The sequence below is a fragment of the Phaenicophaeus curvirostris genome, chromosome 4 (genome assembly GCF_032191515.1).
Source record: "Phaenicophaeus curvirostris isolate KB17595 chromosome 4, BPBGC_Pcur_1.0, whole genome shotgun sequence".
NCBI classification, from domain to species: domain Eukaryota; kingdom Metazoa; phylum Chordata; class Aves; order Cuculiformes; family Cuculidae; genus Phaenicophaeus; species Phaenicophaeus curvirostris.
Genome location: NC_091395.1, coordinates 67,993,105 through 68,094,694, shown reverse-complemented (window position 1 = coordinate 68,094,694; position 101,590 = coordinate 67,993,105). Strand labels below are relative to the sequence as shown.

Here is a 101,590-nt window from a genome sequence, read left to right as displayed (position 1 = left end):
TGATAACTCCACAAATTAAATGTGACCGAGTAACAAGACTATACCTGTTGCTGAAAGACAAGCAGTAAATCAGCATGAACTGTTTAATCTTCATTGGAAGGGATTCATTTGGAACAGGTTTCTACACAGAGTTTGTGCCTTTCTGGATGTCCATATATGTTCTGTGACTTCAGTTTCACATCGTGCCTGCTTTTAATCTGGGAGGCTTGTTTTGTATCTATTATCTCTTAGTCTTCTCTTGCTGTAAAGAAAGTGGCTCTTACAATGGTGTTTCTGACAATTTGTGTAGCTCTTTTTAGCTGTCCTGTTTTCAAAGTCTGTGCTGCCCATATGAGTATAGAGGAACACCAATACCATCAACAGAACATTATTTTAAAATATATTCAATGTTCACAGTGAAACAGTCTATTTTCTTTCTTCAAAGGTATAAATGACAACTCTTCAGTCGATACTGTCGTATCCTGAATGCATTGAAATAAATTTGTGGCTTTCAAAGCAGACTGCTTGTCCACTGTTACTGCATTGATCTGGTGGAACTTAATTTCACCAGTCAAGCATCTGTTGTACAGTGACTAGCACTGCATTAAATCCACAAATCCAGACTAGAAGTGGCAAGGAAACATCCAGGCTGAGTGAAATGTCCTTGCCTGACCTCTCACACCCCTAACATTGGTCACATTCTTATGGAGCAGTGCACCACCTTCTGACTTTCTGTTGAGTGTTAACCCCTGGAAGCATCCTCTGTATTTTTCTTCTCCTTTAAGTGCTTATCGCTTTGCTTAAAATGAAAATCCAACTTAAATTTACTAGTGAAATTTTGTCTGATATTTTTTCTACTGAAAGTGAATTAGAATGCAAAGCCAGTTGAACAAACACGCCCCTAATTCATTACGAAACACCCTTAAAGATGGTTTTATTAAATTATATGTTATTTCATGCAAACCAACCAATTCAAAGGGAAGAAATAAATGCAAACAGCAAAAAAAAAAAAAAAAACCAACGAAAATCTTTCAAACCCTTTTATTTTGCTATTGAAAGAAAAATGTGCTGTTGTGCTGTGTAAAAAAACAAAAGCTGAAGAACCAATTACCATCAAATATAATGCATTAGGAGTATTTTTGGAATAATGGACTCTAATTAGTCCATTGCTCGTTGGAATAAATCTGAGGACATCATTAACATGCCTTATTCTATTAATTGTAGCTGTTCTGGGTTTGGTGTAAGAGGGCTGACAGTTGCAGGGGGAAAAAGGAGCATTTTTATCTGGGGTAGCTGGCTGCCAAAGGGGGAATTACAGTGTTTGAAAGGGAAACTTGAGGAAGCCGCTGGCGCTGGGAGGTTCCGCTCCGCGGATGCGGAGGGCGAGGGTAATCCGCTCCGGGCTTTCCCGCCGCCCGCGGCCGCGGAGCTGCCTTGGGGGTCAGCGGCAAAACCCGGAGCGGGATCGGGGCGACCCCGCCGTGCGGGAGCTGCGGTTCGCGGCTTCCGCTGGAGACAGTATTAACGACTAGAAAAAAACAAAACAACTCCCAACACCACAATAAAATACATAAATAAAGAACACCTGGAGAGCTTCCCCGGACCCCCTTTACCCCGCGGCTCTAGCGGGACCCTTCTTCCCCGCATCCTCATGGGACCCGCTTTTCCCTCCCATCCCCCCCGGGACCCCCTTTTCCCCTACATCCCCTCCAAGACCCCCTTTCCCCCTGCATCCCTCGGGGACCCCCTTTTTTCCCCTCATACCCCCGCGGGACCCCCTTTTCCCCTGCATCCCCCCCATCCCCCCAGCACTCCCTTTTCCCCTCCATCCCCCCCCCCCCGACCCCCTTTTCCCCCGCATCTCTCCCAGGACCCCCCTTTCCTCCCCCCATCCTCCCCGGGACCCCCTTTTTCCCTGCATCCCCCGCGGGACACCCCTTTCCCTTGCATCCCCCCAGGACCCCCTTTTCCTCCATATACCCCTCGGGACCCCCTTTCCCCTTGCATCCCCCCAGGACTCCCTTTTCCCCTGCATCTCTCCCAGGACCCCCTTCTCCTCTGAATCCCCCCTGGGACCCCCTTTTCCTCTGAATCCCCCCAGGGACCCTCTTTTCCTCTGAATTCCCCGCATGACCCCCTTTTTTCCTCACATCCCTCCCTGCGTCCCCTTTCCCCACACACCCCCCGGGACCCCCTCTTTCCCCTCATCACCCCCACTTCCCCCTTTTTTCCCCTCATCCCCCCGGTGTCCCCTTTCCCCCTGCATCCCCTCGAGACCCCCTTTTCCCCTGCATCCCCCCCAGGACTCCCTTTTCCCCTGCATTTCCCCCCCCCCCCCCCCGGACCCCCTTTCCCTCCCCCATCCTCCCCAGGACCCCCCTTTCCCCCCCATCCTCCCCGTGGCCCCCTTTTCCCCCGCATCCCCTATGGGACACCCCTTTTCCCCTGCATCCCCCCAGGATCCCCTTTTCCCCTGCATCCCCCCAGGACCCCCTTTTCCTCTGAATCTCCCCAGGGACCCTCTTTTCCTCTGAATACCCCCCATGACCCCCCTTTTTTCCCCGCATCCCCCCCATGACCCCCTTTTCCCCCGCATCCCCCCCGGGATCCCCTTTTATCCCCTCATACCCCCCCCGACCCCCTTTTTCCCCCACATCCCCCCCTGCGTCCCCTTTTCCCCACACCCCCCCCCGGACCCCCTCTTTCCCCTCATCACCCCCACTCCCCCCTTTTTTCCCCTCATCCCCCCGGTGTCGCCTTTCCCCCTGCATCCCCTCGAGACCCCCTTTTCCCCGCATTCCCCCGGGCCCCCCTTTTTTCCCCTCATCCCTCCGGCTGCCCCCTTTATCCCCCGGCCCCCCCCTTTCCCCCCTGTCCCTGCCCGGCAGGCCGGGGGCGCTGGCGGCGCCGCTCGCTGGGCCTCTGCCGGGCCCTGCTGAAGCTATTTTGAAAGTGACCCCTCGGGCAGAGCGCGGGGAGGGAGCAGCGGGCCCGGGCGCAGCTGTCCGGAATCATGACTGAAGATGACGGATTCCGTGGTGGCGGAGGGTCACGTCAAGTTGAGAGATGGAAAAAAGGTTCCCCGCACCCCGGCTCCCCCTCGGCCCGGCCGGGGGGTCCCCGACCTCTTCTCAGGAGGGAAGGGAGCCCGCTCTTCCCTCCCTCGGCCCCGGCTAACCCTCTCCTTTTGCCTCTCCTTGCAGTGGAAGAGCAGGTGGCTGGTGCTGCGCAAGCCCTCCCCGGTGGCAGGTAAGAGCGGGGCTGGGGGGACCCGGCGTGGGGGGCAGCGGCCGGGGGACACGCTCCTCCAGCCTCCCCGCCTTTGCCTCTGTGCTCCTTCCGTTATTTTTAGAATCGCAGAAGCGCTAGGTTGGAAAAGACCTCGGAGATCAGAAGTCCAACTGTACCCGTCCACTGCTAAATCATAGAATGGTTTGGGTTGGAAGAGACCTTAAAGAACATCTAGTTCCACCTAGACCAGGCACCCACCATACCCCCAAGAGCTCCATCCACCCTCCTTTAAACCCCTCCAGGGATGGGGACTCGACCACCTCCCTGGGCAGCCTCTGCCTGCTAACGCTTTTGGTGGTGGAATTTTTCCTAATGTTTAATATGGAATCATACTTTTATATATCATATAGAATCACATTTTAATCAGAGGAGGGGGGAATAAATTATTTGGCAATAGCCTGGTGGCCCAAAATAGGGCTCGGGCCTCAGCCGGTGCCCGGGTGTCTGATTTATCCAGCGGGACCTGGGTTTCCTCTCCCCGGGAGCCAGGGCTTTACAGAGCACGATCCCAGGTGCTGACCAAAACCATTGGGAAAGGTGACTTTCCAAGGCAGGGCTGTTTGGTTTTGATTCCCTTTTAAAATGCCTTTTTAAAAATTTTTTTTTATTTGACAATTATTATTATTTCTTCAGGGTGATTGGTGGCTTTGAAAAAAAAAAGCTGGCATTGTAAGCTTGGTAGTTATTTTTGATCAGTGTTTTGACATAAAGTATCACTTCAATTTAAAAATAAAATGACATTTTGAATTAAAAAAATCATTCCCGTGCTTCTGAAGGGGAAATTGAAAACGCTATTCGGAGTTGATGTTTTACTGCTGGAGAGGCAAAAGTAGGTTTCAGGTTTCCCCATCATTTCCTAACAGGGAAAACATTTGGGCCCCGAAGTCTATCCTTTCAGGGTTAAATGTTACCTGCGCTCAGGAAATGTGAATCTGCATTGTTGCAGAATAGATCCTGGCATCTGTTCTTGGTCGTTGCTGGTAGAAACTGAAAGTTTCTCGGTAATTGAAGCTTTTTCAGACCTTACTCTTCTTTATTTGAGTTGTTACAGTTATGTGGTAGTGTCTTAAGTGCTTGCATCTGGGTTGAATCTGTTGAACTACTTTGGGCATCTGTTGAAACTAGAGCTGGTATCTAGCTGTGTGAATATGGGCCTGGTTTTCTAACATTAGTAAGCCAAGTTTGCAGAAGAAAATGAAGGAGCTTGCTTTGAAAATGTATTGCCTGATAATGTAGCTTATTTCTCAAAAAATACTGTTATTTTTCTACCAAAATTAGCCAAGCTTACTAGAACACCCTCCCTCCCCCAGTGATTTGCTTTTCTTGTTCTGTAAACCATAGCTGTTCTTTCTTCAGATGCACAACTGTATTGTGGAATGCTTAAATTTCATAGTTGCAGCTGTTTCCACTAACAGGTGCAGAAAAACAATTGGGAGTCCATGCAAAGCTCTGCTTCAGTCAGCAGTTTTTTCACCTCTTTGGAGATTTGCCCATCAGTCGTTTGCCCATCTGAACACCAAGGGGCACCTCGCCAGGGCTTGGAGCACTGCACCCCGTAAAATGGTGTGCAAGGCTTTCTCCTTTGTGTTGTGTCAGCCAGCTTAAGCTGGGGATGTTGCAGCTTCAATATTGACCATTAATTTAATTTACAAGCGCTATGTGATAGGAGGGGAACATGGGGGAAGAGGAGTACGCTTATAAATGCAAAGGTGGGAGAAGTCTTTCAAATGTCTTTTGGGTTTGCTTGTGGAATGTGCTTTTCCTGCGGGGTCACAGTACTTGAATTACTTTCCTCTGTTGCAGTTGCTCTGTAATAAACACTTCTAGGAAGGGGTTAAAAAGAAATGGTGACCAAAGCAAATACTTAAAAGGATAACAAAGAAAAGGTGTGGCACATAATGATTATTTAACAATGGCTACTGTGTAACATTTAACTAGGAAATCTGAGCTGACACTAGCAATCTGGCAGTGCAGCCTGCTCACCCTTTAGTAGCTGAGTAATCTGTGAACTACTGAAAGAATTTCATTTGTGGTTCAGTATGTTCTAATGGAAATACAGATGACAATAGCCTGTAGGTCTTTGGTGTTTGTATTGTGAACCACTGTCCTAGAGTAACTCTAACGTTCAGAATTAATAAGCCAGTCCCTTGCAGACTCCAGAGAGTATTTGGAAAACTACTGGATTTTTGGAAAGTAAAATGGGGAGGAGCTTTTACTTGACCCCTGATTTTTGAGCCTGCAAATTACCCTTGAAACATGCTTGCAGTGTTTGCTTCAAGAAGGACTGCAAAATACCTGGGAGTCGGAGAGGGAAGCTGATCAGACTGGCCCTGCAGTTGTCTAAAGCACCTTTATGTTTAAGCAGAGTACTGAGAAATGTGTTGTGTTCTATGTTCTGCCTCATCATCTCTGACAGTTTTGCTTCTTTTAGACTGTTTACTCATGCTGGTGTACAAGGATAAGTCTGAACGAGCAAAAGGGCATAAGGAGAGGAGCAGCATGACCTTAGAAGACATCTGTGGCTTGGATCCTGGGCTCTCCTATGAGGGCTTAAATCATACCCTTGCGATCATCTGTCTCTCTCAAGTTGTGATGCTGGGATTTGAGAACAAGGAAACAATGTATGCATGGGATGTACGAATCCGCCACAGTTTGGGGGAAGGTAAACTTTGTCTTCTTGCGCTTTGCTTTTTTACCCCTGGGGTAAAAAAAACATTAAAAGAATAGCTAAAATGCAAATAAAGTGCAGTTGAGGAAAAGTCTGTCACTTATTTGAGAGCGAAGAGATTGGTCTTCCCCTTACATCTTAAAGTAGGTATCCCTTATGATAGGTTTTGATTGCAGTACTGCTCAGTACTGATCGCTAACTATGAGAGCTCTTAACTTAGTTTTTTATTTTTTGGCACTGCAAGCGTGTAGCTTTCAAGCAAAGTGATCAGACTCCTACACCTGATCCCACAATTTGCTTGGGGATTTTGACAACAGGATTCAAAGGGAGCCTGAGTTAAAGGAAGCAGAGTGCTGAGTTGAATTTAGCTAGTTCAATCCCAGTTTTTGGAGCTGCCTACTTGATATTGCACTGGTAATGCTTATTGTTGCTAGTGTTCCCTTTCAGGAAGAGACGTCTTGCAATAAGGAATGTCATCAGACATATTCTTTCCAGCTAACTTCACACTGATGCATCCTTTTGTTTTATTTTCTTGGTTATCAGCTCTAAAATGTGTAGTGGTGAACAAGGAGTAATAGTATTGGTAATCCATGGTATCTGTCTTATGTTTGTTTAGTCATACGTAAGGAAAGAGGGTAGGTGTGTGGGACACACATTAGCTATCCTAATAGTTTTTTATGAATGCTTTGCTATCTGCTGCATTTGTGGACTCTTTCCTTCACAGAACATATATGGAAAGATGGCCTGGGAATTTTATAGCAATAGAATGTAGATGCATCAGAGAAATATCAGATGTATGGATGTACCACTTGGAGCTACCAAATACGAAGACTTGCAGAAGGGGAAAGGTTAGGGGGGAGTTTCTGAACAATATAGGCATGAGGAGCTGGAGTAGTCAGTACATTTAGTAGCTTTATTGCGTTCTGGTTCTATTCCTTTACTAGATGTGGGATCTATGTATAGCATAGACTTGTCCTAAAGCCTGAAGGAGAGTTTGAATTTGACAGGATAGGTCTGGTTTTCATGATCTTGCACTGATGCAATGCTAGGATGAAAAGGGTATTTTATCTTGATCTGGGTGTGAGGGTTATAGTTGTGACAGGAGGAGTACAGAAGCAGTGAAGAGCTTTTTTAAAGGAAAGCTGTGAGTGAGGTAGGAATAGAGCCTATTGGAAGACGATATGTGTAGCTGTGAAGTAAAGATGGAGAGGATTTGTGTGGAGGTGAAGAAATGAAGAAAGAAAACATGTGTAATTGGTTGAAATTGGCAATACTTTGTAGAACTTTAATTGCCAAAGTGCTTTAGGGAAGAAGGATAGACTGGAGTGCAGAAATATTTTTCAGGATTTTATTTTTTCGGTTCAGGGTCAGTGAGGAGAAAGAACTCAAAGCGAATGTAGTTTAAGTAGACAGAATAAAGTAGAAACTTAGATGAAGAGGGGATGGAGAGTAGAGTTTTTTTCTTAGAGCATAGTAAGGGTGCCTTTGTGTGCCTTTGAAGCAGGGTGGTTAGATGATAAAAATAGGCTATGGACAGATGACCTCAGAGTCTGGGAAGCAAAAAAGAAAAAGTCAAAGGAGTTGATGATGTTCTTGAATGAAGACCACAGAATGGAAGTGTTTGCACTGGTGTTCTCAGTGACTTCTTTTCGTTTTTAGCAGGTGATGTGGATGTGATTCCTGGAACAAAAGAATTAGGATAAAAGAAAACAGTGGGTTTGAATGAGTTGAGGTTGAGATGTAAGAAGAGTGCTTGAGCCCATAACTCATGCTGAGGAAGTGGATAGCTGTGAAGGTGAAAAGATTAGCTAAAGGAAATGATGAACTTAAACAGTACCTTTTTTTTCATGGGTATGTTCATCTCTGTATGTTATTAATTAGTTTTTTTTTTTTTCAGAGTAGGAGATGTAGATGGCTGGGAAGAATTTTGAAAATAATTCCACTCGACCAAGAATGCAGCATATGGCAAAAGCTTCATGTCCAGATCTAGATTTTCTCCTACTTCAGCTTTATACAGATTTGGATATGATGCTTTTTTAAATTGTGGTCTAGAATCTGAGCTGCAGCATTTTGGTTTTGGCAGCTGTTGTAACTTGCAGCTGATTCTGTGAAGAGTATGCTTCATTCCCCATTTATGAGACAAAAAGAACTCTCATGCTTCTGCTCCCATCCCATGTTTTAATTGCCAGTAAAGAACTGGGCAGAGGGATCCAAATGATGTTCAAGATTCCTTACTGAATGTTTTTCATCAAGATGATTTTTGTATCTTTCTCATAGTTTATGTTTAAGCAGGTTGTGTAACAACTGCATGCCCAAAAGGGGACATCATGTGACTGTTGATTTGCTCCGTAGCAGTACCACTGGCAAAGCTGTAAGCAGAGCTGTGGTTAGTTAGATCTATCTCTGTCTCCTCACACATTTCACTTGAATGACTTTGTGGCTAATTCTGCTGAAGCCTTAGGGAACTTACCCAATGCACATCATAGATGAGGAGTTGGCTTACAGCTAAGATGGTAACTAAGAATATAGCAAGTATTTAGATGAGAAGCAAGACTCAGACCTAGCTGCAATTCATGATGCTTGAAGAAGCATAGGAAAGAATGGCTGTAAGAAGTGAGGCTACCTGGAAGTTACCCTGTAGATTTTGTAGGCAGGTAGCTGTTTGTGTGATCTTTGATGGATAACCAAAAGCTAAATCTGTGTGCTTCTTGGTAAATGCTCCACTAAAAACCTTTGACTGGAAATGTAACAGTCCTGATGCTTTTGTGTGCTACAATGCATTTTTTTTTTTTTTTTTTGCCTAATCACAAGTTGAAAGAATCTAGAGGAGTAGTGGAGGTCAAAACAGGTGTTTCAGAATTAGGTGCTTACTCACTTAAATTGCTTCCTTTGAAACACTGTGAGATTTGAGCCCTTGAAGTGCTGCCGATAGCTTATTATTCAGAACACAACAGCTCTGGGGGAGGAGATGGGAGACCAGCCTAGAACAGCTGCTACTTTAGGTAAGGACCTTTGCAGTGCTGGGGATACTTTAGTTGGGATTTGAACTTGAATTTTGTAAACTTGAATGAGACAGGTGTTTACTTTTTTCCCCCACTCTTTGGTAGTTTAGGCTGTGAAATGTGAAGAATTAGCTGACATCTAAGAATGTTTCTTACCTATGAATTACTTAATTTCCTAGTAATTTTAAGTGCCTGGGCATCTACCATCACCAATTAACAAAAGATTCACAAAGGTGGAAAAATGTTATTTTCCCCACTTCATTGCTAGGGAAAGAGTACAGTGGTTTATTAAAGGTCAGAAATAAGTCAGTGACAGAGCTTTCGTTAGGATTTGACTGCTTCTTTGAGCCTTGGCTTTCTCCTTGTGCACGGTGTTATGTGTATGTGTGCATACGTGGAGGAAAAGAGAGGCATGTAGTGATGCAAGGATGGCAGAAGTAAGTGAAGTGTGGGCTGGAGAACTGACATATTTGAGACAGGGAGTAGCCTGGAAGATATAGGATAAATTAACATAGCATTACAAGATAATAATTTGTAGCATTAAGCCAAGATATGTTTTTTCCAATCCTAAACAGGCATAATGGAGAATAATGAGCTCATAGGTACTCACATGGGGCTTTCTGAACTCTACTTAGAATCTTTATGCTAGAACCTTGTGGTGTGTCCACATAACACAGCTGAACAGAATGATTTATGTAAAATATAAGTCAAGGATACTTTACTTCTATTTTCTGTAGTAATCCTTTCTTTCTTATCTGATAGTTCATAGATTTCAAGTTTTTGTAGCACCTGGCACTAAACTAGAGAGTGGACCTGCTACCCTGCATTTCTGCAATGACATTCTCGTCCTTGTAAAAGACCTTCCTCCTAGTGTCATGGGGCAATGGAAGCTCTCAGATCTGCGTCGGTATGGAGCAGTCCCAAATGGATTCATCTTTGAAGGGGGAACCAGGTGCGGCTTCTGTAAGTACAAATGTAACGTGTCTTCTAAGTTGTTTGATACCTTTTGTAGAAATATAAATGCTAGCCTTATTCAAAGTGAAGTTTGCAGAACCAGCTGTGCTGCTTTGTCATGCAAGCAGCTTCATATCAGAGGGTCTATTCTACTGACTAGATTTCTACAAGCTTCAATCCTGGTGTTCAGTAAAAATGTGACTATGTGGAGTCCTGACTAACATTGCCCTGTGGCTCTTCAGAAGATGTTTAGTCAGCTGCTGCTGTTGGACATGGGACAAAAATAAGGTTATAGAATTTTACGGCTTGGAGCAGGCAAGAGATAAGGAAAACTGGTTTAATGTTCAGAAACAGAAAGTGATACAGAGATTGGAGGTTACAGGTGGTATCAAGGCTCTCATTGTGTAAATGCTGATATGTAAATCTCACACAGGACTTCTAGTTCCTAAAAGTTAGCAAATTCTGCTTGTTCCCTTCCCTCTTAGTAGCTTTATCACTTTATTGGACCATGAGATTCATGGGGTCAAAATGAAAACAAGGAAGCAACTGAAGGTAGTTTCTGTAGCCTGGCAGCTAAGATACTCCTTTAGATGCGGAGAAATCTCTTATTCCAAAGTCCAGTTTAGAACTTCTCACATTTGCACTTCAGTTATTATAAAATGAAAAGCTCCTATGTAAGAGCTGAAAAGGAAAGATCATTCAGCTGGTATAATATCTTACGCATCATTAGAAAAATAAGGTTTTAACTTCAAAAGCAGAATTTGAATCTGTGCTGAATTAGTGATCTGTGAGTGCAAGCGTGTATGCAGATTGCTAGTTTGGCTGTGAAGTTATTTGACTTGCTTACTGAAATATTTGAAAATAATGAATTTCTTCAATCACTAAACTTAAAACAATCAGAAGCTTTCAGAGCTGATCCAAATCCAAAGATATTCTTCCTTGGGACTTCTGGCAAAATCTAGGGAAGAAGGGGAAAGAAAATAATTTGACTGTTTTATTCTAGTGAGGTTTTTTATTTTGCCTATTGAAAATTACAGAGGTTAGTTACAAAGACAGTAAGTATGGACTCAACTGTTATTTCCAGATTTCTGTATTAAGATACTTGCTTTCAATGTGGAAGATTCTTGTTTAAATCTTTCCCTGCCTAATTCAGAGGCTGGGGTAAAAGAAGGGTTTCCATCACCTGAAGGGATAAGTTATAGGTATAGCCTCTGGGGAAACAAATGTGTTTTCTTTGGAGGTCATTCTGTTTCAGTTAAAAATTGATAGGGGAACTGTGACAGAAGTGTCTTATTTCTTAGTGGTGTGTTTTAGACTGTGAGCTAGATAACTGGCTAAAGAGTACAAGGGAGAGTCAACATAGTCACCTTTCCCTCTCTCTTGTGAATAGTGCAGTTGACCCAGATTAAACTTGAATCTGCAGTTTGTTACAGGTCTGCCAACACCTGCAGTTTTGGTTTGAACAGGTTTGGGTTTTTTTTTCACGTGGAATAAAATGATTTTTCTTTCCTGTTTCTGTATGCAAGCGCCGCTTTAAATGCAGGCTGGACTTCTAATGAATGTGTGCACTGCTATGCTGGCATAATTTGGGGATGACTTTTAAATTATTAACTGAAAGCAAAGAACATAATTTTGAACAAATCTTACAGGGAGAAAATTTCCCAAAGTTGAACCACAGAGTGCTTCTTTTCTCTTTTAAAAAGCAGCTGATCTTTCTAGTTTGTGTAGAGTACTAGTTTTTGAACTAATGAAATCTGAAAAAAATTAACTATGGAAAATTTATATATTTTTAAAGGAAGTATAAGGGAGCTGACATAGAAACGCTAAGCAATTTTATAATAAGATGAATAGTGATTAGGTAGATTACACAGATTATATAAATTAATGTAATTCCTCAAATGGGAGAATATAAAACTTAACTGAGTGATTGGTAGCTCTGAGTCTGTCTAGGAAGTAGAGTCTATAATTTTTATTGAGGAAGAGGTGCAGCAGCACTGTGATATATTAGAATGATTTTTTTCCTTTGAATCTTAATGCAGGTGTCTTAAAGGAAGAAGACAGTAATTTCTTACTAATAAGGACTTCAAATAATGGCTTGTTTTTTTCTAGTATATAGCTGATTGCAAATGGAGTATCTGTGAATTCCAAGCATGTTTTTTATGTAGATTTTCGTTAGATATATTCATCAGAAATAATATTGTGAGGTCTAATCAAAGGTGGAAATGACTAGCAGAAAATAGTGATGGATTCTAGGGTTTATATTCCTCTTTAAAACAAATAAAGAAATGAATGAATTTTTTTTCTTTCATGCCTTTTCTAGAACTGTTTATCACTGACTAATAAAGCATTTGCAACACACGTTGAAGAGTCTATTTCTTAGATATAGTGCAGTTTTGAGAGGGACGTTGTGATTAGGTATAAAAATCAGAAGCTTAGGACTCCTTAGTATATTTGGTTTTTATGACGATATTGATAATTGGGTATGACTTCGGTTCTGGCTTTCATTCTTGAAAGCACATAAGTAAGGGATATTTGTAGATCAAAATGAAATGTCCTGGCTTACATATCACCCATTCTGTGTAGATAGATCTTTCTTTGGTGGCTGTCAGAACCAAAGAATTTAGAAAAATGCCTGTTTTACTTCTAGAACTGAGCATTTTGCCTGCTTATTTGTGCCGATTATCTTCAGTGAATCACAGAATCGTTACCTTGGAAAAAATGTTTAAGATCATTGAGTCCAACTGCTAACCCAGCACTGCCAAATCCACCACTAGATTGTGTTCACTGCTTCTAAGTTAAATCTGAGTTGTATAAGAAAGCTCAGAAATAACAGGGTATATAAATAGCCCTTCATTTATGTTCTTTAGTTAAATTGTGACATTTCTTCAGTCACTTGTTCTACATTTGATCCAATTTCTGTGCTCCAAGAATTTAAACTGATTTGAGATTTTTGAGTGTTGGTGTGTCATATATCCACATTGCATAAAACCTAAATTGTTCGATCCATCAGGCAGGGTGCCAGTTGTATAAGAAACACGTAGCGTGAAATGTGGATGGATGGTGAAAATGATGAAAGTGTAGGTGCTGGAGCTTGTAGCTTCTGAGTTTCCTATGTTATGCATTTTTTTTGTTTTCCGTTCCCTTAAGCTTACAGAGATTTCTGGTGCAAAATGATACAGGTGTAAAGAGCAACAAATACAATCTCTTACCTTTCAAGGGGAGCTCTTCTGATTCCAGGAAGATATTGTGCATTTCTTGATATACCATTAATTCAAAATGGTCTCAATTTGTGGCGAGGTGTACACAAATAATCTAATGCTATTTTGAACACTGGTGTTGTCAGGACTCTCTAATACTTCATGAAGAATCAAAGTGTGAATCAGGCTTAAAATGTGGTCTTGAGTTTTGTAGGTACTTTTTTTTATCTATGATCTTTTAAATATTTTTTAAATTTCCAACCTACATTTATGTGTTCTTTTACCCTAGATTATTGTTGTACCAACATTGTCTTTAGCATAATTTTCTCTTTCCCTTTCTCTCTCCCTGATGCTTACCTCCATAAATATTTATAAAGCATTTGTTTATGCTCTCTGTCACTTTTGCTAGGTTAAACAAACTCAGTTGTTTATCTACAGGAGCTCATCTCTGGCTCGCCTTTATACCTGTTTTGTTTTGGTGTTTGTTTTTTTTTTTTGTTGTTGTTGTTACAGGTGATCAGAATTACAGACAAGTATTTTGGAAAGGGTCCAACTATGTTGTTGAGCATTATATTAATGTTTCTTTTTTCTTAAGAAAAGTTGATCTTATAGCTGAGAACCTTCAGTTGCCATGGGGCGTGTGTGTGTGTGTTTGCCTCTTCCTTGCCCGTGTGCATTCAAAGGAAAGAACAGCATGTTAATTTTGGTATAAAATAGCCTGCCACAGCTGGAAGTTTCACATATTGAATTCAAGCTTGTCTTATTAAAGGAGCTGATGCCTTTAACTGAGCACTTAGACACATCTGCAAGCATAATAACATTAAAATACATGTTTAGTCTAAATATTTAATTAAATACTGCCACTAGAAGAAAATATTTTTTGTAAATAGAACCTAAAGGGAAATATAACTTTGGTTATTCTTAACAGGAAAGTGTTGGTAAAAGGAAAGCCCATCTTTCTTCAGGTGCCTAATTTTTACCTCGTTCCTCTGAAGTTTCTGAGGAATAGGACAAATAAGTAAGTGTTGAGGGAAAAAAAATGATACGTTATTAGAGAAGTTGTTTTAATTCCTAAATGAAAGTACTCCCCTGAGCCAGGCAGCCTGAGATGCCTTCCAAAGGGGTTCGCTCAAGGCCAGGATTGAGACATACTGGTTGAACAACATGGTGATTGTCATGAACTGAGCTGCTGTGGTTCATACCTGTCCTGTAACCTAAAGAACTGAAGCTCTAGCATTGTCTGGCACCTGTTAGGAGTAATAATTCATGGGAAGTGTCTGACTCTACCTGCTTTCACACACAGTAGAGAGATTTAAGTTGTTTTTTTTTTTTATTGTGCATTTTTAGATTGTGTTTGCCCATGGGTTTGCTTTTTTAATATGATTTCCATAGCCCTTTGTAAAACAGTCAAAAGTGTATCCATTGCTTAAGTGAAATGTGAATATCCTGCGTGGAAATTGATGGGGATGCAGGCTTTCTGGTCAAGACTAGCTCTGCTGCTTAAAGTAAAATAGGCAAAAATATGAATGCCACTCAGAATTGGTGAGAGAGATGCAGAAGTCAAACTTATGTCCAGATTAGGTGCCCAAGTCCCTAGGAGAGTAATAAGCAAAACCCTAGTGCAGGTCTAAGATTTATTATTGTAGTTTTCTAGCATGCATGGATCTGGTGAGCTGACAGCACTTCTTCAAGTCCTATATACTAATTTCATTTCCTTGTGTGTCTGGTTATTCTGTCTTTTTTTCCTGAAGTCACTGGTTACTAGGGTGGTGTTTTGCCTGGTGTTTTAAGTGATCAAAAAGGTGAACTACATGTTTTGTTTTTTTTCTCCTTATGTAAGTAATATTTGGACTGACAATTCTCAAATAAAATGTTCTGCAGAGTGCTTCTAGTCTTGTATGTTGTCCTTGTAGCCATATATCATGCAGCTTGGAACTTGTTTGTTTATTTAGTGATTCTCATTCTAATTTTGCTTGGGGCTATTCTTAATGAATGGAAAGCAAAATATCAGAATAGAGCAAAGGGTAAAGATCTAGTGACAACTTGTGGAATCGTGTTACATTTTGTTAAGAATAGACACATAGGTCTTAGTCTAGGAAATTTTATAATGTAATCCAGCAATATAACCAAATCTTGACTCATGGGGATATAAAAAGCTGCTTTTAGTTAAAATTTGGTAAAAGCAGAATTAACTTGGTTCATTTGGATGAAGACACTTTAAATATTCCTGATACTTGCATAGCTAAGATTTGATCTACAAAATTTTGGAGGTAAATAAGAATAGAAGACCCAGACAGCTGTTGAGAGTATAGCTTGCATTTTGTCATTGGTTTAATTGCCTGAATCTAAGAAAATTAGCATAAATTATTAGGTAGCTACTGAATTTATATATATAATTATGATATAGTTTGTGTACTGACCTGATTTTTTCTTTATTTTCTCTGGAGAACATATCTTTTTGATTCTTTTCACAGCTTGCACTTAATGCTCTTTTGGTTGCTATATTATAAACAGTTTCAGCTAAATCTATTACTAACTTATCCAGGTGAAAAACACATGTTTATGTTGTGTTTTCTTGCAGGGGCTGGTGTTTTTTTCCTTTCTTGTGCTGAAGGAGAGCAGATCAGCTTTCTATTCGACTGTATCGTCCGTGGAATCTCCCCGACAAAAGGCCCTTTTGGTTTGCGTCCAGTCCTACCAGGTTAATATAGGAAGTATAGAATAACTGGGTAAAGTAGGAACTTGCCATCTCTAGCACTTATTGCTGTGATTGTAAGAACAGCTTGCAGACACTAAGGGTGTAGAAACTGCAAAGTGATTTTCATTCTGAAATGGCACAGTACAGATTTGTCAGTTGAATGTACCCAGTTTTCCCCTGCTGCTCTGGCTCATTCATATTTCTGGTGACGTTGTTAACTTTAGCCTTTTTTCACTTGACAATACTAAAATATGGCAATTTGAATTGAAAGGAGTGCTAACCTTTAGTTTCAAGCTTACATGGTTTGACTTGGTCCACATCTGCATTACTACCTTGGTATTTTAACAGAAGACTAACTTCTGGGGCACCTTGAGTTCATCCAAAACTGTTAGTTGTAAGTCTTGCCAATCTTAGGAAACTTTCTCAGGCCTCCATATCACATTTCAGTTTTGCAGCTTGAGCTTCTTTTGTGATGTGCTGGGATTAAATTCCTTTTCCTATGTCATGTTAAATGCTGCATGTGCTGTAATGTTCAGAGAGGAAATTAGATGGCATTGTAGTAAACCCTGTTGCCTTTTGACTTTAGCAGACAAAGAAATATAATATTGAGATGGAATGACTGTCAAACAAGGCAAGAGCATGGAAATGAGATTCCAGAAAAATATCTGTGAATTGGCAGTGGGATACAGTGGGAATAGGCTACAAGAATGGTGGAGGATGGTGCAGGATTTATGGGAAATTTACAGAATTTACAGAATTTACAGAATTTACAGAAAGGGTCATTGGGCACTGGAACAGGCTGCCCAGGGAGGTGGTTGAGTCACCTTCCCTGGAGGTGTTTAAGGCACGGGTGGACGAGGTGCTGAGGGATATGGTTTAGTGTTTGATGGGAATGGTTGGACTCGATGATCTGGTGGGTCTCTTCCAACCTGGTTATTCTGTGATTCAGTGAAATACCTAAGAGTTTCTGTCTAAGCATTAGGCACTTAAAAGGTGTTTGATAGAGTTTTATTGCTGTTGTAAGATTAAGATAATTGCGGGAAGGAGATGTGATTGAAAAGATTAGATCTGGATGCCAAGTTTGTGAAAATAAATTATGAAACGTTAGTAGGTACAAGGCCCAGTGAATTTTTTCCTGTAGTTTTAACACTGAAGTAAATAAAATAGTCCAATAGAATAGCAGGCAGTAAAACCTCATTGTTCTTTTATGATGATTTGTGTTGGTGTTCAAGTAAGTGGAGTATTAAAAAAAAAAAAAGCAAACAAGAAAAAAACAAGAACAAGCTCCCCCAAACAGTGCCAATACTTAAAGCTTTGCTAATGCATGCCTATTTTTATGCATATCTAAAACTGTATTACACATATACAACTCCTTAATCCTTCATTTAAGAAAAATCTGTGTCCAGAAAAATGAAACGTGCAAGCAACTATTCTGTTATCTTTTTAAATTTTTTTTTAAATTTCAATTTTAGATGGCATTTTTTAAAAAAAATCATTTTTTAGAGGCATGTAGGAATAAATCTGCTTTCACAACTAAGTTATTAACTCTGGTGTTTATGGGTTGTTATACACAACCACGTAACGTGTTCCTTTCCTTCAAGAACTCTGTCCTCACTGAAGTGCTTAAAGTGGATGTGGAATATCCTGGGGATGATTTGGTGATATTTGTAAAGGAATACCTGTTTTCTGAGGTCTTTTTAACTTTTCTTCCTGTACCTGATGAACTTGTTGCTAGAATGAGGTGAAGATGTACTCAGCCATGCAATTTCACTTTGGTTCCCTGGACAAGAGCAGGGTTCTGTAGGGAACTGTGCTCATGTTCTTGCAGGCTCCTCTGCAGCCCCTTTTAAAGCTACTTTGACCTCTCTAACTCATGTTTCCCTCTGTCTTTATCCTTTTCTCTTCCAGTTTGTATTTGTGCCCTATATACATGCCCCTTCACAGTAGTTCTTTTTATGTTCTCCTTAACATATTATCCCATGCAGAAGCTTGCACAGACCTGTCTGAGGCACATGCACATGTACAATAGTAGTGATAAATCTGTGAACTAATTTTCTTTATCAAGTATGCTGTTACACAAAATGTACTGTATTGCTTGAAAAGGTCAAGTCTCTACCAGCTGCGTCCTGTATCTGGCAAGGGTGTTGAAATTCACCCAACCTTTTGAAAAGGTTAGTTCTTAAATAACTTACTCATCTGCACACCTTAGGTAACAGGATCAAACCTACCAGACTGGGGATTCTATGAAGAAACACCTAGTCAATGTTATTCATATTTCCTGCAGCGCAGAATGCTACATAGCCTCAACTGTGCTTCATATATGCAACATTCTACGTTAGTGTAATTTAAGAGCTATTATAAGAAGCAACCTTCTCTCCACAGTTTATTGCTTGCATTTGGCTTCTTGCTGTTGCCTCTACCTTTCCACTTTGACATGAAATATGCTTGAATAACTCTTAGGTATTTTCAAAAAAGGAAAACACACAAAGGGCAGCTGTACAGAGAAAATAATATAATGTGATGAAAAAAAAAGTCACATTGAGAGTGCTCTTGAACACAAATGCCCACACAAAAAATTTAATCTAGAGACATTGTGCAGTCAACACCTGCTTAGTCTCCCATTGGTAAAAGGGTAATGAATGAAGCCAATGTCTTCATGTACAAACAGCTCAACCATATGGTTAAATGGACTGCTGAAATATTTAAGTGTTGAAACTAAAAGGAAATGACAGAGCATGGTTTGAAGAGGACTGGAAAATGACCAGTTTTCATATTTTTACTTGCCCTAGTGGTTCTTAAACAAATGCAAACTGCAAAGTATCCAAAAGGAGTTTTTAAACTGCATGTGCAAGGGATGTTAGCTCTAGTACATTTTTCACATCTTTTCAGGATTATAGTTTTAAAAGATACAACATGCTTCCTTAAATCTTGATGTTCTTATAACATAGAGATATGATTACTGTAGGTATTTTATTATGCAATCTATAAAATATGTAATTAAAAAGCTGTGCAGTGGAATTCAAACTTGACTGACCATTGCAAGCTATCAAAATCTGATCTAAGCTCATAGCTGACCTGCTTTGAGCAGCAGGTTAGACAAACTCCTGAGGTCCCTTCCAACCTTAATTATTCTGTGACCTTTTGGAAATGGGTATCAAGTGGATGTGAATATTCTCACGATTATGTGTACATCCAAAATAGAATGGAAAGGGAAAAGAACATTAGCTGTTTTACAGTTTACTACTGTGTGGTACTTATTTTGGGAGTCCATTAATTCTACAAAATTGTACCAAAATACTCTTATCAGAAGCTAAATTAGCAAACTGGAGGTTTTGATTCATTTAAGGCTGCATGATCAGGTCTCAAAACTAAGACATATGGTATTGAGTGGGACTGCAAAGGTAGTCTATAGATGGTTTTAGGCAGTGTAGGGTTTTAAATAAATGACTCGTTTGAGTGACAGGATATCTTTTGATGGCTTATTTTCCCCAGCTACTAGTTGAAAGATAATTGTTGCAATTGGCTACTTGCAATTTGCAACTTTTTGTCTTGAGAAGATATTTAGAAAACAGACCAGAGAATTTTATGTTCTTGTCTTGACAGAAGTCTAGGTATTGACAGAGTAATGAATCACTGATTGCATGGTTTGTAACCTATGCTGAATTTGCATGTGTATGATTTGAGAAATGTTGGTTTATCAGGTGTATGTTGAATTACTTCTTTTCACTAGCAAAATTCATCCTGAATGCCAAAGTGAATGGAGCAAAGTGCCGACAGCCAATCGGTGATACCTTAGATCAGTGGGCAGATCAGTACTCTCTAAATCTGGCTGGGGCTACGGGATAGTCTAGTCCTGCAGGCTGGAAAGACCCTGACTGTAATGTTGATAGTCTTGATGCTCTCTTTTAATCTTGGAAGCTTTTTCAGGCTGATTTGTGACTGACTGGAGAGCGTGCAGTGCTGCTTGCTGAGGATCTATCTGATGCTCTTTCTTTTTGTTGAAGCTTGATACGCCTTTGGCCATTGCAAGACAGCTCTGTGGCTGCCTTCTGCAGTATCTGTACCAAGTGGATCCTCCTCAAACTTTTAGGACATCTTTTCATTCCTCCAGACATCTTACAAGGTGTGGAGATGTTAGCATGAAGGTGAGGGTCCAGGCCTGATTTGAAAATGTGCCTACAGTTACAAAGGAAGAAGGAAAGGAAAGATGTTCAGCCTAACTTATGTTTGTTTAATGAAGTAATTAACCAATGCTGCATTTGAAATATGCATATAATCAAACATAGGTAGCTGTTGACTTATCTTGATACAATACATTTTTTTTTCCCCTGACAGGTGCTTACTAAAAAACCCTGAGGCTTTGAATTACTGTGATACTTTATATGTTACCAAAGTGTTCAAAATCTCCCACGATAAGCAGCTGATATGACTTTAATGAACATCCACCAACATAATATAAAAATAAAATCTCCATCAGGGGCAATTTTAGTCCAGCCAAATTTGATGTCATCCTTCACCTTTGCCCCAAAGCAGTGTTTAAGAAGATTTCAATGATTGCCTCACACAAAAGATTTTTCTTCATAGCATGGCATCCATTTCGGTTTGGAAAATCATAAAACACTTTCTTAATTAAAGGACTTGAGTGAATCTAACTGCCTAGATTGTATGGGAATATGTCATGTTTAGGATACATTTGTTTAAAGTTTGGGAAATGAATTGCTCCTGGGGTTGTTGGAGCTGCTGCAGGATGTGTGGGCAGAAGCTGCCTGAACATCCTTGGACAGCTGTCTCAATACTGGTCATGTTGCTTTTGTCCTCCTGAGTTCCTACTATGCAAATTACTATGCAGTTATTTATAGGCTTGGTATAAGATGATGCCAACAAATTCAACTTTACTCCTGAAAAAACCCTTGGGTTTACAAGTTTTAGGCCATATTTCTACAATTACATGATGGGAGGTAATAGATTATCCCCTCCAATATAGACTGGTCTCTAAAAGGTGACTGCTAGAGACTTCTGTTTTCAGTCTGAACTTGTAGAAAACCACTTCATTAGTGGTTGGTAGTCTGTAACCAAAAATACTGTTACAAGAATTTGCTGCTTCTGAAGAATAGTCTTGTGTGTGCTTTCCATCGTAGTCTTGCTTACCAGCATAGATCCAAGGCAAAACAAAAACTTCAGTACGACTGATGGACAATTATTTTTAATATCTGCCAAAGACTTGAAGCCTATATACGCTTGACAGATTTTGAAGTTGTTTCTCTAGATATTTCCTAATCCCTGCTGAGAAAGGTTGATTCTAATCAATCTTCCACAAAGCTGCACCATGAAAGGTCACGGCACATACCTATGACCCAATTTTATACACACCTTTCATACATAGGCAATCCCTAAGTGGAAGTTTAGCCCCAAAATTATCAGTCCTGTTGGACAGACAGGATGCCTAGAGATTTCATGCTGTTGAGTGAAACATGTGTTTGTAGCTGTATAGCTGATAGGGAATTTGGTTTCTAGAAGTAATTAAACATGTGAAATGCAAACTTAGTCATTTACATCATCTTCTGTCTTACCTCCCCATCTTTTATTTTATTTTAGGCCATTTCTGCACAACCAGATTTTTAGCTTTACCTTTTGCTGTCTGTAAGAGGGATATTGGTTGCTAAAAAAACTAATAGTTGTGTATGTGCTCTAGTAACATTCTGAAAATCTATATTTATCAAGTAAACGTATCCTGAAGAAAGTGGAAAGATCTTTCCTACTGACAGTTCTTTGCTGTGGGAGGGGTTAGTGTCTGTTGTACGTTAGTTTGACTAATATGCTGATCTGCTATACCAACTTTATACTCAAAGTACTTGTAGAATATCTTTGTTGAAGGTTTTTGGACATAAGAGCACTTAATTAGATACTGCAGAGTAACTGGAGCAGAGGACATTCAAAAATAGATTCAAGCAACAGCCTGTAACACTGTGTCACTGTGTGCCACTGAGCAGATCCTTGCATAGACCTGTCTGAGTTGCACCATAGGTGCTGGTGGCCAAATCTACTATTTTCCTTTGGCAGAGGTCCATATGGATGCATTGGAGGTTTCGTTTGAGTAAGCAGTTATACAGGTTTGAACTAGTCAATGCTTAATATGAGTTTTATTACAGGGAAACAGGAATGGAGACCTAACAAAATAATCCATATCACACAGTCCTCTTGTCTGTTCTTAAAATTAAGTTTGGAAGGTGTCAGAAACTGACATCAAGCACCGTTTGAGTTGGGAGGCACAGAGGTCACAGACTTTGTTTGCCTTGTCCATGTTAGAACTTCTTTGATTTCCAACATATGCTTCTATAGAAGGACTGTGTGTGTCTGGCTTTTTCAGCTAATCTTATCTAGACTGCAGACTGATAAAGATGGAAGCCCTCTCTACACAGGAGAGAAAGTTCTGCATTGTCACTTCTGCTCCTGTGACACACTCATATATATCCAGGGCAGATCTGAAAGTAAATATGGTTAGGGAGGGGAGATCTGACAACATGTTTCTTAAGTAGTTAACAATGTAGGGACTCCCATGGAGCTTCAGCTGACATGGTGATGCTCCTTCCCCTGATTACTAGCTTGATTTGACTGCTGTGTTGACAACATCAAACCCAATTCTTTTTAAACTGAAAGACTTGGGATGAAAATGAAACTTTTCTTTCATCATTTTCAACTGTATTGTCTTACTAACTCAGCCTCAGCAATGTGTAGCTGTTTTCATCCTTTGTTTTCTCTTATTAGATGATTCAGTGATTAAATATTTTCATGGTGTGCTGCTACTTCCCAGCTGATCAGATATACAAGACCAGCAGTTGTGAGGAAGCTAATCTGTTTTATCTGTCATTAATTCCTTTCCCTATATAATTAGTAAGAGCTACTGAAACTCCTGATGATGAACAATTTAGCAGACCATAACTTTTGCAACTGCTGAACATGACACGCTTGTTAGTGCTGTTTGAAGAAACCTGTAAGATTTCTCTTGGGATAATGGTTATGCCTACTTCCCACCTCTGCTTTTATTGTTTTGCCTGTTTGGGAACAAAATGGTTTAGAGGAAACTGGCCTATTTTTCTAATCAAAGAAAATGAATTTGAAAATGAAAAAGAAATACAGAATTTCTTCCATGCTCTCTATAAAATTTAGTCTTTCTATTGGAATGGAAGGAGCCTTCTTCAGTGAGGTGATTTCAGCTGGAATGGCAAACTCACTACAGTATGCTTTAGTAGTGGTTTTTAACTTTTCTAACTTGTCTTGTAATAAATATGGAGAGCCACCAAGCTGCTTATTTCATCTCTGACTTCTGAACTCAATGACCTCCTGAACATCAAACTTGAAAGCGATGTTCTTGACAACATGTGATTTGGATTGGAAGGTATATAGTTGAATCACTGTGACTCTATAATGCAGATTTGTAAATTTGTAGGATAAAAATTTGGTCTTTCTCAATGATAAAATTCTGAACGAGTTCAGTGAAGTCAGCACGACTTTTACAGGTCAGACATTAGTTTTCTACTCCTCTGACCCTGCCAGATGCTAATTATCTCTGTAGCTATTGACTTTTTACATATTTTCCATGTTTCTTATTTATTTATTTATTTATTTTCTGTTCTTTTTTAAAGATCCAAGTACAAATCCAGCCTATTCAGAAGAAAGACTGGCTCATGAAGCTTTGCAGTTAGAAAAGCGCTTGAGCTTACTGTCTCATACAAGTCGTCAGGGCAGTGGAGGTAAGAAATATCTTTACTTAAATAAAAATAAACGATGTTCCTTCCTTCACAGGCTTTAAAAATGTGCATATGTATGTAATTATAAGATGCTGAGGTTAAAAAAAAACTAATAGATGGCTTCAAACTCACAAGTTGTCATGCCACTGGAGGACTTCAACCATCTGACATCTGCTGGAAAAGTAGCACAGCAAGCTATAGGCAATCCAGGGAACTTCTAGAGTGTATTGAAGACAATTTCTTAACTCAGGTAACCCCTTAACCCCTACCTGAAGGGATGCAATATTGTACCTGATGGTCACCAATGCAAGTAAGCTCAACAGTTATGTCAATACTGGAGGTGGCCTGGGCTGCAGTGATCATGCATTGGTGGAGTTCAAGGTCCTGAGGGATATGGGACAAGCGAGGAGGATAGTCAGGACCCTAAACTTTAGGAAAGCAAAGGAGATAGACTTTGGGGTGCTGATTGATAAGAAGCTCAGCATGAGTTGGTAATGACCACTTGCAGCCCAGAAGGCCAACTGTATCCTGGACCGCATCAAAAGAAATGTGGCCAGCAGGTTGAGAGAGGTGATTCTGCCCCTCTATTCCTCTCCTGTGAGACCTCATCTGGAGTACTGTGTCCAGTGCTGGAATCTCCAACACTGGAAGGATATGGAACTGTTGTAATGGGTCGAGAGGAGGGCCAGGAAGATGATCAGAGGGCTGGAGAACCTCTGCTATGAGGACAGGGTGAGAGAGTTGGCGTTGTTCAGCCTGAAGAAGAGAAGGCTTTGAGGAGGCCTTATAGCAGCCCTCCCAGGGGAGGAGGAGCTTTTTTAGCAGGGCCTGTAATTATAGGACGCAGGGGAATGGCTTTAAATTGGAATGGAGAAGATTTAGATTAGACATCAAGAAGAAATTCTTCATGATGAGGGTGGTGAGGCACTGGGTAGGTTGCCCAGGGAAGTTATGGATGCCCCGTCCCTGGAAGAGTTCAAGGCCCAGTGCATAATTATGTCCATGGCTACTTTAGTCTTGACACTGCTGAGTAATGTCATTTCTGACAATTCCACTGAGACATCCTGAGGTTTTTCACAGTTAGCATCTAACTACCAGACTTGACCAGACTGATGGAAGCCACAAGAGACTTGGCAGAGGAGCAAGCTTGCTTTTTTCAATCCAGTCACTCCAGTTAGAAAACATGTGGTCGAACTTTGTATACATTCTCTGCTTCAGGTTACTTGAGTTGATGACCTGATTCTCCTAAGAATATTATGGTTCTCAGAGAATGATGTATCCTAGAGTAAGTTTTCCATATTCTGTTATTTGAGTTTTGCATGGGAAAATTAAATATTTGTGTTTACGGAAAATCTGACAACAAGACCGTCCTTGTAGATGTGGTGGGAGGACATTTGTCTGAGTCTGGAGATTTAGGTTCTAGCACTGCCTCGGGGAACACATAGCTCCACATAGTTAGAGCATTTTCTTCTAGACTGTGGGAGTGCTTATCTTCCAAAGTTTTAAAGTGCCTGAAATATTTGTCTAAGAGAAGTGATTTCAAATAAATTCAATAATCTTTTTTTTTTCGATAGAAGTAGATGTTTTTGTAATCAGAATATCTTTTATTTAACAAGGTTTTTTTACTTCTTCCGGGCATGTTGCTGAGAATTACACTAATATTTTTGTAATTCATGCCTTCTGTCTAGGCAGTGGTATAATTTAATCTCAAGACTTACACTTATGCAGGCTTCAAGCCAGTGTCGTACAGTGGGCATAGCGGGGAAAAGAAAAGTTTAGATTTAATGGGATAAAAATTGATATTTTGTGATAGTATATATCAAGAATTACTCCATGAAGAGCAAGAGAATTGTTCTGAACGTTTCCCACAACACCTGAGAGGAGAAATAGCCTAGTAGTGCTAGAAGATCAGGTCACAATTTGCGGTGGGGACATCCTCTTTCTGCCCTATCTGGCAACCTGTTGTCCAAGGTCTAAAATCAGTAAAACTAGGTAAAATACCTACAAAACAATCCTGCTGTCAGTGTTTTTTTCAAATTGATTTTATTAAGAAGGAAGGAAAGAAGGAAAATACATTGTGGACTGTGTGCGACACTGTAAGAAAGTGGTGTTTTGTTTGTTTATTTGTTTTTGTGTATGAGTTTGTGTGATATTTGTGTTTTGTCCTCACGTCCTTTCATGCCAATGTTTAACTTTTTTTCTTCCACCTTCTGTCTTGGATAGCAGTAGTTATCTGTAAAAGTGTCCTTCTTGCAAGTGTCAGTGAGGAAAAAATTCTTGCAATATGTGCATAAATGAATCGTGGAAGGTCTTTGTGTATATAGATATGTAAACATATTTATAATACTAGTATTTTCATTTTTGTTCATTACAGTGAGGTATGGTTGCATTTTGGTATGGATATTATGCAGAAATACAGTGTAGGAGTGTGGAGAGGAGAGAACAGGGCAGTCTTAAGTTTGATTTTATTTTTGCAGTCTCTAACATCTTGTTGATGTCATTCAGATAAGATTTAAATAGAGATGAGAAGTACAAATAATTCAGTAGATTCAGATCAAATAGAAACAATGAAAAATCTTAAATTGCTTTTGGTTACAGTAACAAGGTTTTCTGCAGAGCATCTTTAGCTATTCTGAGCGTGGGACTTCGTGACTATTCCCTGTGTTATAAAACAGGAGTATCTAAAATAAAACCAACTAACTGTATAGAAGTAAAAGATGTTTGAAGAGGGAAGAACTTGATGCATAAACTTTAAAAATTTAGCCCTGAGTGCATTATATTCCATAATGTGGTAGGGTTATGGCACAGTAAAGTGCTATCTGAATTTTATTTTTCCTGTGGGGACAGGAATTATTGCAGGACTTCTGTCTTTCGGACAGAAATTCCCCTTACAAAAAACAGATGAAATCTTAGGGTCCTTTCTGTTTGTACTTATTCTCCATGCTTCAGTTTGTCAATTGTGTTTTAAAAATAGGCTGATGTGTTTTCTTCTTTTCTAGGAGATGAGAGAAGTCTTTCAAGCTCATCTTCAGATACCAGTCACTCGGATGTTAGTGTTGGGAGCAGATTGACAATTTGGCCTGAACAGTCTTCAGCCAGCACATCTCAAGAGAGTCATGGACAGACAGCTGCAAAGGGCATTCATCTTGGGGAAGAAAAAACATTTCCAGAAGGGGCACATGGCACCACAAAACCACCTCCAAAGCCCCTCCGATCCAGACAGCTACAGGAAATAGGTCGTCAGAGTTCTTCTGACAGTGGAATAGCTACTGGTAGTCACTCTTCTTACTCTGGAAGCTTCTCTTCTTATGCTGGGAGCTTGGACATTTGCCACGGTGATGAGTTTGGATCATTGCTAAGCTTGCCATTGAACTTCCCTTCAGATCAGAGCTTATGTACTTGTCCTCACAGTGAGCCCCAGAGAGGTGCGGGATCAGAGTATCAGGTTCCCAGCTCTCTCAGACATGCTTATGATATACCCAGGAGTTTGTTACAGGCAGCTTCTAAAGATGTGCAACCGAAGAGCTCATATTCCACGCTACCCAAGGACCAGGCTCCGTCGCCTCAAGGTGCTAGTGACCCAAAACTGCTATTATCACACTTGGAAACACGCAGGGTACCTGAGCACAGCCAGGGCAGAGGGAGGCCTTCATCCTTACTCGCAGAAAGCAGCAAGGACTCAAGTGATGAGACGTACGTGGATTTTATTTCAAGGTGGTCAGACACAAAACCACCAGGACAGGTGTCAGACTCCAAAAGTAGTGAGTTTTCACCACCTAGTGGGGCCTCAGCTGACCCCTGTGACACATGTAGCCCCCACCTTGGGATGACAAGAGCTCTTTTTTCAGCTTGTCCAATCTGTGGTGGACTAAAGGTAAATACCTAACACTGAGCAGATGCTAACAATAGAGCATGATTAATGTAAAATTATTTAAGTTGCAAGTGATAAATACCAATGTCTCCTTTATAATTTGAACAGGTAATAATTCTTGTGTTGTTTATGCTCAAGATGAGAGGCTTAATACACAGCTTCCTCAAAATCTGTGCCTGATCCAGAAAAACTGAATATCGGCCAGCAGTCATTATTTTTGAACAGACCAATTTTGTTTCCGGGTGTATGTGAGTGTCTTACAGTGACAGAGACGGAAACTTTGAGGTGCAGATGGACGAGTTTGTTGTATAATAATAATAATAATAATTCAGAATTAAGGACATTGATTTGTCTTACTGCCGGTATTTCAAAAGAAGAAAGAAGGGAGGCCAAATAGTACGTGCTGCTCTTTAGATGACCACAGTACATGTTTTTTATTTTATCGGTGGTTTTCTTTTCTTTATCAATGTAGTTTGTGTGTGTCTTGCACAAGAAGCCAGATTAGGAAAGCTTCTCCCTGAGGAAAGAAAAGATAGTCAAGTTAGCATGGCAATCCATAACAGATCAACTCATCCAGTGTTACATTTGTACCTGGCCAAGCTTTAGAGGAGGTGTGTAAAAATTCACTAGTGTTGTACTGCTAGGACAATGTATTTGCCAGAAGAAATATTTTTGATGACCAGTCACATAAAGACTTAAAACCTGAAACATGGAGATTCATATGCCTTTCTAAACACATCTGCCAGTATCTGTTCCTATGACTGGTAGTCCCATAAGTTCTTTTTGAATGCTGCTAAATTCTTGGCTTTTTATGGCAGTAAGCTTTATATCTTAATTGTACATTGTGTAGAGGAAATATTTCTGATTTTACCTATTCTGGAGGAGACTTTTTTGGTGAATGTGTTTGCTAAACTAGAAGAAGGTAAAGCTGATTCTGTTGCTGAGCCGTTGAAAGGCTGGGAAGGTTTGAGGGAGCACTCAAATTAAGGAATGTGTGAAGTAGGGATTCAGCAAGACACGCTTTTGTTGGAGGATTTAAGTATTGCCACTGAAGTGTGTACATTTTAATTGAGCGTGTAGGATTACATAAATCACTGCTATGAAAGAGGCTTGAATGTATAGTAAGTTATGAAAGAAAAAATGTTATAAACTTATGTTCTTTCCATGAGGTATTTCATGCATTTGCATCATTGACTGCTTTCATGTGTCTAAAAACTAGAAAATGCTGCCTGCCTGAGGCACTTGTATGCCCTCTGTAACAGCACCTTAGGTGTTACTCTGCCATGTACTTTTAGCATTCAGGAGGTAGGAAGGCACTGGTGTAACAGGCTAAAGTCATGTCTACATTGATCATTGGGGTTGATGTTCTTCCAAGACCATTCTTGCCAGCTGTCTGCAACAAATGCCCACAGTAACTCTCTAGCCTAATTCTGAAAGCTTGGATGGATGCAAGGGCCTGATCTTCAGCCTCCCACTTTTGCTCTTTCTGCAACACAGGCAATGGTGTGCACAGCAATGTATCTGCTGCTGGCTTCCTGGGTCTGCTGCTGTAGTTAGAGAGAATTTGAGGAAAATGCACAAGACTGATTCTTTGATGGGCTCTGATATGGGGTCAGAAAGCTCCAAGGCAGCTTGGGGATAGGCAGTGAGAAAAGAAATAGTTAAAGGTACAGTTAGCTCATATTTTAAGTGTTTCTGGGTGATCTGAATTGTCAGTTTAGACATGAATTTATCAAAGTTAACTTGGACAACTGGCACACAGGAAGCTGAAAGTGAGTGTTCTGTCCTCCAAGCCGTTAAAGGTTCAATTATGTCACTCCTCCTTTAACTGCCTGTTGACCCCAACAACAAATACAACCACATCTTGTACTGCAAAATGCTGTCACGCTTCATGGTGTTTCTAGCCCTAATAATATAAATTGGAAATAATTTCAGGAATTGTCAATATTTAAACAAATTTATTGAAAGAAACACTGGTGCACACTTACAGACTCTTGTTTTAGCATGAGGCATGCGCATCTGCTTCTCATCTTTTTTTCTTCTACTCATCTATAAGCATTTGGGAAAGAAGCCTCATTAAATTGAATGATTCAGGAGGTTGTTTTAACTTTTGAAAGAGAAAAATAACCTTTTCGTACATTGTCCTGAATTGTCAAGTTGAATTGTTTTAGCAGTATTTAATGGACAGAATCTTTGGCTTTTCTCATGATGAATACAGTGAAATTACAGATCTACATTCTGTAACTAAAAAATAATTCTTATTTCTTTTGCTCAGAACAAAATACATTTAAGATGCAGTTAGGCCCAGGAGGAGGTGATTTATGGATTAATGAAGACACTTTGTTTTCATATTTATTCAAATCCATAATCAAAATGGTGTAGTGTGCCAGTGTTTGGAATTCCTTTGCAATTTCAGGTTAAGCTGTTAATTAAACTGTGCTGATGATTTTTAAATGCCTGCTATTTAAAGTAAGTGAGCGACCTGAAGAAAGGAAAGTCTACAGCAGTAACAAAGGATGTAAGAATTTGTTTGTTTTCCGCCCTGTCTGTAAACTTTGGCAAATTGAGGTTAGATTTGGTGTGCTGTCTGTGTGTGTTTGAGTTCAACATGTGAAGAGTTCGGGACAGGTTGTAGGATGAAGACATGCGTATGTGGAAGGCATGGTAGCATTTGTTATTGGGATTGACTTGGTTATGAACCACCTGCACCAGTAATGACAAGGATGATATTGAACATAGGGAGGACATACCCTGGGAAAATGTTAAAGTTCAAACAGAAAATAGGGCAAAGAAGCCTTTCGGTTTCACTCTGGATGAAGAATAGAACCAACATGAAGAAAGTCATTAAATATTGCTCTTATTATTTCTATATTGTATTTCATACAAGACACGGGATTAATAAGCAAGCATGCAGGGTGTTTTGCTTTCTGTTTTGTGTTATTCTAGTGTGCTCAAGATGTCCTTCTCTACAAACTTCATAAGGTGTGCCTTTGCTATGTATTTTTTGCCTAGGTGATTTGTGTGCTATAGGTGAATGCAGAGATTAATTCTTTGTGTACTGTAAGTACATTTTAAGCTCAGAATGTTGGGTTGTTATGGGATTTCTGAGTAAACTGTCGAGATTATTGTTAGACTTTACTTATTACATTTCAACTACTTACCTAATACTAATTGGATGAATAGAATTTCCGTGTATGCTTGTTGCTTTGTAACTACATTTGATGCTATAGTTTGAGAAATGATGTCAACCTTTTTTTATAGGGTGTCTTTTTTTTACACCACCATTGTTTGTAAATTTTCCTAGAAGTCTGAAAAATAAAATTATTTTCCAACTGGTTTTGTCCTTTTCCATCTGACAAGTACTGGCTTTAGTTTTGCTTTTCTTTTTGTCCCCTAACTTTCGTCTTCTTGCAAGTTGAGTTAATATGGAATGGTTATGGCTGTCTGTTCACACTACTTAGTGTTACACTCAAATCACTGCTGACAGCTCAAAATGTGTCTATTAGTAGGAATGACTTTTATGTATTTCTAGCTCACCTTAAACTCTCATTTATGTCAGTGGGAGTTCTTATATATTTAGAAATATAGGTTTGATTACTGCATTTGTAGTTAACCTGCCACGATAGAGGAGAAAAGAAAGTGTCAGTGTGTGTGTGGCAGTTATCATCAATACTGTATTGGTATGCAGCCACCTACTTTAATTGACCATTTAAAAATACGAAAACCTCCTTGGAGACAGTGGTCCCAAATTAGAAGCTGCTCTACCCAAATCCTCTGTGAGTTATTTAGTTTCTTCCACCACAGTAACTGCATGCCTCAGACTTTGAATCTCTGAGTCTATCTGTAGTAAGAGGAAATATGAGAATGCTGTGGTCATGATGCACAAAAAGTGTTTAGGGGTTTTGTCAGGTAGCAGGATCCACAGGTCTGAGGTTCTGAGAGCCCTTCCCTACACAATATAGGGAGACCTGGCCCCTGCCCTGGGGGAAGTGGATCTCGGTTTCAGTGGGAAGTTGCTGTGATTAACCTGTAGGAAATTCACCTCTTTCAGTCGGTTCTGTAGTAACTGCTTTATTTTGCATTACAGCTTTAAGAGAAGTCATGCACATGTCTGTACTGTGATCCCTGAGCAGACACTTTACTCAGTATATTTAATCATACAGCATCATCATGTCCCTGCAGAGCTTGCTAATCACATGCCACCTTCTGTGAGTGCAGAGTCTCTGGGTAGATCTAGAGCTACTATGAGTATCTGTGTTTCCATTGTGCATTGCAGACCAGGGAGAGGCAAACCTAGAGAGAGGCAAGGTTGATGTGTCCTTAGACAGAGAAGGGGCTTGAACTCTAAAGAACATCTTGCACTGAGGTCTGTTTTGTGTTTTTTGCCTAAACTGATTTATCTGAGGTCATTTGGAGACCTTATTGCTCTCTACAACTACCTGAAAGGAGGTTGTAGAGAGGAGGGAGCTGGCCTCTTCTCCCAGGTGACAGGGGACAGGACAAGAGGGAATGGCCTCAAGCTCTGCCAGGGGAGGTTCAGGCTTGACATCAGGAAAAAGTATTTCACAGGAAGGGTCATTGGGCACTGGAACGGGCTGCCCAGGGTCGTGGTTGAGTCACCTTCCCTGGAGGTGTTTAAGGGATGGGTGGATGAGGTGCTGAGGGGCATGGTTTAGTGATTGATGGGAATGGTTGGACTCCAGTGGGTCCTTTCCAACCTAGTGATTCTGTGAACAGCCTGCAGCTGAGTTGAGAATTGCCTTAGTCTTCCAAATTGTGTGCATACCCCTTAACAATGGAATTAGCTGGTGTATCTCCCTTCACTGTAAAGGCTCCTTTTGAAATGGTAAGAGAAGGCCTGTAGGGTGTAACCTTGTGCAGTAAGACTTGAGAAATAGTGGCTGCAGACCATATTGCCACATCCATGTAACTGAGAATGTTGTCATTTTTTTGGTTTTTAATCAAGTACTTTTCTATTGTGGTATTAAATTAGATAATATATAGTGTTATAGATAACTTAAACGTAGCTATAGTTTTTACTGTTGAAGCCATCACCTCTTTCCACATGAGACTAAACACCTTAGGTGTTTACCTTGTGGTGTGTTTATTTTCCTGCTTCCTCTGAAAGTATAGGAACACGATTATTAGTAATTACACTCCTTTTGCATCTCTTCTCAAAGATATTTTAACATTATTGATGTGTGATGCTGTGATCTTATGCTTCCGCCCACCTTCAAAAAAAAAAAGCTACAGGCTGTCTAAACTCGCAGTTGAGAAGGATGCATTTGTCATCTTCCACAGCGTTCTTCCTACTTGTATTTCTGCCCTAGTCTCAGAGCTCTGGACAGTTAGGCAACACACACAAGAACAGTGTAACTCAGAGGGATCTGGAAGCCAGTTGTCAGTGTTATTGACCTGAGTAACAGAGCGTTCGTGAGGCTCTTGTATGTTTTGATGACCATGGATTCTGGGTACTATTGACTTTTGGCATGAATTATAAAACTTGTGCTGTCTTCTTTTAAGATTTAATTCCAATTACTTTGCCTCAAGTCTTGACTGTGATACATTAACCTGCAGTGAAGTGCATCTTCCATAATGTGTATCGCCACAAATTGAGGTGACTGCGCTGGACAATGATTTAGCAATATGGAATTTTGCTTTGCTTTTACTTTACATACAGGCTCTGAATTTTTTACTATAAAGTAGTGTTTGTGGGGGGACTTCTAACAGATTCAAAAGCATCTTTAAAAGCACTAATTTTTCCGCATCTTTCTGAAATAGAAGAAATCCATGATCATAGCTGTCCTTGACAATGAAATGGAGTCATTTCTGGGGCTGGTTTTGCTGACAAAAACACACAATACTGTGCAAAGCAAAGATAGGAGTAAGAGTATGTTCTCCCATGGCATAGGAAAGGGACATAAAACAGGTGGATGGAGCGTCAGGCCTAGAGCTTGATTTATTTTGTTTTTCTTTTATAGTTTTGGGTAGGAACTTAAGTCTATCACAATGTTAACTCCCATCGTCTTACTAAGATACTGTTGTGTCTGTACATGTGCTGTGTTGAGATGTTGCTTATCAGCAGCTCAGAGGGGAAAGAAGACTTTTTTCCTCCTCAGTTTACCGCTACTAATTTGTACAATATTGTGATGTTCATTGGCAATAGGCTTCACTCCCAAACAATTAAGAAGATACTTGGCTTCCTTTTACTTTGCTATTGCTAGTAAGGGCTCATATAAGTGACCTGTCTCTTCAAAGCTTTGCTTGGAGGAGGTCACTTAACAGGTATGGCTTTGGACTTGAGATATCTCAGTAAAATACAAGACCTACTAGCCCTACCAGAACTGTGCAAATCGGACTTGCTATGGCAATCTAGGAGGCTGCCTCTTATCTAAAAAATAGTATTGAAGATACTCTCTATGATGAAAGAATCCCCACAGTATTTTTGGTAAGAATAGAAGTTCTAATCTGAATTCAGACTAATAAGAATTAAGCTCTTGGCATTTCTTGGGATCAGGCAGTAAGTGGAACAGGTAGCCTGTGGTCTGTAATGGGAAAAATGTGCCTGCTACAGAAGCACTGGTAAGTGAAATCATAATAATGTCAAAAGAGCACTTCCTTACATGAGGAAAGGTAGACAACATAGCTCAGCAGAATGAATTCTTCTGTACTAAACAGAAATGTTGCTGGATTGCTTTTCTGTAAGAAAGCCAGTAAAGATACTGATAAAGCATGATATTGACCTTTTATACCCATCAGAATGAACAAATGGGAAAATCTGCTTCCCTTTCTGAATGCAATCAAGCTAGATAACTGCTTTTATTATCACTACAACTGATGGCTACTTCTTCCTCTGCTGGGAGAAATTGCTTTTCTGAAGAGAGATAAAGAAATGTTTTGAAAGAGGAGGAGTCTGACAATAAAAGGTGGAAAATAATTACTCCCTTTAGTATGTAGGTTTTTGTGGGGGTTTTGTTTTTGATCCAGTTGTAAAGAAACTCATCAGATTGCTGGGAAAGTGGCCAGTGGAAAATGGAAGTGTATCTCTCTTTTTCCTTTTTTTTCTGAATAGAAATCCGTTTCTTTCTGGAAAAATACTGCAGGATCCTATAACGTGTTAGCAGACACTTTCTATCTTCATTTTCTAAAAGGAAGAAAGTAGACTTTACCTGCAGAGGAAGAAACCACAAGAAGATATTAGGAAAGCGTGGATTGCATTGAGTTAAACTCAGAGGGAAGCAAATAACTCCAGTGGCAGCAGTGGATTAAGATTCCTAAGTTTGATTCTCATGTGGTTCATCTCCTTCTGCAAGATCATAAACAAAATTACTTTAAAAAAAATCTGAGTTCCTTTATCTGCATTTCTGCAAAATGCTCATAATGTTTACCCACATTATATTTTTAAAACTATGCAGAAAATATTCTGTTTTGATTAACAGTCACTGTTATCAAAATAATTGCATGACTCAGAAGGAATTGGCGAGTGTTGGTAGGGTAGCAATCATGTGAATGGGATGTCTGGAGGGTAGACAGCAGCTCACTGCTAGTAGATGAGAAGATTGAAAATAGATTCTCAGTAGGGATGTGACCTTTCCTACTGATGCTTTTTGACAGAAACACTTAAAACTGAAAGTATGCAAATTAGAAGGATGAAATATTTTCTAACAAAGTTACATAAACTATGCTTAAATTTATCCACAACCCATTACGAGATATGAGTGGAATTAGTTCTGGTAATTCAAGATGGCCAATATGGTCAATATTTCAAGGTATCTATGGAAATACATTCAGTCTGGCTGATAATATCCTATATGGACTTGTGATCAGGTTAGATCCTTAAGTTATTAGTCATGTAGATGTTGTAATGTAGGGAAATTCATACTGTTTCTAATATAACTGTACAACCATTTACCAAGTTATATTACTTTGTTCATAAAAAGCAAATTTTTTTTTCCCTAATATTGGCTTAGTAAAGCTTAATAATATGGTAACAACATATTCACACAGGTTATATGATTTTGGCATTTGTTATCAAGAAAACGGCAAGTGTGGCAGTCCACTGAATAGAAAATTGTTAATTACCTGCTCCACAAAAAAAATACACTGAGAACAATTTTAGGAGTGAAGAATATGTTCAGAACAAAACAAATACTTCAAATAGATAGGAGGGTTAGAAAAAGTAGGTAAGTCATTCTGGTACAGAAAAACCTGCAAAACAGTTTTCATTAAATTGCCTTGCAATTTAATGTATTGCTTTATTATGCATAGTTATAAATGTTTCTTCCGAAATGCTAGTGAACATGTTTAGATAAGAAAGATGATTCTGCAAAAGTTAACATAGCAGAAACTAGAAGCTTGATTGTTCTGGACCTCAGGAAGTACAGAAGAATTCCATAACAAACTTCGGTGTTCTTGTCCTGTCTGGCTTGGTGTCGAATGCATTTTGCAAACTCTCATGCTGCACTATAAAGGTAGAATCCTGTCAGGAATTTGTGAAGCAAAGTGCAAATGATGATATTTTGGACAATGTCTTACTTTGGATTGAAGGGAGATCCCAGGGCTTGAGATTTGAACTGCTCTAGGAGTTTTGCTGTATCACAGTTTTATTACTGTGGCTCTGACCAGCTGCTTCAGTCTGTTTTTTTAAATGCTGGGAACTAATTTTTATAACTTCAGTAAATAATTCAAAACCTTTTAGTGAAAGATCATGGAGCAATGGCACTGAATACATTATTTCATGAGAATTCTTTTTGTGTGGAACTGAGCTTGAACCGTCTTTCAAGAACTGCAGAGTTACAGGAAGGAAATTATTGTTGCAGGAACCTTTACACTCAGTGGATTCCGAAAGTCTGCATCAAAGGATACGGAAGCTGAAAATCAGTTCTTTCTAAGCACGCAAATAGCTGGAGGCTTAGGCAACTTTTTAGCACTTAGAAAGGACCAAAGGGTGCTGGCTAAACTCTGCTTGAAGTGTAGGAACTCTGGGTCAGGATCACAGTATCACAATGAAACTTTAAATTTACTGGGCCTGAGCAACAGAGCAAATCTTTTTTATGGGTCAAAAAGATGCTGTTTACCCACTTTTTACTAGTTGCATACAGCCTTTTCTCTTCCATTCCTAAATAATGTTGTGAAGGGAAGGACTCCCTTGCATCCTGGACATCCTTGCTAATGTAGTAACATATTGACTGTTGAAGGGTTGCTTGAAAAACTCTAACTTGCTTCAGGGCGTAATTCAACCCATAGGTATAGGACAGATGTGTGGGGAAAAAGTTATGTGGAGCTACTGTTGCTTTTCCATCCCGTCTGCTTTAGCTCCAGTGAATTTTGATGCTTCAATAAGTCTCTAACAACGTGTAATTTTTGTGCATGTGTAAAAGTTGGACTGATATTCCTCGGACTGTTAATGTGATCCATGTGATGAATGACAGCCAGGATAGGGTGAGTGAATACCAAAGTCTTACATACAGATTCTAGATGGCAGTAAAGTGCCTTTACTGCATACAAGCTCTGCTTGTGTGTCATCCTTGACGTTCTCTTTTATGTATTTCCATGTTTCCTTTCCTAAAGCAGGGTAGATGAAAGAAAGCAATCCTCAAGACTTTTTCTGAAGCAGTACAACCCTACAAAAGTCCAAAGACTAGATGGAAAGGGGCTTTCAAGTTGACTTTGTGCTACTAAGTCTTGTCACATGAGGATATCGGACTATTCACAGTATAAACTGCAGCAGCCAGCTGTCACTCAACTGAAATGACTGTTTCAACAGCTGGGAATCAATGGGACATGAACTCTGGCTGTGTTCCCTCTCCCCTAGCCACATCCTCTGCAGTAGTCTGGATTCTGTGGAATCCTCTGCTAATTCAATGCTGATTGGAAGCAATTTTGAATGTACAAGAAATTTGAGCCTGGAAAATATTAAGGAAATATAAACCTTTTCCAGATCTGGTTTATTACAAGTACTGAGAAGTGTTAAGTGGGCTATATCAGGGGTAGTAACTGTATACTTGAGTCCTCTGTAGCACTAGGAAAACATTTCCAGATGAAGTTTGCCAGTTCAACTCATTCCCTGAGACACAAAGTCAAGCACAGCACATGTGCTATGGAGATAACTGCTACAGAAAGCTTTGTAAAACTACAGAAAAATTATACCTAATAATTTATAGCATTGCTCTCTGATATAGAAGTCTGTGAGCAGCCTCCATGCATAGTTACATATCTGTATCCTTTGAAGCTGTTCAGCTTAATTATAGTTTCATTACCTTTGACAAACCATAATTTCAGTGATGGGTTGGGGATAATGCTTTTCTTAATCTTACTATTTTGAGCTTTCTCTCCCTTATTTGTCCTTCTAGCTCCATCCATTTCTTTCTAATGATGAGCATTGATTATCTTGTTAATATTTTTTTTCCTAGGAGAACTTGGCAAATGTTAGCTCTAAGTGTTAGGTTGAAAAAGAAGGAAAATTAATACAAAGACAATAATGCAAAGATTTTAGTTTTATTCTTCATGGGCTCATAATTATGCCCACTCTAGTTCTCTCTGTGTGGAGCAGGATGCATGGGTTATAACAAGGATTCTTTTCTTCATGTCTTTATGTGGTGCGGGCTGGAAGGAAGGAATCAAATAACTAGTCTAATGTAAACTGGCACAGCTCCATCGGCCACAAAACAGGCCCAAGTATATTTTTAGTGTGAGCACAAGTTAAGCTCTTGGTGAGGAACAACACTCTTTGGGAGAAGTAGAGAAGGACCAGTCTTTTCTTAGGGCAGTCCCTAGGTAAACATTTCAAAACTTACACCTTACCCTAAATTTTCTCCATCTCTAAGAATTTGTAGAGGTAGGTTTAATTTGTCTCTAATGCTGAAATTTCACTTTACTAGCTTTTGAAATATTTTCACATTTAAGCCTTTCTCTATTTACTATTTGTCTGAGGAGGAGTAGTATTTAAGGAGTTATAGGTAAATCTTTATTTGCCAAAAAAAGGTCCATTTTCTTCATTAATAGATGACTTGGATTTAGAGTCTTGTTGCAGTCAGAAAACTTGAGTAAAATGGATATGTTATGCTATTTTGTGTAACTGGGGGGTTTAATTTTCTGTTAACCAGAAACTTTTTGACAATTGTTGTGATATGTTAGGATACTTCTCAGAGTGGCATAAGAGCTAAGTGTATAATGTCTCTTATGCATGTTGGTTGAAGCTCATCCCCTTTCCTCATTAGAGAAGTAATATTCCAGTGTCAAAAGATGAACGAATTATTGGACTTTTTGTCTTATCTATCCTGGTGTAATTCTGCCATAAATCGCCCCTCTACTAATCAAGAAGGCAAGGATATCTGAATCACCTACACATGTGCCTATGTATATGTGTTAATGATTGTCCTTTTCATTTATTTTCAGTCTCTCCAAGATTCCTGCTAAATAGTGCTTATGTATTAGCTTCTAAGAATTTGAAATGGGCTAACACTCCTGCTGCAGCAGAACTTTTTTTTTTTCCCCCTGGGATGTGCTGTTCTAAGAATATGTAGAACAATACTTCCCATATGTCAAGCTCACCTAATTTCACAGGAATTTCTGCAGTACTGAGATATTCAGTGGTGGCACAATTAGTCTCGTGGACTGTAAAGTACAAATGAAATGGGTCACATGAGGTGTTGTGGCCAGTCTATGTACACCTTGCCTCTTCTGTTCCTTTTACATGCTGAACAAGAAGAATGAGGTGCGACCACCACATTGCTTATTACCTGCACAGCAGAGTCAAGTCTGCTGTTATTCGCACCTGTTTGAGCCCCCTCTGAGTCTTATTTCCAGTGGTACATTAGTTCTGCTGGAGTCTCTGCCTTGAGCTTTCACTTCATACTGCATGAGTGGAAATTAACAGATCTATTGTACAAGAAAGCTCAGACTAGCAAATGTGGGGAAACTGAGCGTACGTTAAATACCAAATGTTCTTGTAACAGTGTAATGCTACCCCCTGTTGGAAACTAGAATATATGGAATATAAGCTCAAATAAATGGAATTGAAGCCTCTTTGACTGTGTATATGATTTTGCATCCATTGCACTTGATAAGACGTTAGAAGTGCCAGTCTCTATTTAAAAAGAAAAAAAAAAGGAAAAAGAAACTTTTTTTTACATAAATAGAAAACATGATGTACCCCCAGTTATCAGAACTGAATTCAGTTTAAACTAATCATCTTTCATGTTAAAATACAGCTGTAGGCACAGCTGCTTGCAATTTTACTGTATTTCTATAAGCATACAAATATAAACCCTATTATATTCAATGTTAATTTGTATTGTTCATAAATATTTATCTATTCATAGAGGCCTTACCACTTCTAAAAAAATAGTCACATGCTGTCCTTTTGCATGGCTAAAGCTGCATACTAAAAAGTGCAAATGTAAATGGTTAAAGCAATGTTGTGGATGCTCTGCTGAACCTTCAACAGTCAGGACAGACGGGCATTTGAACTCTTTCTTCAGCACTACAGCTGGAGTTTCTGTACATAAAGAGGAGGGTTAACTAACAGGAGCCTAGTTAAATAAAGCTCTGGAAGGGGAAAAAGTAATGTGATGCTGCAATGAAAACAACTCTAAAAAGTTGTCAACACCGTCTTGAATTAGAAAATCTGCTGGGTGTCTTAAATTTCATAAAATTAGCAAACAGACCTTCTGCTACTGTAAATCATTACATCTCAACTTGGCATCAGAGGGAAGGCAATGTATCTGATTTTTATTTCCTGGAGGAACTGTCTATCTTTATTTTGGCCCTAAGAATATATGATATGCTGAACTTCATATCTGGGTTATCTGCCCCATATCTTAGACCTGCATATTTACAAAGAGAAATCTCACAATTGGAGAGAAAGAAGTTATCATTTCTGAGCTGAGAGTATTCGATGTTTTCTTTTAGTAACAATTGTGTAAGGAGTCTTTCATGTCCTGAATGACAGAATAATACATCTGGTGAAAGATGAGGCAGTGAATGCTGCTGTTAATAAGTTTTATTATGTATCTAGCATCAGTTCAAAGGTATGTTTGTTCAGGGTTCTGTGCTCTGAAATCAGGAGATGCTATGCCCCAGTTGTCATGTTTGATGACTATACCCTATGACATTTGCATATGGTGTTCTTATTTTTTGTAAAGAATTATTTTCAGTTCCTGCCTTCTAATTTCTGCACCAATTCTGGCCGTATTCATCAAATACAGTGAATTAAAATTAGTCTCAGAGGCAATTTGCTATGTCTGACTTTGCTGTTTCTTCTGGATGGCTGCATTCTTCAGCCCAAGCACAGCTCCTGCTGTGAAAGTCCCCCCATGTCAGAACTGGGAGTGAAAAGTGATCATACTCCAGTTCTTTGTACTGTGACGCCTGTTGGGAAGCTTAGATGAGTTTGTCTGTTCAGTGTAATTAATAACCATCAGTGTCCACTTGTTCATTTGATTTGTTTAAAAAGATGTACCTTGAGGGTTTGCAGCTGCAGTATCTCTCTCTGCAGCTTGTCACCATGTCTGTCCTTACAAAACCTCCATGAAATAATGAAGTGCCTGTATAGGAAATAGTGCTTCTGATTTTTACCTGTGGCTAAGGAGGACAAACTCTCAAATTCACAAATGTATTTGGTAATCTTGTTTGATCTGGAACCATGATACCAATATTTTGAAGAACCATGAAAAACTCAAACCTCGTGAAGTTAATTTAAAAAAATTATAAGACAAAGTCAAGATCTGTGTTTGCGCAAGGTTGCTGAGAGTCGTTATTTTATTTATGTTTCTTATGTTGTTGTGGGTTTGGGCATTTCTATGTAATCACAAGCTGCCTAGCTGATACCGGTGTTAGGACAGTTCGTGATGATTTGGTGTTATGTACTTTCAGGCTTTGCTGTCTCATTGGAGTGAGAGTTATTGCTTTGTGGCAGCTGTACGTGCTCGTGACTTTGTTTTCTATGTAACAAGTATGCAAGGTTGACTTGTAGTGCCCGGAAATAGACACAAACTTCATTGTATTTTATCTGCATTGGGTAGTATTGCATAGCTGTTTCCTCTAGAGTTCTGTCTGAATGCTTTTGTACATAATAAGATATGTGTGATGTTAAAAGGATGTTATTTAGGTTGAAAAGTTAAGCCCCTTGCTGTTAAGGAATTGACAGATTTACAGTTGCTCATGCCATCTTGATTTTACCCACACGTGCGTCCCTCTTGTGAAGTGAATGAGACAGATGTCCCATGGAAAAAGTGATATGTGACCATGTAATTTCATTAAGTCCAGTTGTCCAGCACACTCTGAGTGTGACTCTTTGGTATGTAGAATTTCTAGGTCTGTTTTGAACAGCAAAAGACAAGAGCAAATCATGTTCCTTGTTGCTGTGTAATCTTCCCCATGCTCATTTATCACCAGTAGCAAAGCTTGAAATGTGACCCTTCAGCACTGCAAGTGAGACTCCTACCATCTGAATTTCAGGGCTTTTGCTGCTAGCTGGCAGCTGGAGGTGGCTTTTTTCTCAGGGTGCAGGCTGGGCAGCTCCATCTAGGTACTGGGTTTTGTGGTAGCCATGGCAGAGGGCTCAGCCCAGCTTTTCTTTCTCTCCTTTCAGAGGATAGTTTCAGAGAATGCTAAAGGGAAAGGTGGTTTCAGAGCTAATGGTTATATTCTGGTGCCAGTGGTCGTATTCTGGATTGGGTGACAAACAGCTCGTACTGCAGGCAGCTGGGAAGCCCACAGCAAGAAGCAGAAGGTCCCTCTGAAGAGAAGCATATCCAACAGCTGAGAAGTATCTCTGTGTAAATGAGTGAGAGAAGAAGGGTACACAGACCTGGACTAGAACTAAGCAATACTTTGCATTCTTTCTCTTGTTTACACACCTGTAGCTTGTAGATAAGTTGAGCTGGGGTTATCCTGTAGGTTTTAGGAAGCGTATTTTAATGTGACACAGAGCAGTTTGACGGTGCCACTGAAATCACCAGCTTCATGCTTCAGGAAATAGCTGATGTTTGGGCTTGGCTGGGTGAACTGAGATGTTTCTGAACTGACTTCAGCAATGTTTCTGTGAGCCAACAGTTGGCTTGCAACAGATGAAGCTGAGTAACCACAAGTTAGTGGCTGAAATTGGAGCCCTGCACCTGAAGCGTGCCATGGGCAGGAGTTTCTGTTTCATTTGGATTTGTAAAGAAGGGTGGTAAAGTTTAATAGTTTTGTATCTTTTGTTCAGAACCTAATCAACTGTTGGGTATTGTGAAACAGCCTATTAAAGCAGATGACCTTTAAAGGTTGCTCCATGTGTCTGTATTTAATGACCTTTCCTGGGAAATGTTTTTTTTTCCTGAGGGAGCCTAGACATTCCAGCTTCAACATTTTCTGATGATTTGCTCCAATAGTAGGTCATAGCTTTTTAATCCTCATGACAAAAGTATATTAACTATCAGTTTCATTAGGAGATACTTTCTTTTTGTTGAAATATCTGATCTTTCCTGAACTTTGTTCGTGTTCAAGAATTTGTCTTTTCCATTTTCTAAAAGTTGACACTTCTATTTTTGGAATGCTAATTTCAAAATCTTCCTTCAGAATTTCTCATTGTGTCCTTTGCTCCTTTATGAAGTTGCTGACAGTTCAAGACACTGAGAACTCTGTCTCTTACTAGATTCAGAACACTGGAGCTATAAAAAGCCACTAAACTTAGAGGAGTTAAAAGAAAAGCTTTATTTCTGAAGATACACAAAGGGAACAACACAAGCTGTGACTGATGAGATCTGTCTGAAATGTTGACAGTTATCAGACAAATGATATTTCATCTCCCTTGCCAGTGATGATGGAGCCCGGCTCAGCATTACAATGCAGAGGAGCTGATCTTTTTCTTGGAAGTGGGGTTTTTAGGAGGAAATCTTTGAAAAAAAACTGTTTTTATTCTTTGGAAATACATGTTTTGTATGGAACAGCTATCCATGGGTTCCTACCCCTAGAACCAGTAATGGGAGGAATTAGTTTTAAGACAATATTTTCCTTGATTTTTTTTCTGTCCATCTGACTTGTAAATTCCTTTATCCTTTTTTTTTATACAACAGAGTTTACAAAGCAGTTGTAATGCCTCTTGTCACTATAAATCTGGCAAACTTCTTCCAGAAATAAGGAATTGCATGCTACAGTAGTCTTAGCTCCTTTCTTTGGAGCTTATACTGGAATACCTGGACTTTGGGGCTTATTTTATGTCCAAAGACTAAAATTGCCATTAGCAGCTGCAGAGCAGAATTGGTACGTAGTCCACGGAACAAGATAAGAGTATATAGAGAAAGGTAGGCATACTGATCTTTGTATGTGACAGAATTTGTCTGGTAATTTTTTAAATGAGAACTCATCTAGTAAATCATATGTTTCATGAAAATTTGATTTTGACTGTAAAAAGGGTTATGTACTATGATGGCTGTTAGCAAGCATAGAAATAAAAGCCAAGGCTTAGGCTTTGTTTAGCTGTTTGGGGCAACAGAGCTAATCTATGAATAATGATCCAGCATATCAAGCTAGTGAGTTCTCCTAACATCTCTCTCTACCCAAGACATTTGGAAGCAGAATATCAAAAATGAATGTCATCTGGCAGCAGCCAGGTCACTATCAGAGTTAAAATAGCCCTGGACATGTAGTTCAAGATGTGTGATATACAAGTGGTACATATCTGTTTACTGTGGGTGTTGTAGTGGTGAGGCTGTTTGAACTAACAACCATGCATCACATACTTCAGTGCTCAGCTGTTGGGTTGTAGATAAAAGAATCTACATTATAAAGATAATTAACATATTTATGAGTAATATTATGAGTTATGCAGGATTTAGATACATTTTTAGTTATTGTCTGAATATTACATCAGGCATAACAAAAGCATATTATTTGAGTGAGGTCACTACTTTTCTTCTTTAGTGTAGTTGAATGGTAGGTTGTGATATGTATTATTAATTGCATTTGAAACATATGCATTTACATTTGTATGTTATGACATAATAATTTTAAAAGTTTCTTCTATAGACAAAAAGCATGTTTTGTCTGAGTTTTGCAGAAATAAAAAGATTGCTTTTAAGTCTCTGATACTGTTCTTTCTACTGTGTTGGCTTAGTGGTAGCCACTGTAAGTGAAGTCTCTCTCTTACAAAGAATTGCAGTAGGAAGCCTCAGAGCTGCAGAAATAATAGAATAGGATATATTGAAATTGGAATGAAATCAACAATCTCACAGCCTAGAAAAATCCCTTGATAAGAAAAAAATGGTTTTACTTTTATGCCATCCAGAGGGGCCTTGGACAGGCTCATGAGGTGGGCAGATGTGAATCTCCTAAAGTCCAATAAGGCCAAGTTGAAGGTCCTGCACCTGACTTGGGGCAATCCCAAGGACAAATACAGGCTGGGCAGGGGATGGGAGGATGGATTGAAAGCAGCCCTAAGGAGAAGGACTTGGGGGTGTTGGTGAATGAGAAGCTGAACATGAGCCCGCAGTGTGCACTTGCAGCCCAGAAAGCCAAAAGTATCCTGGGCAGCATCAAAAGAAGTGTAACCAGCAAGCTGAGGGAGGTGATTCTCCCCCTCTACCCTGCTATTGTATAATCCCACCCTGGGGTACTGTGTTCAATTCTGGAGTCCTCAGCAGAGGAAGGACATGGATCTGTCAGAGTGAGTCCAGAGGAGGGCCACAAAGATGGTCAGAGGGCTGGAGCACCTCCCCAGTGAGGACAGGATGGGAGAGTTGGGCTTGTTCAGCCTAGAGAAGAGAAGGCTCTGGGCTGGCTTTATAGCAGCTTTCCAGTACTTAAAGGGGGCTACAGAAAAGATGGGAAGGGGCCCTTTATCAGGGAGTGTAGTGATAGTATGAGAAGTAACAGTTTAAAGCTGAAAGAGGAGAGATTTAGATTAGATATTATGAAGAAATTTTTTTTCTGTGAGGGTGGTGAGGCATTGGAACGGGCTGCCCAGAAAAGTCACGGCTGTCCCATCCCTGGAGGTGTTAAAGGCCAGGTTGGATGAGGCTTTGAGCAATCAGATCCACTGGAGGGTGTCCCTGCCCATGGCAGGGGAGTTGGAACTGGATGATCTTTAAGGTCCCTTACACCCCAAACCATTGCATGATTCTATGATTTTCTTTTTTTATTATTTCAGACTTCTTTTATATAACCACATCAGATTACTTTAGTCATTTTTTGTCTTTCATCTATTCACTGTAATTTTGATTATGTGTTATTGGTGTCCCACACCTGGCATAATTTAAAACATCTAACTTCTGCTTGCCTTGTTCCATCTTTCTTTGGCAAGTATAATCTAATAATATATATTTAATAATAAATTAATGTAATGTAATATAATATAAAATAATATATTTATTTGATGTTATTTGTCTGACCTTTATAAATTTTCTTATTTTACCTAATTTGTGCATTGTTATGGAAAATTTTTTAGAATTTATTTTACAAGAGTGACTAGGAGTTCCAGGCATGCAATAAGACTCCATTGTTGAACAAACTGTTCCTATGTTAGCAAAATGAACTCTGTTTATTATTCAGTTATTTCCACGTCATACATGATGTGTAGAATAAAAGGCAAATGATGGTTTGAATTCTTACTCACATTTAGAGGTGAGAAAGCCCTGCTACATTGAAAACCCTGCTACATTGAAAGCCCTGTCTTTGCTCTGAAGTAAAAAATGATAGGATGAGAGGAAATGGCCTCAAGTTTTGCCAGGCTGGTTTAGGCTAGATATTAGGAAATATTACTTCATTGAAAAGGTTATCAAGCATTGGAGCAGGCTGCCCAGGGAAGTGATTGAACCACTGTCCCTGGGGGTATTTGAGAGATGGGTAGATGTGGCTTATAGGGGTATGGCTTAGTGGTGGACTTGGCAGTGCTCAATGATATTAAAGCTCTTTTCCAGCCTAATCAAGTGATTCTGTGAGTTAGACTTGGATTAAGCAGCACATCACCAAAAAAGAGTTTCTGCTACTGAAATATTTTTAACAGTTTGGCATCACTGACTTTTAAAGCCTCATTCTTGCAGAAGTGCTATACTTGTGCGACATTGACAGGAGGGAAAACTAACCAAATTTAATTTGCAAGTAAATCAAGAAGTTATAACTTGAATTTACAGGAGGAGCAGAGCTATTTAGCAAGTAGGTGTGTATATTATTCTGTATCAGTAAACCCCTAATAAACTACTGGGTGCAGGAAAAAAAGCATTTCTGAAGTCTGCCATAAGTAATACAGACCAAAAATTAATAGAAATTCTACTGTAATGGTGAAAATATTGGTATCTAAATATACAGACTATTGCTCATAATGGACTCTAAAGTCCTCTCTCCTTTATCTGTGGGAATAAATCTGCATATTCCCCATATGTATGCAGCATCTTCTGTGGTGGCACACAGTAACTATAGAAACAAATAACATCCAATACGGTTAAATTGATAAAATGCTCTTTTTCTGAAACGCTGTGGGATGTTATTTCTGTTTCAGAAATGAAATCTTGACCATGTTTCTGATTGCCTCCCTCTCACTTCTACTTTTACTCTAAATCATTGCTCAGATTCAGTGTCTCACATATTCAATACAGCTAACATAAAAACTAAAGCAAATACTGAAGCTGTAGATTCCATGTTTACATCAGTATGTCACGTGTTATTCCACTGTTCAAAGTTGTTTTGTGTTGCAGATTTCAAAACTGCATTTTAAAAGAAACCTTACCTCCCTCCCGTAATTGGTCCAATTAAGCTCTTTTAATGTGTACATTAGTGGCTGAAACAGAATTAGTGTGATCTTTTCTCACCTTTTCCTGGTTTATTGCAAGATCCATCAAAATCTAAAAAGGACTTTCCACCTACTTTAATGGAAGCTCATTCCAGTTGCTAGCTCTGACAGTTTTTTGTGATGGGCACATCTTTACATCTTAATATGTTTGCCTTAGGAAAATGTTGTACAAGTTAGTATGACCAGAACTTCTACATGGATAATAAGTAAATAATCTATTTCATTTTCCACTGAGGAATTTTGGGAAGTCAACACAACAGAGTGCCTGTATAGGGGGAAGGTATATGGAAAGTATATGTAAAGTCATCAGTGCATCCAAAAAGCTCCCAGTTTGTAAGAAAGCGTAGGAAATGAGAGTTATCACAGGTCACAAGTCTGTGTATTTATTTAGGTGAAGACAATTACTGTTAGGTGTCAATATAAAATGGAATTTTATTGCTTTGGAATTAAATGGTGTTATTGCTCAGTTCTGATAAGTGCTCATTGTTTTTGCATTTCGAAGTCCAGAAGACACGTTTCTTTATCAAAAAGAATGGATTACGATGAAGAATTCTTATTCTCACCAAGATCACAGAAATAAGAGATCTCTTTGGCAGACTGGTGATCACAGACCAGACTGACTTCACAGCCTACCTTGACCCTGCTGTGCAGGAGCAGCCTTAATACTATGCAGAGATGAAGTGCCAGAGTGCCCTCCAGATCAGCTTTGAATGTCATAGTATAGCTGAGGAGAAACCTGTCCTGCAGTAATCTTTGGGAACACCCTTACTCTTAAGTGTGACTGGGGACAGGTACTCTATGTCTGTCTGGAACAATGTGAAACATCTGAGAAAGTAAAAAGCTTTTCTAGAAAGACCCTGATGTCACAGGTTGTATTTGTAGGCATCCCAAAATCAACTTAAGATCTAAGATAGAATATGTTGGTTTTATGGAGCTGAGTCAAAGGCACACCAGGCTTTAGTCTGCTCACAGCACCTACCATTTTAAGCAAATGTAGGCATGGCCTTAATTTACATATATTAAACCTGTTACTCCAAGATGATATCATCTTCCTCTGAATATCAAATGTTCTTGCTTTTTGCTGTTTAATTCAGGACTGATTCAAAAGTGCTAAGATTCACTGTGTCTGCTAAACTTTGGTGATGGTGAAGTGATTTCTCTGCTATTCTTCCTATATTTTGTAAAGTTTCTATTTCTTGTAAAGATTTTTCATTCTAAAATTTTCTGTTTTCTTTAGGGAACAGCAATATTACAATCTGGAGTCTTACCAGCTATACCAGGTAGGAGTAATTTAGTTATATGCTTTGTTTAAGAATAATGTTTCAGTCCCAGTTTGTGATGAGAGAAACAGAAGATTTATGGAAGCAGAACTAAAGACTATGTTGGGAAGTATCATGTTTGTGGTTGGTTTTGCTACTGCACTTCATGACTGACAATTATGAAATACATTGTAATCTGTGGTATTTTTGGTTTCAAAGACTAATCTATTTGTTTTTCCCATCCTTTTGTAATCTAAACAGGTTCAAAGTTGTCAGTTTCTATATTAAGTCCTTCAGTGCTTTTTCTACTTACATAGTCAAAGTAATGAAAATGTTCTTTTTAGGCTATGTTAACACCAAGAGGAAACTTGATTTATATGTTCAATATGTATACTCAGTTTTCTAAGTCGCACAAAACCATAGGAATGGATCTTTACTAGAGGCAACGTAGAGATGCTTCTCTCGTGTCAGTGGAACTACTGATCAACCAAAAAGTTAAGTAAAGGGAGGAAGTTCAGTATCTGGCCTGGAAAGGCTATTTAGGCAAAGGTAACATGCTGACTATATTTGCATTGTAATCTGCTGTCAGTAGAATGTGTTGGTTTTCTGGAGTCCATAGAATCATAGAATGGTTTGGGTTGGAAGGAATGTTTAAAGATCATCTAGTCCATCCCTCTCTGCAGTGATCAGGGACATCTTCAGCTCTATCAGTTTGTTCAGCGCCCCATCCAACCTGACCCCAAATGTTTCCAGGAGCATTTACCACTTCTCTGGACAACCTGTTCTAGTGCTTCACCACCCTCATTGTAAAAAACTTCTCCCTTGTATCTAGTCTAAATCTACCCTCTTTCCATTTAAAACCATTACCCCTGTCTTTGGCCTTTCTCCAGACTCACTTCAACAGGTCCATATCTTTCCTCTGCCAAGGGATCCAGAGTTGGACACAGTTCTCAGGTGAGATCTCACTAGAGCACAATACAGGAGCAGAATCACCCACTTGGACCTGCTGGTCATACTTTGTATGGTGCATGCCAGGATACAGTTGGCCTTCTGGGCTGCAAGTGACCATTGCTGACTCATGTCTGGCTTTTCATCCACCAGTACCCCCAAGTCCTTCTTGGCAGGGCTGCTCTCAGTCCTTTCAACCCCCAGCCTGCATCGATATTGGAGTTTGTCCTGACCCAGGTGCGTGACCTCACACTTGGCCTTGTTGAAACTCTTGAGGTTTACACGGGCCCACTTCTCCAGCTTTTCCAGGTCCCTTTGGATGGCATCCTGTCCCTCAGGTGTGTCAACCACACCTCTTAGCTTGGTGTCTTCTGCAAACTTGCTGAGGGTGCATTCAGTCCCACTGTCTGCATCATTGATGAAGACATTAAACAGTGCTGGTCCCAGTACAGACCCCTGAAGGACACCACTTGTTACGGATCTCCATCTGGGACATTGAGCAGTTGACCACTGCTCTCTGAATGTGACCATCCAAACTATTCCTCATCCACTGAACAGTCTACCCATCAAATCCATCTCTCTCCAATTTAGAGTGAAGGATGTTGTGGGGAACTGTGCCAAAGGCTTTACAGGAGTCCATATAGATGTCATCTGTAGCTCTTCCCTTGTCCACTGATGTACTGACTCCATCATAGAAGGTTGCCAAAGGCTTTACAGGAGTCCATATAGATGTCATCTGTAGCTCTTCCCTTGTCCACTGATGTACTGACTCCATCATAGAAGGTTACTAGGTTGGTCAGGCAGGACTTGCCCTTGGTGAAAGCATGCTGGCTGTCTCAAATCACCTCCCTGTCCTCCATGTGCCTTAGCATATCTTCTAGGAGAATCTGTTCTGTCATCTTCCCAGGCACAGAGATGAGGCTGACAGTTTGGTAGTTCCCAGGGTTCTCTTTTCTACCCTTTGTAAAGATGGGTGCCATGTCTCCCTTTTTGTCTCCAGGACTGCCGTGGCTTTTCAAATGTCTTAGAGACTGGCTTGGGATTACACAGCCAATTCCCTTAGGACTCTGGGATGCATCTCATCATGTCCCATAGGCTTACATATGTTCTGGTTCCTCAAGTGATCCTTTTCTCTTACAGCGTGAGGGATTTTGCTCCTCCAGCCACTGCCTTGTGGTCCATCCACTCAGGAGATGTGGGAGAGAGGTTGCCAATGAAGACTAAGGAGTTATGTGATGTAGCCAAACTGGTCTGGCACCTATTGTATCATCATTTTACTTCAAAGATAACATTTCATAAGCCTTTGGTTTTGTGTATTGTCTCCTTCTTATTCCTTTGAGAGATCTGTGCAAGGAAGTTGATTAGTATCTTAAATGTCATTATATTCCTTAAACTGTTTACCTCATGATTCAGCAGATCCATTACATTTCTCAGGTTCCTTGTCTTCCAACAGACGCAGAGCAGCTCTTTGTGCTTGAGTTTCTTTATTACTTATAAAACTTTGACAAATACTTAAAGAAGTATAGCTGATTGATACTTGTGTGGACAAATCCAATAAGACAGCTAGGATCAGGAGGTGTCTCTGGAGAAGGTCATAAGTAACTCTATTCCTTTGTCTGTCTTAGCAGCAGAAAATTCAGAAGCATTTGGCATATCTTGTTCCTAGTTATTCCATTTGAGTCAGTGGAATTATTCTTGATTTATAGATGTGAAAGTAGAAGCTCAAATTGGATCATTAATTTTATCTTTCCTTCTGGTATTCAGGTTTCTAGTCCTCTAATCAACTAAAGGAAATCAAAGAACTTATGATTAAAGTGTGTGTAGATATAAGTGAACTTGGGTCTACAGCTGTGTGTGATGGGCTTAATATTATTACTGCCTTAATTTCAGTTGCAAATTAATTGTGGATGCAAACAATATCTGACAAAACCTTAATCTCAGACTATTCATGCAGATGAAGAAGTTAGCTGTTTTGATAAAACCTATCATTAAGCAAATTGGAAGTGTAGAAATACAGAACAGATTTTTCGATCGATAGAAAGGGAAGATAGAAATTTGAGTGAGTGGATTTTCACATCTGGTACACTGGGAAGATACTGTTTAAGAAAAGGATTGAGTACTTGTTGGAATAAGTATAAATGCTTTGGGCAAATGCAGCATTTAAAGCCAGTGACTGAAGTTTTTAGCTATCTTTATGGGGTTTCATGTCTCAAATAATCTCATTATATACATGTAGGACTTTTTTCTTCAATGCTATACTGTTTTTCAGAGTACAGAAACCCCACATCTTTTCTCTTTTTCATTGTCACATTTTTATGATCCCTAGATATTTCATTTTAAAGTATTGTCTTTTATATAGGTGAACATTTCAAATATAATTGAAATTGGCATTACAAATCTTTCAAAATAATACTGCGGCCTTTGAATGTTTTGCTTCCATTATCTTTATTTTAAGCCTTTAACGGAAGGTCCCTGGGCACTCAGCAGTCCTGTAAATAGTTCTGTTGGCCTAAAGGAACAGCATAAGAAGTTTCTGATGTTTCTCTAGTATGATTTTTTAGTACATTTAATACATACACTGATCTGAGGTAACTACTTTCAAGACCTGTCTTGCTCGTGTACATAGCAAGACACCTGTACTAGCATGAATGATTGTACAATGACCCAATACACAGTTATAACGTCTGCCAGCATAGCAGTCCACTGAGTCATAAACACATTTCTTTTTTATCATGGAAAGGATTCTATTGCATTTTCATTCAAATACACTCTGAGAATACAAACCTATTCCTGTCAGTCCTACTGATGTCTCCATGCTTTCTACAATATTTTTGTTCTTTGCCTCAGTTCTGTAGTTCTGAAGTTAAAGAGTCAGGATCCATTGTTTAAATATTTTTCAGTTTATTGATAGTGAATGTGGGTGATGATATTCTCTTTCTACTATTAGTTACATATGCTGAGCAATAGACTGTAACTTCAGAGAAATGTGTCTACTGGAAAGCTGAAAAGTGTTCATCAATATAGCAGTAGTTCTGAATTGTATTACTAGATGAAGAAAACCAAGTTGGGTTGAATAATTTAATTTTGGTTTAAATGATTTGGTTCTTCTTTTCACAAATAACTTTGCAAAGATTGATTAGAAAGAGAGACTGAATTAGATTGTTTGCACTGGTAGGAGGAAAGTGTTCCTGTTGTTATCATAGCATTTTAGTACAGATCAAGATAAGAGATTCTTTGGAGTTGTATGATGTGGGAACGCCTGCTCTGAAGTATTATAGACTATATTTATGGTTATTGTAGACCTTATAATACCATGACAACATAGAGGTTCAAAAATGTGATTCAGATTTCCTGATTTCTGAAACTGTTGGACTCTGGAGGTGTGTAGGTTTAGTACCTTTGGTTGAAGAAGTTCTTATGGTTCTACACAGAGTTTCTCATGAATGTGTAAGAAATTCTGTAGCGTGATCTAGTGGGTGCAGTTTCAGAGATGTGTATGTAGGTCCTTTTCTTATGTGTTTTGAATTAAGGGATCATGAATGAGATGCACGTTCAATGTTGAGAGATGGAACCAAAAGACAGCACATTCCTTCACAGAACGGTGAGCTGAAGAGTTCGCCACTGTCTTGATTATCTTTCCGGTACTATAAATCAAAGTACTGCAGGAAAAACAGGGTCAAAGTTGTTATCTAGGTCTAGCTTCTGCCCTGAGGCTAGGATGTCCGTGTCTCTGTATGTCTGACAGGTGTTTGTTTAGCATGTTCTGCAATGAGAATCCTTAATCCATCTTAAATCATCTGAACTCCTTTGCTATTCTCACATTTAGAATTTATTTCCTAACAGTTGTTGTGTTTCTCCCTGCGATCTAAGCATGTCATTTAAGTTTTATGATCCTTTCTGGGTCATTGTAACAACTTAGTTAGGAACCGCCAGTTCTTACTTATAATATCATTCTCTCCTTCAAATTATTTGCATTTTTTTCAGTTGAGTAGAACTCCATCACAGCTCTCTTGTTTTATGAATGATGTTTAAACCATGAGGTTGTTTTGTGGATGGGTAAAATGCCACTATTTCTGTCCTTAGTTGCTAGACCTTCCAAGTGAACTGAGCTGTCTGAATCCCAAGACTCCTACTTAGAGAAGCTAAATTGAGAGCTGGAATAGGTTTGCAGATGGGACCCTCTGCAATCCCTGGAGAAGGCATGTCATGCAGGCGCTCTGCACTGTATTTCAGAAACTCTGGTGCCTTCCCACTAGCCACAGGGAAGCTGATTGCCTAGGCATTCCCAGGAGCCTGACACAACACTGGGTATTTCAACACTTAAATTTAACTTCTTTAATGGGAGGCCTGATTTCCCTGTACTGATATGCCACAGGCTCTGGCACCACAAAAGCCAGTCGATGAATGGGAAAATAAATTAACAAATATCCTCCCATGGAAGCTGTGTACTTTAATATTAAGTTTTGTGGCTTTTAAATGATCTTCTTTTTTTTTCCCATCTGTGCAGTTCCATGGTTCAATTTTTTCTGTATTCCACAAGAGCAAATTCATCAGCATTGCAACAGACACTTGTGCTTTCTGACAGCCTCTTTGCTTGTAATACCAAACCTACACAAAGTTTGATGGGAAATGTTCTGGGAGGATGAATTAAGGAATAAACATAAAATAGTGCTGTGGATTGGAATTCAGCTGAAATGTCAGCTGAATACTGATTATGAACATTGTACCTCTTAAATTGTTCTTAGGGAAATAAGGAGTCAAGGTAGGGAGATAAAAAGAAAGAATAAAATTAAGTATATAAAAGGTGATGGGTGCTGAAAATGAATGCAACTGTCTGACAGCTTAGCTTTTTTGATGGAAAAAAGGGCTTTCTTTCAAGCATTTTAAAATTTTTTATTGCAAACCTATGCAGACTGATACTTCTATTCCAAGCTTCGAAGTAAGATTTCAAGGAATTAATTGAGAGCAGTGAGAAAGAGGAATCTGGGCGATACTGTGTTGGTTGTTGCTATCTGGTTGAAAATAATTTATAATTAACGATTTTTTTTTGCCAGGAAACATGTTGTCAGCTCTTCAGATACAGGAAGACAAAGTACACTATTGTTCCTTTATTTAGCTGATAAAGGACTCTTGTGCTGAACAGCGTCCACTATAAGTATATCATATCTTATAAGGCTAAAGGCTGTAATAGAAGGGCATTACCATAATGAGAAATTGATTCATAAAATCCTGCCATAATATGACATGCTCTTTTTTGACTGCGGTTTATTTTATAAGTGCACTCAAAAAAATTCTATACAGGAAGAAAAATATGAGCTCATAAAAAGTGGTTTAAGTAAGCTGATTATGATATTGATTGCTTTTGCAAGCAACTTTGGCCTTAGTGGCTCTCTGAATTACTAGGGGCCTGACAGGAGGGATTAAAAAAAAAGGCACTATTGTGAAACTATATGCTAGTGAATGATTCAAATGCTGCTGCTTCATCCTCTGGGCTAAGTAAGTTCAGTAGGTTCATGCTTCCTGCTTTGGGGGTGACAGAAGGTGATAAATCCACGCTACAGTTACTCTCTAGTCCTGCCTTTTCTATATTCCTGATTTGATTCCCCACACCTTCTCTGACACTGAAATCTGAAGAAGTTGCATGTCTCAGCCTTCTAGAAATTAAAAAGTTGAGGAACCTTAATTGCAAACATAGTGATTCATTCTCAGCCAGTGTAGATCCTGAGCTTCAGATGCATCAAGACCTTTAGAGCTATTGTCTGTAAAGCATCATTGAAGTTTATATTTTTCAAAAACCAAACACTGAGTTTCCTGGTACGGGAAAACGGTGATGATTTTAGCATGAAGCTTTTGTATTTTTAAGGATGGAAGGTTGAGCTGGAGTGGCCCTATAGTATGGGAAGATGGATAATAAATAGAGGTAGTTAGATCTTCAGTAATTCCTTTGGACACACAAATCACTTTGAAAACTGAAGAGCTGCAAAATTAGGGAAGTTTTACAGGGCAAATATACATCACCAAGAACTTTTATTACATTTACATGAGAAAACCTTCAGCTAACCTTGCAGGACTCAGTAGCTCTAGGCTATGGATGCTCTTTTAAACAAGGTCTCTGTTTTCTGAGGAGGAGAAAGAAATGTTGCTTGGCTGAGTGGATCAAAATGCTTCATAATAAAAGTAGCTTTAATTCAATAAGAAACAAGAATTTACGTAGAGCATAGTGTTTTCTTCTGTCCTGACTCCTTGTCAGCAAATTTAATAGCCTGGACTTGCAGAGTTTGTGACCTGCTCTGTGAAGGTGAAGCAGAAGCTGGGCAGTAGAGCAGTGATCACCTGGTAAATACAGCCTAAGTGTTGCATGTCTGCTTGCTGGCCAAGTAATGATGGGTGGCAGGATTTGAAACTGTAAACTGTCTGGGCTCAGTTTATAGCATGTATTTCAGATTCTCTCTCATTTGTTATTTTTTTCTTTTATGGCGCTTTCTGTTATCACATGTGTTGTAAACTGTGCCTATTTTTGGAGAGTGGGTATAAAGAAATGATTATGAAGTTAGAAAAACATTTCAAATAATAGTTGACTTCATTGAGCTACGTCAGAGATTTGAGCCTAATGCAAAATATTCTACAGCACATTTTCATGTTGTCACATTTTGAAAATCTTCTTTCCTTTATACACCAGGAAAGTACAACAGAGCTACTTGGTTTTAACAAAGACTTGAGTGAGTCAGTCACACAGAACTGGATGGCAGGGGAAACCGAAAAAAATTATTCTTAGTAATCCCTTATTGGAAGAAAGGAATGATGGAATGGAGCATCTGTCTCCTGCTGGATGCTTTATACATCCAGAAATTTACCCTGCTATCTTGCTTTTTCCTTTCCTGCAAGTGTTATCCTAAGACCCATAAAGGAGAAGCAAACCAGTTTATGCGGTAGCTGTAAAGAAGAAAGAAGAAAATAACTAGGTCATCTCTGTTGACGTGTGTTTATACAACACAGTTAAAAGCTTCAGAAAAATTCCATGAGAGATTTGACTAGGTAAATATTTGTTACTTGCCAGATTTAAAAATGAGGAAAATGCAACAGGTCAAATCCTGAAGCATTAGCATCTTTCTTATAAATGAGGTCCAAATGGTAAAACTTCAACTTGACCATAAATGGACAGGAATGTCTTCTTGTTTTAAATCTCCTTTCCTGTCCTGTGTGCTTTTCACAAAGACCAAAAATGTTGCTAAAAATCTACATTTCCTGTGGAATTATTTCTACTAAAGTACATTAGGTTTTTGAGGGAGGAAAAAAAACCCCACACTAGTTTTGTGATGAAGCTACAATTAGCATCTATCTGTAGTTTTTCTTCAAAGTAAGGTAAGGCTTTCAGTTGCATAAAGTGTGTTCTGTTCTTAATAATGCAGAGACAGGATGTTTTGGGGTGAGAAAAATAGAAATAATTTACAGTGAAAATATAAGTAAATTACATAGTTGAGGGCTGTCCTATTTTTTGTTTATTTTTATCAGCGGTCCTGTTAAAAACATAATTGTGAATAATGTTTTTTGTCCTCACCAAAGTACTTAAATGTTCTATAATCTGATCTCATTTGTTAAAATACATCAATTTCTCAGTATGGTGTGCTTGAAAACTTTTGTTATAGCCTTAGATCACCGCATTTATGCTTTTGTGTACACAAAGACTGCAAGTCTAAAGATTTTAGTTCAGATGTGCGCTTCTGAAGTGGATGTTTATTATTTTTTAATCCATTGTCCTCAGTAAGTGAAATAATCTGTGGTTTTTATTTAGATTTGTTTTGTAAAACTGTAGGAATAATTTTATAAGCTTGCAAATTACTAGATTTAGAAAAAAATGTATGAATGTATAGTTTATACAGGGGAAAAGTCAAGAAATGACCATTTTCTTTTGGTTCTGAGGTCATGCAGATTTCTCAGGTATTTGAGACTGCTATTTATCTTGTTGCATTTGTACATGTTGCATAAGAATTATGATAATTTTTGGGTGGTGTTTTAAAAACAATTTGCAGAGAAATGTTTCACCTGCTCAGTGACTGTTCATCAGTTTAGGAGACAGTGATAATTTTATACCTGCTTCCTAACACCCTGCAACACATGGCACAGCTGCCCTGTCACCAGTGGTAGAGTTACGCATAAACACAGCCTAGCGCCTTATTTCTGTTAAGTGCCATCTACTTACACAAGAAGTTCCCTCAATATTATTTATGCGAAGAGGTATATGCCACTCTTCTTGATTAAAGTGCCCATAGTGACAATAGTATAGAAAGACAGTCATGGCTGGGTAGGGATAATTCTAACTGAACCGAGGTATAGTGCTGATTATTTGCTGGTTAAATAAAGATAGGATGTGTGTATGTAGACAAGCCAACTAACGTATACCACTTTGTAGGTTTCTGAGTTGCTAGCTCTTATTTCCTCGAACTTCCGTACCTAATACTCTACCTGGGACAACTTTGGAATAGCTTCCTGCTGATGCAAATAGGGCTGGGGAAAGGGGACTGACTGTGCTGCCTGACATGCCCTTGGTAAAGCTTTCCTGGCTGGAATACTTGCAACGGTGTTTTACAAGAACCAGCTCTGACCTGGAATTGCACCCCATGGAAGCCACATCATTTCTCTACCTTTCACCCTGCCCCAGTTTATGTATGCACGTCTGTAACTGGACCGTGAAGAGTGATACAGTTCTTCCCAATAACTTTAACAGGTTTTGGATCCAGTCTGATGAGTTTTAATAACTGCTTTAAATTTTGTAGTTGCTAAAGCTACATTATGGCTTGCAAAGACACCTTCCCACTCAGTTATCATTGCCACTTCTCAGTTTAAGACGAGTATCTCTGTGACTAAGGCAACACTCACTACAAACAGGGTGGCCAGTACCCTGAAGTTTTATGGAAGGCATCCTTTCTGTCTAAAGAAAGAACACAACAGCATTAGATTATAGTGCCACAATCTCAGGATAAAGACTTCAGCAAATAATAAAAGGAATACTGCTTAAATGACTTGTAATTCTTCATGAAATTTTCCTTGAAGTTTCAGAATCATCTACTGGAAATGCTGATGCAGAGCAAATATCTAATAATAGCAACAGGAATTTAGATCTAATGTGAATATCTCTCTTTGAAAACAGCTGGTGCTTCTGGCATGGCAGCTTCTGGGTCTTTGAAAATACACAGAGGGCACAGTCTTCAAGTTGGTAAGTGTGAGTGGTTATCAGGTATGTGTGCACATGTAAATTTAAATTAATTTAAACTCAAATTATTTTAAAACTTCAATAATGGTAAAGGTAATGTATTACTTGATTCCCTACAGTAAGACTTATATATTCCTTTGGGTGTTTTGCTTTGCTAGAAAGGCATTGATAGATGGTTTAAGCTTAGAAGAAGCAGGGACAGATGAGATAAGTATCAGAGCATAGGCAGTAATCTTAGTCACAGCAGTAAAATGCTGCCAGAACTTTAACAAAGGGCACGTTACCTTGGGCTATGAGAAATCCTGTATCCTAGCAACAACACGGTGGGAAAGAACCCCACTGCCTTTGAAAATGCTTCTTCATGATAATAGAGAAAGAGACAACATCAGCAGATAAAATTATGAATGCTTGTCAAAATTAATCCAAATATGATCATTCTATGGGCATAACTTTTTAGCTTGCCTTGCTTGAACTTGGATGGAGTCTGAGATCATGAGAAAATCTGGACACCTCTTTTCAGTTTAGTGCTCGGGAGGCACCGGTGATGATGTGCAACCTGGTTTCTGGCAAAGATGATGATTTGTACTTGGAAAGCAAAGTTATCTTTGGAAGTGCTAGTTTAAGCATTTTCTAGAGAGCTTTGTCAGAAATCAAGAAGTTATCCATCATGCTGGAGGTGGAATTTTAACAAGAGGTGGAATTTTAACAACAGTCTTCCAGATGCTCCCAAGATCACCCACACAGTTCTCCCTGATTCATGCATTTAACACAGCTTTGCTCCCACATCAGTGCACAGCAAAACACACTGTTGACCTCAGTGGCCTACAGCGTGAATCCTTGTGAAAATGTGCTAATGATTATTTCCTTGTTGTTACACTCGTTCAAAAATGCTGGCCACACCACTACCGAAAAGTCAAAGCTAACCACTCTTTATGCTTTCTGAGATTACTCAGTATGGTTATTAAGATTAAAAAGTTACAAGTCAAACCCTGAAAAACATAGGCTTTTTTTTCATTGTGCAATTTCTAAAATCCAGAGCCATTGGTGATGTTCATCTATTCTAGGTCCTAAAGGTGGTTATGAGATGCTAACACTTTCTGCAGAACTTGGAACTCCTACTAGCCCTGAGGAACCTGGTGAGTAAAAATCTTTGAAGCCAGTTGCCCTGGAAGACATTAATAATTCCAGTTTCTTTTTCCAATTCCTTTTATGTTGTCACCTCCTCTAAATGTTTATTTTTGAGGTTGTGCCCTTTGAATATATCAGCTTTGCATGTATTGTCACATACATACAGAAAACTTGTCTTTGGACTGTGTTTATAAAGTTGGTTTTATTTCTGTGTTATTTATTGCACTTTTATGAGAATGCTGTCTACATAGGGTAGAAAGTATGAATAACACTGAAAGAAAGGCTAAGACACCAGTTTCAAATATAATTTTCTTCTTACCTCTCCAATTATACTACCTTTTCCTTTGTTTTCCCCTTCATTTCAGTGCCAGTGCACTTTCTCTTCTACTCTCCTCCTCCTATTTTCTTGACTATCTTTTTTTCTTTTCACCTTTCCTCCTTCACTTCAAGCATTTGTGATTCTTTCAGAATGCTGTAACTGTGCATTATTTTCTGTTTTTCTCCCCAGTTCTCTCTCCATAATGATCTCAAATACTGTTCCTCTGACCCTTCTTGTAATCATCTACCTCTGTCCACCCAGAACAGCCTGTTGAAGGCACTGTCTTTGTCCATGATTCTCTGTGTGTACCCTGTTTTCTTAGTAGGAACTTTTGACAGCCCTATGCTTTTCAAATAAACCTTTCTCTTCAAATGAACACAAGCCAGTTTTTAGTGGCTAATGAGTTGTATGGGCTTTTTTTATTTGAAGGAAAAATGAAACGCCAAGTATGTCTATGTTTACAAAGAAAGCAGAGTGTCTGTGAAGATCGCATAAACCAAACAACCAAAGACTTTTCCTTTCCTTCCATTCCCATTTGCCGAACTTTGTTCTTGGTTTGTTTTTGTCCTTTGAATCAATTTTAACCAAGAATATTTAATTGTTGCCAGGGGTTTCTTTGTTCTATGTGCTTCTTTTCCTTTTCTTGCACAATGCCCCGCCAATTCATGTGTGGTGTTCTAGTTCTCAGGAAAATCACTTGTCTTATCTGCATCAGGTATGACATTCATTTTCCTTAAACATTTCACCTGTTTAGCTCTGTAGAGAATTTTGCTACTTTTCATGCTAGCTATTTCATACTAGTAATTTGAGGACACTTCTCTTGAACTCCTGCTCCATCACTTTAACAGTGTATAGAAAGTCTTTAAAAAATATCCCTTCCTTCATAATTCTGTATCAGTCCTTAAGATTGTAATTTGCTTACAATTTTAGCTATTTGGAGCACAGATTTTCAAGGCTATGATTCTACTGAATCCATTTTGGCATAGTCAGGCCAAATTCCTTTGAAATACTCTAGACAGAATAATTTCTGCAAATGATGTTTTATGAAATTATAGATTTTTTTTTTCCTTTTTATTTTGTTCCTAACACCTGGCTTTGGAACAACAACTTGAAGTCTGACAGTTAGAAAAATATTCAGTTATTTCCTATGTATTTTTTATAAAAATCTGTCATAAACTTTCCGAGCTTTCAAAATTTTGGACTAGACAGTGGGCTACTTTGATTTAAACAGCTTAAGCCTGGAGAAATTCTCTTGTCCCGGGTCATGCTTCAACCTCTAACAAATCTTTCTGTTGCCCAACTTTGTATAAGCTATGTCTGCTATTCCTAATAAAACCCAAGAAGAAGAAAAATTAACAGTTATTCACAGTTGCTGTTGGTTGGGCATAAGAAGTCATTCTCTCCCGTGCTATGAAAGCTTTGATCACCTATGGCCTTTCCATTCACGTCTTGTCACTGTCTGAATGGGCAGAAAAGACAAGCAATGATTTGGACAAATAAAGTTTTGATATGAGTTTCATGTGGGGACAAAGAAGGGTTTAATGGGAGATCTCCAAGTAACAGGAGAACCTGAAAGCGTTACCATTTTTCCTCTGTGCTCCTTTGCCCCAAATGGACTGCCCAGGTCTGCCCAGGGAGGTGGTTGACTCGCCTTCCCTGGAGGTGTTTAAGGTGCGGGTGGATGAGGTACTGAGGGGCATGTTTTAGAGATTGGTGGGAATGGTTGGACTCGATGATCCGGTGCATCTCTTCCAACCTGGTGATTCTATGATTCTATGATAATTCTAGGAAGTCCTTTGGTAGAAAAAATAGATGTCAGCAAGGTGTTGAAGACTTAAATGCCTGGTTGGCCTAGTGAAAGAAACCCTCTGCTGTCTTAGTTTTGTTTCTGGAAAGATTAGAATGATGGAAAGCAGGGCTAGAAGAGGTCTTGAGAATTCATCCAGCACACAAAAAATGTTTTCTTTAAGTCAGAATTAATTTATAGAAAACTGTTTCCTAGTAGATGTTAGTCTATTTCTTTTTCAGAAATTTCTAGAGGCAGAAATTCTTCAGCCTCTGTGGGATTTCCTCTGGAGTTCCTGTGATCTTTACTATTAGAAATGTTTTCCCAGTGTCTAATCTTCTACTTTTTTTCCTGCAATTGAATTTTTTATTTCTTGGTCTTTCCCCACTTGGCATCATTCCTGCCTTTTTCAGCTCAGTACAGGGAAGCTGTCAACATCTCTTCATGCTTGCCTTCCTCTTTTCATGAAACAATTCCTCAGTCCATGTTTTTGGGTAATACTTTCTGATCGTCTAGTGATTTTTGTTGCTCTCTTGTGGATGATATAATAGTCCACATCTTCCTAGAAAGGACTGCATCATGCAAGGCTTTATTAACCTGAATTAGAGCTGAAAGCCTTGTAAGGTACCATTGCATCCATTGCTTCTGTTTGAAAATTTCTGTATAGCGTTTGCTTTCTGTCATAACACAGTGAGATAACTGGCTGTGGTCTATGGTCTTCTGCATTTTTCCTGACTTGATTAACCTCAAAGGATGTTTTCTGGAGAAACCCTAGTCTTCTCACATCCTACCTATGACTGAGGAATGTGATGTTTGGCAAGCTGAGTTTTTGCTGCTGAATGTTTGTTTTCAGAACATTTGACAATGAATTTTAATGAAATGGATCGTAGGTCATTGCAAACACTGTCTGTAATAACATGTTTATTTTAGAAGGGGCAGTGGGTTATTCAACTGATATCCCTGCATCAGATCGACCCCACAGTGAGACAGCCACCTATGTTAATATTCCTGTCAGCCCTGCTTCCAAAAAACAGCTTCATTACATGGAATTGGAACTTCAAGAGCCTAGCACAAGCATAAGAGGTAAGGAAATCTACAATATTATTTAAACAGCAAAGGATGCATTAATGAAGAATGTATGGTGTATGGTGATTCTTAATTTCTAGTCTACCCACAGGCATTTTCTAACAGAAGAGTTAACCCTGGTACATTTGTGAGGCGGCTCTTGTAATTGCCAGCTCTTTTGGAAAAGATTTTTAAGTGATGAAGTTCCATAAGATGTTGCATCTTTCTGACGGGTGCATTGTATATGCAATACTAAAGTGAATGTTTTTGTGCCTATGGAGTTTGACAGACAGTAATTTGCTTCGTGATCTCAAGATTTTCATCGGGCCAATTAGGAATACATTTACTTATTTTCTCTTGCTTGGCTTCAAAAACAGGGCTGATGGTGTAGGTGTACAGGACTTGCTCCTGAAGATACTGACTCTGGAGCCATGCAGAAAATACTTAAGAACAGAATGCTCTCCATGAGAATGTCTAGAAGAGCTATAGACAGGAAGGCAGCCCAAATATTCATTTTTTAAAAAAACAATTTATTCTTTTGTCTGCATCTTGCTATTTTACTTCTAATACTTAACTAGGACAACTAGCACATAAATATGCATTGTAGCTACCATGTATGGTCATATAGAAATACATTCCTCCTTACAGAAAGCCCTTAATCAGGATCTGGCATTCAGTTGTTCACATTTGGTATTAATGGATTTTCCACATATGTTTTCCAGCTATTGAGATTTTAATTTTTGTACTTTTAATGGAAGCACTTTTCCCATTTTTTTATGTTGATATGACTATAGGTAAGTAATTCTAAGCTTCTCCCAGACATTAATGCAGTTCTTTGTACAACACCCTGTTGAGATATAAAAGTGATGTTTTGTGTTCATTTTAAAAACCGTAAACCAAGGGATTAAGAATGAAGAGCTGAATTTAAACTTTCCTAAATGTCAACTACACCCTCAAGCTCCACTTGCATAACTTTGAAGATGCCTTTAATGACCATAAATATTTTATTTTTCATACTAAAGTCTTCCCAGCCTCTGGAGTTGTATGTCTGCACCCGTACAGAACTGTTCTGGTTCTGAAAAGACCAAGTACCTTTTATCTCATTTATTGCCAATTATTGAACTAAATTGTCATTCTGTCTAAGGCTGAATGTTGTTGATCTGTTAAACATTCACAGAGTGACTAATCCAGACAAAGAAGAATCCTTGCCAGCTGCCCTACTAATGGTGTTTTCTTTTCAAGTATCAGGTGTTATTTATTTTTTCACTAGTAGCCTGCTGATGAAGCTTTCCAGAGTGGGAGAGCTGACGTCAGATTTGTCCTCTCCTGGGAGGAGTAGAGGTGGAGATTCAAACCTGGGGCAGAAATACAAGCGGTTCATTTGCTTATTTGATGAAAACAATACAGCTAAAACATGTTGATAACAAAGCTTTTGAGGTTTTCAGGTTGTCATCTTACTCCCTTTTTAGAGCTTGCTTTAAGACCAGCACAAGATCAAATGCCTCAATAGCTGAACCCTGGCTTAAGGTTAAGTTTAGCCCAGGAATATATAAGGGATATAGTCTTTTACATGACTTCATTTGGTATTTCAGGGGGTGGATCATCCCGATATGCACAAATTGACATTGCAGCCACCGAGACAGCCCATAAAGTGGGAACACAGCATGCTCAGTGCCGGGAAGAACGCTTGCAGGAGCTGGAGCAGAAGAAGAAGGGGTCTCAGCAATGACTTGTCTAGGAAAAATCTTTCTGCTCCCACAAATCGGTACTTATTTTTTCTTGCAAAAGATTCACATTTATTGTAAAAAATACTTATACAAAAAGCTGCCATTCTTTATTGCATTTGTACCAGATTCATTCCAATATCTTGATTCCTAATTGGAACACTGGTAGCAAGAGAGGTGTGTGTGGTCTTTCTTTTTATTTTAATTTGATTGTAAAGTCCTGATTATTTTTCATATGCAATGACAGATGTAAGTTACATTTTTCTATAATTCTAAAATCCTGGAGAACCTGGAACCAATTCCAGTTTTTATTAAATGGTGGCATTGCCTTTAAAAATAAAGAGCTTGAGTGTGTGCAGATAAGGAAATGTGAATGTATGTGTCGTAAGTGTACACATATGTTGGTATGTGTGCATGTGTATTTATGTAAGCACACATTACTAATAAAATATATGTATATATCTGAGTGTATAAAATATGTAAAACCTCTATTAATATATTAATGGACTCTTACAAAAGCAAGAAAATCCAGTGCCTGATTTTTTGCAGGCACAGTTTTGTTCAATTTATATGCTTATTTACAGAAATGATTAAATTTAGTTACGAGTGATTCAGTTTTATACCTCACCAAATAGTTCTGTATTTTTGAGTAAAGTTGCTCAGATTTAAAAGCTGCAGTGTTAGGGATGCATATGTATATGCATCCTGACAAAAGCACACACAAGCAAGTTATTTAATTTAATTATGTCTATTAACCAAAGTAATAAGAAGGGACATTTTGGGTGCTTCTGTTCTTAAAGAACCTATGTCAAACCATAGGATTTGATTTCATAGTTACTGAATACCTGCAATTCTTAGCAATTTTCCTGAAGTTGAACATATGTATCCTTTTGAAAACCAGATCTCAAGTTTCTTATACAGAATATCTTAAAATCAAGTACTCAGAAGAAACATTTAATTTTGAAAATTGAGTCCTTTATTTAATGTTGGTATGTGTGCATGTGTATATAAATAAAGGACTCTCAAACTATCCTTAAAGTAAACCTGTATCTAAAGCAGATCATCCACCTTGAATCTAAAACTTCCATTGAATAATTCTTTGCTAACCCTAAACAGCATAAAACCAGTTCTGTGTAAAAGGATGAAGTCTTCAGAGATGCTGGAGAACTGAAGCACATCAGGATGTTGTAATATAGGTTTATCTACAATCATTGGCATCTTGCTCTTGTACAGCACTCTTGGCTTCCAGAAGTCATTGGGAGTGATATCTTGGGTATTATGATTTTTTGACTATGTCCTCTTAAATTACAGCATCACAGCCCAATTCTATTTTCAGATATGCATTATCATTTATATTGGTGAGTGGAAGTTTTGTGTCGGTGGGGATTTCACTTTGTGACTCAGAAGGAGAGGTGGGTGATTATTTTTAAGGCAGAATTTAACCTATAAATTTATTTGAATGTAGCCTCCATAGTAAAGTATGAGAAATCTCTCAAAGAAATAAAAGCAGTTTTGAGAGTTGACAATTGCCATTGTCATCTGTCCTGTGTTCAGATGTACTTTTCTGTTTGTCAGTCTAGCGTATTTCTGAAGGGAAACAAAATATTTCTTATGGAAGTCCCAGTTTAAAAGATTATTCTTATTGGACAAACAATCAGATTTGCTTTGTAAACACATAGCCACTACAACTGGAATGGTCTAAACTTACAGCTCCTTGGGACCAGGTTTATCTAGCTGAACTGCTCTTCAGTTAAGGATCCGCCACTGGAGAACTTGCGCGGTTAAATCTCTTGCTGTGTGCATATTTAATATTTAAAATGAGCATAGCTTGTCTGGTGCACTGGGGTGCAGTGTTTTCTATCATGGTATATAATGAAGCTGCAATATTTCTGTTGTAAAATTCTACTTACCAGGAAAGTACATTACCCAGGTTGTCTTCAAAGGCTGCCTTCCTGTATGTTGCTCAAAATTCCTTGCACTGAATCCTGGACTTGCACCATGGGTAAAGATTTGAGGCAACAGTAAAGGTCACCAGATTGCTCCTGACCTTAGAGGAGAAGTCACAATTTTAAAAATATGTTTTTCAGGCTGAATGGGGCTGTGAATCTGTGCATGCACATGGTTCTCTGTGCACATGGTGTGTGCCGTAGCAACCTCATGTAGAAGTGGTTGGATGACTGGATATAAATTTGTGCTTGTAGCCTTTGTTAATGGCAACATAATTATTCTATAAGGCTTTCCACAAATGAAGTCGTTTTACGTTTTAGGCTTCTGTTTCTACTTTTTTTTTACTTCATTTGAACAGACAAATAGAACAGACTTTCACTTATTTTTTATATTAACTTCATGGTCTCATACATTAACTTATATTCAGGATGCTGAAGCAGGACGCCAAACCTTCCTGTTGCAGCTGTTAAAAACCGGTTAGTTGTTGTTTTTGCAGTACCTTGCAAGCCTCCCTGTAAGGCTATAGACTTGACATTTTTATTGAAGAAATGAAAGTTTTCTCATTTGAACAACAGGAGCTTTTTTCCCAAATAAAGAAAATAATATGCCTCCCATTTCCAGTGGCAAACTTGGGGAAGTGGAAATAAAACCATAATCCTATAAGCAGGCTTGGGCTCACCACGGACTGCGTGCTACTCAGTAGGCTACTGCCAAACATAACTACTGCAGCAGTGGGTTTTATGGCGTTGTTCATAAGCTGTTATGGAACATTTTTGTACGCAAGTATTTGGGTCATGGAATTTTTCCAGGTTAACATGGGCTGCAGGATGGAGGGCTGGGGTCTGGAGGTATTTAATTGCCCAACAACACAAGGTGTTGTCTGGGTTTTAGTAGCACTCTGTCACCTAATCATGGAAAGTGCCAGTAGTTGTCTTCAGGCATCTAAATTGTGGGTGAAAATCTGCCCCAAGGGTTGTTTTTAGCAAATAGCTTGGAAAAAATTCTGTGCTTTTCTCTCTGCTGTAAACAAAACAGTTTTAATTAGTGCAGCTAGGAAAGCTATATATGAATTTGAATTATGAGTGATTACAGGTTTTTTTGAAGTGCTGAACCATGCACCCTTCAGTAAACACCTTTCTGGTATAACACACATACTATTTGCTACACTGACCACAGGAAGGAGACACAGAATATTATGGGCTAGAAACCAGTAATTTGTCTTAAAATTATGCATTTTGTTCAGATGACAGTTCTGTGTCATATTTTTATTTCATCTTTTACCTTTTCATCTTCAGCTCTCATTTGGCCGGTCATAGAAATATTATTTTGCATTCTAGGTTGAAATGAAATGTTAATTAAATACCATAAAGCAATAGGAACAAACAAACCTGAGTAAGGATGGAATTAGAAGATATTAAATGTAAATTTATAAGGAGTAGCTCCATAGACTCATGTCTTTTCACTGTAGGTGAGGAGTATTAAGGAAAAGTGCTGTTTAAAAAAATCTGGATGAGCTCTGATGAGTTCAGCTTTATGCTTTCCCTGAAAGATGACAGGCTTCAGGTCCTGTGTTAGGACAATGATGATCAGGTGGTTACAGCTTAAAACTACCTCTCTTGTGGACTTTTCTTTGAAAGGCTGGAACATAGGTGACAGGAAAATGTGTAATTTACATCCTGGATTGTGATACAATAAATAGCTTTCTAAGGCAGGGGGCAGATTTATGAAAGTGCAGCTGCCAAGTAAACTTTGAGTTTAGCAGAAACTTTAAGGTGAGTGAAAGTTAACTTTAAAACTTGCTTTCAAACATTTGTCTGCATCAAAGCATCTAGAAATAATTCAAATTTATTATCCCACTGTGTACACAGAGGCGTATGTAACATCACCATTCGACTGAAATAATAAGTGTCAGCCTATCTAAGAATGTGCCATAGGGGGGTGGGATCGAAAAGCAGATGTAGCGTGACAATAATTTGTCTCCACTTTACATTATACTGTTGCGAAATCCCTAAAAAAGAAAAAAAAAGCCTGCTAGCGCATCTGGTATTGTATAAGTTAAATTTTACTCATCTGTGGGCTGAGCTGGCAATTTATGGATTGTTCATATACAGAAAATAGAGCAGATTGCATGCTAGGAAGGGAACGTGGCCTTTGGATGCTAAAGTTTTATTATGTAATGAATTGCTCAGATTGGTGTCTCTGCTGCAGCTGGAAGATGCAACCTATGTACTGTCTTAGGCTGTGGTGACACTGTCCTTTTCCTACCACCAGTCAGCACTACTGGGCACAAATTGGGAAGCATGGGAAAAATTCGTGTTAGGAACTTGATGGAGAAGGAGACAGGTGTCAGCAGAGGGCTGGAAAGCAACAGTTGTGCTCTTCCAGCTATTGTACTGTCAGAAGAAGGGTGGTGACAGGGTGACAGAGGAGTATTTGAGTCTGTACACAAAGTTTGGGCCAGTGCTGCAGACTGCTGGCTGGATTGTTGCTTGTTGTGCGAAGTGTGATTGTAGGAAGGAAGTGGAGTTTCCTGGAACAGGCTGAGTGTGTCCTCAGCCAACTAGAAGGTGTGTTGGCACTGTCTCTACCAGGAACAGAGTGGAAATTGGGATGGTTAATGCCAACATCCACCCTGAAGAGCCAAGCTGTCGTACTGTATGTACAACAGAGTGTTCCTCACTGTCCTTGCATCAAGTATGCAGAGGGTTCAAGTTGGTACTATGTATGCAGTCTAGACCTTGGAAGGAATTATCCTCTGTGTCTGTTTGTTCTCCTCTGTGGCAAGTATATGAAAGCTTAGTATGTGTGTTGGGTGAGGGATGGTGGAAGCTGAACTCTGCTGTGACAGGGGCAGCACCCTGATTCGGTTTGCAGTTGCACCAACTTCTGTGTTCAGCTACACCAATGATGTCATTCACAATAGCTGAGATATTTCCTAGAGATTAATCAGGTCTATTGAAAGCCCAGGAACAGGTCTTGGATTATTTTTTTTTTGCTGTCTATGTGCTTTTAACAGTAAATGCATGAAACTAGTGGCCATAAGTGATGGCTGTGAGAATGCATCTCCTGCGGTGACTGGACTTCATTCCCAGGTGGATTGCTGTTTAGATTGGCTGGCACTAGATACTCCTTCCAATGTGAGCATCTTGGCCAAGCCCTTCTTTTATTGACAACATTTAATATGTTTACACCCTCTCGTTGCTGTCCATATGGCTGGGGAACTGTCAAAGTGCAAGTTACAGCCTGCAGCTGGCCACATGTCTGGTTTGATCTGGAACCCAAATACTTCTCCAAAGCAGTGCCAAACAGGGATAGGGAAGGTCTGTGGATGACAAATATGTTGTGAACCAAGCATGTGAACTGTGTGTTACCTCTGTCTGGGCTAGTCTTGAGCTGAACACTGTACTTGGGCTTTTGACATGTGATCCTGGATTAGAGCCTGCAGAGAAGCCCTTGGCAGCCTGGCTCCCAGTGCAGCGCTCTGGTTTCTGGGCACTGAGGCACACTGGGTCCTGGCTGGGGAACCTACATTCTTTCATGGAGTGTAACTGCACCAAGTCTCTTAAACTCACGTATTGAATAAATGGCAGAACTGAAAATACGATGAGTTGGGGCCCCTGCCACGTGCCTTTAGGGCCAGTGGGGCGAGATGCCCACTGAAGCAGAGCTGCAGACCCTGTACGGGGCCATAGGAAGTGTACCTACAGGTGTGCTTTGTGCTCTTGAGCTGGGAGCTTGGGGACTACCTTCTGCTACCCAGCCATGGTGAAAGCCCTTCTAAATACTCATTCCAGATCAGCTGTTGAAGTACCCACATCCTGGGAGCTAAGCTGGTTTCTCCATTTCTTGCTGTCACCTTTTGTGCAAATCTATAGTACCCTGGCTAGAGGGATCCTGACACTAGGAAGAGAGCTCTACCAAATAAATCAGATAGCACCTCAGCTTACAAAATGTAAATGATCTCCATTTGATGAATTTAAATAGTCTGGCTATTGCCTGATCTATTAGGCATCAGAATCCCTTGGGAAATGAGTGGGGAAATTATTACAACAATACATCTGCTGTCATGGCTGTTCCTTGTAGAATGATTGATCTGAGCTACTCTACCAGCATGCAAGACGTAGGATTTTTTAAAAATTAAGGCTTGGTTATTTTTGTTGTATTTAATGCCTTGTGTATTTATTTCCCTCTTATTTCCACTCCCAATCTGTTTAATGAATAAAATCTGTCTTATATGGAATCAGTGACACGTTTATTTAAATTGAGGTTGTTTTTCAGGGCAGAATTTTATAGACCATAAAAACCATGAAATACTCTGAACTTTTTCTTCCCCCTAAGAAATGCAGTTCTTCGCTCCTTCTGCTCCCACTTTTGTATTTAAAATTGTTTCTCTAAGTGGTTTGAAAAACTTGGCAATTTGAATAATTACAAAAGGATCAGATAAAATACCAGTTAAGGAAGGTGAAGTTCAACTACTGTTTAAAAGCCGATGGTTCTTGAAAGCTGCCTGGCAGAGACAGCTGGTGTTGGCGACAGCCGACTGAACACGAGTCAACAGTGTGCTCAGGTGGCCAAAAAGGCCCATGGCATCTTGGCTTGTATCAGAAACGGCGTGGCCAGCAGGATAAGGGAACTGATTCTCCCTCTGTACTCTGCACCGGTGAGGCCACACCTTGAGTACTATTTTCAGTTTTAGGCCCCTCACTACAAGAAAGACATTGAGGTCCTGGAGCGTGTCCAGAGAAGAGCAACAAAGCTGGTGAAGGGGCTGGAGAACAAGTCTTATGAAGAGGGGCTGAGGGAACAGGGGTTGTTTATCCTGGAGGAGGCTGAGGGGAGATCTTATTGTTCTCTACAACTACCTAAAAGGAGGTTGCAGAGAGGTGTGTGTTGGTCTTTTCTCCCAAGTGACAGCTGATAGGACAAGAGGGCTGCATCAAGGGAAGTTTAGACTGGACATTAGGAAAAATTTCTTCACTGAAAGGGTTATCAAGCACTGGAACAGGCTTCCCAGGGAGGTGGTTGAGGCATCATCCCTAGAGGTGTTTAAAATGTGGGTAGATGAGGTGCTGGGGGCCATGATTAAGTAGTAGACATGTACGGTTGGAGTCAATGATCTCTAAGGTCTTTTCCAACCTAATGATTCTATGATTCCCATTCAGATGTGTGTTCTCTGCAGTCTCACCTATGAACACCATTATTCATCTTTCTCTAGGTACACCATTGCAGGTATATTTAATTTATACCTTTTTTTCTTTGAATTTTCGTTGCTATTTACAGGAACACAAGAGTGGTGACTCAAGCTTTTTTTAATCTTTAACATCTCAAAGACTACAAAGACTACATACTCTTGTTATTTTGGCCATATGAATAGTCTTTGGAGGCCTAGAAACTACAATAATTAACTGAGTTGTACATACATAGATGTGTGAGATGCACAGTGCAGAAACAAGAGTGGAATCAGACTTTGCAACTCACCGGTCTGTATACCATCCCCAGATCTCAAAAAGTAGGGAAAGCTTCAAAGAGCTTTGACAGGAATGGAAACCCTAATACCTACTTTATGCTGCTGCAGCTACAAACTATTTCAGGGCCAAGTTGCATTCAGCAACCACTGCTGTTTAGCGTTTTTTCTCCTCTAGGTTTGTGTGAACAAACTTTGGGCCCAAAGACACATTAACAGGAATGTTTAAATAACTAAGGTGAGTTGACTGTAATGACCCCAGTCTCCAACCTTTGGCACTGATGATCTGACTCATTCCTAATTTCAAATTACTGGGATGTGTAAATATTTTGCTAGTGTCTTGTAGTTTGAAGCGCTTGCCAAACATTCTTCTGCTGGAGCCCACATGGCCTTTGAGCCAAATTACCGTCATGGCACAGTGGGTAAAGACACGGGACAGTCATCACCTCTTCACAGCCTGTGCTGAAGAAGCTCTGCAGTTGGAGACAACCATTACTACTGCTGATCTTACCCTGGCTATGTGCTCTACGAATTTGGCACCTTGTGCTATTTCAGATGTTCTTCGAGAAGCAGATTCAAGTACACACCTGAAACCCAACAGTCTGTTATATCTTCCTGTACAGAGCACACAGCGGCTCTGCCTGCCTTTACTGCAGGCTGAGATACTCACGTTGCTTTCCCTTGTGCAACACACTTCCCCCAGCAGCAGTACCTGACCATGCTCTGTAAAAGCTTTTCCATTCTTGTACAATCCAGCTAGGACTGCAGCACAGGAACTGCTCAGATTTCGGTGCTTTGCTTGCTTTCTTTCCTGTGTGTATGTATCTAATGCACATGTTCAAATTCTTCACCCAAAGCCAGCAGTGGGGGCCTCTCCACATACAAGCTATAGCCACCAATTCCAAACTGCCTTCAGGTACATGGATTTATTTCTTACACTACCAAAGAGAAAAATGAATGTCATAATGAAGGTCTGCATTTCTATTCTGCATTCACATTGAAAAATATAAAAATCAAGATAAACTGGTAAGAAAATGTAGTTACTGCTCTGTTAAAGAAGGTTGCACAGCCCTTAAAGTGATAGTCTGGTGAAGAAAGGGTGTGCAGCATCTAGGAAAAGATCAAACTAGTTTTCTCATCACTGGGCTATACTGGTTTGGGGTTTAATTTTACCAGCTAAATGGGACACACACCATGAACTACATTACATTAACTGAACCTTCTCTAAGGTGACTACTAATATTCATGGTGTTCAGCCTTTCTCAAGATGGACAATGATTCTCTTGAACATAAATAACTTATAGGTAACACTAAAATAAAAAGTTAAAAAAAAAAAGCTTAATGCTTTAAAGTAGATACTCAATCTCCAAGTGAGACTGCTACCACAGTTTAGGTTCAGATCACTTGCACATTGCAAGTTGTACTGGAATATGTGCTCAGAGAGAATCTGCTTTAGAGAGCCTTCTGCATATTCAGAACATAGAAACATGTTCTTGGGGTGCAGAACTACTCCTCCTGTCTTAAAAACTAATGCATGAGGGAACTTTAGGTTAAAGGAATAAGCAACATGTTCAAAAGACCTCTCTAGTTACTTCTCACTAAGTGACTGGGAAGAAAAAAAAAAATGCTTTGCCAGTATCTTCTTTTGAACTTTTAATGATTAAGTAAGTGTAACAAAACCAAGCAACCATGAACAAGGTAACTGTACACATACATTCAGTAACTTCAAATGTGTTAGTCTATAACTAAACTCTGTGAATTGACCTCAGTACTTGTTCCCTCTTACTCTTTCTCCCCCTCCCACATGAAAGATTCACGTACAGTGCAGCTTGAGACAATGCTCAATGTCAGTGGAAATATTTCATTACTTTCAGCAGGAAATATATCAGGCCAGGCACCGAAACAAAAGTTTTCTGGACTCCATTTTAACTTACTGGACCTCAGTATTTGCTTTCATTGATCAGAATACCTTTCCTGACTATCAGATCAGAATATTTTTACTAGCAGGAATGTTCTGGGAGTTCACAAGTTTTTCCTTCTGACAAGACCACTTATTTCAAAGGATGTTACTTGATTCAAATATAAGATTTACATGATCCAAGATGTGCAACTTAAATTTATAATCTAATCATTTAATATCATAGTGCAAGTACAAAACTGGCAATTCAGTGAACCAAAAAAAATTTTCTTACAGGACAACCCTGTTCAATCTGTACTATTTCAGAAGGACTCCTTGGTAAATCCTGTTCAAAAATACATTATCTGTTTTGTGTCAATAAACTGATTCCATGAAGGAGAATAAATTTTTATAATTCATTGTGTTGAAGACCTTGAGAGATTCTGCTGGTTAAGTCTTGCAAGTGCTTCTTTACCTAGCAGGAAAAGAAAACACATCAAACAAATTTGAGTAAGACAATGAATCATCAGTATCATCTATTCAGATTCTGCTATCAGTATATGTGATACCAGGAAGAGCTGAGATCAGATTCCACACATTTTAGAATTAGGTCTATAAAACAATTATGCATATCCTGTACTAAACATGGAACACAGCTCTGCCTTAAACTCCCTCTCTGGAAGTCATTCACATTACCTAAAAAATCAGCACTGGATAATCTGCATACCCTCTACTACTGAGCTAACTTTCAGCATATTGGTAAAATGTGTTTATACAGACCTTATATCCTAGTTCTTTTGTCTTTTCTTCCAGCATGGCATACTTCTCTTTGTTTCTGTTCAGATGTTCCTTATCTCCAGTTCCTTCCACATGCTTCAGTTTCTGATGTGAAATCTCTAATTGTTTCTGATAATGATGATGCTTTTCAATTTTTGCTTCAAAGTGTTTCAGCTCCTCCTACGACAAGAAATACACAGGATTTTCTTTTCAAGGCTTCCTCTCTCTTTTCTTGCCAAGACATACTGAATGCCAATTCACTTATTCAAGCACAGAAAGCTTTCTCACTTCCTTCCTTCTTAATAATGCCTGGACAATACATTATCATCACCAACTAAACACCCAATTTTGAAGGCAGGTGCAGAGTCCCAGTGCAGGTGAAAACATCCCAGTGCAAAGTCCTCAGAAGGAGACTGCTGACAGCTGTGAGGTGCTAAGAGATGACAGCAGTGAATGCCAGATAAAGTTCATATGTAAGAATAGTGAACAGGGCAGAGGGAGACTAACAATTTTTAAGATAAGCTTCTTTTCAGAATCACGTCCTGGATTTGCTGTTTTCTGCTCAGACTTCAGCATCTTCTTAAATAGGATGAAATAACTAACAAACACAAAGCCCTCTTGGTTTGCCCCAGAGACAGTGGACAAACTAACTGTGGTGTTCAGGGTCCTCAGATAACTTGTTACATTGCAAGGAGGACCAAAGAATCACAGAACATACAATGTCTCTGCACAAAAAAGCATGCTCTTGTTTTGCTACTTCAAGGCAGCAAATTCAGTTTCTCTGTGTCTTAGGACACATCCTCTGTGACGACAGGAACAGTTCAAACTGTTATACCACTTATGGTTCTGGTTTTATGTACTACTTTGAGTAAAACTCAGACAAACTCTATAACCAGGGCCTGACCTTTCAATGATTTTAAATATGCAACACTAGCTTTCACAGGATTCAGAATTTTCATTTTGCTGATTACAACAGAACCATCCATGTGACCAGCTACATACATGTTTATATATTAAGAAGAAATGTGACTCTCTTTTTATGATATCTGAAGAGCAATACAGAAGTGTCTGCACTCAGAGTAGCATCGAGAATATCTTCATGTGGGAAAATATCTTTCCAGAAGAGAACTTAACTGGAATTCTGCTTACCCGAAAAGATTCAAGCTCTTTCTCAGTAAAATTGGCTGATTTGGCCATGTCCCATAAATCAATCACTCGTGGCTCTTCAAATTCTAGACAAACAAATACCACTGAATGAAAATCCGGACACATGCACTACATTAAAAATAACTCAGACAGACCCTGAAGTGAAATTCCCGTTTGACAGAGCCCACTTAATTTTGATCACTGGTAGACTTCAATCCAGGTGGCTGACAAAATTCTTCTAATTTCAAGACAATTGAAAAAAAAAAATCATCCTAATATCTTTGGTTTTTAAAGCAGACAGGTTTTGTTTTCAATTTTTTTTTGACAATAAAACTGTTTCCTCTTGCTGTACAACATTGCAGTCTGATTTACATACTCTATTCATGAGCCTCAGTTTGGAGTCTTACTGCTCTGATAAATCATTTTAGCTGCTCCTCATAGATGATGTATCAGCAGAGCAGCAATTGTGTCTTTCATTATGAAACCCTTATGAAGGCTGGTACTGTGGCCACCCAGGAGCAGACTGAACTGCCGAAATAAAGCTGAGTGGATTTCTTTCGATCTGCTTTCGTGGACCTTTAAATAGGCAGTCGTTTCACCATGATTTAGGATGTCCCTACATTCACAGTACTAAAACAGGTTTGGTTTGGTGAACAGGGTTTGAATTAAGATTTCTGCCAAAACAGTAAAATTAATAAGCAGGTATATGTTCTCGCTTGTGGAACTGTTTTTTTCTTTTTCTTTTCAATCACTCTTGGTTCCTCAGATTCTAAACAAATGTAACTACATGAAAATCTGGACACAATGGTTTTATACCTAGCTTCGATGATAGACAAGCATGCTTTCTTACACACATACACACTATAGAATTGGTGTGGCACATCTTTTTTTAAAAAGCAAAAAAAACCCCTAGGAACTGAATAATGGCATTGCTTGCCCTGCATGTTATCTCACTTACCTGTCTTTCTGGGCTGAAGGTGTAATATCCCTTCTCATGTGGTCATGGAAGACAGAACTATCCTCTTTGCAGGATGTTCCTATACTTTCATTAGGCTTCTAGAGCTGGGTTCCAAATAGAACAGGATGGATGCATCACCTCAGCCAGTTGTGGTACTCTAACTACATTTTATTACTTGCCCTCTGATTTTTTATTTTTTTTTTAAATGAAATTAAACAAATAAGCATAAAAACCACTGTATCATACCACTGGTTGTGTCATATCCCTGGTGACTGACTTTACGCAAACGCTCAAACCCCTGATTGATGCTTCTTAGCTTGTCTTTGAGTTCTCTGTGTTTGTTGTGCAAGATTTCTTCTTTCACCAGGTTCTCCTCGGATGGGTTGATAACATTTTTGTGGATATCTGTTGAAGAAGGAAAGTGTTACTAATTGTTGGACAAATCCCAATAAGTCAAAAGCACCAGAAATCCTCCAAATCTGAGTTGAATAAACACTAAATTCTTGCCATTTCAACTGATTGTAAATAAAACATCAACACCACACTTCGAAAAGCAGTAACTACTTCTGCAGATCACTACTGAGATCAATGCCCCTCAGTGATCTGGAGGGTGATATTGCAGAAATGCCTTTTAACTTCTATGAGCCACGAGACAAGATTTTAGTAAGCAAATGTGCTTATTTTCCTTGTTAGCAATATCCCAGGCAAATGGGATAGGGATGGTTGGTAAGTCCTGTGCCCTCTTCCCCGGGCACGAACCAATCAGGATATCTGATGTTTAAATGACTTGGAGCAGCTTCGATGCTACAACGCAAACATCAAAGATGCCTATAAGAATATTTCAGCTCTAACAATTTTAGCTAGAATCACTACAGCAAGCTAGATTCAGATCCTCGGTGCTTTAATTCACCTCTGACTTGGATATGCCCAAGATATTCAAGTATATATCCTCTTGGGCTACCAGCTGGTGAGATAAAATATGCATGCTCTGCAGCGTTTAGGACTGCAGTATTCATGCAGCAGTGGATCTACACTTGCTGTGTAATTTCCAGTAAACTACTATGGCCATCATTGCTAACCTGATGGTATCTTCCCTGCTTGAAATGCAGGCAGAATCCAGAACTGAAATGCCAACATTTTCATTAGCTGGCAAGATCTTTGGCAGCTAATGCAGAACTAAACCCAGCAAATATCTGGAAATGTCAGCATCTGCATGCAGTTCTGACAGAAATGTGAGTCTTCAGGAGTTTAAAAGATACTTGGAAACATTAGAGGCAACATACAGAGAAAAGAAATGTACTGATCTTAAAACATCAAAAAAATGTTCGGGTACCTTCTGTTCTGCTCACAGTCTCCAACAGAATATTGTATTCATGAATTTTTTCTTTGTGATGCTTAAACTCTCGCCAAAGCTTATCCAACTCATCATCAGAGAACTTCCCAGAGGTCTTGGCCTGGAAGAAACATGAGCTCATTACGCTTCCCAGGCCAAATGCTTTCAGGTGTACTCAACTGTCAGAACTTCTTCTCCCTTCCCACTACACTCAGAAAATTAAGTCCACATTTTCCTTAAGATCTTTGATTTTAAAGCCCTTTATAGTTGTATGAGGTCAGGATTTAGACATCAATGGATACTGTGGCTTTAATAAAGTCAGAAGGAAATTTACTTCTGGCTTACAAAGCTAGACTTTTCCCTGGGTAGTCCATATCAAGTATTCATCACTTCTATTCCATGGGAAACAATTTAGTGCAGGAATAAGAACCATGGAGCTCCATATCCAACTGTAGCAGGACTGTTTACATAAGGGATGCAGCCTGATGCTAAGAAGTCTTTACTCAATTTTACTTTACTGGCAAGTGAAGATTTTATCACTGATGTGCATTTGCTCTGCAGTGATTTGTTCATTACTGGACTACTTTTTAGCAATTAGGAAAGCACTGGCCAGACAGCTGGAGCGCTACCCACAGATCTTGTGACTTATTTGCTGCAAGGCATGATCAAAAGCGAATGTTTTTGATACCTATCCAGTTTCAACCTGTTTTTTTTGCTTAGGGAATATTTCTATCTGATGTACTTTACTGTTCCCGAAAGCACACGACATCCAGGTCCCTTGCCAGAGCTGTATCTAGTTAGAGCAACATTTCAAAACTCAGTAATTTTTTTTTCTGCTTTACTACCACTGTCCTAGACTGGTATAAGTATTATTTGCTTTGCCTGACTACTTGTTTCTTAAAACTTGAATTATTCAATTCTTGAAGATTACAACTTTGCCTGTTTAAACTGCCCAGACTGACAGTACACTTTGTATTTTTTATGCATTAATACAAATCCCGGGAAGTTTCACTTGAATACCAGGTTGGGAAAGTGCTATTTAGCACCCCCCACTACACATTTCACTTTTAAACATTCTATAATACAAAATGTTTCTATTTCAAATGCATCTTTTTAAAAAAGCCCAGAAACAACAATAAGAAAACCAGGAGAAGCAAAGGTATACTACCACACAGCCTAGAAGTCACACAAAGTTAAAATGATTCATGAGTTCAGTGAAATTTGACAAAAAAATCTGGTTTTAACTTAGTGGATCCAGGATCTTATCCTTCATGCAGACTGATGCAGCTGTTTTCTTTGGCAAAGAGAACCTGCCATACCTGGATGCAGGTGGGATGCCTTCAAGGCACGATGATGTGAGCTATGGAGCACAGCAGGTTGGCCAGTACTTAAAAATAGAGTAGGAAAGCTATTCAGTTTGAGTCTCAGGGCTCTCATAAGACAGAGTACAGGTCAATGAAGAAACACTGATTTCCTACACTCCGGTTCCTGGAAACCTTACTCACCTTGCTCCATAATTTTTCCAGTCTTGGATCATCTAGTGTATCACTTTCTGTACCGTCTTTAATGTAGTTCGTATCAACTAGTTGAGAGTCCTTCTTTCCATTCATTCCATATTTAGTCATAATGACTGCAAGGGAACAGAAGACACAGAAACATTAGAACCAACCAGGGATGTGCAGAAGATGAGAAATTGGCCGCATTCTTGACTTGCAGAGCTGGACTTCACAGCACACAGTGGAAAACCTAACAGTTTAAGACAAACAGGTCTCAGGTTTAATGACCTCTTCTGAAAACATCAGGAGAAAAGGAAACTGTTAGCCTCCTGCAGCACCACACTGAACTCCAAAGAACTTGTGCATGCTCCGTGTCTGCTCAGGCCACCAGTTATGCAATGATTCAAACACACGGACAGGTGTCTAACCACATGTGTCTGCTGCAAAGTTTAAACCTCTTCTGCAACGATATATCTTACCATTTAAGTTGCGTCTCAGTCTGGCTTCTTTCTCTCCATCTTCATCTAGCCCTTCAGCCTTCATTTTTTTCCAGCTTAACTCATCCTTTTCTTGTATTTTTAGATCACTATGCAGCTCTGCCAGTTTCACAGCAGAAAGATGGAGCTAAGGAGAACAGAGAAATGTTTGTATTCAGATAGGCAAGACAACTCTTGCTGCAGTGTTACTTCAGAAGCCCGTATAGATGTGTAGCCAATATAGCACAGCACTTTTTTTTTTACTCTAACGCTATGTATCTGGCTGGATTTAAGGGCCTTAAGGCTTGAGCTGCTGCATACAGAACATCTCTTGCCTATCAACATGGCAATGCTACTAGCATACTAGCGTTAATGGAGAGTGATCACATAGCCTTTTCTCTCAGCTCTTCAGCTACTTGGACAGCAGTGAAATTACATAAGGGTTAAAAATTTGTGCATTTCTTTGTTGTTCCTTCAAGTAATAGATTACAGATTATAAAAATCTTATTTTTAAGTGAGTAGGCATTATGTTTAATAAACACAGACTCAGAACTCAATAGCATTTTTAAACATTACAATGATACTGGAAAGACTGAGACACTCATTTCCGTGTCATCAGGTTATTTCAAAGAAACTAGGAAAAATGTCATTATTTTGAGATAATGCACTAAATTCCTATTGACAGAAGTTCAGGAACCTATGCACATTACTGTTTCTGCCTGTAGCTTAGGCTGTGCTATTAATTAGTTTCTGCTACTGAATATAATTACTTTAATTTTTAAAATAAGGTTTTTTTCTATATTGCAGACGGCTTACTGAAATATTGTAATAAATTCTAAAGTAGTTAGAATCACAGGCAAATAGAAAATTTATAGAACACATTAAAATGTCTAATTCATCTAATACTAAAGCATTAAAACTTATGATTTATTTAATACTAAAGTCTTTACTACATACTTTTTGGGGAACTGCTTGATAAAAGACAAGCACTTAGAAGGAACAACTTTATTTATGATTTTTTAGGTTGTGCTAAAGTCCAAATACATTAATCATGTACTTATTTGCTTTGCTGGAGCAGGATGACCTGGCCAGTCACTGTCACTGCTACAGTGGCAGCAAGTAACAATGCTTTGCTGAGCAAGAATTGCTCCCTGATACTTCAGGAGGAAAAGTGAAAAGGAGTGAAAAGTTTGCTACAAATTGCGAAGGAAATGACCAGTCATCTCAGTAGTTCTGTACTCTAGCGTCAGTATGCAAGTGGTGTGGAGTTAATGTGTGGTTAGGTTGAGCCAATCTAGAAAAAAACCCGACCAGCAATAACTTGAATAATAATTCAGCTTCTAAGTACTGCAAAAATAGGGAAATCGAAACTTTTAAATGTAAGACTTCATCACCAGAGACACACAATTGTATAAAAGATTATACAATGTATTTTATATTAGATACTCTCTACAGTCAGTGCAATCTCAGAAACACATAGAATTTTGGTTTTTTTTACAAGTTCCAGGGAAGAATATCACAACTTCTAAATACAAAGTTTGGAGATATTATCAATCAAACATGATAAACTCTTAATAAAAAATAAGGAATTACATTAGGCTTATTTTTCCTAACAGTAAAAAAAGAAAGATTCTATTCAAATTTCTGCCAATTCCAACAATATTTTTCTGATTCTCATTATAATTTAGTATGAAACTCAAGTAACTCTCCTTTTAAACATTATATATTCTTCAAAACCTGCTGGAAGTCCCACACCTGTACTATTTACATAACACAAAATTGAACGCATAGGCTCATTTAAAGCATACAATTCAAGCTATGCTTCCTTCTGCTATAGTTCAAGAATTGCTTCCTTGAAAATCACCTCATGTAGGTCCCTGAATGACAGCAAGTAAAAAATATCAATAGGTAATCTTCACATCACTTTAATAACATCAGTCATATGTTGGAATAACTAACTAGAAGTAGAGGTGAAAAGCTAAGTTTAATGATCAAATGACAAATCACCAACTTCGTTACACTCATTCCTCCTTCCTTATGCTGCCTGGACATTAACATCCAAGACAGATACTTGGCAATTCTGGGAACGAGTGTTGGAAATCTGTGAAACGTTCCAGCAATGTTGGGTTGTTTGCTGTTCGCCTGGCTTTACCTACATCCTTGCTTCTGCAAGGAAAGCATTCTTTAATACAAATTTTCTAGGTGCAACACGCCCTAGTCTCTGGAGCCCACTGCTGCTTTGGCACGGCCAGTGAGGCCCAATAACAGGCGATGCTAGAACTACATGAACAACAATCACAGCACAGTAGGCTGTTAAGAGACTAGCAGGCCAAACCACACACCTTTTGAAACCTCCGTAAGCTTTGTCAAGTATCTAGAGAATTAGGTTTGTTCAGATATCTATAGAACTAGGGTCTAAGAAGAACTCTGGTATTAAAATATTTTTTAAAAGATTTTATGAAAAGAGGTACTGGAGAAAGAGCAAACCCTCCATCAGGGAAACAGGAAGGAGTTCTGGCTTGCCAGCTCCTGGTTCCCACTAAGTAACGGTTCATGGTTTCCTAGAGCACTGTTCATCCAGCTGTGTGTTGCAATGCTGAACTCTGATATTCATCTTTTACGTCAAAAAAAAGAAGTTCCTTATTTTCTGTACTAACTCACCACTACCAAAATGAAGGGAAGAGTTCAGCACTGGCACACACAAATATTTCAAAGAAGTTTAACACACAAGCTTATTTTTCCTCATATTTCAGATCTTGCTGAGAAATGACTTTCTAAAATGCAGGCTAGGTGTCAGTTGTACTCAAAAGTGAAATTTAACTGGTGAGAAGTTTAGTTCAAGTAGGTGTTGCGTCTCTAAAATCTGGCTCAAGCATACAGAAACTAGTAGCTTAATTCTTAATTAAGCTTAATTCTTCACCCTCACAGAGTTAACTCCATTTCACATTTTAGTATCTTTAGCTCCAAGACTTGACGTAGATGATGTAAAGCATCTCAAATCTGAATTCCAGAAGATCCAGGTAGGAAAATTAAAAAGAGACTGTAATTGGAAAAAGAGGAGGAAACTGACAACGCTATCATTACAGTTTGTTCCTAGCCTCCACACTGATTCTTCTTCAGCTGTTAAGTTTGCAGTTATAGTTTCATTATCACACACTGCACCATCACTCATCCCATCCATCTCCCACTGAGGGAAGGAGTGGTTTTGATACCTTCTTTCAGCGTGTTGGGAAGCCAGATATGACACAGCATTAAAGCAGGGGGTCTATTTTTTTACTAAACCCAGGGATGTCTTGCCTCTGATTTGATAAGGCTGGGTAATGCCTATTCAGGACACAGGAAAGGCAGGATTAATATTAACTATATTCCTTTGTCTGAAAGAACTGAACCTTTACCGTCCATGACTCTTAACTCTCACACTCCACAATATTCTGGGCATGCAGTGTACTCATCCCCTCATGCTAGAGCTGTTCTGCTTTGCTGTAAATACCTATTTCCACTGTATTAAACATTTTAACTGTATTTTCACTTTAATTATTTGATTTTTATCTCAGAGCGGAAGAAATGCAAGTATCGCTGTCAAAATGAAGGCTCTCATTTGGGAATAGTAACATGCATTTGTTGGTCCTCCTGCATGTTACTACATCACTTGGTATAAATGAAATACCACAGGTGACATAACCACCAAGGCAGAGGGTTCCGTACTGTCCCATGCAGTGAGCTCTCATCCTGTGCAAATCAGGAACTACAGCTAACACCTTCAAACAGATAAGAGCATCACAACCCTTAACTAAAGGGCTAAACCATTCAGCCAGCGAGTGCAGGAGCCAGTCTCAAATCCTCCATGGTCCCAGAGAGACTTCACTCTCTCTTCTGTTTCCTAGGCATGAGAGTTAAGTGTTGGATTTAAACGCAGGAGGATCAACGTTCCCCATGACATAGACAGGTTACACCTGGCAGGAGAACAAGTCTTACGAGGAGTCACTGAGAGAGCTGGGGTTGTTTAGCCTGGAGAAGAGGAGGCTGAGGGGAGACCTCATTGCTCTCTATAACTACCTGAAAGGAGGTTGTAGAGAGGAGGGCGCTGGCCTCTTCTCCCAAGTGACAGGGGACAGGACAAGAGGGAATGGCCTCAAGCTCCACCAGGGGAGGTTTAGGCTGGACATCAGGAAAATATTCTTCACAGAAAGGGTCATTGGGCAGTGGAACAGGCTGCCCAGGGAGGTGGTTGATTCATCTTCCCTGGAGGTGTTTAAGGCACGGGTGGACGAGGTGCTAAGGGGCATGGTTTAGTGTTTGATAGGAATGGTTGGACTCGATGATCCGGTGGGTCTCTTCCAACCTGGTTATTCTATGATTCTATGATTCTACCTCCCGAGAGAGCTTTACACAGCACCGCTGTTCCCAGCCGCCTGGGTCAGCCCCAGAGAGCGGGGCTGGCTGCGTTCTGCTCTAAGCTCCCTGAAAACCAAGCAAAATCCGCCGCAGCCCAGAGGTGGAACGCCAAGCCGGGGCCTGTCTCCTCGGCTTTTCCTTCTACACAAGCCCCGCGGCTCCAAACTCTGTCCAGCACGCTTCTCCCGCTGCACCCCATCTCCTGAGGCGGCTGACAGAGAAGGCTGTGACAGAGAACGAGGGTCCAGGGCCCCCTCAGGGCGGTGTCGGAGCCCCCTCACGGCGCCGCCGTCGTCCCCGCTCCGCCTCACTCACCCGCTGCGCCTTCTCCCAGATCTGGTTCAGCTTCACTACCCGGAACTCCCCGGTCTCCCGCCGCTTGGTGCCGGCGGCCGCCAACCCCTCGTTGGCTTCCCGGGAGTATTTGCTGGCCTGGGCGCCAGCGGCGAGGAGGAACGCGGCGCCGAGAGCCGCCAGCGCCCGCACCGCCGCCATGTCGCTCTGCCCGGGGAACTACAACTCCCAGGATGCCGTGCGGCTCGTACCCTCTTGGCGCCCGGCGACCGCATCGAGGGTGTGGACAGAGAACTACAACTCCCAAGAAGCCCCGCGGCACAGCGCTCTCAGGTCCATGCAGCGCCGCCCGAGGAACTGCAACTCCCAGAATGCCTTGCGTTCCATCGCGCTCAGGGCTGTATCCCTCTGCCCGGGGATCTACAAGTCGCAGGATGTTCAGAGGCTTGAATATGATTTAAATTTAGTTCTTCTCAATACCCTGTCAGGAGATCTTTTCCTTTAAGATTCAGTGTGACAGTCAGACCAGCTGCTTCTTTCTTCTGTTTTGCCAAAACCCGTTCACCGCTGAATTTGCCCCTTAGCATTTTCCCCTACAAATCTGAAATTTTGTGTGGGTGATAGAAACTGCTCAGCGTTTCAAATACTGAGCTCTGGAAGGGAGAGCGTCCCATCCTTGCGTGTAGTTTCTTACATCTCTGCAAAACTGGCAGGTGAAATATAAAAGCTCTTAAACCTAAACCTTAAACCTTAAAAAACCCTTAAACCGAACACCATCTGTAGCCTTAAATACAAACTGAACAGGCTGCCCAGGGAGGTGGTTGATTCACCTTCCCTGGAGGTGTTTAAGGCACGGGTGGACGAGGTGCTAAGGGGCATGGTTTAGTGTTTGATAGGAATGGTTGGACTCGATGATCCGGTGGGTCTCTTCCAACCTGGTTATTCTATGATTCCATGATATCCATTATACCTCTTCACAGGTTGTTGCTGTTGCAGATATGCACAGTCAACCACTGAATGAAATTTTCCCAAAATATAATATATTTCCCAAAATATAATATATTCTATAAGAAAGATGGCAAGCCTGTACGAATTTGAACAGATATTCCATTAGTGTATTTTGCAGCCGAGACTCCACTCTGTGCTGTTGTGGTCTGAGTAATCAAATTCTGCTAACTTACTGCCTACTTCTCTATATTTAAAAGCATGGAAAGGTCTTACACATATTTAACAGAACCTTAAATATAATCTCAGGATTGCTTTAGAGACCAAAAAATTAATATAGCTATTCGTATCTACAGACATTGAATATATATATCCAAATCATAAATTCCTATTTTCCTAAATATTTAACCAGACAACAGCACAAGCCTAAGACTGAGTTAGGTGACCCATAACTGTTACAAAATATATTGAATTACTTTAATATAATATACCTTTATCTCTGCTGAGGATATCCAACAGCAACAAACTATGCCTTACTACTCCTCTTCAACCTAACGCTAATTGTAAACCACCTCCTTAAACAATCGCTTTCTTATCTGTCCTGGTAAAAATCAGGGCATGTACTCTTGTCTTTTGGTTCTATTTTTAATAGATTTTTATATACAGGGAAGGCAAATAATATTGAAACTACATTTTCTGTGGCTTTTTTTTGTTTGTTTGTAGGCTGCTTTTGAGTTCATGCTCCCTTTTAGTTAAGACAGAAGCTGCCCTTTCACTGACCTTTTATCTGCATTGAGATAATATAGTAAACAGGTCCTTTACGCTTATCTAAATTGGACAAGGTGTCCAAAATATAGAAGCAATAATGAATAGCTATAATATACAGCTATAGTTATAGTCCCATAAATATGAACTGCAAAACTCAATGGATTTTTGAGAATGACAAGTAGTTACAAATCCTAAATTTCTTGGTGAAGTGTAGTTATTGGGCACCTGTTCTCTCTGTGCTATAACCATGAATTTCCTCATCTACAGCATATTAATATAAATCGCAAAACCATTTAGTGCTTTAGTAAACTAACTGTATCATAGCAGATATCTTGGGCAAGTGCTCAGATGAAGACTAACTTTTCCTTCTTTATCCGTTTGGAAGTGAAACAATAACGTCTTTCTAAAGAGTGTAGCAGCAAATGAGAAAAATAAGCTCAGGTACTGTCTAATTCAAAAGTCCCCCCAGTTACAGATTTCTGTCCTCCATGAAGTCTAGCATTTTCTGCTTTCTGGGCTTTTTTTTGTTTTTCTTATTTTTTTATCAGTCTGCCATATGTCTATAAAAATCTCACAACATTATGATTATTAAATATTACAGAACAGAAATATAGGAATATATAACTAGATCTGAGATATCACAGTGCCTTTGCATACCAAGGAAGTCCTGACATGTTGCTTACTTTTGACAGTGAGTAAATAATACCATTTTGTTAGTTACCCTCTAGATTTCATCCTCCTGAGCATCCTCACTTTTCCCTGTGTTTTTAAGTGTTAAATAAAAGAGTTGATCTAAGATAACTGGAGATTTTCTGTCCACAGGTTAAAACCAGCTATTTTGTTCTGCAAGAGAGTATAGAGGTTTGCAAAATAACAAGATTTGGCCCCAGAGAAGTGTAAGATGTGATGAGAAGGCAAAACTGGCTTAAAAGTTTCTATCTCATTTTAACGGGGGCAGCACACCAAAGGTCCCTCTGGTGTATCTCACAGCAGTTAGCTACAGCCTGTTATTGTGACGAGAGCCACAAACGTACCTGAACGCTATGTATAATCCTACTGGTTCTATTTGCATCTGCAGAGTTTTATTTACATTTTGGACTAGTTCTTCATAGTTCAAAATCTTTTCATCTTTCTAAAGATCAAGGCTCATGCTGATAAAATAGTTTTGGGTTAATGTCAGAAGTTAATTGAACAGCGATCTTCCAAATCAAGATGGCTTTGGATGCCCGATTGTTTTTGCTCAGTTGGCCACACAAAACATTCTTGGTGACTGGTGTCTGCCTCTCGATATGGTTTTGTGAACGTAGAGGGATCCTACTTCTTCTTTTTTTCCTTTAATAACAGAGGACACAGCATCATTCTGTATCTGATGTATTAATTTTCAGAGTTATATAGTTCCTTATACTCTAATTAATTTAAAGAGTGTTTACTCAAGTGTGCTTTAGCTTTTACAGGACAGACCAATCAGAGATATGTATCTGGACTAACTGAGCTGAAATCTCTCATCAAAGACAAAATCCTGTTTGTCAAGGGATTAAGCCTGTTCTTTCATGGATTTACTGTTCTGTAAATCCCACACCAAGGTCAGAGTCAGCTTTTAGACATCAATTTTGACTACTTCAGCAGGGCTAACAGGAGCTGGATTCCTCTGATACTCCCTTAAGGAGGCTGCAATAGCTCACTATGGTGGAAAGTCACAGTTTTCTTAAAAGCTTTTTGTGTGCTTGTTCCTCACATGTCTGGGGTCTTACAACTGTACCTGAGATACCATTGTAAACCCTTCTCTGTGCAAACCTCCTTTTCAGCTAAGAGAAGCAGTTCACATCACAACATCTGTCTCTGATTCTCTTCATGGGTGATTCTCAGTTCCCAGTCCAAGCAAACCCAGATAATGTGTCCTTTTCAGCCACAGAAATTTTAGGCCTGCTTTGTTTCAAGTCTGAATCATGGGAAAACTAGTTGTTGTAGTGTGAATGAAAACTTTTTTAAAATTATTTTTATTTTGTCCATTTACATTAAGTTAATCTAGGTATCTGTTTTGAACTAAATGATCTTTAAGGTCCCTTCCAACCCAAACTATGATTCTATGATTCATATTTTTCTTGGTTTTAATTCTTTGCACTCTAGCAGGAAGTCAAACAATGTCAAACCGAAAAAAAATGGATCACATAACATACAGAAAATTTGAACTGGGGAAATGTTTGTTATTGCATTAACTTTTTACCTATGTCCTTAGCCTGAATTACTGAAATGTCAGAGAGGACTAAATAGCTTGGAATTTATTTTCAAATTTGTATTCTCATAGAGGGGATCCTTTCTGCTATGCACTTAATTTTAGTGAAATAAAAAAGGCAGTGTAATATTATTGCAAAACATCTCTCTGGAGTAGTCAATTCTCATAAGTGGTAACAGCTTTCCATTGCTATCTATCTTACTGAAATTATTTTCTTAGCTAAATTGCTTAGGGCTGATGCTGAAGATAAGTGCATGAAAACCAGCTTATGAATTCTGCCCTTCTAGAAGTGATCTTTGCAGTGAACTTTGACTTTTTTTTTTTTTTGGAAGAAACAAAGTACTCATTGGCATTCTTGGTTGGTTGTTTTAGTGCTCCTGACTGCAGCTCTAGATGACTTCTGGCTGCTTTGGCGAATCCAGCTTTAGAAGCATAAAGTCTTAAAAAAATTGAGTTCGAAGGGCCCTTTTACTGTTGTCTAGTCCAGCCCCCCTGCAATGAGCAGGGACATCTTCAACTAGATCAGATTGCTCATAGCCCCATCCAACCTGACCGTGAAAGTTTCCAGGGATGGGATGCCTACCACCTCTCTTGGCAACTTGTTCCTGTGTTTCACCACTCTCATCTCATTACTATTCCTAAAGTTTCAGCTGTTTAGGCAGGAGAAGGATCATGGGAGCAGTAGAAAGCTGAGCCAGATAAACGGATGGGTTCTTCTAGTCTAACTGAAAGAACTACTCTTCTTGTGAAAGTTTCAAAGAAAGGATTGTAGAGCTAGGAAAAAAATCTACATCACCTGCTATGTCTCAGATCTTTGTGCTTCCCAAGGGTCATCTCAGAGAAGTTCTTCAAGGAGGGAGAGACTGCAGTTGAGTTGAGTTGAGGAAATGGCCTCAAGCTCTGCCAGGGGAGGTTTAGGCTGGACATTAGGAAAAAATTTTTCACAGAAAGGGTCATTGGGCACTGGAAGAGGCTGCCCAGGGAGGTGGTTGAGTCACCTTCCCTGGAGATGTTCAAGGCACGGGTGGACAAGGTGCTAAGGGGCATGGTTTAGTGTTTGATAGGAATGGTTGGACTCGATGATCCGGTGGGTCTCTTCCAACCTGGTTATTCTATGATTCTATGATTCTATGAATTAAGACTTCACCAGCCAAACACTGATTTCAGGGTAGGTTTTTTTATCCTTATTGACTATGAGGCATTCAAATGTAAAAAGTCTAAGTAGCAGTGGCTGAACACCTGCTTGGGTGGAATGAGCCCAAAATGACAAGAGGTGGGGTGATGCCAGTATCAAGAATGAGATCAATTCTCACTGTTTTTTCTTAGCTTGCAATGTTATGACAGTCTGAAAAATAACTTATGAGCCAGAAGAAAAGACTTGCTGCTTGCCTGAAATACATAGTATCCAAATAGAGATGTGCTGTGGAAAAGTGCAGGTGGGATTATACAGCAGAGCAAGAAGTACTGAGCTTATGAATATAGTATAAATGGTGAACATGGCCTATGGGAAGGATATGTGGCTTACTTTGCTGTAGTCTGGGTCAAAAAGCACCGAGAAGCAGACAAACCTACACTAGCTGGTGGCACACTGCAGTTGTACCCTGCTGTTTTGGTTGGATTCTGTTGCTTCTGTGAGATTGACTACCAACAAAGAAGAAATCAGTATAATTGTCAAGAAAATTATTTTCTGGGGAAAAGTGGTTAAATGAAAAGAATGGTTCTGGATGGTGTTAAATGTAACATGACTAATATCAAGCACTGCACATGACAAATCTACTAGCCAAAAATACAAATAAATGGAAATCTAAATATAAGCCTCTTAATCATTTTTATTTGTTTTTCCTAGATAGCATCCACAATAAAAATCATTTAGGTAAGACAGAAAGATAAAGTGAATAATCCAAAATCTGCTGTGCTTGGGAGTGAACACTGTTGGGCTGTTCTCTGCCACAGAGTTAGGAAGAAGGTACACAAAAGGAAATGGAGGATGTCTTCCAGTTTGCCAGAAGAAATCTCCCTGTCTGTCTGTCTTCAACTATGCTAAAGGACATGTTGCCGATGAAAGATGTGGCCAGTGAATATCCTTGCTGTAACACAGCAAAGGAGCCTGAGCTGGAAAAATGCTGTTGTTTTTATACCTCCATTCCAAAGATATTGGTGATCTGCCCAATTAAGCTAAATGCTGACAAGCCTAATTTCTCTAGTGTCGTCTTAAGTGGCATGCATCTGTAAACATTTATTACACAGAATTAATGAACAAGTGAGCAGTGTTTGCTATGACTTTGTTGATAAAACATTTTCAAATGCTCTTATTTAGGCTGCAGCTCTGTATGCACACAATGTTCTTAGTAGGGAAGCATAGGTAAAAATCCTCTACAGGGGTTTATAAGAGAATAAGAGTTATTCCTGCCCTCCCTCTATCTGTACCCAGCATGGTATGTAGTCTTTCTCTCATCACCTTCTATACACCCTTCTGGAATCTGATGCTAAGCAGATAATTTTTCTCTGGAGGTGATCATTAAAATTCATGGATCAGAAAAAACTAGTGATAGGTGATATGTTGAGAGGGAGTGGCCTCAAGGTGCACCAGAGGAGGTTCAGGTTGGACATTAGGAAAAACTTCTTCACTGAAAGATTTATCAAGCACTGGAACTGCCCAGGGAGGTGATTGAGTCACCATCCATGGAGGTATTTAGAAAACAGGTAGATAAAATGCTTAGGGATATGATTTAGTAGCAGATAGATACGGTTGGACTTGTTGACCTGAAAGGTCTTTTCCAACCTCGGGATTCTATGATTCCGTCACTTGGGATAAGAGACCAGCACCCACCTCTCTACAACCTTGTTTCAGATAGTTGCAGACAGTGTTAAGGTCTCCCCTCAGCCTCCTCTTCTCTAGGCTAAACAACCCCAGTTCCCACAGCCGCTCCTCATAAGATTTATTCTCCAGCCCCTTCACCAACTTCATTGCCCTTCTGTGGACACGCTCCGGGACCTCAATATCTTTCTTGTAGTGAGGGACCCAAAACTTGACACAATATTCAAGGTGTGGCCTTACCAGCGCTGAGTACAGGGGCACAATCACTTCCCTGGTCCTGCAGGCCACAATGTTTCTGATACAAGCCAAGATGCTGTTGGCCTTCTTGGTCACCTGGATATACTGCTGACTCATGTTCAATCAACTATGTTGACCAACATCCCCAGGTCCTTCTTTGCCAGGCAGCTTTCAAGCCACTCTTTCCCCAAGCCTGTAGTGCTGCACGGGATGGTTGTGCCCCAAGTGCAGGACTTTGCACTTGGCCTTGTTAAACCTCAACCTGTTGGTCCCAGCCCACCCATCCAGCCTGTTCTGATGCGTTTGCAGAGAGTCCTTACCCTCAAGCAGATCGACTCATCCTCCCAGCTTAGTGTCATCTGTGCACTTACTAAGGGTACGTTCAATACCCCCATCCAGATCGTCAATAAAGATATTGAACAGGACTGGACCAATCACTGAGCCCTGGGGACACCACTTGTGACTGGCCTCCAGTTGGATTTAGCTCTATTTACCACAACTCTTTGGGCCCAGCCATCCAGTCAGTTTCTTACCTAGTACAGGGTGCACCTGTCCAGGCCAGTGGAAGCCAGACTCTCAAGCAAAATACTGTGTGCATGTATTTGTAGAAACATTTTTTTGTTATCTTTCACAGAATTGGCCAATCTAACTTCTAATTGGGCTTTAGCCCAGTAACCCAAATAAACAAGAAAGCCCCATGAATCATATATCTGCTTCTCAGTGACTGCTTCAGCTTTCAATGGTATATTGAGACTAACAAAATGTGATTTCTAGTGCACCATAAGCATCCCAGTCATCTCAGCACACTATTGAACAGATTTTCTCAGTCTCTATAGACAGATAAAAACTGCCAGGGAAACTGTTCTATACCCAGTCATTTACTTGTGAAATGACATTTTCTCTCTGCATAATCTCACTTAATCCTGAATGATCTATGATCACGCATGATCACTTCATGATCGCTTCATCCTCTGCGTGATCTCATCCTACATCCATTTTGATCTATTAAAGTTCATAAGGGGTTTTCTCCACATCACCCCACCCCAAAGTTCTCATAAATCAGTTATAGAAAATAGGTTTTGCAACTTTTTTTCTTAGTTGGAATTAGGGATAGTTTGACTCTTCTTTTGCTGTATCAGGAATATTGATTACATGGGATTATTTCCATTCCATGCCTCATCATAGCCATGAAGGTCTGAAATGCATTGTCATGGTTAGAAGTTTAAAATTCCATCATTATAATTACTTTTAAATCTCTGTTTGAATTTATTGCACTGTTGACAGTGGCAGTGACAAGACTGTCAGAACAAAACAATCTATGAGAAGGAAAAGGTAAGTCATTATTGCACTGCATAGCTGGCAATCATAAAAGAAAGATAGAGATGCTTATCCTTCTTTCTCCAGCCTTGACAGCAGGACAGAAAAGCTGAGTCATATTAAGTGACTATTGGCAGGTAATATAGATCATCTCAAGCACATTCCATGGAATATGTCAAGTGCAATTAATCTTCACAGAAACTAAAACTTGATTTTTCACAGCCCTTTGACCTAATGGTGAAGAACTTAGACTGCTTTAAGCTACATGCATCCTGACATTTGTATGTATGTGTATTTATATACATATGTGTAAAACCTTTATTGCAAGAGTTATGTCTCAGGCACGTGGCCGATCCAATATTTAAGAAGTTTTTATTATCTCCAGGATTTTACCTGTGAAAAACTACAATTTTGTTGGTTAAGCTATAATGTTTGGCTAATTTGTGGGTATCTCAGGGTGTATTCAATGGTGGGATGAACTCTTCTGCTTTACACATCAGTTCTGTAGCCTGGGAGATGTTGGTTTTGCTCTGGGAGGTCTGCAGAATCTTATATTATATGCCTGACTAAGTCCCTAAAGATCCAAAAGACATTTAAGTCAGAGAGAACGTGTTTACTTACATGGGTTTTTGGTGAGATGTGGAAGTCCCATGCCTGCTTCCAGTGAAGGGGTAGAGGATTGTCTTTTGTTCTGAAAGTGGACAGGATGTGGTTTGACTTTTGGATTAATAATAAAAGCAGTAAATCTAAGGTAGAAAAGAACTGATTAATTGGTGGTACACAGAAATGCTGTCACTGTTAAACATGACCACTGCAGATGAACACAGACAGTAATAATTTCTGCTCTGAATAGCATAATCAGGAGAAGTGTAAGGAGCCAAAGGGGCTGGCATTGTATCTACTGCTTACACATTCTGCTCAGCTACTATGCCATAACTTAACAAGCCCAGATTTGGATCTACGTTTTGGAGGGATTTGGAGGGGAGTCTTGCATTTCTGAGTTCCTTTCAGAAGGATTGCACAGCACATCTGAGGCTGTGCACGAGGAACAAATGAACCAACGAAGGGGAATCCTCCTAAGCTCTGTTTCTTCAGGATAGTCTTTGGCCACAGGAGGGCAATACTGTTCTATAATAAATTTGACATGCTTTGTTCGCTGAAAATTGGTTTGAGAACAGGTACCCGAGGGGGAAATGAGATTGATCATGTTTAACAATCATCAAAGGCATATTGATCAGAAAGTGGATTTACACCTTTAGGTAGGTTTGTAGGTGTTGACCAGCCAGTTCTCCGAACACTGCTGTGAATACCACCTTCCTTTTCAGAAAAGCGAGTTGCAGCAAAGAAACAGAGAGCGGTGATGAGGTTCAAAGAATTGCTGATCCCCTGTACCTAGTTTAGATTGGTTTGTGCCCTCCTTCCTTCCACACTCTGAGTTGTAGGCAAGAGCCAAGAAGTGGCACAAACAATACACTAGTGAGCATCTCAGCCACTCACGGAGCAGGTGGGAAGTTCTTTCTCCCTTGTCCTGCAGTTGTTTCAAACTGAAGTAAGGAGAGTTTTAACTGAAAATATTAAGAGTCTGAGAGTATGTGACTCCCATTAGTGCCGACAGGAGTACTTAGTTGGAAAGAACAGATCTTACTTTTCTTTTCTTCCTTAAGAAAGTTTCTGTGTTTTCCCCAGCAGTGTAGGTCATGTTCTTCTTTACTAGGATCCAGGCATAGCAGCAGGTCTCTTAACTTACTAGGTTATTGATTCATATATTGATTCTTGCTTTTAGCTGGTCAGATCTTTCCTGTAAAGCCCTCTAGGCTTACTAGTTAGAAGATTGTCCAGAGAAGCAAGTGTGTAGGATTTTAATCCCCAAAGCAGATGAGAGAGTTGAACATGACTTCTATGGCTCTTAGATGAATAGGAGATACCACTGTTGGGTCTTACAAAAGAAAACACATACTTTGCTTTGTTTTCTTTGACGATTAATCTGCTAGGAGTGCTTTGAGGATTTAATGTTTAAAGGGGGAGACTTCTTGGTTTATGCAGACTGAGAGTTTAGTGTGAGAATGTCGTTTGGCACAATTAGAAATGTGAGTATATTTGAGTACTTAATACATTACTTAACACACTTAAAGTACTTAAATATGAATCTGAAAGTAATTTGCGGAGTCTGGGTATCTCCTGAGTTTGAAGACAGCTGAACTCCCCAGACAAATAGAGAAGAACAGGAAGCTTTCTAAGGGCTTCTCATCTGCGTTATTAGTGTGCTGGGAATGGTCTTCAAGAAAAGTTTAAATCATATTAAAAGTTAGAAAGGCACATTATGAAGGGTAGATTGCTAGCTTGCAAGGCAATCTTTTAGGTCAGCTGAAAATGTTCCAGAGTGGGAATGCTACTGAGCTGCTGCTTTTTTAGCCCTGTTTCTCAATAAAGCCCAAAGAGGTCCTATTCTAAAAGGTAATTCTTCTGAGTGATGTTTTTTAGCACGTACTTTGCACACAACTTCTGATGGGCCTGCAAAAGCTGAGACCCCTGTCTTTAGCTTCTCTCTGGAAGTTGTGATACTTCTGCTGAATGTATTCAAGGGAAGAAAGAGCATTCATGTCAGCTATGTCTTAAGTGTCAATTTATTTACCTTATGCTATATTTTTAAATTTTTTTTTCAGTTTCATAATCTAGAACATAGTCTTTTGTTTGCAAGACTATTTTGTATTGCTTTTATTTTTAAACTTGTCTAAGGGGACTGAAACAAATCTGAGAATTTCAAGGTGCTTTTATTGGCAGGGAAGTAAGGAACTCAAGGAAAATTGGCAAGTCCTTTGCAGGACATGTAACCCGAGCTGGCACCTTCCAAAGCACTGGAGTAATTTTGGGAGCTGGTATCCTGAAGTGCCAGAAAAGTAGAGGAATTCCTTCTGATGAGTTACAACCAATGTCTGTTTGGCAAAGGGCGGGCAGTGATGATACAAACCATGAGATGATGAAATTTTCCCAGGTGAATAAATTTTTGAGGGGGAATATACATCTTGCAATTAGACACTTAGGTACGACTCCTTTTATTTTATTTTATACATCACTTAATTTGTGTATATAGCGAAGATAAAACAGGCAGAGCCAGTCACCCAAATCTGTGGTGTGCTTTTTTATGTACTTCTGTAAATCACTTTTTCACTTTATTCCATAGTCACTTTTCCTACTTAAACCGCTACATTAAAAATCCCATACTTGACTTTGATATTTTATCATTAAATGTCGAGGAAGAATTGCGTTAGTGCTTTGAGTCTTTGAGTGTCAGTTTTCTGACACTTAAAATGTGTGAAAATGGTTGTTTTAAAGATGATAATGATGTCTCTTCTTTCTGAGATAGTTTCTTCTCTCTGCCACGCATGTAGTGTATTCCTAGATAGATCTGCATATACTGACTGGCACAAGAATTTGCTCAGCAGAAGTCACGAGCAGTCAAATATCAACTAAATGTCAGAGAAATGGCCTTTATAATGAAATCTATTAAGGAGTCCAATAGCCTCTTGCAGAAGTCAAGATAAGCTTACATTGTGACCTTTAGTAAAAATCAACCAAAACAATAAACAATACAAAAAATAATGCCCTGCATGGAGATGAAGGTGGCCAAGCATTGGTAGAACTTTTCTGCTTTCTTGTTATTTATAATTTCCTCTTGCTTCTTGAGTAATTCACAGTGATTATTACTTCAAATTGCTTATTTCTGTCCCACTTCTGAGTGTTAGTACCTAAATTCATTTTTTTTCATGGTTTATATTCTTTCTCTTTAGTATAATCAACTTATGTTTCTGGCTAATCATAGAAATATTTGGCTTTTTTTAATTCATTGATTTACAGACTAGAAAAGATTATTAGAATTGTCTTATCTAATGACTTACACAAGCCAGACCAGAGAACTGAACTTCATAATCCCATCATAAATTCTTCTTCTTGAGATGGAGAATATGGCTTTTAGAAAGACACTCCATTTTGTTTTAAGAATTCCAGTGACAACAAGCTCACTATATTATCTGATAAGTCTTTGAAATGCTTAATTGACTTCACTTTAAAAGCTACATCTTCTGTCTAGCCTGGATGTGATTAGTATCAGCTGGCTGCTGTGGGATCTGGATGTGTCTGGTTAGTTGCTCAGGAGAGAGCACCTGAGAAGAATAACAGAGAAGAACTTGCCTTGCTGCTCCCGGACCCCGATGCCTTTAGCAGTCTAGCTGAACTATCCACAAATATTTTTGATCCAAGCTTAGAAAAGCCACACCTGGTGTTACACGAGGGTTTTGAAGGTCTGTGTTTTGAAGGTAGGTGGGACAGAAGAATTAGCATTCATAAAGGTTAACTTTATCAAAAAGAATACAAATGTCCCTCTATCAGAAACAAAAATACAGTAATGCTTCCAAGCACCCAAGCTAGGATGTTTAAAACTAGGCTTCTGATTACCCAGGCCATTGGAGGACCCTCTGTAAACATCCCATAGGGTCCACATTGTACTCTTCTTTTCTGAGGGGTTTAATTTTGTTCCCTCCTTCTTTAGTAGCCCTTTGGCTAGACATGGGGGACTCTTTGGAGGAAATGTATTTCCAAAAGGAATGGATTTACTTTCATGTGTCAGTAATTATAAGTTAATTTAAACCTGAATTAAGAGTAGATTTCTTGCTTCTACAAGATGAGTTCCTAGCTGGAGGGTGTTAGATCATAGTTTGCTCTTGTAGGTGGGACGATAGATGTATTGTTGTAGGTCAAGGACGTTTGAAGCCTCTAATATTCAATTACATAAACTAAAATTGTCTCTGACCTCAGTGTGGAGAGATGCTGTGTACTCTTTGTTAAGGCTATTGTTCTTAGTAAATTATTTTATCTTTTCTTTTTTTTTCAGTTTTGTTGTCACGTTTGGTTTTGGTTTATGTTTTCATCTCATTTGATGATGAAAATGCATGCTGTGGGGGTGACTTTTCCAGAGCTTTAGAACCATTATAGGGCTTTGTCACTTTTCACTGACACAGGTCACAGTGACATTCAATCTGGAGAAAAGTAATATTCCTAAACATTGGAGGATGTGAATTACAGATTTTTATTGTTACAAAGAAGAGCGTACTTTAGTTAATCAGCTGTTCAACATAACATATCAAGAGACGAGTGAGGTTTTCTCAACAATATGACCAGCGCATTCTGGAGCAGCATAATTTTTATTTTGCTCTCAGCCATCCCAGAACTGCTGATATTTTACTATGAAAAATTCTCATATATTCTATGCAGTCATTAACGGTGTGCTTATTAAATTTCATGTAATAGCTCAAAGTCCCGAGCAGTGATGTTACTGGCCATCTAATGTATTGCTCCTAATTCAGTTCTCCTTTTGGCTCGTGCACAGAACGATACTGGCTGACAACTGCTGTCACCACATGTAGACAAAAGGAACCCCTGTAATCTGAAGTGGAGGAAAATGGTTGATGGTAAAATCTTCTTGGCTGTTTCATGGCCTTTTAAGGGTGTCATGAGAGTCTTAAAATAATAGATGCTTCGGCTGGAGTCAGAATTAAGGAGAAACAAATATAATTGACCCTTTGAATTTACACTAGAGAAATTAAATGATGCGTGTTCTGTTGCCAGCTCTGTCACTGACCTGTTCTTTACCTTTAGCAAGGACTTTCATGATTTTTCTCTGTCCTATAATTGTCAGTTTAAAGGGTGTGCCTTTTGAGATTGGAGCCCTCTCATGTTATGCAATTTAGTCAGGCCCACTCTTTTATTGCAGCTTCTAGGTACTTCTGTAAAATAAATTCTACACCAAACTCCCTACTCTTTTGCAATTGATTTTTTTCCAGGTGTTATGATCATCACAAACTGTAGCTAATGGATCCAACACTCTATCAAAGCCGTTCCTTAGGGACGCAGTGCCATAAGGGGTGCTCATTTTCATTTGTTAGTTAGTTATCCAAGAAGAACAAAACAAAAAACCAGCTTAAGTTTTGAAACCTATTATGCAGGATTCAGACAGGTCAAGCTGCTGTTCTTTTTAAATACAATTCGATTGAAAATGGACAGTAGCCTGGATCTTCTTCAGGGATAATGAAGCAGGCTATTGATATGTACCATGTGTCCCTAATTAAAATCAGAAATCTAGGAATGTTCAGCCAATTAGGCAATTTGTGAGACTTTGGCGCAATTAGTTTGGGACCATGGAAAAGCAGGTACACAGAGAGAGACTGTGTGTTCCCTGTAAACAAACAAACAAAAGAAATGACAAGGTGCCAAATACTGTCCAGGCTAATAAAGCCAATCAATTGGCTGAACTGTATTGTTGTCTCCTAGAAAGATTTCTCTGTGGTTGAAATATACAGTGTGGTTAAATATAACAGTAGGGAAACACAGAGTATTTTCCCATGAAGTGAAATAATTATTCAGCTGACATGAAAGATTTTGTACAAAAAGGTTCCAGAACATGTATTAAAAATGAAGAGCTGAGGACATTAGTGAAGTTATTATCATGTTTGGCTTTATTTACACCTGAATTATTGCTTTGAGATACTAATGCAGAGACCAGGAACCAAGAGTATAGTTCAACGTCTGGAAAAATCCTCTAATTTTGTATTGCGAATATTGCAGTTTCTGAACTCCTCACTGTACAAATCCATCTAAATGCAGATGTCATCATTTAATTCTCTAATTAAAAGAATGACTTATTTAAAGAAGTACAAATGTGATTTTCATGATAAATGGACTTGGATCGTCTTTGGCAGGAAATATTAACTGTGGAAGGCATTTAAAGCCATAGACAAATAACTCCATGTATTTCAAGTTCCAGTTTCACCTTTCTGATTTATCAGAAATTATGGCTTGTGCGGACCCTGATGAAGTACAAAAACACATCTGGTGAAGTAGCAGTCAAGAATCTACCCAGAATACAGAAAAATCTCTCAGTAGGTTCGAAACATCAGAATTATCTTTTTAAATGAATGTGTTTTATTAGAGAAAAAGAAAATATTTTTTTTAGCTCCAATCTGGGAAACACACACAAGATATTCATCAGATTTGCTGATTTTGAGTGTTGCAGTTATTTCTAAACAGAAAAATATGTTTGGCACTGGCAAATAAAGATGGGATAGCTAGTAATTCAGCCCCCCCTTGAAGAATAGCCACATGGCAAAGCTTTAACTGAAAATTAAACCTTCATGTAGTTTGCAGAGCTGGTGTTATAAAACCTGTGCTTCACAGCTCCTGAGTGTTTGAAAAACAGGTTGATTTACTCAGTCTCAGGGGCTTTATTCACATGAGCAAGGGAATTAAAGTTCAGCTACTTTGTTGTGGGCTAAATGTTAATCCTAAGGTGACTGGTACGGAGGTGCTTAAGAGATAGTATTCAGTTACTGAAGGCGATGAAGGGTTTTTGGCACTCTGGTGCCTATTCAATGCATTTCTGTGGAACGAGGAAAGAACTGGAACAAAAGTAAAAATAACAACCATGAATCCTTCAGGGAATGTATCAAGTTAGAATTAAAGTGTTTACTTCTTTCAGCGGCCAAAAATTTCTAGTAGAGAGTGTGATTCTCATAATGAATGCAGCTGCACCGTGGAGTCTGGCAGTATCTATCAGGTATTTATATTGCTATAGGGGCAGCAAATGCAGGGACATTTACCTGCGTCCCAGTCCTGTCCTAGCAAAGCCAGTTAGAGTTGTTTGGCATCTGCACAGAGGTTTGTGTGGCTTTACTGCAGCTCGCTGCTCTGTGCTGGGAAGTTTACTTTAAGGTGTAGTACAGGAGAAAAGGCAGTTCATGAGGAGAGCAGAACCCCTCACTTGGCAAGAACTGTGCTGACCTGAGTATGGGATATAGCTCTCAATTCCCAATGTTGTGCTTCCACTGTATTTAAAATAACGAAGTGCTTACTAGACTGTGACAAATAAGTGTAAGAATGATTTTATAGCCTGGCAGCTCTGGTGTTTCCCTGAGAGAGGTCAATGCCAGACTCCAGTTGCTGAGTGCCTGATAGAAAATACTGAGAATGTGTGTTGGGTAAGAGTCTCCTTTTTCCAACAGCATTCTAAATTATTCCTTGAAAAATGTAGATTTAGTAAGCAGGTCTGAAGAAGCTTTTAATTTCTAAAGAAATTGTCAGTGAGCTGTGTGTTAAAAGTATATTCATACAGAAGTAAGGAAGGAACACAAATTATGTATAGCTTAGGTGCATACTCTGACAGTGAGGCAAGTGAGTCAGCAGAGATTGCATCCTTCTCTGACTCAGTTTTGTTATTTGTCTGGTTTTATATTTTTTATTTTTATATTCACATATCAGCCATGCTGCAAGTGAGACAGGAAGGGGCCTGTGCTACATTGCGAGCTGAATGGGGCTAAGAGCTGGGATAGGTACTTACCTCCATGTATTCATGAAGACATAGGCGATCCTGGCTTTTTTAAACACCCTCAGGTCTTGGTGGAAGCTGAGCAGGAATTTTTAGGGG

At 39.4% G+C, this 101,590-nt stretch overlaps 2 protein-coding genes across 3 annotated transcripts; one reads left to right on the top strand and one right to left on the bottom strand.

The window, feature by feature from the left end:
- Window positions 1-2,912: 2,912 nt before the first annotated feature.
- Window positions 2,913-65,261, top strand: DOK7 (docking protein 7). Of its 2 annotated transcripts, none has more exons than XM_069856406.1 (12): window positions 2,913-3,056; window positions 3,183-3,228; window positions 5,702-5,932; window positions 9,703-9,903; window positions 15,673-15,792; window positions 23,433-23,540; window positions 26,537-27,411; window positions 48,414-48,456; window positions 58,532-58,597; window positions 59,659-59,730; window positions 62,758-62,910; window positions 64,485-65,261. In XM_069856406.1, exons 1-12 carry the CDS (start codon window positions 3,003-3,005, stop codon window positions 64,619-64,621), a joined length of 2,106 nt encoding a protein of 701 aa, XP_069712507.1. In that variant the 5' UTR covers window positions 2,913-3,002; the 3' UTR covers window positions 64,622-65,261. The 2 variants fall into 2 exon arrangements, with proteins under 2 accessions (XP_069712507.1, XP_069712506.1); XM_069856405.1 differs by having other exon boundaries at window positions 5,687-5,932.
- Window positions 65,262-73,667: 8,406 nt separating this feature from the next.
- On the bottom strand, window positions 73,668-85,036 carry LRPAP1 (LDL receptor related protein associated protein 1). The gene is made up of 8 exons (XM_069856404.1): window positions 84,821-85,036; window positions 80,114-80,258; window positions 79,644-79,768; window positions 78,139-78,259; window positions 77,052-77,210; window positions 75,851-75,933; window positions 74,705-74,881; window positions 73,668-74,399 (listed from the first exon to the last, which is right to left on the bottom strand). Exons 1-8 carry the CDS (start codon window positions 84,998-85,000, stop codon window positions 74,334-74,336), a joined length of 1,056 nt encoding a protein of 351 aa, XP_069712505.1. The 5' UTR covers window positions 85,001-85,036; the 3' UTR covers window positions 73,668-74,333.
- Between the last annotated feature and the right edge of the window lie 16,554 nt (window positions 85,037-101,590).

Coding starts and splice junctions, on each gene's coding strand:
- DOK7 (XM_069856405.1), top strand. CDS start 3,003: ATGACGGATTCCGTGGTGGCGGAGGGTCACGTCAAGTTGAGAGATGGA. Junction 27,412..48,413: donor CAATCTGTGGTGGACTAAAG/GTAAATACCTAA, acceptor TGTTTTCTTTAG/GGAACAGCAATATTACAATC. Junction 58,598..59,658: donor AGGGCACAGTCTTCAAGTTG/GTAAGTGTGAGT, acceptor CATCTATTCTAG/GTCCTAAAGGTGGTTATGAG.
- LRPAP1 (XM_069856404.1), bottom strand. CDS start 85,000: ATGGCGGCGGTGCGGGCGCTGGCGGCTCTCGGCGCCGCGTTCCTCCTC. Junction 74,882..75,850: donor AAGAGCTTGAATCTTTTCGG/GTAAGCAGAATT, acceptor TTCTTGTCGTAG/GAGGAGCTGAAACACTTTGA. Junction 74,400..74,704: donor CAAAAGAACTAGGATATAAG/GTCTGTATAAAC, acceptor TTTTCCTGCTAG/GTAAAGAAGCACTTGCAAGA.